Source organism: Notamacropus eugenii, chromosome 5 (assembly GCF_028372415.1).
Source record: "Notamacropus eugenii isolate mMacEug1 chromosome 5, mMacEug1.pri_v2, whole genome shotgun sequence".
NCBI classification, from domain to species: Eukaryota; Metazoa; Chordata; class Mammalia; order Diprotodontia; family Macropodidae; genus Notamacropus; species Notamacropus eugenii.
Window position 1 is genome coordinate 155,321,587 of NC_092876.1, and position 144,179 is coordinate 155,465,765.

The following is a 144,179-nucleotide window of genomic DNA, read 5'->3' on the forward strand; positions in this document are numbered from 1 at the left end:
CTCCACTTTGGTCTTGGCTTGTAGCCTTTTCAAATTGAAGAAATTACCATCAGTATGGTAGTTGACCTTGATGTTATGTTCATCCTCATTGAAAGCATTTGACAGCATGGCTGAAAGCATCATGCCAAATAGCATGGGAGCAAGCACACAGCCCTGTTTCACTCCATTGGTGACTGGGAAGGCACAGGAGTATTGTCCTCTACCCAGAACTCGGGCAAACATGTCATCATGAACTTCTCTGGGCGATCAAATTTTGACATAATTTTCCATAAGCCCTCATGACTAACCATGTCAAAGGCATTGGTCAGATCTATAAACATTGTGTACAGACTTCTTGCTCTGCTCCTGGCATTTCTCCTGGAGTTGTCAGGTAGCAAACACCATATCAACTGTTCCTTGGTCCTTTCTGAAACCACACTGACTCTCAGGTATATGACCATCTTCCAGGTGAAGGATCAGCCTATTAAGCAGGACTCTAGCAAGAATTTTACTTGCAATGACTAAGACAGAGAACCCCCTGGGACTGTGACAAGACAATCTATTCCCTTTACCTTTATAGAGATGGACAATGGAGGCATCCTTGAACTCCTAAGGGATAGCCTCCTCTTGACATATAACCTGGAAAATTCCATATACTATATCATATATATAATACAATATATTAACATATTTATTAATATAATATACAAAAATATAATACATAATACTGTGTCAGAATAAGGTTGTGACTAATGTCAGTTTCAGAGGACTAACTAAAGGTAAAGCATTCCTCCATCTCAGCAAAGCAGGCACCAACTGAGGCATATATTGTCAGAGATGGTCAATGTATAGGTTTACTTTACTCCATTATTGGGAGGGGGAGATTGAGTAATCACTGGAAAATGAAAATGAAGCATCCATCAAAACTGTTTTTTACCTATAAATAGACTCAATATGACACATAAATTTTGATAGGTTTGCTTTTAAAAAATCAATTATGTTATTGTTCAGTCCTTTTTGTTAACAAACATCTCATGTAAATATTTAGTGTCAAGCCATAGACACTACAAATTTCCATTATTTCACATCTTTTCCTTAAATTACACTACAGAAAGTCCACATCCCAAAGTTGCTCTCAGCACTTGAAGGCAAGTTTTTGGAAATAGAAAGGGATTAACTACAAAGCCATAAAATATTTATTGGAACCATTCACATGGAGAAATTTACAATGTTAGGTGTTCAGTATATGAGGACCAAAAAACAAAATAAAAACAATTCCTATCTTTAAGAAGTATATAGAATGTTATTTAAAGTTGTCTTATGAGTAAGCAATGAGAATAAGGGCATACTATATTTGATTACCAGTACTACCATTCATTTTGCATACTAACATGGACCAATACATATTAAGTCATGGCATAGAGAAGAAAGGAATAATAAAGCATTTTTAAGCATTAACCAGATCTTTGAAAGAATCCACTGCATGCACATATATATATATATATATATATATATATATATATATATATATATATATATATATATATATATATATATATATATATATATATGTGTGTGTGTGTGTGTGTGTGTGTGTGTGTGTGTGTGTGTGTGTGTGTGTGTGTTTATGTATATATAAATCCACACAATTTAGAAGAAGAAATTAATATAGAAGACAGTTATGTAGAGTAGGAATACCACTTGTTTTGGAGTCAGAAGATCTGAATCCAAGTCACATTTATCAATTCAATAAACATGTTGTTCAGCACAAATTTTGCCTCACGGAAGTTTCTTCATGCATTATATGCATTCATATATTGCTGAATTGAAAAAGGCAAATATAAGTTCTTTATTGCCCCATCAATATCAAGTGCTGTGAGTTTTGAAATAAATTATGTAATATGAGACAGTAATAAAGCAGGGTAATAGAGAGATGAGGAAGTTGATGTCATTAAACTAGCTTGTTTTTGTATGCTATGAGAAGCCTTAGTTTATATACTATGTGGCAAGCTGGGCCATTTAAACACATATTCAATCACGTAGCAAAACTCTTAACACAACAGAATTTTCTGTCAGTTTAATTCTGCAAAAAAAAAATTATTGTTCCTAATCCCATTTTCTCAAGTATTTTGCACTTTGTAGATTTTAGTATAAATTGCTTAACTTCTTAGCATGACTTTTAATATGTCAATCACCAAAATGATTTTTAAAACATAGAAAGCTCACTTTTAAATCTCGGAGATAAAACTTTACTCCTTGAGCTACTTAAATACATGAACTCTGCTTCAATTTTAAAACAATCATAATAAGACTTGGACCCCTCACCTGTTTTGCATAATTAATTGGATGAATACATGAATCCAATCAATTGTCACATGCAATTCCTATGATTTGGAGAGAACAAAAAAATCAGTAAGTTGCTTTTTTGCTTATTAAATTCATCCAAGACCGTCCCTAGGCCTAAATACAATACAATATGCTAATCTACTATTTGGCTGAACTCCTTGAGAAGGCCATTTATAATTAGTGTCTCCACATTCTTTCCTCTTTCTGTCTTCATAACTCTAAAATCTTGCTTCTGACCTCATTATCCAACTGGAACTGCTTTCTCAAATGATCTCTTAATTGCCAAATATTAAGGACTTTTCTCAATTCGCATACTCTTTGACCTCTCTGAAGCCTTTGTCACTGTTCACCACCTACCTTTCGTCTTCATACTCTCTTCTCTCTAGGTTTCCATGGCACTCCTCTAACCTAGTTCTTCCCACCTATCTGATAGCTCCTACCCAGACTCCCTCACTAGATCTTTTTTTCCAAATCATTCCCTATAAAAGTGGTAGCCACTGACTCAGTTAATGACAGATAAAAAGATACAAGTAACAGAAAATAACTGAGTGTATAATTAGAGTATACACTTACCACCTATGAATTATATAAACAGGCATATTACTGCTCCTAAGAATATAAGCCAGTGATTAGTTTTCAGGTGGAGGTTGATAAATGGATCAAAATAGCACTATAGGTACAAGTCAAAAAATGTTCTTGAAAACAACAGTGAAAAGATGTACTGGGATAATAAACTAACAACAATGGGCTGGCCAAAAAACCAAACATTTTAATACTTAATAAAACTAATCATACAATAGAAATTATTAATTCTGCCTTTATACAAAGATTACAACTAAGCATAAAATAACAGACTCAGATAATTCTAGCAGTTCATTTGGTATTTGATTTACTGATACTATTCATTTCCACAAGTAATTCCCCAAACCAAAAATTCACTTTTTTTCTCATATCTTCCTCCTTCCTACAAGGATCAATTCAGGTACAACCTTTTCTATGAAGCCTTTCCTGATTCAACTAGTTGTCACTGCTCTTCCTCTCTTATTTTTTTGTACTATAGTTCATTGAATCACAAAATTTGAGAGTTCAAAGGAATCTCAGCAGCCATATAGTATAATCTAAGTACAATGAGACTAGGCAGAAAAGAGGGCATAGCAAGAGATAGACATTGAACTTGCACAGCAGATAAAAGAATCCCATCCCCACCAAATTTCCTCTTCCCTCAAAGGATAGAAGCAGTAGGGGATGAAAGGTCTAAAGTCAAAACCTAGGTTGCATCAATTTGCACTATAGGTCCTCCACATTCCTGTTGGAAAAGCAAGCTTGCAGCAGCAGGAAAAAGTTACACAGATGGTAGTAGTTGCTTTGCGGCAGGGGGAAGTCCTTTGAGGCAGACGGAAGATGCCCATTCTGGCCCCTTGGTGTTTTCCTTTGAAGGACCTGCTATAGCAGAAGACAGAAGGCACAAGGTATATGGTCAGAGAAACTTTTAGTCCCTCTTCTTGTCTGAGCAGGCTGTCAAACAGGTAGCTGTAGAAAGTGGTAGACTCCACTGCACAGGATAAGTTCTTTGGGAAAAATGAAGTACATCCAGCCCTGCAGGCCCCTTGACAGTTTCCCTCAGGGAGCATGCTAAACCCAGAAGAAAGCAAGGCACAAGGGGAGAGATGAGAACTCTTGGATCTTCTTCTCACCTTAGGAAACTGGCAAGGAGGTAGTAGCATAAATAGTACTTCCCTGGACAAAGACATCTCTTTCCCCTCTCTGATTTATGATATTACCTTTTGTAGTTATGTCATGTTTCTATTTTGAGCTTATTGTTGTATGTAATATTTGTTTAAATCTAACTTCTGCCATACTGGTTTAGTTTTCCTAACAGGTTTGGTCAAATTGAGAGTTCTTGCCTAAGTAGATGATGTCTTTGAAGTTTGTATCAATCACTATGGTATTATGTTTAATTGTATTTAAGATATAACTACAAAATCTATACTGTTGATCAAATTTTCTATTTTTCAGCTAATAGTAGTTTTCATGAGTACTGCTTTACAGCACAGTTTGAATATTTGTACTTCTGGGAAAAATTCCAACATTTGGTGATTTGTTTTAATCATTATTCCCCCTCAAAATTCTGGAACTCTTCCTCCATCTGTATTTTGTTATTATTTTTCTAGCTTTATAAAATAGTATGGTTTGGTTGATGAAGCAATCAGTAAATTACTTTAGGTGGCACTGTCATTTTTAATGTATTAGCAAAGTGATGCCATAAGCAATTAATATTTCTCCAAAATAGCAAATTTTGAAAGCTGTGACATCAGAGGCCACCTAGTACAAACCATACACACACATAAAAATCCCCACTATAAGATACCCAACAAGTGATCTGCAAGCCTCTGTTTGAAGATTTTCAAGGAGGGAGGACTTGCTTCAAATCATCTAGGATTTATTCAATATTTACTATGTGTCAAGAATTGAGATAAATCTGGAGATACAAATACTAGCAAAAAGACATCCTTTGCCTCTAAGGCACTTACATTCTAATTGGGAAATGACACACAAAAAGAAACTAAGGTGTTGGAGGACGAGTAAGGGAAAGGTACACACATAGGAGCATGGTGGTAAAGTGTGGGGTGTCAGAAGTAGAACCTCTAACCTGAGCTCTTCTTCCAAATTAAGAAACTCAACCACAGGTAAGAGGCTGCAAAGGCTGAGGGATGTCTCAGAATGCTAAGGCTGCAGAAGACAAGGGAACTTTCAGGATAGGAAGGCAACAGGGACAAGATGGTAAAATCTGAAGAGTCAGAAGCAAAGATAGGAGAGAAATTCACCACCTCAGGACAGGCCTACCATTCTACTTTTTGATAGCTCTAATTACCAAAAACTTTCTGACATCAAACTTAACATGGCTTCTTAAAATTTCTACCCATTACTTATGGTTCTCTTCTCTCAGATCAAATCAAAGAAATCTAATACCTCCTCCAAACAGCCATTTAAATGCTGAAATTCAGCTGTCATGTTCCTGAATGTTCTCTTTCCAGATTAAAATTACTCTGTTGATTCAAGTGATAACTCTACATTACAATGAAGTTTCTCTCTCCAGGATACTGTCTGGTTTGTTAATGCCCCTCTAAAACTGATGCTGAAAGATGAACCAATTATTATAGATGAGATTCACAGAGGACAGAGTTCAGCGGCACTCTCATCTTCCTAGTCCTAGAAGCTATACTCTGAAAGCTGTACAAGATCACATTAGAGTTTTTGGCTACCAAATAACACATGCGACTCAAACTGAGCTTGCAGTCCACTAAAATACCTTTAGAATGACTGCGAAGTATGCTTTTTATGGAATCCAAATATAAGACTTTATATTTAACAATATTGAATTTAATCTCATTAGAGAGGATCCCACAGCTTTGAGACCATAAGGTTGTAAGTTCCCCAGCCCTGTTCTGGTCTATTAAGATCCTTTTGGATGTATTTTTTGTTGCACACTGTTATTTATCATGACCACCTTAATGACATCTGTAAATTTGATAAGTATGCTATCTATGACTTTATCCAAATCATTAATAAAAATTAAGTAGTACGAAGACAAGCATAGATTCCTGGAGTCACTTCACCATAGACATCCTATCATACAGACAGTTCTTAATTCATTTGATTGATTGTAATCTAATTCATATCTTTTCATCTTCTTAAAAAAATGAGAAGGTACTTGATCAAAAGTTTTACTAAAATCTAAGAAACTATATCCATATGATTCCTATCATACTAATTTGTAAAAAAAAAAAACAATTAACAAGCGAGGGTAAGAAATTAAATGTTCTTTTAAAAAAGCCATGCTGACTCTGTAATCAGTGTTTGTTCTCAGTGTTTTCTGATCTTCTTTAGCCAAATTTGAATGGGATTTTTCTATCTCTTCACAACTGATTTTGTTAGTAGAAAGGTTTATGCTTTCTTCAATTTATTTTATACCCTGCTACTTTTTCAAATTGTCCATTGTTTCAATTAAATTTTAAGTGGAATTTCAAGGTTTCTATGGGTGAATAGCTATATTTTATCTCTTTGCATGTTAATTTTCTCAACTTTTTATCTTATTAAAATAGCTAGGATTTTCAGAAATAAAGCAATAGTGATGACAATGAACATTGCCATTGATTTCACCAAAAAGACATTTAGGAGTTCATTTACAGATAATTCTTCATTATTCTATTAGAGTTTCATTATTCCTAATTGTTGGGGTTTTAAGTTTATTCAACATTGATTATAAGTGGATACATTTTTCCAAAATATTTTCATATTGAAAAATAGTATAATTTTAGTTTTATTAATATATTATGTTTATACATTTGTTAATATTAAACCAAACATGAATCCCTAGTATAAATCCAACCTTGTCTATAACCTTTTTAATATGTTGTTACATCTCCTTTACTAATACTTTATCCAATATTTTTTCATGGCTCTCTCTAAGAGATAGTGTCGTTTAGTTATTTTTCTCTGTTTTCTGTCTTCCTGGTTTGAATATCAAGATCACAGTTGTTTCACAAGATTTTGTAGAATTTCTGCTTTGTGTAACTTTGCAAATATTTTACATAACATTGGAGTTAATTAGCCTTTGCACATTTCACAGAAATTGCTGGTAAATTTATCTGGACTTGCTTTTTTGTTGTTTTGTTGTGGAGTTCTTTTATGGCATTTTCCTTCTATTTTTCTGATGTCAGGTGATTTAAACTCTCTACATATTCTCTGTTAATCTTAGTATTTTATATTTCTATAGATATTCATCCATTTTATTTTTTTTATTTGGATCTTCCAATTTTTTCCCTCGACATATTTCATTTTTATTCCTTGCTTCATTTCTTCCAACTATTCTTGTATTCCTTGTGACAATGTCATTCTTTTTCAGAAGCTTTACTTGCACTCATTGTGGAATTACTCTCTTTTTCTAGATTTAATTCAATATTTTCTTAAGCCATAGTATTTTTTATTATATTTGAAATTTTGCTCTTTTTACTCCTATCCCTAGCTCATCTAGTTTCAGGCATCCCGGAGGCATCAGTGCGTTGATCTGAGTGCTATGATTCTCCATTTCTATGAGTTGGTTCCAAAATAGGTGCTGACTTTGGTCCCCATGAAAGCTCTGACAGGACCTGGGAGACTAGGCCTCAAGGGCTCCAGGGTGTTCATGCACATAGACAGAGCTATCTTTATCCTATTTGGATAGTCAACATCTGAGAGCTGGCTTTTGTCCCACTGAAGAACAGCAGGGAAAGGGACAAGATCTCACTAGCTTCAGCTCTTCCCAAGAGGCCCCTGGCCAGAGCACCACAGACTTCTGGCCATATTTTTGCTAAATCCTGGGTTGTACAGAGAAATTTACTGGTGTTTCTCTTTTTCTTCATTGATCATTGCTTCAAGTGGTGTCCTTGGTTGGGGAATTTCTGAGGAAAGCTGAAATTGGATATCACTTTTCACATGACCACCTCTTTGCAAAGTTTTAAATGTGTTTCTTATATGGAGCAAATTTTAGAGTTTTCATTTCTTGTCCTTTCCTCTTTTTTCTTTCTCTTGTATGATTTAATTCATTTATATTCAGAGTTATAATAGCCAAATTTTTTTTCCATTAATTACAATTAGATGCAAGAATATATAAATATACATATATATACATATGTATATGTATATATATATGTGTGTGTGTGTGTGTGTGTGTGTATATATATATGTATGTATGTATGTATGTATGTATGTATGTATGTATGTATGTATGTATGTATATATTCTAAAGTCAGGACTTCTATTTGTCCTTACATTAATATGATCTCTCAATTACTTCCACCCTCAAACCTCCCACCATACCCACAACTCATACATTATTCTATTTTATTATACTTTTTTAAATTAAAAGGCATTTGTTTCTCTCCATCCTACCTCTTCCTCTACTGAAAGAAAAAGTAAAACCCCTTGTAATAAATATATAGAGTCAAGCAAAACAAATTTCCCCATTCAATATATCTGAAAACGTATGCTTCATTCTGCATATTTAGTTCAAGCACGTTGCATTCTTCATCAGGCTTCTGAAATGGTTACCAATTTCACTGATCTTAAATCTTCTGAAGTAGTACATTTTTACAATGCTAATATTATAGTATAAATTATTCTCTTGATTTTGCATCATTTCATACAAACCTTTTTTCCCCATTTCTTATGGTGGAATATTGCATTCATATACCATAATTTCTCTAACCAGTCTTCAATTGATGACACCTGCTTACTTTCTGGTATAACGTAATACTTTATGGTATAATATACACTTTCTGACACCATAAAAGGAGTCATTATAAATATTTTTGTATATAGCACATAGTTAGCACTTAATGACTATTGATACAGGACCTTTTCTCCTTTCTTTGATCTCTCTGGAGGATAACCTTAGCTGTATATTGCTTTTGGGGATGAGGAGGAGGAGGAGATGCATTGTTCTTGATTGCTTTCCAGTATATCTGAACTAATTCACAGTATGTTAGTGTCATTTCCTCCACAACCTATCCAACATTGTCATTTTCATCTTTTGCGAGCTTCATCAATTTGTTATGAGTATGAAGTGGAACTTCAAAGTTGTTTTAATTTACATTTCACTAATGATTTGAAGTGCTTTTCATATGACTATTCATAATTTAACTCATTTTTTTCCTTGAAATTTGCCTGTTCTTTTTCTTTCACTATTATCAATTAGAGACTCTGATAACATTTTCTAGCAAATCCATTTGGTCAAGAGATTTTCCTTTGACAGTTCATTGATGGTTTATTTTTTTTCTAAGATTGGTTAGTTTAAATTGTCTGTTGCTTGTTAATCCAGACATGGAACTATCTTTCCATTTAAACTGTTGATTTCATAGGGATATAATTAGACAAAATAGTATTTAGTAATTTTCTTTATTTTCCATTTGTTGTGAATTTACTTTTTTTCATTTTTGATACTGACAATTTGGTTTTCCTTTTTTCAATTAAATTAGCTAATGATTTACCTATTTGATTGATTTTTAACAGCTCCTGGATCAATATAATGATTTGAGGAGTTAACTGTTTTATAAATTGTGCTAATTTCTTCTTTAGAATATTTTTTCTTTTTTTTATTTCTAGTGTTTTAAATTGAATGCCAATTCATCCATCTCTCTCATATATATGTATATATATATATATATATATATATATATATATAATTTCCCTAAACACTGCTTTAATTACATCCCACAGAATTTTGATATGCTTTCTCATTGTTTAATTTTTAAATTGTTATACATTATTTAACCATTTCTTTATGATTATTAGTCTTCAATTCACTTTTAGTTAAAACTTCAATAGCCCTTTATAAAATAAAAACTTTATTGCATTGTGATCAGTAAAAGGTATATTAATATTTCTGCTTTTCTGCGTTTGTGAGATATTTATGCTGTGATGTGTGGTCAAATTTTTAAGGTTATATGCATATCTGATCAAGATGTATAGTTCTTCCCACTCCCATTCAATAATGGGAAGAGACCAAACATATGTAACTTTTCTAAGATACTCTTCAGGTCCTTCTATTTTGTTACATTTGTCTAAAAATGGGACATCTTGATTTGTAATTATAACCTATGGTTACCATTTTACTATTTTTTCCTCTGTCATGTTTAGCTTTTCCTTCACTTGCGAGACACATTAGGTATTGTCTATGCTGCCTTACAGTAAAGTGTGCTTCCGCTGTTCACCTCTTTTAACCATCTATTTTTGATGTTGTCTTGTCTGAGATCATGACTACAGTGGCCTTTTTTAGTTCAGCTGCAGCGTATTTTTCTCCAGTCTTCCCCACACCCTTTTACCTCTATATATACATCTTTGTTTCAAGTGTTTTTCTTGTAACCAATATATTTTGTGGATTTTGCTTTTGAATCCATCCTATCTTCTTTTGTGTTTTGCTGAATTCATCCCATTCACGTTCACTTATGAGTGTTGTGTATTTTCCTCTACATCTTTCTCTTATACTTTTGACTTTCTTTGCTCCCTATCCCATATTGAGAGGGTAGTGACACAGAATTGTGTTTTGCATTAGTGTTAAGTTTAATGCAGTCTTCTGCTTCTCTGCCATTCTTTACCTCACCTGGATCTAAATCAAAGGTGGTTATGCTTCCTTTCTTTTAAACCCCTCATCAATTCCCCACCCCCCAACCCACAGTTTGTTTTACGACTAATTCTTCACTGAATCTCTTACTCTCCCTATTCCCTTCTACCTATTTCTTCTTTTTTAAATTGTATTTTTTAGTGAACAAATAGTTTTCCCTCCTACCTCCCCAAAAAAAACACATGGGAAAGAGGAAGGAAAAACAAAATCCGTACAAGAAATGCAAAATGGTGTAAACACCTCATGCTTATTTCTTATTCCTTGTATTCACCTTTTTAGGTTTCTCTCCTCCCCCATATTTACATTTCAAAGTTTCTATTCAGCTGTGCTCTTTTTGTCTAGAATTCTTGAAGTTCTCTATTTTATTAAAGATCCATATTTTTCCCCTTTAGTATTATACTTATTATATTATATTATATTTATTATATTATATTTATTATACTGGCTAATTTATTTTTGGTTGTAAGCTATATCATTTGCTTTCTTTAATACTATATTTAATGCCCTCTGCTCCTTAAAAGTAGTTAAATTTTGTGTAATCCTGACTTCTTCCTTTATTTCTGGCTCTTTAAAACATTTTTCTTTTGAACTCGGAGATTTATATGTTGGTTACTATGCTACCTGGATTTTTATTTTGAGGTTTTTTTTAAGGTGGTGATTGGTGGGTTCTATTTTTACTTTCTCCTCTGGTTCTAATGGTCAACAGATTTCTTTATTGATTTCTTGAGATAGATTTCTGGCATATTTTGGGGAGAGCGGTCATGGTTTTTAGGTTGTTGAATGATTTAATCTTAAATTATCCCTCCTTGGTCTGTTTTCCAGATCATCTGCTTTTAATATTTTATATTTCTTTACATTTTCTTTAATTTTTCAATCATTTGACTTTAATAGTTAATATTTTTGTCTCATAGAATCATTAACTATGTTTTTGGTGAAAGACTTACTTGGGAAAGGTCTGGATTTGAACTAAGCTGTTAATTCTGCTTTCAAGTCTCCTCCAAAACTCTCATTTTTTTTGTTCTTTCCTCTGGTATCATTTATAAAATCACTTTAATTTTTTTTAAACGCTTCTTCATTTCTTCTAGAAATTCTAATTGATTTTGTGGGGTTTTATTTGCAGATGTTTTGCAGTTATTTTCTTCTTCTGGGTATGTCCTGGGTATCCCTGGTACCATAATAGCTCTTTATTATTGTGTGTGAGTGTGTGTGTGTGTGTGTGTGTGTGTGTGTGTGTGTGTGTGTGTGTGTGTGTTAAACTCATTCTTCTACTCTTACTTCCCATAGGAGGACTTTGCTGTAGGATCAAGTTCTACACACTTTTGGAAGGAATGCTGTGACTTTGTATGATCTTGCTCTGTATTATCTGGGGTCAAGCTATTGTACTGAGTATTCACAGTAATGACTCAAGCAAAAGAGCTACAAACTTTGAGCAGGCTCTGTGCAGACTGTGCTAAGACACAATCTAGTTTGATGATTGTGAGTTTGGGACTAAGCAATACAGCTTCAGACTTACTCCTGGGGCTCCAGTAGCCAATTGTTGTCCTCAGACCATCAGCTAGCTAGACAATTCCCCAAGTTCTGAACAACAGAGCTCTTGGCTTTTCCCTCATCAGAGTGTGGAGGTTGAATTTAAACTCCTGTTTAAGTCAGAATATCAGCACTGTTGGCCCACAGCAAATTCAATTGATCGTAAAATCAATTCCTTCCCCGGTCTTTTGCTTATGTGATGAATTTTTGATCCTGGGCTGGAAAAATTACAAACTATGATTTCTCTTTAGATTTCCCAACCACTATCCATGTTTGGATTTGTTTTTTAGAGCAGTTGTGGGGACATCTGGGCCTTACTGCTTCCTCCTACTCTACCATCTTGGCTGGCATCCTGTTGAAGTAGTTCAATACTAGATTCTCATGTCCCTTTCCTTCCATCACCTTCCTTACGTCTTATATCTTCTAGGATTCTCTGGAATCTAGTCCCAAGAGTGCCAATGATTGATGCTGCTCTAACTTTAGGGTGCAGTGAGTAGTGTTTCATAACCCTACTGGAGGGAAAAGGGGGGGCAGATCTTGTCACTTCCTTTTGATGTTATGCAACTGTCCCTTTGAAATTATGAACACCTGATCTAACTTCCCTAGGTTACACCTTCCCAGATTCAAGTTAGCTACAAAGGAAACTGAGAAGACCTCCATGAACTGAAGCACAATTAAGTAAACACAACTAGAAATACAATTTATATGGAGATATCAATATATAGATACATAATTTTGGAAGACTTTAGAATTCTGATCAAGAAAAATGGCAGACCATGTATCCAAAAGAATGAAGATTTTTTTAAAAAGCCACTCACCTCCTGACAGCGATAATGAACTTAAAATGAAAAGAGAGATATACATTTTCAGATATGGCCAATGTAGAAAATGTTTTTTGCTATGTAGCTACATATTAAAAGCTTTATTTCCTAGAAGTTTTTTTCCTAATTTGCTCAACGGGAACAGCAACTGGAGGATCAAATTAATTTCAAAGATTTAAATTAAAAATTTTTTTAAACTACCTTCACATGCAATATTCTTATTTTAACTGAATGAATATATAAATTAAATGTATAAAACAATTTTTAAGAGTCTCCTTTGTTTACCAAGTTAAACTTATGCCTTTGGATCTCGTTCCTTTTTAAAATTTGTTCCATTATTTTTCCTTCTGTCTCTGCATTTTCGTGTTCATTTGTTTCAAAGGTATCATCAAAATAAAAGTCATGTCCAGTCTATGTTCCACACTAAAAGGAGTTTATGGATGTGAACCAACATACTTGCTCAGCCAACAATGTCTTCAAAAGTAAAATATGCTTATTATAAAGTAGATGCAAAAAAGCAACTTCTCATTCAATTTTACTTCATCAATGTTTTAGAAGAAAAAGAATTAAATGAGGCCTAGAATAACAATGTATATAAATCCTATGCCCTAGAACATATGTCAAGGAAATAAGTCAATATGTAATCTAGCAGCTACTTATATTAGTATTAGAAATATCTCTGAGGTTGTTGCAAACGTCTTAGAGTAGTTTTCATGCTTCATGAGTGTCATATCTATCCATCTTATTTTATCTTGATATATTATAACAGTAGATTTTTATGTATCACTAATGAGTGTGGAAAATATCAGAGTATGATATGCTTTTAAAAATTAAACATCCTTTCAAATACCAATATTAAGCAATGGCAAAATAGACAAAATATCATTTCATTGACTTTAAATTGTCCATGATGTTTTCTGTACTTTCAAAAGTTAAATGTTAAATATTAGCATGTCCTAATATTGCTATACTTGATGAACTGTTGTTTTGTAGTCTGGAATATACATATATATGTATGTATGTATGTATGTATATATATACATATATATATATAAAATTATATGGTACTGGATTTGGGGTTAGAAGACAGGGATTAAATCATAGTTGCACTAACACTAACAACTGTGTGATCTGGGGCAAGTCACTAAAGTCATTAAAGGTTTGGACAGAATGATCTCTAAAGTCTCTTCTAAATTTAAATTCTGTTTTCCTATGTTTTGCATCAGTGGTATCAAGCTCAAATGAAAACCAGACCTCTGCTATCCACATGATAATTTAGAAAACCAGTAATGAGCATTATGTTGTATTTTTATTTTGTCAAATATTTCCCAATTACATTTTAATCTAATTTTGGCCTGAAGGGAAGTTTAACTCCTCTGCTTTATATCATTGTCAACATGTATGTTAAAAGCTCAAATTATGACTGACTTATTGAGTGATTATATTATCAATTAGTGATACTACAAATCTTTTGTAATTTCTTTTTAACTGCTATTCCTCCATGTGGGTGCTCACACGCTGATCATGATTACCAACCACTTTTACCTGCCTTTACTCCTAGGCCAATTTCCAGACAACTGGTCTTTTTTTGCAAGAACACTTTCTGAGTTGTGCTTTGTGGGCCTATTATATCTATGGGCAAAGCAGAATAGAGAAAGCTCAAAGGAAATAAATGCAGGATGTGCAACTTCGGAGTATCCACCCCAAATGTTCACATGGCCAACCTGAGGAAGAGCATTCTGAGCTCATTTTGGTCTGATCAGTCAGAGTTGGACACACTGAAACTTGACTAACATATTTATGTCATTGTGGTCCTCTTTGAGAATGTGAGACAACAACCAACCAATGTCTGAACAGAACTCTAGTTGAGTTTCACTCTAACCCAGATTATCTTCCCCTAGAACCAGGCTCCCCACCACAATTTCCAGTTCTGGAGTCATAAACAAATTAATTCTGCCTTTGTGACTACAAAAGGCATTTCAATCTACTCCTCATTGGGTTGCACTTACTACATTTTTTAATTTGCCAAAATAAACTATCTCTTCCAGTTCACTGCCCCCCTACATGTATTGTCCTCTCCTTCTAGAATGGAGGTTCCTTAAGGGAAGAAACTGCTTTGCTTTTGTATTTGTATGCATAGTACTTGTTATAGTGTTTAAAAATTATTAAACATAGAAAGTGCTTAATGTTTTTTTCATATATTCATTCAAAATAATTGCAATACTATCAATGTTCACTTATACCTTCAATCACATTGGAAACACCTAATATCAGTGATTCTTTGATTAGAATCTCACTTTAAACTCACAAAGTGCCTTTATATACACAAAGACATTAATAATGCCTTAAATTTTGGGTTCCCAGGCTAAAAAGCATGGTTTATTTAACCTTTCCTCATAGGGACTATTTTCAACATTGTTGATGCCTTTAATAATATCTTGACGAGTTTTTTCTAAATGCTAAGAAAAGTTGTGGTACGGTAGAAAGAAGACTTGATCTGGGAGGCAGGATCTTAAATTCTAGTACTGGTTCTGCCACTTACTGCTTAAGTAATCCTCTTCTTATCGCATCTACCTCATTCTACCTTGTATGATTACAGTTATTTGTGAATATCTCTTAGTTTCCTTTTGTTCCCATTAGACTAAACTAGAAGCCACCAGCCATCACAAATGATAAAGAATGCTAGAACTGGAATCAGGCAGACCTGAGGTTAAATCAGGTGTGTGACCCTGGCCAAGTCATTTAACTTCTGCTTGTCACAGTTTCCTCAACTATAAACTCCTAGGGTTGTAGTTAAGGTTCAAATCAGACATTTGTGAAGCTCTCAGCACAGTACCTGGAACACAGAAGGTATTTAATAAATGCTCATTTCCTTCCTTAAAACTCCTCAAGGCCAGAACCCTTTATATATTTTCTAAAGGACCCAGAAGTTACAGGTGCTCAAGACTTATAAATTAATTGATATAATTAAGAAAAAACTTTTAAGCCTATTTGAAAACATGGATAAAGGAATGGAATTTACTTCTAGGTGTCAGAAAAAATCATGTGATCTAAAGAGACTATAGAGTTATGCATTTTTAAAACATTCAGAACACCAATATACACAACTGAATGTAAAACAATGCTACCACTGTACTAAGTATTTCTTGGACAAAGGACCTGTGCCTCATTTTTGACAGATGGTACATCTCCAATCTAGTCCCAGCTTTGCTCTTAACTTGTTGAGCATGTTTTCCATCTTTTGGAAGTCACTTTACCTTTCTGGATCTTCCTATTTTTCATCTATTTTTTTTTAAAAGAAGTTGGGGGAATGAAGCCAAGATGGAAGAGTAGAGCAGGAGCTCTCCCACCACAGCCCATAAAATACCTGTAAAAAAATGACTAAACAAGTACTAGAGCAGCATAAGCCTCAAAACAACAGAGTAAAAGAGATTTCCAGCCCAAGGCAGCCTGGAAGGCCAACAGGAAAGATCTATCGCAGGTTCAGAGTGGAGTGCAGCCCAGGATTGGCCTCCATGGCAAGGACAGTACTAGAGAAGGTGGAATCCCGGGCAGCAGTTGCAGTTCCCAGATCCCTCAACTCACAAACACAAAAGACAGTTTCAAAGGTCAGCAAGAAATCTTTTTCACCTGGGTGAGAAGGGAGCAGGGTCCTCCCCTAGCCCTGGCCCCTGGTGGCAGCAGCATCCATTTTTAGAGTCTTCCCCCTAAAGACCCTGGGGGTATTGAGTCACTGATCTGGATCTCAGCCCTGAGTGGCAGCCCTGAGGTGAGGAGGAGCACTGGCATGGTGGAGCTGGTGGAGGCTTTGGAGAGGATCCTGGGCAGAAAAGCTTGTGGTAGCTCCCAGACCAGAGCACAGGCCAGGAGAGAAGTAAACTCCTCTCCCTTGATTGTGCCACTATGGAAGTACTGAAAACTTACAGGTCCCTAGAGTATACCCTCTCCTTGACAAAGAATTCAAAAGTCAAGTAACTGTCTGGAAAAATGCCCCAAAAGTGGAAAAAATAAGACTATAGGTTACTTTCTTTGTGAACAGGTATTTTCTTCCATCATTTCAGATGAGGAAGAACAATGCACACCATCAGAGGAAGATCTAAAAGTCAAGGCTTCTGCATCCAAAACCTCCAAAAGAAATATGCAGTGGTCTCAGGGCATGGAAAAGCTCAAAAAGGATTTCAAAAATCAAGTAAGAGAGGTGAAGGAAAAATTGGGAAGAGAAATGAGAGGAATGCAAGAAAATCATGAAAAGCAACAGTTTGCTAAAAGGAGACCCAAATACCACCTAAAATAGACTAAATCAAGTGGCAAAAGAGGCCCAAAAAGCCAATGAGGAGTATGTTTTAAAAGGCAGAATTAGACAAATGGAAAAGGAGGTTCAAAAGCTCACTGAAGAAAATAGGTCTTTAAAAATTAGAATGGAGCAGATGGAAGCTAATGATTTTACGAGAAACCAAGAAATTACAAAACAAAACTAAAAGAATGAAAAGACAGAAGACAATGTGAAATAACTCACTGGAAAAATAACTGACCTGGAAAACAGATCAAGGAGAGACAATATAAAAATTATGGGACTACCTGAAAGCCATGATCAAAAAAAGAGCCTACACATCATCTTTCATGAAATTATCAAGGAAAACTGTCCTGATATTTTAGAACCAGAGGGTAAAATAAATATTGAAAGAATCCACCAATAACTCCCTGAAAGAGATCTGAACAGAATAACTCCTAGGAATATTGTAGCCAGATTCTAGAGTTCACAGGTCAAGGAGAAAATACTGCAAGCAGCTAGAAAGAAACAATTTGAGTATTGTGGAAACACAATCAGTATAACACAAGATCTAGTAGCTTCTACATGAAGAGATCAAAGGGCTTGGAATATGATATTCCAGAAGTCAAAGGAACTAGGATTAAAACCAAGAATCACCTAATAAAACTGAGTATAATACTTCAGGGGAAAAAATGGTTATTCAATGAAATAGAGGACTTTCAAGCATTCTTGATGAAAAGACCAGAGCTAAATAGAAAATTTGATTTTCAGATATAAGAATCAAGAGAAGCATGAAAAGGTAAATAAGAAAGAGAAATCATAAAGGATTTACTAAAGTTGAACTGTTTATATTCCTCCATGGAAAGATAATATTTGCAACTCAAAACTTTTCTCAGTATGTGGGTAGTTGGAGGGATTATACATATATACATATATATATGTATATATATATATATATACATATATATGTAGACAGAGGGCATAGGGTGAGTTGAATAGGAAGGGATTATATCTAAAAAAATAAAAGGGGTGAGAGAGGAATATATTAGGAAGAGAAAGGAAGAAATAGAATGGGGCAAATTATCTCTCACAAAAGAGGTAAGAAAAAGTTTTTTTGATGGAGGGGAAAGCGGGGAGGTGAGAGGGAAAAAGTGAAGCTTACTCTTTACATTTGGCTTAAGGAGGGAATAACATGCTCACTCAATTTGGTATGAAAATCTTTATTACACTACAGGAAAGTAGGGGAGAAAGAGATAAGTGGAGTGGGGCGATGATAGAAGTGGGGACAAATGGGAGGAGGGAGTAATCAGAAGTAAACACTTTAGAGGAGGGACAAAGTCTAAAGAGAGAATAGAATAAATAGGGGGCAGGATAGGATGGAGGGAAATATAGTTAGTCTTTCACAACATGACTATTATGGAAGTCTTTAGCAAAACTACACATATATAGCCTATATTGAATAGCTTGCCTTCTCAGTGGGGATGAGTGGGGAGGGAGGAAAGGAGAGAAGGTGGAATTCAAAATTTAAGGAATTAATGTTGAGAATTGTTTTTGCATGCAACTAGGAAATAAGAAATACAGGTAATGGGTTATAGCAATCTATCTTGCCCCACAAGAAAAGAAAGAAGATGGGGATAAGGGAAGGGAGGAGTGTGTTAGAAGGGAGGGGTAATTGGGGGAAGGGGTAATCAGAACGCATGGTATTTTGGAGTGGGGAGGGGAGAAATGGGGAGAAAATTCGGAATTCAAAATCTTGTGGAAATGAATGTTGAAAACTAAAAATATATCAAAAAAAAGAAAAAAAGAGAAAGTTGTATTACTTGATCACTAAAGTCTTTTTAAATTAAAAAATGATATGAACTTAGAGATGGTTTGGTGTAGTGCTCCAATCCCTGGGGACCAGCAGAGGTTTTAAATGTTAGCTAGACATAGGTGATAGCCTGCACAAAGAATCAGTCAAGAAATAGAATGTCATTTACAGGTAGGCCAGTTTGGTTGTAAAGTTGAGTGCATGAAGGAAATAAGTCCAGGGAGGAAGGTTGCATCCATAACACCAATGGTTTTAAAAGCCAAACAACAGGAGTTTATATTTTATCCTCGATGCTAGAGGCAATAACTACAGAGTGACAGTCATATCTGTATGGAGGAAGGACTAAGAGAAGAAGAAACCAAACATTTGGAATTTAATTAGGAAGCTATTGTAATACAATCCAGTCCAAAGATGATATGGGCTTCAACTATAAGGTGAGTGAAGCAAAAGGGGAGATGAAAAACAGACTGTAGAGGAAGAGGAAATACAACTGGACAGTTGAGTGGATTTGTGGGGAAAGGCAAAGGGAAAAGCCCAGGATGATTCCAATAGCAAAGCTGAGATTGGACATAAAGACAAAATTTCCTGAAAGTACAGACTGAAATTTCAGAATGTATTAATTGGGGACAGAAAAAAATAAGTATGACAACTAGAATTGAAACTTCCTATGCAAAATTAGAATGACAATAACGATTTCTTACATATACACTGCTTTATAGCTAACAAAGCAAATTCCCTACAATTCCCTCTTTGATACCAATACTTTGTGTCATACTCTCAGTATTACAAATGAGGAAACAGGGGCTGAGAGAAAATACTATTATTTAGCTTCCACTTTCAAATTCCACCGCCACTTCCTTTTCCTCTTCTCCCATTGCACAGAGAATGAGCATTGGGGAGAGCACATCATGCTGCTCCAGATAAAGGGGATCTGGAAATGGTCCAGCTTTATAGAAACTTTGGTGTTGGTATTAAATGAAATTTTTCTTAAATTTTAAGACAATGAACCCCTAATTAAGAACACTAAACAGTTTTCTGTCCAGTACTTTAAATTCCTAATATATTACTGTATAAATTGCAACTATTTGGCTGTAAAATAATGGTATAATTTATAAGATTCAAGAGAAATTGTTGCATGAGAGTATTCTTCTTATGATTTGTAAAGAAAGGGGAAATTATTTGTCAGCACATTTGACCAGATATCTGTAAAGATTCTATCTCTTACACGATGTAACTTGCTCATCCGACTCCTCTGGGTGAAAATAATACCTCGTTTCCCAGGCTCTGGGAGATGTCTGGGTACAAATGGAGAGACAGTGAGCTGTCCCATAATTGGTCGGGGGGAAGGGCCTTAGGCGGGGCCAGATAGAGGAAGACCGGTGGTAGCAAACCGATCTGAAGACTGGAGCTACTCCAGGTTGATAATGACTTCAGCTTCTTTCTACCCAGTAAGAGAGGACTCCGGTGCGGGGGCAGCATATCCTCCAGTCACTCTGTGCTGTTGAGAGTGATTTCAACTAAGAAGCGCCTAACACAATTCATCAAAGGTCCTGCTACTATTCACCCTAAGCGGTTGGACGCTATGCAGGAGGTGCAAAGACTTCGGCAGCTCCTCCGAGTTTAAAGCTGGGAAGTCTCTTCTCTTAATTCAGTGGGGGCCGAAAAAAAGGAGCACCTAGCAGACACTGAGGGGGCGGAGGCGAATATTTCTTTAAGTCCTCGGGGCTATCCTGCTGCAGCCAGATTTGACTCCCACCAGGACTTGACTTACAAAACGAAGCTGAGGGAAAAGGAAAGAGTCTTATCTTAGAGGTTCTGTGGCTTGGGTTTGGATGGGCTTTGCAGCCGAGGAAGGGAGATCTCCTCAGAGAGTAACGATTTGCCCAGTCTCAGGGCTACGGTTTTGAGACTTAACAATCGTGCCAGAACTCCGATTGGCAATAAGAGGAGCCGCCTGGGTTCTCTCCGCTGGAACCACATTAACAAAAAGATATCCCCACAATCACTTTCTCGTCCACCCCTACTCCCCACTCCAATCTACAAACCTGGAAAAACATCCAGCCTCCACCCCTTCCAAGAGGATGGAGGATCAGTGTAAAGAGTGACCAGCTTCCGCCCTTTTTAAGCCTAGAAGACTGACCATCCCCTGGGCTTAATCAAAGTGAGCTTTTTTTTCCCTCCCTTTCCTCTCGGACATCTCTGCCCCCCCCCCCCCCTTTTCCCCTCTATTCCCTCCTCCCTGCGGACTAGGGCGGAGGAGAGAAGGGGGTGTCCCGGTCGTCATGACAGAGCAGAAGGCAAAGGATCCACGGACTCCCCACGTGGTGGATGGTGCACCTTCCCCCTCTGATGTTGAATCCCCCCTCTTGGATCACCCGGACCCTGACCCTTTTCGATCTCTTCAGAACTCGGAAACTTCTCCAGTGGTCACGGCACTTCCCTTATCCTTGGACAGGTTACTCTTCACCAGAAGTAGCGACGAAGAGGAGCCCCCGGACGGGAAGGGGGAAGACGAGCAGGTCCTGCCCGAGGTACACGGCGCGTATCCCGTAGTAGGAGCAGGAGCAGGTGGAGGAAGCCAAGGAGGAAGACCTGGAAGCGTCCGACCCTCGGATAAGGACGGAGGGCTGCTGGACAGTGTCTTGGACACACTGCTGGCGCCCCCGGGGCCAAGACACGGTCACGCCAGCCCTCCCGCCTGCGTCGCCACCCCCTGGTGCCTCTTTGGCACCGAGCTCCCCGAAGACCCTGGGGTCGCTACCTCATCCCAGGGGGCGCTGCCGCCGCTCATGAACCGACTGCCGGGCAAGGAGGGCGAAGTCTCAGGTGCTGCGGCCTCGCACAAGGGCCCGCCGGGGGGGCCACCCCCGTCCCGGCCGCTACTGGCCGCCAGCCCCCAGTGGCCAGAGGCAGCCGCTAAACCTCCGCGGGCCGAGGATGGGCCCGAGAGCTCGGCAGAGCACCTCCCCAAAGGCAGGTCCAGGGCTTTAGCGGGCGGCGGCGGGGTGGCAGTGGCCACGGCCCCGACCCTGCCGCCTGCGGGAGGCGTCCCCCCAGTGCCTAGGGACGATCCTCGCTTCTCAGCGCCCAGAGCCGGCCCCGCCGCCGAGCAGGAGCAGTCGACAGCCCCGGGGCGCTCCCCGCTGGCCACCTCGCTGATGGACTTCATCCACCTGCCCATCCTGCCCATCAACCCAGCCTTCTTGGCGGCCCGCACCCGGCACCTGCTGGATGTGGAAGGCTACGAGGGTGGCTCGGAAGCCTTCACGCAGCCCCGGGACTCGCCCGCTTCCTCGTCCACCCCTGGAGCCGGCGGCGACTTCCCGGACTGCGCCTTCCAGCCGGACGCCGAGCCCAAGGAAGACGCGTACGCGCTGTACGGAGACCTCCAGCCGCCGACGCTGAAGATCAAGGAGGAGGAGGAAGGTGGGGACCGCGCAGCCCGCTCCCCGCGCTCTTACCTGGTGCCCGGCCCCAACCCGGCCGTCGGCCCCGACTACGTGCTGGGACCGCAGCTGCCACTGCCACCGCCCCAGCCGCGGGCGCCCTCGTCTAGACCCGGGGACTTGGCAGCCCCCTCCAGCGCCCCCACCAGCACTTCCTCGTCGTCGTCGAAGTCGTCGTCCTCGTCCTCCTCCTCGTCCGTGGCCGCCGCAGCCTCGCTGTCCACCCTCGAGTGCATCCTGTACAAAGCCGAGTCCGCGCCGCCTCAACCGGGCCCCTTCGGGCCGCTTCACTGCAAAGGGCCGAGCGCAGCCGGCTGCCTCCTGCCCCGGGACAGCCTGCCCTCCACCTCGGCCTCGGCCGCGGCCGCTGCCACCGGCGCGGCCTCAACACTCTACCAGCCCCTCGGGCTCCCCCAGCTGGGCTATCAGGCGGCCGTTCTGAAGGAGGGCTTGCCGCAGGTCTACCCCCCCTATCTGAACTACTTGAGGTGAGTGGGGCGCAGAAGGTGCGGGCGGGGGGCAGGCTGGGAGCCTGCCTGCCGTAACCTCTAGAATCCGAGTCCCCAGGGGTGGGGGGGTGGGGGAGGAGGGGAAGAGGGCGAAAGCTCGGGGCGGGGGAGCGGTGTTACAAGGAATTCTGTGGTGCCACTACGACCTTTCCAAGAAGATAACGGTCCTCAAGGTTGCGCCTCCCGATCTTATTCCAAGAGAGGGTGGAGGAACTGTTCTGAATTGGGGGAGGGAAGAGATTACTTTTTTCCTTCTGTCTCCTCCCCACATTCCCTTCCTCCTCATCTGGCGTTCAGAGGTAAGGCGCTGAGGGTACCTGGGGGCCTCCGAAGCTCTAGGTAAAATTTGGGAGCTGAGCTGGAACCTGCGGGCCAGCACCGCCCTTGGAAAAATGTGCCGCGTCACTCCGGCTGAGTCAAATCCGAGTGGCGAGGGACGGAAGCGGCCAGAGCGATCTGAAGGAAAGGAGGGAAACGGCGAGGGCTGGCCCTTTCGTTGTTTTCTGAACTTGGCAGTTGTCAGTTTCCACTTAGAATCTAGTTAGTGCGGCGTGAGGACAAAGAAGCACACCGAAACCAAAGCAGAAAAAGCTTGTGCTACAGTATCCTAAAAAGTAAAGTTACCTTTCTTGAAGATAAAACTTTGCATCCGGCTTTTCGCATGGCGGTTAGAAATGACCACTAGTAGCTTATTTATACTTGTCAGTCAAAACCATGGAAGATTCTCGGTTAGAGATACCTTTTTATGTATTTTCTATCAGTTTATTGGACAGGTGCAGGTGTGTACATAGTAAAGTCTATTTGTCTTTTCCTTTAAGTATTCTATAGGTAAACATCTAGTTGCTCCAGGGGTAAAGGAAAGAGCACATTTCAAAGAATTTAGACGGAGGAGGGATTTTAAAAGTATTTTAGCTGTCATTAAAAAAAAGGCTAGCATCTCAGCTGACAGCTTCTAATTTGAACGTTTACTAGGAAATGATTCATTTTTGCTACGGACGTTGCCTTTCCCAGGCATTACATCGTCACTCATTTGTTGACCTAACTGGGTGCTACTGAGTCTGGCTAAAAAGTTTGTGTCTGAAGAATGTCACAATTGAATAGTCTATTTATAAAGTTAATAAAGGAAAGGAAATCTGAAACTGTTCATCAGCACATTTTAAATTAGTTAAATTTTGATTTGGAATCATTGGACTCTTTTTTTAAATTAACGCTGAATTCATGGTTGTTTTTTTAAAGAGTTCATTGTTGAAGGTTGCAAATGTCATCATATTTCTATTTAATTCAAAGGCCAGATACAGAAGCCAGCCAGAGTCCTCAATATGGTTTTGAAGCATTACCTCAGAAGATTTGTTTAATCTGTGGGGATGAAGCTTCTGGTTGTCACTATGGAGTTCTTACCTGTGGAAGCTGTAAGGTCTTCTTTAAAAGGGCAATGGAAGGTAGGATTGTTTACATTTAGTTATTATACTTATGTAAGTGGAGCTGTTCTATTCATTTCAAACTTCTGGTTATACTTGCCTCTTGCCTCTCAGAAGATACAATCTAGTTTAAAATATTGTGTGTACCTGTTAGATATTTAGTCTTTACAACTTAAAAATACTATCTAGAAAAAGTTATGTACTTTTCAAGCCACTTAACTGATACTTTGAATGTTGTATATGAGGCATTATTGTGCTGGTAGAATTATTACTAATTAAAATTTAACTTTAGCAATTCAAATAAGACAACTTTATTTAATTTTATTTTTCCTGTTGAGTACTTAAAATTAAATTTTTGATGAATAGAAAAGATTTTTAATGAGCTAATGGGATACTATGGTATGCAGTATATTAAAAATAAGAAAAAATATTAATCACTAAGTGGACTTCATCAATTATTTTATAGTTTATTCTTTCATTACATTAATGTACTCTCTTGTTGAGTGACATTTGCACAATAAAATTGTATTTCTGAACACCGTGAAAATTGCTTCCTTTTTAAAATGCAGGTGTTAATGTAGGATATTTTCCTTTGTTATAATTTTAATCATATTAATTCAAATGAAGACAAATTTGGATGCCTTGTAAAGAAATGTCATTTATAGGGTTGTTTTTACTATAAATAACATATGCTATTTATTTTGTAGTGGTAGACTTAAAAAAAAAACTCTTCAAGTTCATTGAACTAGTTACTATCCAGCAGTATATCATAAAATTCTCAGACTTTTATAGAAAACATTTTAAGTTCACTTTATTTACACTCTACACAACCAAACATATTTATATTTAAAAATTAGATTTTTTTTTTTTGCAGCTACAAATATCTACAGCAATAAAATCTTTTTAATCTGCTCATACTAAATCTTGGAATCTCCACAAACGAATGGAGTGACTCTTAAGTCAGCCAGCAAAAGAACCCTAAGAGTTCTGCTCTATTGCTTTCTGATCTCAGGGCCCTCCTTTTTTTCTATATTGAATGCAGTAATCTCAGGTCTAAAGACTTCATGAAAAGAGGGAAGTAGAGTATGGTAACTTCTTGATGATTTCAAATGGGTTTGAAGCATATTTCTTCCTAGAGGTCTACTGACTTTTTAAAATGCATTTAATCAAAAAGTACACTGTGGATGTCAAACAAAAATTGAGTATTTGAAATTGTGTAGAATTGAGAAATATTTGTCAATATTCATGTAATATTTAAGTAATTTTTTAGCAAATGTTTAATTATGTAATTTTAAGTTGTGATGTGTTTCTGAGAAAGCGCCTTTGAAAATAACAGCAACTTAGTACTAGAAAACCCTTCAACTGATACTCCACATTGATAATATTTAACAAATATTTGTATGAGAACCCATTCATTTATGCTAATTTACCATTATTTCCCAATTTTTAAAAGTGCTTTTATATATAGGTTAGATTCTCTTGGAATTTTAGCAATATTTTCCTCAACTTTCTTATTAATAAAAGTCTCAAATTGTTAAAGCATCTGGAGGTGCCCCCCCCCCCCAGCTTTATAAAATAATCATCAGTGGAAGAAGATGCTTATTGAGAAGTGAGGGTATCTGAGAAGTTTGAAATGTCATTTTAAATTAATGTTAAGAATCAGATATATATTTTCATTCATCTTCCCTTTCATTCCTACTTTCCTTGTTTTTCACTTCCTTTTCTGTCATTTTTCTAACTTTCTTGTTCTATTATTTATACACCTGTACTCTTGCTGTTGCTCATTCCTAAACTTTATTAGATCAGTCGTCCTAATCCTGGATTATATATCCCATTTTCTCTATTCTCATTTTCAGTATCCATATGTTGTTAAAGAAAGTCATAAAATTATATTGACTAAGTCCACATTAAATTCACACTACTTAATCCACCTCTAGTCTTTCCCCCATAATACGTTTTATGTACAGTGTTAGGTTAATCTTCCTATTGCACAACTTTGAGTAAATGATTTCCCTGTTTGAAAACCTTCAGTGGCCATCAGTCTGTTATGAATCTTACGGTCATAGATGTATAACAGGAAGATCATAAATCTATAATAGGAACAGACCTTAGAGATCATCTTTGATCCTATGAAAACATCTCCATGTGCACCATTTAATAATCATGTAGTACAGAATTTCATGGGAATTGCACTGAGAAATAGTTGGGATTTAGACAGAAAAAAACAAAGAATAGAATATGGCTTTTGAGGTTAGGCACAGCATGAGCAAAGCATGTGTTCAAGGGACTGTGAGGTATTGCTCTGGCTAGAGTGGAAAGTTCACATTGGGAATACGTGAAAGATGAAGACTAGCCCCTCAGTGAGCACCCTACACATGCATCAAGGGTATGCTTGATGGCCGTATGAAAAAAAAAGAAACAAGCAAACTTTGCTAGACAAAAAGAGAGAGATTGGAGGGAAGGAGACCAGTTAAGAGGGTGTCAAAGTGGTACAAGCATGATGTGGTAAAGGCCTAAAATATAATCAGGGTGATGGCGTTGGAAGTGGAGAGAAGGTTCTGAGGTATAAGCAGAAGGATTTGGCAGTGGATGGAAGGAATAAGCAGGAGAGAAGTGTCAAGGATAATTAGCATTTGAACTTGGGTGACTTGTCCTAGCGTAATCCTTGGTGCCTGGAACACTGCCTGACCCATAACAGATGCTTAATAAATTCTTGTTGAATGGATGTATAAATTAATAAGTGAATGGAAGTTTGGTGATACTATAAAACAAAAAAAGGGAACATGAAGGGGGTAGGTTAGAGGGAGAGAAGATGAGATCCACGTTGAATGTGAGATTCCATTGAACTATCCAGTTGTAAACACTGAACAGGAAGTTGAAGGTGCAGAACTGGAATTTAAGAGAAGAATGAGAACTGGATATACAGATTTAGGAATCATTTTCATAGAGATGATAATTGAACCAGTAGAATCAGTCAGTCAGCAAGCATTAAGTTATTTCTGTGTTCCAAGAGACTGCTAATCCTGAATATACAAAGCAAAACAAACCAAAAAAAACCAATAGTCCTTGTGCTCAGGGAATTTATATTCTAATGGGGGAGATGCCCTATTAGGATGCATACAGAATAGATAGAAAATAAACTTAGTGGAGTAAAAGTAGTGGCAGCTGGAGGGAACCAGGAAAGATCTGCTGCAGAAGGTAGTATTTTAGCTGAGTCCTGAAGGCAGCCAGGGTGATGAAGTGGGCAGGCATTCCAGGCATGAGGCTTAGGTAGACAAAGGCAGTGGAGACTATGACATGAGTTTCGAAGAAAGAATGATGAGGGAGCTCACAGTTTTCTCAGGAAAGAAGGATGCAAAGTCATGATCTGAGAAGAGAGGAAGAGACAAGCTGGAGTTAGACTTTGGTTCAGTTCAATTAAAAATTTACTAAACTCTGTCTTTGTGTAAGGTATTCTGCACTAAGTTCTAGGGAAATAGAAAAAATATCTTTGATTTCATCAACATGTAGAGACATAATACAGAAACACCTCTGATTCAACCAGGCTATCATTTAATAGAGAATTGCTAGGCAGTTGCATGCGTAGGTTAAGTGACTTGCCCATTTGACCCTCTGGCTTCCTGTCTTCAAGCTCAGCAATCTATCCTTTTATTCCATAGTATTCTCTGTCAAGATAAAAACAAAAGAAAATTTCTGACCCAAGGAGTTGAATTTTTAGGGGTTATGGATTGGAGAAGATAGCATTTACATAAATACATCAATACCGTAGAGTAATTTGAAGAGGACAAAAGCATTAACTGGAGGCATCAGGTAAGCCTTGAGGGAAAATATTGGTTGAGCTAGTAAAAGGGAGTCAAAGAAGTATAAAAAAATTTCAGTGAAACACTAAAAATTTTAGTGGTCCTGGGCCACATGATTTTATAACTTCCTTCAACAATGTTCAATGGCTTCAGAATAGGGACAGAAAAGGTGAATGCAAGGGGTGGCATATATTATTGAACACTGGCAGGGCATGAAAAGGGAAGGACTAACAAGAGAGGATCCTGAAAGTAGAGGACAGTAACTTAAGTTGCTTCATCTATGTTAGATTAATATGTTAGGTTAATATTACAAAAGAATGAAATTAAAGTTAGAGCAGGAGTTATGAACTACATAATTACATGAAAACAGCAAAGAACTGAAGGATCATGGCTTTTAGTGAACACCAAAAAAGGTTTAAAATTAGTTAGACAGGGAGAGAGGTAAGCACATTTTCCGTGAATGAATAGATTTCAATTTCATGGTTCAAGAGAACCAAGAGACAAATTCAGACTTGAATATCTACATAACTTTTGTTTTGTCATTTTCAGTCATGTCCAACTCTTCATGACCCCATTTTGGGGTTTTCTTAACAAAGATGCTGGAGTGATTTGCCATTTCCCTCTCTAGCTCATCTTACAGAGGAAGAACTGAGGCAAAAAGGGTTCAGGACTTGCCCAGAGTCTGAATGTGTGAGGTCAGGTTGGAAATCATGAAAATGAGTCTTCCTAACTTTAGACCCTATTGTCTATCTGTAAAATTAGAGCTGTCCAAAAGTGGAATAAACTTCCTTGGAAAATAGTGCATTCTATTCTACAAGAAATTCTACACGTATTTGGGTTAAAGTTAAAGGTGAGGATTGAGGCACTAGATAACCAGTGAGGTCACTTCTAACTCTGAAATTCTGTGATTCTGTGATTGTTTTGGTAGATGAAACAATGTGAGATTGTCATGAGAGCTAAGATGAAAGACCACTTAGGTGGGTGGCTGAAGGGACCAGAAATAAAGCTCATAGGAGTTCAAGGTGACGAACTTCAAATAGTTAACAATGCCAATCATGAAGTCATCATGAATGAGAGTAGAGTTTGGGAGTGGAGAAAAAAACTGTGAAGTGTGTTAGTAACTGTGTTACTATGGGAAAGGTTGGAAGAAGAACTGGAAGCTGGTAGATGATAGCTACAAGGATCTAGATAGGAGGATACATTCAAATGGAATAAAATTCAAAGAAAATTTCTTGGTGAATAAATGTGGTACAGTGAGAGTTTGGAAATATCAAGGAGCAAGAAACACCCCAAATCTTAATATTGGCCATGTATGTTTCAGGGAGAATGAGAGGAGTAGCCAGAATTTTTTTGAAGGTGAGCCAAGGGATATATAGTGATTAGATGAGAGGCAAATTCAGTCATCATGTGAAAATAGAAGCAGGGTGAGAGAAAATTATCTGAGGTAATAAGGGGAACTTTGTTAAAAGTAGAAAAGTAGTTTCAGAGAATACACTGGATAAACAGGATAGAAAAGTATAGAGATTGGTAGAGGGAGGACTGAACCAGCTATGGATAAGGATGAAAGTAAAGGGAGAGATACCAAATGAATGGAAATTTGGTATAGGCAGATAGCCTTTATGGATCCTTGGGTTTAGAGAAGCAAAAAGTAGAAATTTTCCTGCCTTAAAAGAAGTACAAAGTAAGGAGAAAGTTGTAGATGAAGATTCCCCACCTATCTTGCTAAAGTACTTTCACAGACTTTTCTCTCAAATGAATTCCGCTCAGTTGCTTGCTCCTAAAGAAGAGGAGATAAGAGTCTTATGGTGGTTAAAAGTTGTTATTATTAGACTGAGCTCCTTGAGAGCAGGGACTGTTTTTTGCCTTTCTTCATATTCCCAGTACTTAGCACAGTACCTCGCAAACAGTAGGCACTTAATAAATGCTTCTTGACTTGACTTGAAGGTACTGGTATAAGATCAAGTTTATCCGACATGAGTTCCCTCAACTCCCCTTCTCTTTTCCACAAAAATCCAACATCAACTTATTTTTCCTTCTTCCTATTGGTCACAAAAGAAGCATGAATATTCTTCACCAATGCACCTTTAACTGCGCCCTTGATTGATTTCTCTCCTCCCAGCTTTGTTCTAACAATGATTTCCTCTTTCTGTCTTCAATCTTTCCCTCTCCACCAGCTTCTTATCTACCTACAAATATTCTCAAATCTACCCAATACTAAAAAACTTTTCACTTTAAAAAGTCTACCCCTGAACATTGCTCCTCCATCTAGATATTGTCCTATTTCTTTCCTTTCCACTGCCAAACTTCTTGAAAATATTTTCTGTGACTTTCACTTTCTTGACACTCATATTCTCCACAATCTCATGCAATCTGGCTTCTAACACTTCTGAAACTGCTTTCAATCACTTTTTTTCAATCCTCATCTTCCTTGACCCTCTTGTAGTCTATTCTGTTGGACAACCTCTACTACCAAAATCCTTTCTTCTCTTTTGGAGTCAGAATAATTACATTGTTCTGAATATTCTTTTGCCTTTGGGACAGTTCTTACTCTGTTCTTTTCATTGACTCATCACCCACTTCCTAATGCATAAGGATTATTTTCCCCAAATTTTATTTTTATGCTTCTTTATTGTCTTTCCCTGGGCAATTTCATAACTCCTATGACTTCAATTACTATAATTAGTTAAGTGACTGCCAAATCTTTAGTCCTAGTCTCACTTTTGAGCTCAGCATGCCCACATTGCTCACAAGGCTTCTCCTGTATGCCCCTTCAGATATCTCAGATTTAACATGTCTAAAACTGAGTTTATCTTTCTCCCTAAACTTCTCATTCCTTGTAATTTCACTGATTCTGTCAGCAATAAACATCCAGTCTTCCACATAAAGGCAAGTAACAGAAGATTAATGCAAATGTGCAATATGGATTTGTAAAACTGAGATTGAAGAAGAAAGCAAAGAACAAAAAAGAAAAGAGTTAAGGGTTTTGTTTCCTATGTTGTCTAGTGATAGGATAATGATAATTAATACTGTCCTCAATTCTTAATTGGTTTTGTTTTCTTTGTCAAAGTTAGTGGTGTTTGAATTGGGAAGACAAAACACACATAGAAAGTTAATACCCAAGATGAATAAGAAAATGGTAAGAGAGCATCTAGATGCTCTTGATTTGCTCGTTACCTGGTTCCAATCAACTCTGTCCTTGAAGACTGAAAGAACTAAGAGATGTGATTGCTTGATTCTTGTTAGTTGTCTTTGAAAACATAACTAGGCAGATGTCCTAATTTTAAAAAAAGCAGGGGGGTAGAGAATGCATTCTGCCAACTCTGATCAATGAGCTTGACCTCAATTAAATCCTAGCAATATTCTAGCACATCATTAGAGAGCTGGTTAGTTGGCATCTAGAAAAGGAAAAGGTAATCATAAAGAGCCAGCATGGATTCATCAAGAACATGTCAGCAAAGCTCATTACCTCTTTTGTCAAGGATATTAGATTGCTAGGTCAGGGGAATGCAGCAGAGACATGGTTAACTTATATCTTAGCAGGTATTTGGCAGTCACTCATGTTATTTTTGGAAAGATGAAGAGATGTAGGCTAGACAATAGTATAATTCGTGTTTTCAGAGCTGGTTGAGTAGCTATACCCAAAATGTGGTCATTAGTGGTTTGCTGTCAGCCTGGAGGGAGGCCAGTGGAACACTTCCCAGCTTTGTGCTGGGCCCTGTATTGTTTAATATTTCTGTTGATGCCTTGGATAAGGCATAGGTGACATGCTTGTCAAGTTCTCAGATAACACAAAGCTAGGAAGAATAGTAGCTAATGATACTAATAACAATAATGATAGTAAAAGATAAAAAGAATGAGGAATAATAGTATCTAATTTGAACCTTGCAATGAGTCCATGGTATAAGTGCTACAGCTATCATATCTGTTTTACAGATGGAAAAGACTGAGAGAGATTGAGATTTGCCTCGCATCACGCAGCTAGTAACTTTCTGAGGCAGGATCCAAGAGCCAAGTCTAACGACTTTATCCACTGTGCCATGTTGTTGGAGGAAGCAGGATCCAAAAAGAACTAGTCAGGATGAAAAATTCACAAGGACAGGACAGGTGGACGTGGAGGAAGGATGGGGCAGGGAGTGGCAGGTCATTATAGGCAACAGTTTATCTGAAAAAGATCTATAGATTTTAGTGAACATCAAGCTCAGTATAAGTCAACAATATGATATAACCAAGACCATTATTTAAATGAGGTTTCATTAAGAGAGGCATAATGTCCTGGAATAATCAGAGATTAGTACTCCTATACTTTATCCTGATCACTTCATATCTGCTAGTATTTTCATCACTTCTTAGTGCCACATTTAAAAAGAAGGACTTTTTAAAGCTGGAGAGTGCCACCAGGTTGGAAAAGAGCATCTAAATCACATCATACAAGGATTAGTTGGAGGGAGCGGAGTGGTTTATTGAAATGTAAGGACTCATATCTTCCCATCACTGATAATTTGTTAGCACTGTACTTTTCTTGCCATAGTGAAGTTTACATTTTTCCTTTATATTTCTCAATAGCAGGGAAAGTCAAACGCTTAACAAATATCAATAAAATATGTTTGTGTTTGTGTTCACATTAAAATATAAAGTAGGTAGTACTGTAAGATAACAAGTGTAAAGCATTTCACAAAAGTATATGTATAGTAATATTTAGTAATTAAACATTTCTTAATTGGAAGATCATATACAGTGGAAGAAAGCAGTTGTGACATTTATTGTCAATGTAACTAATATACCTTTCAGTAAATAACATTTAATAAATACATGTAGAATTTATTAATTGATAGATTTTGAAAGTTAATATAATTTATATTTTATATTCTATTTATAGTAATTGGATAAATTCTTATCATATGACCCTCTCAAAAAAGACCAGGAATGATCCTTAGTTATAATTGCTCTGTGCGAAAATATAATTTCTCTTTTGTCTAATCTGATTGGTATAGTAGAAGAAACCCTAAATTTAGGGTTGCAATACCTGAAAAACCTAGTTCTGATACTTAGTATATATACTGACCATGGGCAAGTAACTTAACGTCTTCTGAACCTCAGATGGCCTTTAAAGTCCTTTCTAGCTAGTTTTATGATCGTATGGTCCTAATTAAAACTCTCAGTTCAAAATCTGGTGGTCAGATACTTAAAATTCTTTGTGATACAATCAGATTTGAAAGGATTTCCCAAGTTGTTCAGTTGAGCCAAATTCAAAATAATTTAATGCAAATTACGTCACTGTATTAGGGTGAAGGATTTTGAAAAATGTGTATCTTGTTCTTAACCCTTGAGGAATCCTTTGTATCTTTGGGAGATAAGGGTCAGAAACATGAAGTAATTAGACAAAAAGCTGTATATTCGGTATATTAACTATGATATAACTCTACTCAGCCTTTTTTTAAGTTAAAATTTTTAAGAACTACTAATTGCTTGAGTTATTTTCAGATACTCTGCTTAGATTTATGTCTCAAAGTACATGGTTTCTGTAATATAAATGAGTAATATTTCTAAATCAAGAGATTCAGGCTAATTTCTGATAGCCTTACTAAAGCTCATCTGCAGTTTTAGTTACTTTATTTCAGCTATTTAGGATTAGATTTTAAATAACATGTTTGCAAAGCACTATTCTCACAATTATAACTCATTTATATAATCTCTTCCCCCCCAATAATTCTTTAAGGTAGATAGTACAATATCATCATTTTATTTTTTAGGTGATAGAATTGGGGTACAAGGAGGTTAAAGTTATTTGCCCAGAAGCATGCTGCTTATTAGTACCAGCTGTGGGTAGCTAGATGCCCCAGTACATGGAATAGCAGGCCAGGAGTCAGGGAGAGCTGAACCCAAATTCAGCCTCACACAGCTTACTAGTATGTGAGGCAGGGCAAGTCACTTCATCCAGTTTACCTGTTTCTTCATCTGCGAAATGAACCAGAGAAGGAAACAGCAAAGCACTCTAGTATCTTTGCCAAGAAAACCCCAAATGGAATCACATAGAGTTGGACACGAATGAAATGACTGGACAACATCATCAAATTACTCCCAGATCTGGAAATCAAAATCGTCATCAATCTCCAAAAGCAATGTTTTTCTACTGCAACACAGTTTCTTTAGACCTTTAGGGAATTTAGGGAATAAAATAGATTGAATGAATGGATACACATATGTATTAGATAATAGTATCCAATGACTGCCATTTTGAAGTTTCTAATGTAGACTTTAACTTAATATAAGCATGCTTCTGAAAGATTGTTGCTGATGCTTCATGTTTTCTCCTATTTTAGGGTATTCTCTTCATCAAGAAAACTTACAACCCCACTCTGACTTGGTAGATGGTCTTTTTGAATGTCTGTAGGCCAAAGTTTTGTCACTCTACAGCCAACTTGGTGATGCATGAGCTCTTCTGAACTTAACCAGTAGTTTGTTGGTTAACACAATTGAATCTGCCAACAATTGTGCTTTACTGGAATAGCCTTCAAGAGCCATGGGTCACTTCGATATCAAAATGAAGCTTTAGAGTAGAACCTGAGTGGATGATGATATGAGTGTACTTATCCTGTAACTACAAAAGATGAGGAATATTTTAAAATAGGAAACTAAATACAAAGACATTCATTGGAGAGACTCCAAACTAAAACCACCAGTTAATTTTTTTATCCAATTCTTTGATTTTATTGGTGTGTAGAATTCTAAGTATGGAAACTCCCTACCAAGAGCAACAGTAGCTAGGCATCTGTAACTTATAATCTTAGAGAGTTGTCTAAGGTTGTCATTGGTCACATAGGCATTACATGTCTGATGAAGGACTTGAACCCAGGTCTTCTGGCTCCAAATCTATCCTACATACTACAGTCAACCATTCAGCAAACATTTATTAAGTGTTCCCTTTGTTCAGTAACTGAAATAAACTCTAGCATTTCAAACACAGAAATGAAATAATACTGGTCATCCAGGAGTTTTCATTCTGTCTGGCAAAACAATACACACCCACATAAGACAAAGTATCTGCAAAACCAATACAAGTAAGGAGTAAGGAGAAGCACTCACAGCAGTTAGGAAGAGAGGTCAGAACAGGAAAGGCCTAACCTATGAGGCAGAGCTTAAGCTGAGCACTGAAGGAGGCATGGGTGAGGAGGGAATGCCCTCCTCTGTTGTGTAGGAGAATGGAGACCAGTGTGAAGAAAGCCAGTCTGCTGGGAACATAGTGTAAAAGAGGGAGTAGTAGCCAGCATGGTACAATGGAAAGAGCATTGGTTCTAGAATCAAAGGGCTTAGATGCAGATGTTGACTACCTGTGTGACCTTACACAACTCTGTGGGCCTCCGTTTTTCTCACCTTGAAAATCGGAGTTCTACCAAATGACTTGTAAGATCTGTTCTAGCTCTCAGTTTAATGCTAAAGGAGGCATTTGCGTTTTATTCTAGAGACAATAAAGAATCACTGGAGCCTTTTGAACAGAAGAGTAACATGCTTAGAACTCTGGAAGAGTGTTATTTTGGCAGCTATATAAAAGGATAAATTGAAGAGAGGAGAGACTTGCAACAGTGAAACAAATTAGGAAGTTGCCTCTCAGAAACTATCCATATTAAAGTGAAAATTTTAGAGAATTACACATGAAGTTTGTAATAGTTTATAAATTTATAATTGTACATGAAGTTTATCTATAATAGTTTAAATGTTTATACCATTTTAAATCTTTCTGTAATATCTGAGAATATTGTGTTTCGATACTAAATGATAAATTGATATAGGTATTACAATGTGACATATTTTCACCGATCTGACTTTTGACAGTTTCACTAAGACATTTGGTTAATATTTGATTGTTTTTCCTTACTATATTAGGAATTTAATGCATTTAGTTTAATAAGGATATAGTAAAGAGAACAATAGACTTTTGATCGGAAATCTGGCTTCAATTTTGGGTGAGGGAAATCCTAATGTCTAGATACAACTCATGCCACTTTTTCATTGAAGTTTTTCCCTTAAACTAAGTCAAAATCTGCAACTTCTGCCCATTGTTCCTGCTTCTGTCCTCTAAATCTAAGCAGATTTTGTCCAGTTCCTTTCCTCGTCTTTGACACTGGTGTGTAGTCCTTCCTGACTACTCTGTTGCTTAGTTTATTTAATAATGCTTTCTCCTGGTTCCCCTTCTCAAACTTTTCTGCTAGATTATTATTCATTTTCTCAACTTCTTAGCCTGTGTCCTTCAAATTTCCATAATGGAAACTATGAATAGAACTTAAAATTAAAAACTGATAAGATTAGAAAAAAGGGGGGAGAAATAAAAGTGGGCCCAAGAGAGAAACATAGGGTACAGACATAGGGGGCATTGATGATCCAAAATAGACTGAGAAAGAATGGTGAGATAGATTGGAGGAAAGTCAGAGAGCACTGTCACAAAAGCCAAGGAACAAGACATTGTTTAGGAAGAACATGTGGGCAGTAGTATCAATTGGTTGTTGGTATGCTTGGAGAAATTAATTTCAGGCATCTTATCAAAATCTGAAGCCCTGAGTTTTATTGTTGGCACCTCACTAGGGTTTTATTTCCCATTAATTTCTGGGCATATCCGTAACCATTATTCTATGTGATATTTAAGTTAGCAGCTTTATATGTGTGCATATGTACATAGATGTGTGTTTGGTTTCATATATAAGTGGTTTTCTCCTTCCTCTTTTTTCTGTTTAAAGTCTTCTAACATTTATAAGATTTCAAGCAAATAGATTCTAACCAGATAGTTTAAGTACAGTCCATCACAGTCTAAGAGTACATCCTTATATTTTAAGTCTTGGTCCAGAATCCAAAAATCTGTTCTCTAAATACCACTTTAACCCATAATTCTCTTTCCAAATCTGCCTTTCTTCTGAATATTGCACCTTAATTTTTCAGCAATAATGGGGAAAAACACTTATTCCCCTAAAGTCTTCATTTTCTTGCCTAAGGCTTCATAGTTCTTAGCAATGCTTTTCTAGATTCTTTCAGTTTCATTAGTACCTGAATGAATAACCAGAAGTGGGAAGTATCTAATCTGTTGCAAACATGAAATAACCAAATTTCCAACCAAATGATATTTTTGTTACTCTTGAATATAAAGAAACCCAGCTCCAGCAGTTTGTGAGCTCTTCTTCCATTTAGTTTTAACTTTCTTTGGACTTCGGACTTCCTGTACAAAGAGAATTTATATAACTCACTTTCTCCAAAGACATAATGCTTTGTTGGTCACCTGGACATGGATCTTACATCTGTATTAGTAATAACAGAGTTAAAGTTTGTAGATGAAAACGGCTTGATTTTAGTACCTTAGGCCCTGTCTTCCATTATTCTTGACATCATCATTGCAAAAGCAGGACTGAGGGTCATTTTGCATTTTTTCTTGCTTTATAGGTTTCCATGGCCACATCATTCATCAAATTACCAATCAAATGATAGAGAACTTTTATTTATTTAGCTAGGCTGATCCTCAAAAACTTACGTAGTCTAGTGTCAAAACTGTACTTAAGGCCAGGGCTTACACTCTGCTGGCATAGCCTTTGAGAACCAAGGGTTACCTCCAGGACAAGATGAGGCATCAGAGAAGAAGTTAAAAAGTTAAAAAGATTTGTACACAGTCTAAAAAATTTAATGCTTTGGCTCCTCTTACACCTTGTATGATCCTGTGTATCTCTTTAAAATAAAAAGAGACACACAAGACAGATGACTATTTTTTATTTTTGATTATTGTATTTGTCACCATGACCAAAGAATTCATAACTTTGTAGTCAAATTTCTGATGATGAATCTCTCCATACTTAGCTAGGCTGATATTCATACAGAAAATGCATTGTATAACAGTCTATATTCAAAAATTTTTTCCATTTGATAACTTATTGAGCTAGTTTTTAATTTGGTAATTTAGTATTGTCCTTCAGATAAAATATGACATCAGAGGTGTTGTGTTTGTCTGTTCCAAAAAGGACAATGACATCAGAGAGATGATGACATGACTTGCAGTTGACTTTGATTTGAGTGAAGGAGGGCTGTGCAAGGTTACCAACCTCACTTTCTCCTCCAGAGCCATGTGGGTCCAGTGACCAGATATTCATCAGGACTACTGGAGATGACCCAGGATGCAATGGAATACCCTGGCCCTTTTAGTCTAAGGTCTTTTCAGGTTCACATTTAGAGTGAGGTAATGCCCATTCAGTGAATAGGGCTCTTTAAAAAGTCAGTCAAGAGATGGCCCCTTTAATTAAAAAAAAATCAAGCTGGGAAGAGCAAACCCTCAGGGTTGCTATCCAAAAGAGAACCAGTTACTATTTACATTCACTCTGAGCCAGGAGGTCCCCCAAATTAGCCATTAAGTGGTACTTGGGCAGGGGCCTATTGTCCAATCTAAGAGCTCCAGAGTGAAATAGATTTAAGGTCTGGATTTAAAATCTGGTTTGATTGTCTCCCTCTCCTTTTCTTTTTCCCTCTCCCTCTCTCTCTTCTCCTCTCCAAAGAAAGGTAAATTTTGATGACCGAAAGCTACCTAGTTCACTTGAGGTTTACTGGCAAGATTTCATTCTCAAAGACCAAACCTTAAACCCATTTCACCCTGGAGCTCATAGATTAAGAGAGTAAAAAGTTTATGGAGGAGGAAGTTAATTTATCCTTGTTAAATTTCATCTTATTTTATAAAAGAAGGTTTAGGTATGAATAATTTAAGCAAATTCTTTTTAAGAGGAGGTGGAGCTAAGATGGCAGAATGAGAGGAATCATTAGATTCACCCTACCGCCACCACACACACACACACACACACACACACACACACACACACACACACACACACCATTTCTACTGAGATCTAGAGAATGTATCAGACTGAACTCTGATCAGGAAAGCCAATAAAATATGACAGAGTAATTTTCCAGCCCAGGGAGGCTTAAAGAGATGTACCAAGGGGCCTGCAGATACTGGGAAGAGTATCTGGTCAAAAGTGCAAAAGACAGAAGAATTTTAGAGCCCAATGAGAGGGCTGAGACAAAGTGAAAGGACAAGGAAGTACAAGGCAGAAAGAGATTCCAGGAGATCCCTGATTAAGACTGGTTACAAGAACAGGTATCATCTGGCACCTCTCCCATTACCCAGTTCTGTCACAGATTCAGGTCAGAGAAGAGTGGTTGTGAGTATGGACCCTAGCTGTTTAGACCATTTTTTTTTCATATTTGCATCCCTAATGTTTAGCACATAGTAGGTGTTTAGTAGGTGTTTCTTGACTGTTGACTATCACTCCTAGAGATGATGAGGTTGTAAGAGGTTAATGTCATCTCCCCATATAAAGAATACAAACAGTATAATAGTGTTTAATCACTTATTACCTCTTTCTCCCTCGTTTACCCTTTTATTCTTCTCTTGACTTGTATGTTTATATATAAAGTTTTCTACTCAGCTCATTACTTTTCCTCAGGAATGCTTAGAAAAACAATAAAACCTAGACAGGAAAGTAGAAATCCTGAAAGTAGAAAATTGAAGGAGAGATTAACAAAATTGAAAGAAAAATATTGAATTATAAAACTAAAAGCTGTTAAAAAAGAAATTAGCTAATTTGATTTTTAAAAGAAAAAAATTATCAGTATTAAAAATGAAAAAGGTAAATTCATAACCAATGAAGAAGAAATAAACAATTATTAGGAACTATTTTGCCCAGCTATATGCTAATAAAACTGACAATCTAAATGAAACAAATATTTGTGGAAAATGTAACTCAAATTAACAAAAAAGGAAATAGAAAATACCAAGAAAAAGAAATTGACAAGCTACAAATGAACTCCCAAAGGAAAAAGAAACAGGATCAGATGGATTTTGCAGCAAATTCTATCAAACATTTAAAGAAAAATTCAGATATTACATAAACTTTTTGAAAAAGAGGTAAAAAAAAGGATTCACCAAATTTCTTTTAGGCCACAATCTAAACCAGGAGAGCCAAAACAAAGAAAGAAAACTATAAACCAATTTTCCCAATGAATACTGATTTTTAAAAAAAACTACTATGCAGAAATATAGCACAAAAATCATACACTATGATCAAGTTGGATTTATACCTGGAATGCAGGGCTAGCTAAATGTGAGGAAAATTATAAACATCATTGACCATATTAGTCACAAAAATAGCAAATTTTTGGGAGGACATAAATAAGAATTATACTGGATCCCTCGAGCCAGAATCTGTTGCTGCATCCCTACTCTTGAGATAGTGAAGGTCAGAGTCAATAGATTTGGCTGTATTGGGCACCTCATGAACAGGGCTACATTCACGTTAGGCAGAGTGACCCCTCCATTAACATCAACTACATGACATATATTCTAATATGATTCCACCCATGGCTATTTCAAGGGCACTATCAAGGCTAAGCAACATGATCCAACCAATATTAAATGGGGAAATACTGGAGTCAAGTATACCGTAGTAGTGCCTTTTTTGATAGTGGTAAAGACAACAATAGTCTCTACTTCATACTGGACTCTAGCATCTTGGGCTAGACAGAAATTCAGGCTGTTTCTTGTGACTGTTCTACTCTTGATGCTGGTGATGGTATTACCTTCAGTGACCATTTGTCAAGCTCATTTCCTGATATGACAATAAGGATGGTTATAGAAATCATGTAGTAGACTTCCTGGTCTGTGTGGCCTCTAAGGGGTAAAGTGGGAAGCTATGTATCTTCATCCTCAGGCAAATGTGGAGTTTGTGAAGCCCACATCCTTAACCTCTTTCCCTATAAGGGGATCTCATGCCCCAGTCACAATCCTTGCCCTAAGGCAACCTGTAGTAGGTTGAGAGAAGCATAGAATTTTGTATAGTGTACCATCAATAAAGTCACCATATTCTGTGCAAAAAAAAAGAATTATACAAGTTGGGCAGGCGTGGATGGGTTACAATCTGTATGATTCCCTAACTGATGAGATCAAAAATTTGTTTGAATATATGAGGATACATTTGACATATTGTTTTAAGATCTTTATATTGTTTTAGACTCATTTAAATACAAGTGTCTTGTATTCTACAAATTCAATAAGCATACCATTTATAATTCCATTTAATTTACTGAGAAAAATGTTGACAGCTAGGACTAAGGTCACGTCCCTGTGCCATTGCTCTAGAAACTTTTGTGTCTAGTCATTCGGTTACTACTAAATCAACCCAACATTATCTAGGTCACCTCTTTTCATCTTATTTACAAAGAATAATAGAAGAAATTTTGTCAAATGCTTTGCTGAAATTTAAATAAATAACGTTTATGGCATTCCTCTAATCTACCAGTCTAGCAATCCTGTCAAAATAAGAAAATAAGGCTAGTTTGCTTTGTCTCCTTCTTGATTAAACTATGTTGACTTTTGACATTCATCAGTTCCCATCTTAAATGCTCACAGATCATCCCTTTGATAGTGTGTGAGACACAATTTTACAGTGTTAAACTTCATATATAGTAAAATGTAAACACCTTGAAAGCAAGGACTGTTTTATTTGTTTTATTTCTGTAGCACTCCTTAAAGGATATGCATAAAATAGTCACTAAATAAATGTTGAATTTGAATTTGAAGTTCTCTAGTCTGTTGTTTTCAGCCTCTCCTCTTTTCTTTTTTCAAAATTGGAACATTTGCCCTTATTAAGAATAGTCATTCAAGGCATCCTTTTTTCCCTTTCTATTTCAATTCCACATATCACTTTTTGTTTTATCTTTCCTACACTAAAATCTTCCTAGCCACTACTTTCCTTTGTATATTTTCTCCCCTATTAGAATGTAAGTTCCTTGAACACAAAAACTATTTGGTTTCTGTATTGGAAGCCATAGGGTTTAGTTCAGTGTGTGGCACAGAGTAAATGTTTCATGAATGCTTTTTCACTTATTCTTTCCTTTCTTTCTCTAAAACAAATCATCAAAAGCTTATGAACTAGTGGAATAATGAAGTTGGAAAGCTAATATTGGGGAGAAGAGATAGATGATAAAGAAAAATGTCACAATATGGTGAAAAATTTTTGCAAAGATGGGAGAAAAATGAAGAAAGCACAGCATCATGAAAGTAAAGGTCTAAGAAGGTATCAAAGACATTCGGGTGCTATTACTCAGTATCATTATCACAGGATTTCAGATCTGAAATAATACTAAAACTACTATGGATTACAGATTTGGACTTGCCACTACCTTACCTTCTTGAATCTTGAAAAGTTTTAAAAGCTATAACTCACACTAAATCTTTAGAAATGATCACAACTAATAATATTTTAGACTGTAAGTTAGTCTATGTCTTAGATATCTAAGGATGTATCATAGTAGAATTCCTATTCAGATCAATTCAACAAATAGTTATCAAATGCATGTCACATCCAGAATACTCTTCCAGGTAGTAGTTAAGATATAAATATCATTAAGACACACCCAGCCTTCATGGAGTTTATAATTTAGAAGATGGGCTAAACTATATATACAAACATAAGGGATACAATGAATTCTAGGTATCAGTTGGTCACATCAGTCAATAAGCATTTATTAATTGCTTGACTTTGTGCTAATCACTGCTAAGTATGAAGGGATAGAAAGAAAGGCAGAAACAAGTGTTGCTTTCAGAAAACTCGTAGTCTAATGGGGGAGATAACATACAAGCAACTATGCACAAAAAATACATGTATAGGATAAATTAGAGATAATTAGTACATAGGAAGGAGCCAGGTTACTAAGGGCTATAAAAGCCATATAGAAGATGTTATATTTGGTCCTGGAAGCAATAGGGAGATATTGGAGTTTATTGAATGGGGTAGGGGCTATGGGGGGTGGGAAGAAGGATGTGTGACATTATCAGACCTATGCTTTAGGAAGATCACTTTGATAGCTGAGTGAAGGATGAACTGGAATGAGGAGAGATTTGAAACCGGGATAAAAACCAGGAGGCTATTGCAATATTCTAGGAGCAAGGTGATAAGGACCTTTTCCAGAGTCATGGTAGTGTCAAAAAAGGATACAAATACAAAAGATGGTTCAAAGATAGAACTGATAGGATCTTTTAATAGTTTGAACTTGGAGGTGAGAGTGAAGAGCTAAAAGCAAAACCTGGATTGCAAGACTGGTTGACTTTGGAGAATGGTGATACTCAACAGGGAAAGTTAAGGAGTTGGGTTTTAGACATGTTGATTTTAAACATCTGGATATCCAGTGAAGAGGTGTGACTTAAAGTCTGGAAATAGGTCAGGGATAGATAAATGGATCTGAGAATCATCTGCATAGTCATGATAATTGAATCCATTGGTGCTGGTGAGATCACCAAGTGAAGTAACATAAAGAAACAAGAGGCCAAGAACAGAGATCCAGGAGATATCCATGATTAGAGGGAGAAATCTGGGAAGAAACAGTCAGAGAGGTAAGAGGACAACCAGAAAAGAACAATGTCATGAAAACTTAGAAAAGTAGATCAGAGAGAAGAGAGTAAATGATAGTGTCAAAGGCTGCATAAAAGTCAAGAAGGATAAGGATTGAGAAAAAGCTATAATATGCGGCAATTAAGGGATCATTAGTAACTTCGGAGAAAGCAGTTTCAGTTGAATAAGGAGGCCAGAAGCCACACTACAGAGAATTAAAAAGAGGGTCCAAGGAAAGGAAACTGAAGTACCAATTGTTGATAGTCCTCTGAAGAAGTTTAATCACAAAAAGGAGAGACACAGGATGAGTGCTTGCAGGGATGGATGGACCAACTGAGGGCATGTTTTTAAGGGTGGGGGAGATGTGAGCTTCTTTATAGGCAACAGGGAAGTGGCCAGTAGACAAGGAGAGTTTGTGAAGATTGGTGAGATCAAGGGAATGATGGAGGGGGAGGGTGCTGGAAAAGGCAGAATGGAATGGGATCACTTTGTGCTATTAGAGAGGAATGTCCTGGTGTAAGAGGTAAGGCCACATCTTCATGTGAGAGAGGGGAGAAGATGAGAAAGTGGGGAAAGACATCTGAATAATGTTAGTAAACAGGAGAAAAGGGAACTTTTGGTGAAGGGCCTCAGTTTTTTCACAGAAATATGAGGCTTGGTTTTCAGCTAAGATGGTGGAAGGAGAGTGGACTGTGAGAGGTTTGAGAAGGGATGAAAATGTTTGGAAAAGCTATAGTTGTGGATAAAATAGTGAATCAATTAGGGAATTGTAAAATGTTTCCTTTGCTTTAGTGGAGACTCAACTGAGATGACATAACATAAACTTATAGTGGACCCAGTCAACACAGTTTTGTGATTTTCTGCAGTTCCATTCAACAGGATGAGAACAGGAAGGAAGTCAAGGATATTGGTAGTAATATAAATTATAAACTTGGCAAGGCATGAAAGCAATAACATTAAGTAGGCAAGGAGTCCAAACCAGCAAAGAGGATAGTGTAGAGTTGAACTGGTTCACCCAGGGATCAAGATGGAGAAGGGAGGAGAGTATAACCAGTGCAGGGGTGAAAAAATTCCTTCTACCAATGCAGGTGAGCACCTTCTCTGAAACTTTTGGCTATAATATGTAATAGAACAAAAATACCTTGGAAAAAAGTTTAAGTCTCATACAAGTTCTAAGTAAATAGAATTTCATTTAAGTAAACATTAAGTACTGTACACAGGTCACATATTCTTGGTGTTAGAGATATAAATGAAAAAAGTTCCCCTCTTTAAGGAACTTACATTCTCCTGGGATACATGTTGTATACAACATGTAAACAGAAAGTAAACATAAGGCATTTTGATAATATTGAGAGCACTAACAACTTGTGAGGAGGAGGAAGCAAAAATTGAGAAAGGCTACACGTAGTAGGTGTCACCTGTAGAAATAAAGATGGAATGTATTCCAGATGTGGGACAACCTATGCAAAGGCGAGGAGGTAGGTAGGATGCTGAGTTCAGACCAACTTGGCTAGAACATAAAATATATTAAGGAGAAGAGTAAGAGAGAAGCCTAAAGAGGTAGATCAGAGCCAGACTGTGGAGGGCTTTAAATGTCAAGCTGAGGTGTTTTTATTTATTTATATTTATCTATGTATTTCATCATAAAAGTAATAGGGAATAACTAAAAATATTTGACCAGGGGACTGGTATGGTCAGAGCTATGACTTACAAATATTATTTTGACAGTTGCATTGAGGATGGATTGGAGAAAGGATAGATGGAACAATTAAGAAGTTACTATAATAGCCTAGGTGAGAGGCGATAGATTCCCAAAATAGCTATGTTATAAAATACAGGGGGGAAATGTGAAAGATATTGTAGCGATAAAATCGCCAGAACTTGACAAGTGACTAGATTTACAGAATGAGGGAGAATGAAGATGAGATTACTCTGAGACTGATAATTTGCACAATTGGAAACATTGAAATTTCTTCTTATAGAAAAGCAAACTCATAAATTAGGAAGGTTAAAGAGGAAAAAAATAGGTGGGCATTTGAAGTAAAGAACTGCAGCATCCAAGGAGGGCAAATAAAATGGTTAGAGGCTTAAAATCGTGCTTCATGATGATTAGTTAAAGTGGTTGACAATGTTTAACTCAAACAAGAGGAGACTTAGGCAGATTTATGAGATAGCATTCAGATATTTAAAACTCCCCATCTCACCCCCATCTAGGACCTAGAGAGTAAAATTAGGACCAACTGATGAAGTTGCAGGGAGACAAATTTTAGCCCATCATGTGGGGAAAAAAATAAGAGTTTTCCAAAAATTGAATATCTTGGATGAATAATGAATTCCTCTACATCACAAAATGTTTGTTTAGGTGATATCAGGGTTTTTGAAAATAGATTCGTGCTTCAAATGCAGGCTAAATTTGACAAACTTTGAAGTCACTTCTAATTCATAAGATATTCTATGACAATGACAGTGTTATAGAAGTAATATAAGGAAGAGGACTAATGACTCAGAAGTAGTAAAAAAGAGTTATTATTTTATTTTTATAGTGACCCTCTTTATTTATATGCATTGAAAATAGTGTCTTTATGTATAAGGAAATTTTTATCCATTCTAGTGACGTTTGAAAATGCATATTTCAATTGACAATATTTTCAAATAAAAGCAGAATCTCCTGGTCCCCAAAGCTTATCTTGTAATGTAGAACAGTTTCTATTTAGTAATTCATTTTAGCATTTTGCTGAAGGATGGATTGGGGTAGCTTTACACATAGTATTAAGCCAAAGTATGTTCGAGTGTTCATATGTATATGTGTGTATGTATTTATCTGCATGTATACACACATGTATTTACTGACATCAGTAGACTATATACAGCTATCTAGCTTTGCAGAACTCACCTCATTGCTAAGTTTGAGTAGGTGATTTGGGTGCAAAAGATCAGCTTAATAGTAATTCTGTTATAATTTATACAGTTTATATATGTGAAAATTATTAAAACATGGTGTAATATTATGAATTCAGATAAATTTAAACTTTTACCAACACCTTTTAAAAATCAAATCCTGGCTTTCATTGACCCTGCTTCTAAATCTCCTTCTCACTGTTTAGCTCTTGTCTTCACATGTGGCTTTTTGGGGTGACCCAGTTTCTTAGAGCTGTGACCCTGTTCTGGTTGCAACCAAAAACAAGGTACAGTACAGAAGATTTTTCCTGCAGTTGTCAGTTCTTACAGTAGCTTCTGATGTTCTCATTTTCCTTTCTGACACATGGACCAAAGGTGCTACATAAAAATGTTTATTATTTGAAGCATTATTGTATAGTGGAAAGAGTGCTGACTTCAGAGGCAGGAGATATCTAGTTTTGAATTCTTCCTCAAATACTTATTAGATGTGTCATTGCGGACAAGTTACTTACCTTCTCTAAGCTTTATTTCTTCATCTTTAAAATGAGGATAAAAATATCTGTTGTTTCTACTTCATGGAACAGTTAATGAGGATAAAGCGAAATAAGGTATATGAAATCTTTTATGAAATTATAAAGCTCCATATCAATGTCAGCAATCATTATTATCATAAACTTGAAGGATCCAAAAACAGTTCACCAAGAGTTTCTCAAGGCCATACTTTGATATTTTGAAAGATCTGTGATTTCATTTGTATGAGAGTATTCCTTTCACCGACAATAAATTACAACCCCTTCATGCTTCGCGAGTTGCCATAGCTGAAAAATTCATCACTTGATGCAAACCTCTTCACCCTGAACAGGCTGGTCATTGTACAACAGACATGGAGTCCATCATCTGATCCATACTTAAAACCTTTTCATCCTGGTAAGATCTGCTAGAGCTTCAGCTCTGTCAATAACATTTTAGAGAACCCATAATCAATTCCATGGCACAATGAAGGAAAAAAAGTGCTACTTAGTGTAATTCTCAATTTCATGCTTTAAAACATAGACATATAAAAAACATAATTTTCACTGACAGTCATTTTTCTGTTTTTTCTCTCTTGTTTATTTTTTTCATGTATTCATTTCTTTTAGCACTTGTCTGTATATTTTTCCCTGCTTTCCAAAAGGAAGCAAGGGAAGTGGTTAACTTGTATTAAGTTCTTAGGAATTCATTTTCTTCACTGATATTGAGAAAGTGATCACTAGAAACCACAACTTCTATAGATTTTCAGTTACTGCGAAATGTCTAGTCCTCATTTGTTTGCAAGAGATTTAAGTTCAGTTACATACGAAATAATTATGTTTCACTTGTAGCTAAAAGTGATTTAAGTTACTAAGCAAATAAAATAATCTACTGTACTGATAATGTACTAATAATGTACTGGTACTGAGTTTTTATTATGGCATATGATCTTTTTTAACAGGATATTTTGAAATTCTTTTGTTAAAAATTTTAAGTAAATAATACAATGTTTAATTAACATTTAAGTAATTCTCATTAGCATTTCATGATGTGTCTATCCTTTCATAGAAAGTTAGGCTAAAATATTCGAGGGATAATTTTAAAACATGTTTTTAAGGGCAGGTGGTCAAAACATAAATGGCTGGATGTAACTAGTTACAAATTCCATCTAAAGAAAAGAGCTCGCCAAAAAAAGTCAAAAAATACTTATGATGAGTAAGATTGAAGAGAGTAATTATTATGTAGTAAATGGATATAAAATTTCGAAAGATATCTTTGAAAAATATATAGGAATAGATGCAGAGTAAACTCCATTTTGGCATTGAGTATACCTGTATCTTAAAGAATAGTAATTGATGGAATGTAAATGAGATTGCATCATTATTTAATCCCCTTTCTCTTACTTCTGAGAGCATACAGTGTATAAAGGAAATAAAGCTGTTGTAAATTTTAGATATTATTTCCTTTTTCATAAAGCACACCTGCTACCCACTATGAAGACTGACACTGAGAAAGGTGAGGTAACCTTCCCTATTTCAAGGTGAGGTAAGTATCTGTGAAGAGACACCCTTTCCCTGAAGTATAGTGTAAAAAATCAACCTGTGTCAGGTTAATGAGTCAATCAAGGAAAAACACCTTTTGTTTTTAGTGACATCTGCACAAATATCAGAGAGGCAGGATGGCATAGTTAACATAGCTCTAGCCCTAGAACCTGATTTAAAATTCTGCCTCTGCCATAGCCTAGCTACTCATAGCTCTGTGCAGCTCTAAAGTGCAACAAAGATGCCAGCTTACATTGGAAGAAAGACTTTCTTCACCTCAGAGCTCCCTAAGGCAATGAAATGACAGGTCTATCTCCACTTCTATGCATTCACAACATCATCAGCTGCATCATTTTAGAAATGAAATAAATCTGAAAACTGCTAAGATTCCGTGAAATCTGTGTTTTTCAGTAGAGTGTCCAGTGAAGAGAACTGATGTGATTTAGAGCTGTACCTCCTCTGATTGACAGAATAGTTTACAGAGACATAGGCCTTCAACATTGCCTGCATATTCAGTACCATTTAAAATTTCTGTTTCTGTTGACTCTTAAGAAATTCTAGGAAGCAGAAGTACGTAGCTGCCCTGAAATCAGCCAGTAAGGAAATTAATCTTTCTACTCCTATGCTTATTTCATATTGTCTTCCATATTTTATGTTTCATGGGTTTGGGTAAAGCTTCTACTGATAGGAGAGTCTCTCTGACACCTTGACAAGGTAATTGAAATATGGGAACCTCCTTATATCATGTACTATTATAACTTTATCGATTTGGGTCTGTAAAACCCTCCAGGATATGTAGTGTGAGTGTGTGTGTGCGTGTGTGTGTGTGCGTGTGCACACATCTCATATATGTTTCCCATTCTGGGTACATTATTAAATTAGAGAAAGCTGCTACCAGGAAGTTAATGGTGCCTTGTCCAAACAACTTTCTGACAGGTGAGGTTAACTAGAAAAAGAAAGACCAATATAATTTTTTTCTATAACAACACTTTATTAAAGAAACTATGTGTAACATTAATAATTGAAAATTGTATAAATTTTAGTGTCATAGGATTTAGTGCTAGAAGATTATATTAATCATTCATTCAGACATTTAATAAGCATCCATTATATAAGTGTATAAATAAATGATGCAATGTAAGATAAGATTTAATGAATTAGAACACAGGTATAAGTAGGCACTTTAATGCCAATTGTTATCTATTATTGCTCAAGTTTATCCTGGCTCCACTTCAAGGAATTATTTGTTCAGAATTTTTAAACTTAAATCAAAATACTTTTTAGCTTCCCTCATACAAAAAGGCTTTCGTAGCCTTACCTAGTGCCAAAGCCCTATAAGCTTCCCTCCTATCTTCAACAATCACCAAGTCTACAAATATTCACTTAGCAAACACAAAATAGTGCCAATTGTGTTTTTATAATTTATGAAAAGATAGGAGCTAATTTTCTCTCTCAGGATCCTTTTCTCTCGGGCAGCAGAAACAAAAAGAATAGTATAAAACTCTGTTCTACAGGAACCACTTTGATTTCTTTTCAACTATCAGAAGTTTTTTCTTCTTTTGAACCACTTTTCTAATTTTTTTCCGGTTTAAAAAAACCTCATTTTTATTTCCACTGATCTATCCATGTAAATATATATTTAGATAAATACACACACACTATTTTGCTCATACTTATAATTGTTCTCTTTATTATTGCTTCTAACTCTTAGAAATAGATAGAAATTGGGGGCAGCTAGCGCACTGGCCCTGGAGTGAGGAGGACCTAAGTTCAAAAACCCCTCCAAAAAGAAAAGAAAAGAAATAGATAGAAATTACTTTCTGTTAATGGGTTTGCAGTGCTTTTCACTTCCAAAGTATACTAGAGAAAGGTGTCAAATACTGTGGCCATGGCCCATTATTTTTAAAGCAACATTAAAATGTAGTTGAGAAATATTTAACAAAATAAATACAGTTAAACATAAACAATATTAATACATTGCTTTCTAAGTCAATATGTATTGGCAGAATCCTTATTTATGGTTTAGCGGCAGCTAGATGGTGCAGTGGATAGAGCACCAGTGCAGGAGTCAGGAGGACCTGACTTCAAATCTCATCTCAGACACTTCTGTGTGACCTTGGGCAAGTCACTTACCCCCAATTGCCTCATCCTGGGTCATCTCCAGTCATCCTGATGAATCCAGTCATTGGATTCAGATGACTCTGGAGGAGAAGTGAGGCTGGTGATCTGCATAGCCCTCATTCAAAACAAAGTCAGGTGCAAGTCATGTCATCCTTTCTCTGATGGCATGGTGTTCTTCAGCAATGAAGGATGAACACACAGACTTGTAGTTTAATAGCCCCTGTTTCTGCTTGATTTTAGTACCATTGTATTAGAGCATTACTATTAAAATCACATTGAAATGGAGCATACTGAGGAATGTAAATTGATTCTTTGCTCTTACCACTTTCATAATAAACAAATTACAATTACAATACAATACAAAATGCATTGTGTATTTTTTGTACCATGCAAACATTTGGATCAAAGGAAGAGCTCTAACAGAACTAACTTCTAGATAGGGAAAACAAAGGCTAAGTTTTTCTTCTGTTTTTTTTTTTCTGTTAGCTTAAGGAAATCATATTTTAGACTTTCTTGCTCCATAAATGATAAAAAAGAATTTTTTATAAAGCAGTACATCAAAAATATTGAATACATTTCATATTTTTCCTGTGCTCATTTTAATCAGAACTTTATTTAACCTGTTCTCATCAATACTTCAAAAATCTGTGATTTATCAATGTTATATTCTTTCTGCTGATACATATTGTATCATTTCCTTGCCATAGAAGAGGGTCTTTATAGTGGCTAAATTATGAAAAATTCATCATCTGCTAGTGAGTCTTCTAGGAATAAGCTTTTCTGAAATTGGCTAGTCTGGGCCATAGATAATAGGTTCATATGGGACCCATACTAGATTGGTAAGAATTGCCAGGGTTTATTCTCCACTCACATAGAAAACTGAAGATCGTTTTCTCTGTATAGATTTGAGAAACTTCAGAGTAAGATATTACCAGAATTAGTTTGACAGAAGTCACATTGTAGTCTGTTGAATTAAATTATCCATTTTATTGGAGTAAAAGATAATGCAATGTGGTAAAAAAAACTTTGAACTTAAATCATATGTTTGGTTCTTGTCCTAACCTTGTCATCGACTAGCTGTGTGACGTTAGACAAGTCCAATAAACTCTCTGGGCCAAAAGATCACCATGCAAAATGAGGGTACTAGACTACTTAATGTATAGTAAAACATTCATCTCAACTTGTATCCCTTTAAAATCTGGAAGAGCACTACCGCCATGGACATGGAGAGATGAGTTTTTATCCTGCTTCCTGGTTCAATAGGATTGCCAGATTTATGATTGATGGTGTATAAGCTGAGAAAAATATATCCCATTTCCAGACTTTCTATGTAAAAAAAATGTCTCAGAGGGAAAGGGATTAGGAAACCAAGGGGGCTATGACCATTTCTCTAACTGTTCACCCAGAAGGAACAACTCTCCCATTCCCTGCCCTTCCTTTTTCTAGGTCTTCATGATCCAGAAGCAGATAGGTGCAGCAGATACATTTCTTTGTTCTCTTAGCATAAATGCACATTTTTCCATATGTAATTAATAGTCCTGTTATCTATGTAAGAGGGAGAGTTTTGTATGCTGTGTTTTTATATTTTCAATATTTGGGACCCTTTTCTTCCTTAGGGAGAAGGCAAGCTCTTGTAAAACACTATTGTTACAACTCTATTTGTACAGGTTTACATTAAAGAAAAAGAATGCCCTTTCACTCTACATCCATGTACTTTGTTGTTGTTTAGTCATTTTCAGTCCTGTCTGACTCTTTGTGACTCCTTTTGGTGGTTTTCTTTGCAAAGATACCGAAGTGGTTTGCCAGTATCCTTCTTCAGCTTGTTTTACAGATGAGGAAGTGAGGCAAACAGGGTTGACTTACCCAAAGTTATACAGCTAGTAAGTGTCTGAGGTAGGATTTGAATTCAGGTCTTCCTGGCTCCAGACCCAGCACTCTATCCACTGCACCACCTAGCTGATCCCTACACTGTAGCAATACTAATAATAGCTCAAATTATATAGTGCCTTGTCATTTATAAGCACATTACTTATAATAGTCCAGTGAGGTAGGTAGTGCAAATACCTTTATCCTTGGTTTTACAAATAAAGTTGAGTAATTGTGCCAGGCCTAGAGGCCTGTGTGGGCTACCCGAGTCTTTCTTACCTCACCTCCGAGGTCTTCGGCTGGCCACGCCGGATGCACATATGAGAGAAAGGACGTTCCAGAGTCGAACAAGGGTTGAGCTTTATTTCAGGGTCTAGTTACAAGTGCAGGGAGGTCTTCCTTAGGAGGAAGAGGGGGAGATTTCCTAAGGAGGCTAAGATCTTAAGGGATTGGAAGTAGAAGTACAAGCAGGGAGAGAGGGGGAGGGGAGAGAGGAAAGAAAAGAAACGGAGCCTACTGTCCTCTTGGCTCCTCACGTGCTAAGAGAGCTTTCAGGCTTCCTCAATCCTACTTAACCTTCAGCCGCACAGTTTCCATCTCAATACCATGCTGTTGGATAACAATAGTGTGCCCAGATCCGGGACCATCTCGAGGGCGGGGAGACTCCACCCATCACGTATCTCCCGGGGAGAGGTGGAAATACCCGAGCTAGCCGAGCTAGCTCAGTCTGACCTTCTCGAATCCCCGCTGTTCATGGAGGGCCTCGTAAGACTCTAAGATTTAGAAGTCCCACTTTTACCCGCCCGAGACCATCCACACAGATTTGAACTTCCAATCCCAACATAATTGGAACCCAGTTTTTTTAGTTTCCACTCTTGTGCTCTTTAAATTACACCACGCTGCTTCTTGTAGAGAACAGTGGCAACCTGTCTGTAAAGTGCAGGGTATAAATATTACAACAGGGCCACCTGGTTTGAAGGTAAGAAAAGGCATTTGCCCATTTTCTGAAGCCTAGAGTCATCTCTATTCTCCTCTCCAACCTCATAGATAGAAGTAGCTTTGTTTATTTGTTTAACCAACCTTTACTTTTAGTAATGGGGAGAATTTCAGAAATACATAAACCAGAGCATTTGGGCTATTTGCTAAAAATGGATGCTTAAAGAACGACTAGCCCAAAAGCGCTTTGATTAACTTTGGAAGGCAGGAGAATGCTCCTCTTAAAATTATGTGTCTCATTTACCAACTTACCTCTGATTTAGCATTTACTGGTTAGCTGCTCAGTTGCACAGATCCTTTTGAAGCCAATGGTTTTTGTGTTTCGCCTTTCACTTTCTTAATTAAACACTCATTGAAGGTATTTGCCAGCCTACAGTATATTTGCTAGTGAAAGAATTTGAGAATCAAGCTCATTAAATTAATAGACTATTTTACATTCTGTTCTAAATTATTAATCTCTGAAAGAGGGTCTAAGTGATAGACTTATGTTTCTTGCCATCTGAAAACTCCTTGTATGCTTATTTCCTTGTTTGTGGCTGCTGTGGATAGTTTAGGTTATTAGAAACATGATCACAGGATAAGTTGGGCTCTTAAGTTGGCTGTTTACTTAGGAAAGTGGAAACTAAGTAACCCCTGCTGCAGTTAACCCAGAAATTCCAGGGCTTGGCAAGGAAAGCTGAGCCCAGGTCATTAAAAAAAAATCTTTAAAAATGGTCAAAGGAATTTTTGAAGAAATGTTGTAATTGATGTTATATCATAAATCAGTGAAACTCAGAAGTGAAGACCTTATTGTAGATGAAATGGAGGACTATGAAAAGTACATCAGAGGATGGTAAGTGGCAATCATGACAAAAAGCCATAGGGAGAAAAAGCAAAGTGGTAGAAGGAAAGCGGAGATTAATACAAAAGGAGTGATTTTGAGGGTGTATCTAGGGCACAGTACCTACTTAGTGTAGGTCCTATACTTACATGGGTGGTTAAGTATACCGTTGAAAATGATGACCCTAAGGCTTATTATGATCCTTAGTGATAAAAAAAAATATTTTTGGTTTTACATTGAAGAGGGCAAAAAACTGAAGTGACTTAAAAACATTTTAAAAACAAGTTAATATGGGTACAGTGGTCACAAAGTTAACTTTCATTTGCTGGAAAATTAAGGTAACCAAAGTATTGCATTATGTAAGATTCTGGTTAATTCAGTTGTTTCTTTATTGTTATTGAAAATATTTTTAAATTATTTAAATCTCTACTATTTTATAAAATTTTAAAATGTTTTTTCAATATCAAAAATGATTTTTTTTTCAGGACAGCATAACTATTTATGCGCTGGAAGAAATGACTGCATAGTTGATAAAATTCGCAGGAAAAACTGTCCAGCGTGTCGTCTAAGAAAATGCTGTCAGGCTGGCATGGTCCTTGGAGGTAAAATTGTTCTTTTTCTTTATCAGGAGTTATATAGTATTTAGAATATGAAATTGAATCAGAATGTCTTCTGTTCTTGCATAAGATCTGCTCCTGATTTGTTTTGTTGTCTGGCTTTTGTACCTCATTAAGTAAATAAATTACCATAATGCTATTCATAGATTTTCAGCATTTTGCAGTCTGTACAGTTTATTGAACATCTATTGGGAATCTTGTTGACCTAAAATCCTTTATATAATACTTGGAAAGTGGATTTACTTTTGTTTGAAGACCTCAAGTAAGGAGGGACCCATTTTTACCTAAGTCAGCATCTTCCCTTTTTAGAAAACTTAATAAAAAAGTTCTTCAGCTTCTACATATTGTTCATACTGTTTCTGGTGCTAAGCAAACACGGTTAATTCCTTTCTGTATAAGAATCCTTCAAATACTTGAAAAAAGTGCTGAAGAAAGTCTTCTCTTTTTCAGTGTGAGTATCCCCAGTTCCTTCAGCTGTCCTTCACGTGGTGTGTCCTTTGTCAGCTAGGTGGCACAGCCAGTAGAGTTCTGGGCCTGGAATCAGGAAGACCTGAGCTCAAACACAGTCTCAGACACTTGCTGTCTTTATGACCCCAGGAAAGTCACCTCAGCTGTAAAATGGGGATAGCAATAGTATCTATTTCCCAGGTTGTTGTAAAGACGAAGTTAGATAATCTTTGTAGTACTTAGCACAGGGTCTGGAACACTGTGTTTAATAAAAGCATCTTTCTTTTCTTCCTCCTTTCCTTTCTTTTTTTTTTCTAACTGCCTCCCCGTATATATTCTGGATATGCCTCAGCTTTTTAATATATTTCTAAAATACGATGCCCAGAATTTAACACAGTCTTTCAGATGTGTCCCTACTAGGGCAGACTGTAAAAAATCCATTACCTCTTTCTTCCTGGATCCTATGTTTCTCTTACTAAATTCCATACTGTTTCATATTTTTGTATACAAATTGTCATCTAATCCCTGCAACATTCATATCATCTGCAATTTGAAAAGAATGCATCTTTGTTGTCATCTAAGTAATTGATAGAAAATATTGAACATCGGAAAGCTGAGGACATTTTGCAGAGGTATGATACATTAAGATATCTTTCCAAATTACCATGGATCCCCTAATGACAATTCACTGGGTTCTGTCATTTAATCTCTTCAAAATCCAACTAATTACACCACTATGTAGTCTTTATCTCTCAATTTTGTTTGTAACATAAATGTATCATAACATTGTCAAATGCTTTCATGTTGTACCATGAAAATAATTTCTAGTTGTTTTAAGAATTTAATTCTTAAGGACCCCTCATCCTTCTTACACTGGGTTCTCCACTGAAACCACGAATATCCTACCTTTCCTTTCCCTGAACACTTTGGAACTTGTATTCCCAAAATCTAAGGTGCATATCAAATTATACCTGGTTTTCATCTGCTTCATGATAACTATGAGACAGTGGTCATTTGACATTGACATTCCTTTGAGACTCTTTTGTTGAGTTCTCCCTTTTTATTAGAAACCATTGTTACTTGTTGTTCTTTAGTTGTTTGCAGTTGTGTCCTACTCTTGGTGACCTTATTTCAGGTTTTCTTGGCAGAGATGCTGCCATTTTCTTCTCCAGCTCATTTTACGGATGAGGAAACTGAGTCAAAGAGGGTTAAATGACTTGCCCATGGTCACACAGGTCATGTTTAAAGGCCAGATTTGAACTCAGAAGGATGAGTCTTTCTGACTCCAGGATCAGCCCACTATCCATTGTGCCATATAGCTGCCCAGAGCAGCAGAGCAGTTCTTCCTGCCACCACCTTTACTTTTTGAAGGCTGAAATTATCTTTTAGGGAAGTCACAAATTTATCCATGCCTTGGCAGAAAGGGAACTCTGGTAACAGATGACTAAAAAGTTGAAGTCTCCCACATCTGTTTCCCATCTAATATCTCCTATCCATTTAGGCTATGGTAAACCCTACAAAAGTATGACTTGTATTTCTTCTTCCTTTGTTCCTTACCCATTTTTTTTTACTTTGGTTTCCAGATTTCTACACACAAGTGAATATTCTTAATATACATTGCTATTCCACCTGCTTTTGTCTTTCTGATTCCTTTTTGAATAACATATATCCCCTTCTGGCCAAATCCTAGTAATAATCCCTATCCCACCAAATCTGTGGTATCTCTAGATCAAATTTGTTTTGTTTTGTTTTGTTTGCATTAGGATCTCTAATTGAGCTTATTTATTATTAATATGTGTTTCATTAATATGTAATGTTTCTGATGATTTTGTGTATTATTTCTGGAAGCATCAGTTCCCTTTTCTATTCTCCTCCTCCCCTGCACCTACTATACCTTCAATACGAGGCTTGCCATATCTATCTTACCAGCTTTCTGTGTTCCAAAGTCTCTTCAGTCCAAAACCCTTGTGATCATATTTATAAGACTCCATGCCAATGTACTTTTAATGGCCATTTTAGCATAATACACATGCCATATTTTAGATAATGGTTCAGGAATCCCATCCCTAGGCACAAGTTGTTTTTTTTTCCTTCTCCTATGAATCTCCTACCCTTAAAATAACAAAAACAAAAATAACAAAAAAAATTTTAATTTTTAAAAAATCCACCTTGACCTCTGTATCTTCAGTTTTTTGCCCAACACTTCATAATCCTCAGAAATATTTTTAGGTTCCTTCTGGTGATATCATTTATCTACACATGAATTACCAGGGTTGCATAGTAGGTTCACATTTAACATTTCTCAGAAGTTCTCTATAATGCCCTAGATAAATGCCTTGAGTCAGGCATTTCTGTTTTCATGTCAAGATAACAAATATGCCATTGGATTCCTCATCATAGAGTTTACCACCATCATGGTGGTTCAACTAACCACTCACATCTCTTGTCTTTGAAATTATTAGGTGACTCTTCAACTGATGTCAGTTGTGGATCCATATTCTTTTGAGCAAAAGAAATTGCTTCCTCCAGAAATTGTACATTTCTTCCATTTATAGGAAAAGCCACATATCTATTACTTAGCTACCATGATTATATGTCATATTTTTCTTTACTTCAGTGTCTAGACATAGATGACAATTGCCCTCTTCTTCTTTATATCCTTTCTCTTCTTTGTTTCCTCTGTAAGACACATGTTCCATTCTTTGAAGGAACATTTCAATCTCCCTTTAAAACTGGAGAGTAGGATACCATTTTTCTAGGTATTTCATTCTCTCTTCTAAAAGAGAAAACAATTTGTACTTTGTTATAATAAATATTAAATTACATTGGTAGATATACAAACATTGCATCCTCCCTACAGTTTGCAGCCTAATTCTCCTTGCCCTTCGTGCTTGCTTGAAGCAAGTTTCAGCATCCCTTGTCTTCCTTTTGGTAATGCTCTTGGCTAACCCTTGTGGCTAACTACTGTAGCTAACTGTGAGACATGAGACTCAAGATACAAATATAATGAGATCCACTCATCTTATTTTACTATGTCACTGAACTGTAGAAAGTTTCCTCTATTTTCCTGAACACTAAATTCTCCTGTAGAGAGGGATTTAATTCTTAGGAAAGAACACTGGCCTGAGTTAGATGATCTAGATTGTGGTGCTAACGTTATCTTGTCAAGCTGTGTTGATCTTGGATAAGTCAATTTGCATTGTTGTTTCATTTTTTCTGTTTATTAAAAATATTAGATTAAATAATCATACTGCTGACTAAGTGGTATGAATTTGTATTTTCACCTAGAGAACTCATAAACTTTGTAAAATATAATGTATTCTAATGGAACTAACAGGAATTAGGAAGTCGGGAGGAAAAGTTTCAAGTTATTAGTCGGCCATTCGTCAATGGAACATAGTATTCGAAAACATTTCTTTATACCTTAAATTTCTCAGGTTTTCATTGGGTTGTCATAAAATTAACAGAAACCATAATGGAAGTCTGTCAAGATAAGGAATACTTCCCATATTATATGTTTCATAGTGACAGCATTCCCATACTTGGGGGAAAAAAATCCCTGAAACTGAAGAAAAGTTTTGGGAAATAATAATATTGGCCACAGCAATTGAACTTTGAGTGTTATACAGAAAAATTGACTTCCACAGCACTTGAATTCCTTCTAATATTCTTATTAGGTACACAATAATGGGATCAGTTCCATATTTCCTACTGTGAATTGATTGCTACTACTATTACTTTCCTGCAACTGACCTCAATTTCTAGCTGTTGACACTTCAAAGGATAAAAAAAAAAATAGCTTACAGAATTGGACCATAAAGTGATCACTAAATTAAGCAGTTCCATCGGTGTTATAAGGACCTATAGTATTATATCATTCCATTCTCACTTGCATTTTTATGTAGAGTACTATGGTTTCTTCACCACTAAAAAGGTAACATATATACTACCCATTACTTCCATTAGGAGAGACTTTCATTGTCAATTCTAGTGGTCATGTTTTAGAAGTACATAGATATAGGTTTCCTGAATGAAAAGGAAGTATAAATATGTATATACCTGTTATATGATATATGTGTATGTGTATTTATGTCATATTTAATGTATGTCATATTTTACAAATAAAAGCTGTATGAAATGATTCTTTTAAATGTCCATGCATTTCATTTTTTCTTATTATTTTGTTTTTAATTGACTATTGAGCAACTATGTTGTAATTAAGAGAGTACTTTATTTGGAGTTATAAAAAAGTCACTAAAGGAGAAGTGTATATGGCATTTAGTATCAAAGAAATTGTGTTCAAATAGTGATTATGACATTTATTATTATATGATCTTGGACAGTCATTTAGCAAACGAGACCAGATGGACCAGATGACATACAAAGTCCCACTTCTAAATCTATACTCTGGGGTCGGAGCCAAGATGGAGGAGTAGAAAGATGCACCTACTCTAGCTGTCCCCCCATAGTCCATAAAATACCTGTAAAAAATGATTCTAAACAAATTCTAGAGCAGCAGAAGCTACAGAATGACAGAGTGAAAGAGATTATCAGCCCAAGACAGCTTGGAAGGCAGACAGGAATCACACTGGGCTCAGAGTAGAGTGCAACCTGCAGAGCGCAGCCCAGCCTTGACCACACAGTGTGAGCAGGCCTTGGGGCACAATCCCTGGCAGCAGCTGCAATTCCCAGATTACTGAACCCACAAACACTAATGAAAAAGCACTTTCACCTGGGGGAGAAAGGAACATTGTCTGTCCCCAGTGGCCCCAGGGTGGCAACAGTAGCTGCAGCACAGAGTCCATTTTAGGAACCCTCTGCCTAAAGCCCCTGGAGAAGTCAAATAGCTGATCTTGATCTCAGACCTGACTGGCGGTCCTGGGGGTAAGAAGGAGCACAATGGAGTGGTGGAGCTGGAGGGAGTTGTGGAGAAAGAACCCCATGCGAAGATTCTGGGCAGTAAAGCTCTATCACACTGATCTCAGAGCTGCACTGTGTAAGCAGGCCTTAGGGGCAGAATCCTTGGCAGCTGTGGCTCCCAGATGGCTCAACCCACAAATGCCAAAGACAACTTCAAAGATCCTGGGCAGAAAAGCTTGTGGTATCTCCAAGAGTGCAGGCCAGGAGAGGAGTAAACTCTTTCTCCCTTGATTGTGCCACCTTGGAGGAACTGAGAATTTACAGGTCCCCAGAGTATACCCTTCCCTTGACAAAGGACTCAAAAATCAAGTAACTGGCTGGGAAAATGCCCCCAAAAGGGAAAAAACTAAGACTAGAGAAGGCTACTTTCTTGGCAAACAGGTATTTTCTTCCATCCTTTCAAATGAGGAAGAACAATGCTTACCATCAGAGGAAGACCTGAAAGTCAAGGCTTCTGCATCCAAAACCTCCAAAATAAATATAACATGGTCTCAAGCCATAGAAGATCTCAAAAAGGATTTTGAAAATCAAATAAGTCAGGTGGAGGAAAAATTAGGGAGAGAAATGAGAGCAATGCAAGAAAATCATGAAAAGCAAGTCAACAGCTTGCTAAAGGAGACCCAAAAAAATGCTGAAGAAAATAACACCTTTAAAAATAGGTTAATGCAATTGGCAAAAGAGGTCCAAAAAGCCAATGAGGAGAAGAATGCTTGAAAAAGCAGAATTAGCCAAATGGAAAAGGAAGTTCAAAAGCTCACTGAAGAAAGTAGTTCTTTAAAAATTAGAATGGAGCAGATAGAAGCTAATGACTTTATGAGAAACCAAGAAATTACAAAACAAAACCAAAAGATGAAAAAGTAGAAGACAATGTAAAATATCTCACTGGAAAAACAATTGTTCTGGAAAACAGATCCAGGAGAGACAATTTAAAAATTATGGGACTACCTGAAAGCCATGATCAAAAAAAGAGCCTACACATCATCTTTCGTGAAATTATCAAGGAAAACTGCCCTGATGTTCTAGAACTAGAGGATAAAATAAATAATAAAGAATCCACCAATCACCTCTTGAAAGAGATCTGAAAAAAGAAACTCCCAGAGGAATATTGTAGCCAAATTTCAGAGTTCCCAGGTCAAGGAGAAAATATTGCAAGCAGCTAGAAAGAAACAATTCCAGTATTGTGGAAATATAATCAGGATAACACAAGATCTAGCAACTTCTACATCAAGAGAATAAAGGGTTTGGAATATGATATTCCAAAAGTCAAAGGAACTGGGATTAAAACCAAGAATCACCTACCCAGAAAAACTGAGTATAATACTTCAGGAGGAAAAAATGGTCATTCAATGAAATAGAGGACTTTCAAGCATTCTTGATGAAAATACCAGAGCTGAATAGAAAATCTGACTTTCAAACACAAGAATCAAGAGAAGCATGAAAAGGTAAACAGGAAATAAAAATCATAAGAGACTTCTTAAAATTGAACTGTTTACTTTCCTACATGGAAAGATAATATTTATAGTTCTTGAAACTTTTCTCAGTATTTGGATAGTTGGAGGGATTATATACATATAAACAGAGAGCAAGGGTGAGTTGAATAGGAAGGGATGATATCTAAAAAAATAAAATTAAGGAGTGAGAGAGGAATATATTGGGAGGAGAAAAGTAGAAATGGAATGGGACAAATTATCTCTTATAAAAGAGGCAAGAAAAAGCTTTTTCAATGGAGGGGAAAAGGAGGGAGGTGAGAGAGAAAAAGTGAAGCTTACTCTCATCACATTTGGCTTAAGGAGGGAATAACATGCACACTCAATTTGGTATGAAAATCTATATTACACTACAGGAAAGGAGAGAAGGGGATAAGTGGGGTTGGGGAGGATGGCAGGAGGCAAGTGAGAGGAGGGAGTAATTAGAAGTAAACACTTTTGGGGAGGGACAAGGTCAAAAGAGAGAAAAGAATAAATAGGGGCAAGATAGGATGAAGGGAAATATAGTTAGTCTTACACAACATGGCTATTATGGAAGTCTTTTGCAAAGCTGCACATATATAGCCTGTATTGAATTACTTGACTTCTCAGTGGGGATGAGTGGGGAGGGAGGAAGGGAGAGAAGTTGGAACTCAGTTTTAGGAACAAATGTTGAGAATTGTTTTTGCATGCAACTGGGAAATAAGAAATACAGGTAATGGGGTATAGAAATCTATCTTGTCCTACAAGAAAAGAGAGTAGATGGAGATAAGGGAAGGGAGGCATGTGATAGAAGGAAGGGCAGACTGGGGGAAGGGCTCATCAGAATGCACAGTGCTTTGGGGTGGGGGAGGGGAGAGATGGGGAGAAAATATGGAAGTCAAAATTTTGTGGAAATGAATGTTGAAAACCAAAAATAAGTAAATAAACATTTTTTTAAAAATCTATACTCTTATTTGGACCTGGCCACTTATTAATTTTATGACCTCCTCAAGTTATTTACTGTCTGTTCTTAGCTTCATTTTTCTCATTGGCAAATTGGGCTTTATAATACTTGTACTAACTTATTCTCAGAACTGTTTTGAGGACAGAGTGACATAAAGCATTTTGTAAATAACGCAGTTTTATGTAAGTACAAATTGTTAGTTAAGTTAGTGACTTAAAACATTTAAACCTCACTTAGATGAAGTAATGAAGATTATTGACATGGTTGATATATTTTCCTTGTACAAGCATTTATAATTCTAAATGTGCTAGGTATTTGAGGCAGATATAAAAGAAGTAGGAGGTGTGGTTTTTAGCCTAAAGGATGCAGTAGATAGGACAATGGGTTTAGAAGCAAGAGGACCTGGGTTCATAGCCTGCTTCAGACACTTACTAGCCACATAAATCTGGGAAAGGGATTTAATTCTCTGTGCCCCAGTTTCCTTATTTGAAAATGAGGTTGGACCTGAATGCTTTCAAAGATACTTTATAGCTTTCTGTGATTTAGAAATAAATAAATATATACAAATATATAATATCATATCATCTGTATGATGTAGTACCATAATCCATGGTACAAGTAATAACTTCTATTGAATTATACTGAAAAGAAAGATCATCATAAGCATGAATTGGTAGTAAAATGCTTCATGGAAGACCTAGGCCCTGAGAAACAGGTAGAATTGGAAAGGGTGTTCTGGTCAAGAGTAATAGTATGACAGTGGCCATGGCTGACTGTCTGCCTTTGCCTAGAATTCTCTCCCTCCTCATCTATGTTTCTTGGTTATCCTGGCTTCCAGTCTGAAAACCTTTCTTGACATCCCCCCCTTAATGCTAGTGCCACTCCTCTAATGCTTATCTCCAGTTTTTCCTATATAGATCTTATTTATACCCATTTATTTTCTTGTTGCCTCCCCCATTAAGCTGTGAGCTTGAGAACATAAATTGTCATTTGCCTTTCTTTTTTCTCCATTGCTTAACAAAATGCCTGCACATATTAGGAGCTTAATAAATACTTGTTGTTTGAATATTCAAAATTGGGAGGGCAGAGGACCATAGCTTATTATCTTTGACTGCCCCTCTCCCACCCAACTGAGTATGGCAGATATTCTGTTCTGAACTCCTTCATAGTTGTAGACTGTGCATGTGGAAATCAGCCTCCTCTAAGTATTCACCAGGTCAGAATTTCCTCCTTCTGCTATGGCTGGTAGAATTTTTCTTCTCCCAGTAAGCTCTTACTGCCAGTGCTACCACAGATTCCCCCAGGGAAAACAGGAGCATAGTATGTGGAAAATAGTCATGTTTACTTCCCAATTCACCTGCCTCTCCATGTCTGACTGAAGAGAGGGGAGTGAATACTGTGAGATGTCCCTCCTTTGTTTAAACTAAAACAGTTATTCTAATCCATAATTATATTTAAATCTGTTGTATACAAATGTACAATATGTAGATACTTCTGTAAATTTCGTTTTTTTCAGGTGGCAATACTGTAACCTTCTCAAACTTTACTTGTTAATAATCACCAGAATACGCCTGATCTTTTCTGTTTTGTCCATCTGTAGAGTTGGTATTTTTATCTATAATTTGGATAATGCATAGTTAAAATACTTTTCAAGTTTGTGAATGACAGAAGACCAGGAGGGATAGCTGACTGTTAGACCACAAAATGAACTGAAAAAGATTTCCACAGGCTCAGACTGTGGACCAGTTCTAATAAGGTGAAATTCAATAATGATAAATGTAAAGCCCAGAACTTGAGCTTAAAAAACTGAACTATGCATATATAGGAGTTGCACTAGGTTATTTCACAATGAAAAACATCTGTGAGTTTTAGTGGACCATAGGTACAATAATTGTTGCAATAAGAAAAAATAGCTAATGTGATTTCAGGTTATGTGAATACATTGTCTGTAATGATGGAGATAAAGTTCCACTGGCTGATACATTGATCAACACCCAAGTCATGTTTGACCTCTAGCCACTTGTTTCTAGGCTGGAGATTCTTAAAAATTTTTGTGTTTATTGACTTCCTTTTTCAGAACATTTTAAATACATAAAATAAAATAGTTAGGATTACAAAGAAAAAACCACTTTATTTAAATGCAGTTACCAAAATATTTTAAAAATGAGTTCATAAACATCAGGATAAGAGCAAAAATAAAATGTAAGTCTAAAGTAAATACTGAAAGATCATCACCATCAGCAACCATCCAAAGAAATTCTGAAATTACAATGAAAATATATTCACCTTTGGCATTTATGCTATAGATGACTGTTGACTTTGTCCTATCTATCATAAGACATGAAAGAGAATACTCTAATACTCAACCACAGTTTTTATAAAACTCTTCCATAGAAAATGACACTAGGAAATCAGAAACTGTGTTTTGGCAAACAGCCCTGGAAATAGAATTTATATTTATCAAAGCTACAGTAAGGTTTCAACTTCATAGTTAATTTTTTTCTTATTTCCTTCAGTGGCAATGATTGATTACAAGAAGTACATCCTAGTTCTTCTTTGGAATGAATCACTTACCTCACCTCAGCAGGTTACTTTGAACTTTTAAATTCTATTCATGGTTGTTTGAAACTCAAGAATGTCCTGCAGGATAGCAACTTATACTTAAATTTAGAAAGCATGCTTTTATTAAAGATTATGTGTACTGTGTGATACATGATAGCCTTTCATATTAATGAAATATTTTTTGTATTATCTTTTGTATTTGCAAAAAGAAATGTTGAGTCTTGCAATTATATTAAGATTATTTTAAAGATTAAATTAAGTTCAATGGATATTAAGTGATAGCGGACTGATTAAACATGAAATATATATATATGTATATATATATATATTTTTAAATCGAGTCTGGTTTTATGGAATTTTTTTTCCTTGTAGACAGTACCATTTCCACTTTAAAAAAGAATACATTGAGCCAAAATACTCCACCCTTCCTTCCACTTCCAGCTTCCTTTGGCAAGGAGATTAAAGACAACCTCTTTTGCCTTTGGGGGAGAAGGAAAGAGCAGTGAGATGTTATGGAGTGAGAAATGTATTTAGCTTCCCTACTCTTGAATTTCAAGCTACCTTAAGCAAAAACTCAATTGAATGAGATCCACTTGTACCATTTGAACAGAAGAAAGGAAAAAAACAATAAATAAACATTTTGAAAAGAAGTTTGCTAATTTCTCTGTAAAATATTTTGAGGGTTTTTCCATGTGTTTGTAACTGTTTTGCACATGCTGACATAAACCTATTTAGATTGGTCTAAGGTGTCCATGGGGTGGCTTAGTGACACAATGGACAAAATGCCAGACGTAAAGTTAAGAAGACTCATCTTCCTGATTCTGGCTTTAGACACTTAGCTGTGTGAACCTGGGCAAGTAACTTAACCCCTGCCTTAACCCTTCCTCATCTGCAAAATGAGTGGAGAAGGAAATGGCAAACCACTACAGTATCTGTGCCATGAAAATCACAAATCAGAACATGAAGAGTCAGACATGATTAAAAAACAAATAAACAATGACAAGAAAAAGGTGGCTACAGTGCTCTAGATATTTGATTCTCCGTGAAGAAGATGTGATTCTTCAGAGGAGAGAAGCTATCTAGAAATTCTTTGCATAGTGCTGACTCAGATTTAAGATGATACCTGTGTCTGAATCAACTACCATTTCCAATTATTTAGATCTGACTTTATTTGTGTGAAAAGTGTTTTGTAATTGTTTGCATATGGTTCTTGGGTTCGTCTTGGCAAGTTGACTCCCAAATATTTTATGCTGCCTACAATTACTTTAAATGAAATATCTTTCTGTCTCTTGCTACAGGGCTTTGTTAGTTTAATATATGGAAATGCCAATGATTTTTGTGGGTTTATTTTATATCTTGCCACTCTTCTAAAGTTAACTATTTCAAGTAGTTTTTTAGTTGATTCCCTAAGATTCCTTAAGTATACCATCATGTCATCTACAAAGAGTGATATTTCTGTTCGTTGATTGCCTATTCTAATTCTTTCAATTTGTTTTTCTTCTCTTATGGCTAAAGCTAACATTTCTAGTACAATATTGAATAACACTGGTGATAATGGGCATACTTGTTTCATTCCTGATCTTATTGGAAATGGTTCAAGTTTATCCCCATTACATATAATGCTTACTGATGGCTTTAGATAGATGCTACTTTATTTTAAGGAAGGCTCCACTGTTTCCTATGCTCTCTAGTGTTTTTAATAGGAATGGGTGGTGTATTTTGTTAAAAGCTTTTTCTGCATCAATTGAGATAATCATATGATTTTGTTACTTTTTTTATCAATATGGTCAGTTATGCTGATAGTTTTCCTAATATTGAACCAGTCCTGCATTCCTGGTATAAATCCTACCTGGTCACAGTGTAATATCCTTGTCACTGCACCCAGATGGCTCAGGAGGAGAAAGTGAGGTTGGTGACCTTGCACAGCCCTCCCTCACTCAAAACAAAGTTAAGTGCAAGTCATGTCATCATTTCTCTGATGTCATGGTCTTCTTTGAAAATGAAGGATGAACACAGACTATGAATAGACTGAACTGCCTTAGTGGGGACCCAGTTAGCTGGGTAAGCCAGTGCTTCCTGTCTCTTCTGTCTCCCTCTCCCTTTCCTTTGGGGCTTTGGGGTTTATTGGCTAGATGTCCTTCCCTCCTTCCTACCTTCCTTCCTCCTTTCCTTCCTTCTTTCATTTCTTCCTTCCTTCTCCTTCCCAAAACCTTAAACCCAGTGTGCTCTGAAGTCCATGGGCTGGACAATAGGTCTCTGCCCAAGCTCCACTTAATGGCTGACTTAGAATGATTATCACTAGTAATAGTTTCTGTTGATTTAGTCATTTTTTCTTTTGTTCATTAAAAGGGCCATTCCCTGACTACTTCTTAAAGAGGGCTGTTCACTTAATGGGCATTACCTCCCTCAGAGTACCTGAAAAGGCTACCCTAAAAAGGCCAAGTTCTCCCATTGAATCCTGGACCATCTGTAGTCATCCTGATGAATATCTGGTTACTAGACCCAGATGGCTCAGGAGGAGAGAGTGAGGTTGGTGACCTTGCACAGCCCTCCCTCATTCAAAACAAAGTCAAGTGCAAGTCATGTCATCACTTCTCTGATGTCATGGTCTTCTTCAAAAACAAAGAATGAACACAGACAGTATTATCATTGTGATAAATTGTTGTAATCTCTCTGCTAATATTTTGTTTAAAATTTTTGCACCTATATTCATTAGAAAATTGATTAATAATTTTCTTTCTCTGTTTGGCTCTTCTTTGCCTGTTTTTCCCAATAGTTTGTGTAGTATTAGAATTAATTGTTTTTTCAGTGTTTGGTAGAATTCAGTTGTGAATCCATCTGGCCGTGTACTTTTTTTTTTTTTTTTAGGAAGTTCACTGATGGCTTCTTCAACTTCTTTTTTGTTTTTTTTGGAAATGGATTTATTTAAGTATTTTATTTCATCTCCTGTTAATCTGAGTTATTCATATTTTTGTGCGTATTCATCTATTTCATTAAGATTATCAAATTTATTGGCATACATTTGGGCAAAGTAGCTCCTAATTATTGTTTTAATTTCCTCTTCATTGGTAGTGAATTCATCCTTTTCATTTTTTTCTTTTTTTAATTAATTTATTTTTAGTTTTCAACATTCACTTCCACATGATTTTGAGTTCCAAATTTTCTTCTCATCTCTCTGCTCCACCCACCCCAAGAAAGCATGCAATCCAATTATCTCTTCCCCCACTCTGCCTTCCCTTCTACCATATCTCTCCCTCCTCTCATCCCCTTTCCCTATATATTCTTGTTGGGCAAGAAAGATTTCTATGCCACATTGCCTGTGCATCTCATGTCCTAGTTGCAAGTAAAAACGATTTTTAACATTCATTGTTAAAACTTTGAGTTCCACTTTCTCTCCCTTACTGCCTCCCCACCCATCCCCATTGAGAAGGCAAACAATTCAATATAGGTTATATGTGTGTAGTCATATAAAACACTTCCATAACAGTCATGATGTGAAAGACTTAACCATATTTCCCTCCATCCTATCCTGCCCCCCATTTATTCTATTCTCTTTTTTGACCCTGTCCTTCCTCAAAAGTGTTTGCATCTAATTACCCCCTCCTCCCATTTGCCCACCCTTATCCCCTTCCTCCCCTACTTTCCCTCCTTAAGTCGAATCCAATAAGAGTAAGGTTCACTCTTTTCCCTCTCACCTTCCCCCTCTTCCACTCCATTGAAAAAGTTTATTTACCTCTTTTATGTGAGAAATGATTTACCCCATTCTATTTTCCCTTTCTCCTCCCAATATATTCCTCTCTCTCCCCTCAATTTAATTTTTTAAATATCATCCCTTCATATTCAACTCACCCTGTGCCCTCTGTCTATATGTATGTAATCCCTCCAACCACCCTAATACTGGGAAAAGTCTCAATTTACAAATATTATCTTTCCATGCAGGAATGTAAACATTCAGCTTTAATAAGTCCCTTATGATTTCTCTTTCCTGTTTATCTTTTCATTCTTTTCTTAATTCTTGTGTTTGAAAGCCAGAGTTTCTATTCAGCTCTGGCCTTTTCATCAAGAATGCTTGAAAGTCCTCTATTTCATTGAATGACCATATTTTTCCCTTGAAGTGTTATACTGAGTTTTCCTGAGTAAGTGATTCTTGGTTTTAATTCTAGTTCCTTTGGCCTCTGGAATAACATATCCTAAGCCCTGATTCCTTAATGTAGAAGCTGCTAGATCTTATGTTATCCTGATTGTGTTATATTATTTTCTCCTTGACTTGGGAACTCTGGAATTTGGCTACAATATTCCCACAGCTTTTCCTTTTGGGATCTCTTTCAGGAGGTGATCATTGGATTCTTTCAATATATTTTTTACCATCTGGTCCTGGAATATCAGGGCAGTTTTCCTTGATAATTTCTTGAATGATGATGTCTAGGTTTTTTTGATGATGGCTTTCAGGTGGTCCCATAATTTTTACATTGTCTTTTCTTGATCTATTTTCCAGGTCAGTTGTTTTTCCAATGAGATTTCATATTTTCTGCTATTTTTTCATTCCTTTGGTTTTGTTTTATTACTTCTTGGCTTTTTTAGTAAAGTCATTAGTTTCCATCTGCTCCATTCTAATCTTTAAGGAATTATTTTCTTTGGTGAGCTTTTGGACCTCCTTTTCCATCTGGCCAATTCTGCTTTTTAAAACATTCTTCTCATTGGCCTTTTGGATCTCTTTTGTCATTTGGGTTAGTCTATTTTTAAGGTGTTATTTTCTTCAGCATTTTTAGGGTCCCCTTTAGCTAGAAGTTGACTCAGTTTTCATGATTTTCTTGCATCACTCTCATTTCTCTTCCCAGTTCTTGCTCTACTTCTCTTATTTGATTTTCAAAATCCTTTTTTGAGCTCTTCCATGCTCTGAGACCAATTCATATTTTTCTTGGAGGTTTTGGATGTAAGAGCTTTGACTTTGTTGTCTTCTTCTATTTGTGTATTTTGGTCTTCCTTGTCACTAAAGTAAGATTTTAAAGTCTGATTCTTTTTCTGGTTTTTGCTCATTTCCCCAGCCATTTACTTGACTTGAGCTCTTTGTCAAGGTAGTTCTCTGCTATCAGTGGAAGTGGGGAGTGTACTGTCAGTTGCTTGATCCTCCCACAATCTGTCAGCCTAGAGTTACAGAAACAGCCACTGCCTCTGCTCCTGCTGTGGCTGCTGCTACAGTTGCAATGGGCTCCTCTGCCTCCTCTACCAGCCTGGGGCTGGGATCAGATCACTCTATTCTCTCACACAGGTCGCACAGGCTTTTTCCACTGACGTTCCAATTTGTCCTTGGCATTTTGGGGTTCTGAAGTCTTGAATCCACCACAGATGCCAGTGATTCAGTCCTTTCAAGGCCTGCTCAGGTCCCATCTGGGCCAACACTGCCCTTGCTGGGCTGTGTTCTGCTCCCAATGTGGTGCAAAAGACTTCCCATTGACCTTCCAGGTTGTCTTGGGCTAGAGATTTTCTTCACTCTGTCCTTCTGTGGGTTCTGCAGCTCCAGAATTTGTTTAGAGTCATTTTTACTGGTATTTGGCTGGGCTTTGGTGGGAGAGGTCTAGGAAGTCTCTGCTCCCACTCTGCCATCTTGGCTCCACCCTCAGTTTACCCTTTTCATTTTTGCTAGTGGTTTTGTTTTCTTCTTTCTTTTTTTAAATCAAATTAACCAAAGTTTATCTATTTTATTGGGTGTTGTTGTTTTTTTTTTATAAAACTAGCTCTTAGTTTTATTTATTAGCTCAATAGTTTTCTCAATTTCAATGAATCAATTAATCTCTCCTTTGGTTTTTAGAATTTCTAATCTTTTACAACATGGAGAAAATTAAGAATGTGAAAAAAAAATGTGGTTCAGTCTGCACTCAGAGTTCATCCATTGTCTCTCTGGAGAGACAATCATGAATCCTTTGGAATTGTGTTGGATCATTGTATTGAACAGAGTAGATAGCTCTTTCAAAGTTGAACATTATTATAATATTGCTGTTACTATGTACAGACTCGGCTCATTTCACTTTGCACCAGTTCATGTAAGTCTTCCCAGGTTTTTTTTTCAACAATCCCCTCCTCATTTTGTATAGCACAGTGAAACGCCATCAAAAACATATATGGCCACTTGTTCACCCATTCCCCAATTTACAAGTATCCTCTCAATTTTCTGTTCTTTACTACCACAAAAAAAGCTACTATTTTTTTATATGTAATATAGGTCCTATTTGGTATATAAATAGGTCCTTCATCCTTTTTTTGAACTCTTTTGGGTACAGCCCTAGTAGTGGTATTGTAAAGTCAAAAGGTATGCAGTTTTAAAGCTCTTTGGGAGTAGTTCAAAATTATTTTCTGAAATAGTTTGAGCAGTTCACAACTCTGCCAGCAATGCTTGTGCCAATCTGATAAGTGTGAGGTGAGACCTCAGAGTTGTTTTAATTTGCTTTTCTTTAATCCTTGGCCTTTTATCAATTTAGGAATGGCTTTTATTTTTATAAATTTGACTCAATTCCCTACATATTTGCGAAATCAAGCCTTTATCAGAGAAAAAATGGTGTAAACTTTTCCCCGATTCCTGTTTTCCTTCTAATTTTGCCTGCAATTGTTTTATTTGTGCAAAAGCTTTTTAATTTTATGTGATCAAAATTATCCATTTTATTTCCTGTGATTCTCTCTATTTCTTGTTTGTTCATAAACCCTTCCCTTATCCATAGATCTGAAAACTACATTTTTTCATGTTCCTCTAATTTACTTATGAAATCACCTTTTATATCTAAATCATTCATTTGTTTTGACCTTAGCTAGATATATGGTGTGAGACCTTAGTCTATGCCTTATTTCTTTCAAACTGCTTTCCAGTTTTCCCATCAATGTTTGTCACTTGTTGAGTTCTTACTCCCAAAGCTTGGATCTTTAGGTTCATTAAACACTAGATTGCTATAGTAACTTACTAATGCATATCGTGTACCTAACCTATTCTATTCATCTTTACTTCTTTACCACTACCACATTATTTCCATGGTTACCTCTTTGTAACATAGTTTGAAATCTGATAGTACTAGGCTGCCTTTCTTCACTTTTTAAAGAGTTTATTCCTTTGATATTCTTGGCTTTTTGTTGTTCCAGATGAAATTTATCATTTTCCTAGTTCTATAAAATAATTCTTGGGTATTTTGATTGGTATGACACTGAATAATTAAATTAACATAGTAGAATAGTCTTTTTTAATGTTGACTTAGCCTTCCCCTGAGCGACGAACATTTCTCCAGTTGTTTGGATCTGTTATTATTTGTGTGAAAAGCATTTTGTAATTGTGCCCATATAGTCATTGAGTTTGTCTTGGCAGGTATTTTCCCAATTATTTTATAACGTTTGCAGTTATTTTAACTGGAATTTCTCTGCTGTTGGTAATATTTAGAAATGCTCAGATTTATGTGGTTTTATTTCATATCCTGCAACTTTGCTGAAGTTATCAATTATTTCAGCTAGTTTTTTATTTGATTCTCTAGAGTTCTTTAAGTATACCATTCTGTCATCTGCAAAGAGTGATAAAGTTACACCATTGCTTATTCTTATCCTTTCAATGGCTTGTTCTCTTACTGCTATAGCTAACATTTCTATAACAATATAGAATAATGGTGATAATGGGCATCCTTGCTTCACCCCAATCTTATTGGGAAGGCTTCTAGTTTATCCCCCTTACAGATAAAGTTTGCTCTTGGTTTTAGTTAGAAACTACTTATCATTTTATGAAAGTTTCCATTGATTCTTATGCTTCCTGTTGTTTTTAATAGTAATGGGTATTGCATATTCTCAAAAGCTTTTTGATATGATCACATGATCTTTTTGTTGTTTTTACTATTGATATAGTCACTGATGTGTCTAGTTTTTCTAATATGGCATCAGCTTTGCATTTATAACATAAATCCCATGTAGTCAGAGTATATGAGCTTTGTGATATATTACTATATTCTTCTTGCTATCATTGTATTTGTAATTTTGCATCAATATTCATTAGGGAAATTGTTCTATAGTTTTCTTTCTCTGTTTTTGCTTCCCTTTGTTTAGGTATAAAAATCATATTGTGTCATAAAAGGAATTAAGTAGGACTCCTTCTTTACCTATTTTTTCAAATAGTTCATATAGTATTGAAATTAAACCTTAAATGGTTTGGTAGAATTTACTTATAAATCCATCCGTTCCTAGGGGTTCTTTTCTTAAGGAATTAATTTATGGCTTGTTCTATTTCTATTTCTTTTTTTTAAAGTAATGTTATGTAAGAATTTTATTTTATCTTCTGTTAATCTGAGCAATTTATGTTTTTGTAAATATTCATCCATTACACTGGGGTAGTGTGTTTTACTGTCATATAATTAGGCAAAATAGCTCCTAATAATTTGTTTCTCTTCTTTTTATCAATTAAATTAAACAATAATTTATCTATTTCATTGTGTTTTTCATAAAACTAACTTCTACTTTTATTTATTCAATGATTTTTGTTTTTAATTTTATTAAGCTCTTCTTTGATTTGTCAGGATTTCCATTTTGATACTTAATTTGGGATATTTAATTAGTCTTTTTTCTAGTTTTTTGTCCAATTTTAATTTTTGCTCTGTTATTTTGTGCTTTTTTTGATGCATATACTTAGACAAATTAATTTTCCCCCAGATACTGCTTTGGCTGCATCCCACAAATTTTATGTTGTTTCCTTGTTTTCATTCCTTTAATGATATCATTTATTGTTTCTCTGACTTCTTTGACCTCTTCATTCTTTAGCATTAAATTATTTAGTTTCCAAATAATTTTTAATCTGTGCTTCTAAGGCCTTTTATTGAATCTAATTTTTATTTCATTATGATGTGACTGAGTACATTTCATGTTTCTACTTTTCTTCATTTGATTTTGAGGTGTTTAAGCCCTAATAAATACCTAGTCAGCTTTGTGAAGGTGTCATGTGCAGCTCAGAATCAGACACGCTTCTTTGTATTCACATTCAGTATTTTTCAGAGGTCTGTCCTATTGAACTTTTCTAAAATTGTATTCATCTTCTTAACTTCTTCATTACTTATTTTATGGTTAGATTTATTTATCTCTGAGAGGGGGAAATTGAGGTCCTTCACCAGTATAGTTTTTCTGTTTCCTCTTATAACTGTCTTAATTTTTCCTTTAAGAATTCAGAGGCTTTGATTCATACTGATTTTACTTAATTATTTATGCTACATTTTAGCAAAACTCATTATCTCTCAATTAGCTCAATTTTTGCTTTGCTTTGTCTAAAAGATCACGATTGCTATCCCAGTTTGTTTTTCTTCTTGCCTTTTTCTTTACTTGACTCACACCTGTGCCTTCTATCCATGTATTCTCCTTCCAACAGCCCTATTAGTAATGATAAAATTCTTGAGAGTTCTCATATTGGATTGTAAACTGTTTAACCTTATTGAGTCCGTAATGATTTCTCTTTCATGTTTACCTTTTTATGCTTCATTAGAGTCTTATGTTTCAAAGTCAAATTTTCTATTCATATCTGGTCTTTTCATCAGTAATGAATGGAAACCCTCCATTTCATTAAATATCCATTTTTCTATTGAAAGATTATACTGTTTTCCTGAGTAAGTTGTTCTTGATTGTAATCCTAGCTTATTTACATTCCAGAATATCACATTCCAAGCCCTTTACTCTTGTACAATTGTAGCTGCTAAATCTTGTATGATCCTGACCGTGGCTCCATGGTATTTGAATGGTCTCTTCCTAGCTACTTGAAAAATTTTCCCTTTTACCTGGCAGCTCTTGAATTTGGATGTAATATTGCTGGGAATTTTCATTTGGGGATCTCTTTTAAAAGGATGTGATCAGTGGATTCTTTAAATTTCTATTTTACCCTCTGGTTCTATGATAATAGGACAGTTTTCCATTATAATTTCTTATGATGTCTAGACTATTTTTTTTGAAAAATTATAACTTCTTGGTAGTCTAATAATTCTTAAATTATCTCTCCTCAATTCCTTTGCTAGATCACTTGTTTTTCTGGTAAGGTATTTTACATTTCAGTTTTTTTCATTCTTTTCAATTTGTTGTTTTTTTCATGTATTGTAGAGTCATTGGATTTTACTTGTCCAATTCTGAGCTTCAAGGAATTATTTTTTTTTATACTTTTATTTATACTTTTTTTAGTTGGCCAATTCCACTATTTTTAGGAGTTATTTTCATTAGTGAAGTTTTGTACCTGTTTTACTATTTGGCCAATTCTGTTTTTTAAGGTGTTAATTTCTTCAGTAATTTTTGTGCCTCATAAAATTCTTGCATTGCTTTCATTTCTTTTTCCTATTTTTACTTCTACAACTCTTATTTGATTTTTAAATCAATTTTTGTTCCTTATTTTGAACACTTCCAAGAATTCTTATTGGATTTGTATTGAATTTGCACTTTTCTTTGAGGTTTTATTTGTAGCTGTTTTCACACCATTGGCTTCTGAGTTTGTGTTTTGATCTTTCCTGTCATCATAATAGGTTTTTATGGACAAGTTCTTTTTATGTTGTTTGCTCAGTTTTCCAGTCTATTTCCTGGCTTTGCAGTGTATGTTAATGTTGAGCACTACTAATAAGGGCCCCAGCTGATTCTGCCCCCTATTTTTGCCATGATCAGTTTCTGAAGGGCATGTTTCTTCTCTCTGATTCTTTATTTCACCTCCTCCTCCAAACGCTGTGAGTGCTGGATTCCCTTTTGGACTCATACAGAGAAAGTGATCTCCTGATGGGGAAATTAAATCCTGTAGAGATGAAGGCTATTATAGAAGTTATAGAAGTCTCAGTCTCTTACTGAAAATATATATCTCCTCTCTCATGGAGATGTTCCTTATTGTCTCTCTTTGAATTCCCCTTCTTGGATGAACTCCATCCCTTTTCACTCTTCTTATCCTAATAGTTTCCCCTTCTAATTTATCATAGTCTCTTCTCTCATTAAAATCTAAAAGATTCATTATCTCTTCACTTATCACCTCTAGATTTGGTAGGGGCACATCACTTGATTCCCTCTGTTCCTTAACTCTCTTCTTTTTCATGAAACTCTTTCCACTCTCTTATTTCAGATGCATACTCCTCCCCCATATTAATTTACTTATAAGGAGTCAGAGGGTAGTCCATGGAGACCTAATTTAACTCCAATATTTTCACTTTTGATTCTTTAAATTACACTTGCATCTTTAGACACTTTCTGTTTCTTGATTATTTTTTTCTTTTTCTTTCTTTTGCCCTATAAATCATTTTCTCCCTTTAAATAAAACCTATAAATACAACAGAATCTATTTCACTACTTAATGTTTTTTAATAACTACTTATTTCCCACATGTCCCACATGCCCCCCTAGATTTTTTTTTAGCAAAGCCTCAAATGCCTCTCATTAGTTGTATATCCATCTCTGTGCTATTGTTGTTGATAATCAGAATAGGTTTGCAGGATCCATTATTCTGAGTTATAGTTTGATCTCTTTGGCTTTTTGAAAAATTTTTTATTCTCTCCTGCAATTTTTTATGCATATGAAGTAATCTTGTTATTTAGGTTGCATTTCCTAAATATTTGAAGATCTTTCTCTTCGATACTTGCAAAATTTGTTAATTGCTATTGAAATTGTGGATTGTAACCACTATCTGTGTTGGATTTAAAATATGGGGTTTTTCCTTATGGCAGTTCACAAGTGATTCATTCAAGTATTTACTCTTCATCCATATTCAGCAGTTCCAGACAGTTTTCTTTAATTATGTCATGAATTATGGTGTACATCCTGTTTTTAAGGTCAGTCACTTTGACTTACGTAAAATACATATTTTTATGGTTGTTTCCTTTTGTTTCTCTTCTGTTAAAGTGTCCTTCACTTCAGTATTTTTGTGTTCCAAATCTTATTTTCTAATAACTTTTTGGAGAGATTCTCTATTTTGTATTCCACTTTTTCCTTCTATGATATTCTCATTTTGTAATGTTGTATTGAGAGCTCTCATTGTAGACTTAAATTTATTCCTAATTTCTTCTTTTAAGAATTTTAATTCTCTCTTTCTAAATGTTTCTAGAATTTCTTGATGTTGTTCCAGGATCTCTGGAGAATCTGAGATTTTTCTTCTTTATTAGATAATATTCTGTTATTTTCCTTTATGCTAGTTTGTTCAAGATGTTTTGGTTTCTCTGAGGTTTTAATAATCTTTTCATTTTTATGATCCTCTCTGTTGGTTTATCTTCTTACAAGGTGGATTTTTATCAGCTTTTCTTTCTTGATCCTTGGTCTCTCAGCTTTTCTATTCCCTCACCTTTGGGATTCTTCCTCTGTTCATTTGCTTTTATGATTGCTTCTCATTTATGGTCCCTTACCCTTCCTTTGCTACACAAACCTCCGGAGTCTAAATTGCTGTGTGGCCTCAGCTTCCTCATTTTCAAGCGTATTGAGGTCATGTAGCCTTAGTCCTGGCTTAAATAACGTCAGGGGAGAGAGGACTTTGCTAGCTGGGTTTCCAGTCTGATTTCCCTCAGGCCAGACACTCCCCACTAACCTGTGGCTCTGATCACCACATATATCTTTCTCCATCCCCAAGCCTTCTTTTCTACTCTGCTCCAAGTCATCCTCCATTTCTTTGCCATGATTGGACAAATCAATTATGTCACTTTTTGTGATATCAGTGGGGTTCAGGCTGAAGAACTGTGATGGGAAATGCTCACAGTGAGACTGAGTAACAAGACTACAGTTTTCCTTGCATTCACCACATCAGTCACAGAAAGTGGTTTGGGAGTGTGGAAACCAAATAAGAGATATAAGTATTAAACTTTTCCAGGATTAACTCATTTGTATTTTCCCTTGTTTAGGGCTTTTGACTTAATATCTCGATACCTAAGAAACATGGTAGATTGCTAAAGTTGAAGTCAGGAAGAACTGGATTAATATCCTGCCTCTGGTATGCTTACTAAGTGTGTCACCCTTGGCAAGTCCCATAACCTCTTGACCTCAGCATCCTCATCTATTAAGTAATAGATGATAATAGCACTTTCCTCAAGGAGTTGTAGTGAGGAGCAAATGAAATAACACATTATTCTATTAAGCCCAACAGTGAAGGGAAATACTTATGGGGTGAGAGGGAGGAGTCATGTGATTCCTTTGTCAGCCTTTGCTTTCTGGGCGCAGGGTGTCATGCTCGTCACATGGTAGGGTAGCTGCTGATAAATTTAAGTCTGTGGATCAGAGTTGGGAGCACCTAGCCTTTGGAGGAGTGCTCAAGAGGCAGGCTTTTGAGGCACCATTCTTACAGGGTTCGGGTGAGATGGCCTAACTCTTATCATCTCCTCTTGGCTTTTGCTCATTAAACTAACAATATCATCTCACTGTTATCAGTGCAAATTTAGGCTTGCCTTCTTAGCATAATATTGCTCTGGTTTTACTGCATATGTCTAGGGTTTTTCTGCAGCTTGTAAAACCAGGACTATTTAGAAGCTGGCTCCTCCTAATTTAGCAGTCTCTGGATGTGACTTTCATTGAGGAGGCAGTTTTGGCAAATGGCTTCTATGTTCCCCTTTACACTCAGTTCCTCTTTCCTGTTGTTACCTTACTTTGCCCACTTATATTCCTACTTACTTTACTCATTGGTGGAGTGGTTGGGGGAACCACAATGGTGTCATTTCCACACATCTGTGTAAAGTACTTTGCCAACTTTAAAGTGCCATAGAAGTGCTAATCATTATTATTATTACTACCATTCATTTATTTATTTTTATTTATTTATTCATTTATTTATTTATTATCTTGTGGCTTCATCTGTAGTAATTGTTTATCTGCCTTGCATACTTTTTTCTTCTGAGACTTCAGAAATGGAAACAATTACAAAAAACAACTACTTCATTATCTTGCTGATCATGTCATATGCATATGTTACAGAGGCTACTGTAAATAGATAATAAACTGTGCCTAGAGTTGAATAGGAGGAAGGAAGCAGGCTAGATCCCATTTGGGAAGCTTAGCAGTTATTTCAGTCATTGAAATCTGCTTCCTGTAGCAAAAATCCATCTTTTTTAACAACAACATTCTGCAGATGAGGCTATATGACTGCAAATCATGAAATATCATGACCTCTGAAGAGTGAATATTATAGAGCTTCCATAGAAAGATGCAAGAGAATGTAAGTAGGTTGTAGTATATTACCAATGAATACTCACATTCAAGAAGTAGTATAAAAGACATTACCCAGGATGCACTAGACCAAAAAATGGCCATACACAAAGAAAGCCAAGCTGTTGGTCTTATCGCCAATAAATGTATCACTGCATGTGGAACAATTCTGAAATTCCCTTATCTGACTATAATCTATTAGATTTTCATCTCTCTCTGCCTTCCCCTCCCAAACCCAACTCTGTCTACATTATGTATGACCCTCAATCTCTCAAACTGTCAGTTCCCTCCCAGGTCATCACCCTTGCACTAGTTACTCTCTCCTCTTTTCCCCATATTGACCCTTTGGTGAATCAGTTCAACTCTATAGTGTCCTCTTCTTTTGAGTCCCTGGCCCCTTATCATATCACTAATTGTCCCCTGCCAAGCCTCAGCCTTAGATTATTCGCATCATCTGCCACCTTCACTTCTACACACATGCTGCCGAATGAAGGTGGATAAAATTACAGAACTATTTTGACTAAGTCTACTGGAAATTTATGTTACACAACCGCCATTGGGTCCTCACTGTTGCCAGGGAATCCTTTCCTTATCAAATTTCTATCTTATCCTACACTGTAGCTCTTTAAAATCATTTCATCTCTTCTTAGACTTCCCATGGCTCCCTTCTTACTCTCTTAGCTGAGAATATAGCCTCATTTTACAGAAACAATTGAGGCCATTCACTGTGAGCTCTCTCTTCTTACTGCTCCCTCATCTCATATCACTCAGATCAATTAATCAGTCAATAAATATTTATTAAGCATCTGATATGTGCCAGTGGAAGCATCCTTGAACTCCTGGGGGATAACTTCCTCTTGCCATATAACCTGGAATATTTCAGTTAGCTTTTGTATGAACAATGGTCCCCTTACCTTGTACATCTCAGCTGGAATAGAAACAGCACCAAGTGCTTTGCCCCATGAAAGGAACCTCATGGCCCTCAAAACCTCTTCTTCACTTAGAAGTTTATGGAAGTTTTCAGCCCATCTCTCTAGGATTATGTCCTTATCAAGGACATGTTCAAGGATGCCTCCATTGTCCATCTCTATAAAAGTAAAGGGAGTAGATTGTCCTGTGACAATCACAGGAGGTCTCTCTCTTAGTCATTGCTGGCAAGATTCATGCTAGAGTCCTCCTTAATAGGCTGATCCTTCACCTGGAAGATGGTCATATATCTGAGAGCCAGCGTGGCTTCAGAAAGGGCCAAGGAAGAGTTGATAAGGTGTTTGCTGCCTGACAACTCCAGGAGAAATGCCAGGAGCGAAACAGAGGTCTGTACACAATGTTTGTAGATCTGACCAAGACCTTTGCCACTGTTAGTTGTGAGGGCTTATGGAAAATTATGTCAAAATTTGGTTGCCCAGAGAGGTTCATCAGTATTGAACGTCAATTTCATTATGGCATGCTTGCCCGGGTTCTGGATGGTGGACAGTGCTCTCATGCCTTCCCAGTCACCAGTGGAGTGAAACAGGGCTGTGTGCTTGCTCCCATGCTTTTTAGCATGATGTTTTCAACTATGTAGTCAAATACTTTTAGTAAGGATGAACATGACATCAAAGTCAACTACCATACTGATGGTAAGTTCTTCAATTTGAAAAGGCTACAAGCCAAGACCAAAGTGGAGGGAGGGTTGGTTCATGATTTTCTGTTTGCAGATGGTTGTGCACTCAGTACAGCCTCTGAAGCTGAGATGCAGCGAGGTATGGATCAATTCTCTGCTGCCTGTGCTAGTCTTGGCTTAATAATTAACATCAAGAAAATACAGGTGCTCCATCAGCCACCACCATACCATCCATACATGGAACCATTGGTTACAATAAATGGAGAAATTTTGAATGCTGTGGATAAGTTCATGTACCTTGGTAGTGCACTTTCCAGAGACGTACACATTGACAGTGAGATTGACACACATTGCCAGAGCTGTATCAGTGTTTGGGAGGCCCCAAAGAAAACTTTGGGAGAGAAGAGTATTAGACTGACCACCAAACTGAAGATCTACAGAGCCATTGTGCTGACTCCATTGTCGTATGCCTGTGAAACATGTACAGTCTACCAGCACCATGCCAGGAAACTGAATCTCTCCCATTTGAACTGTCTTAGGAAGATTCTGAAAATCACGTGGCAGGATAAGGTACCAGGCACTGAGGTCCTTGTTCAAACTAAACTGCCAAGCATTGAAACTATGCTTCAGAGAGTACAACTCCAGTGGGCTGTTCGAATGCAAAATGTACACTTGCCAAAAAAGTTTATTTTATGGAGAACTCACATGGGGCAGGTGATCACATGGTGGTCTGAAGAAGCAATACAAGGACACTATCAAGGTCTCTCTTAAAAACTTTGGATTTGACTATGTGACATGGGAGATACTGGCACAGGACTGCACAGCATGGCATGTCCATGTCAGAAAAGATGCTGTGCTCTATGAGCAAAGCAGAATTGAAACAGCACAAAGGAAATATAGGATGCACAAATTTAGAGTAACCACCTCAGATGTTCACATAGACAATCAGTGCCCAATCTGTGGTAGAGCATTCCAAGCTCGTATTCATCAGGTTGATGAATGTGACTGATAACCACAGTCTTACACATTGAAACTTCACTTTATAATGGTGGTGTCATTTTGGTCCTCTTCAAGAACAAAGGACAACAACCAACAATATGTGCCAAGAACTGTGTTAAGCACTGAGTTTACAAAAAAAAAGAGGCAAAAGACAATCCTTGCCCTCAAGAAGCTTGGAATTTAATGGGGGAAAGCTTGCAAATAAAAAGCAAGCTATATAAAGGATAAATAGGAAATAATTGTCAGAGGGAAGGCACTAAAATGAAGAGAGATTGTGAGAGTTTCCAGTACAAGATAGGATCTTAGTGAGGCTTAAAAAAATCTAGGGAGGTCAATTGATTGAGCAAAGGAGATAGAGCATTACAGGCATGAGGAACAGCCAGAGAAAATGCCTAGAAATGGGTAGATGCTTTCTGCCACTATCTCTTCCTTCTCCTATGTCTTACATGGAGAGCTTGCCTTATTCCTTACCAAGGCAAATCTCTCTACCTGCAAAATAATCTCATTCTATTTTATTTCCCCAACAGACTGTCCCTTCTGAAATCCCCATTCTATCACTTATCTTCCATCTCTCTCTGTCTACTGACTCCTTCCTTACAAACATGTCCATGTCTTCCTCATCTTCAAAAAATCTTCATTTGGTCCTTCTAACACTACTAATTATCATCCTGTCTGTCTTCTGCCCTTTGTGGCTAAACTCCATGTCTACAGTAAGTGCCACATTAACCTCTTACTTCAGACTTTACCATTCTACTGAAACTACTCTCTTCAGAGCTACCAATGATTTCTTAATTGCCTAATCCCATGACATTTTCTCAATTTTCATTCTTCTCTACTTCTCTATAACCTGTTGATCACTATTGATCACCTTTTTCTCTTTGATATTTTCTTCTCTTTAGATTTTTGGGACACCACTCTCTCCTAGTTCTTCTTCTAGTTCTTCTCCTACCTGTCAGACCACTACTTACTTAGTCTCCTTTACTGAATTCTCATTTAAATCATTCCCTCTAACCATAACTTCCCCACAGGTTTCTGCTCTGGCGCTCTTCATTTCTCTGTCTCTACTACTTCATATGGGGATCTCATCAGCTCTTTTTTTTAATCAGTTATTTGTTGTTTATTCAGTATTTAGGGTTAATATGACACTTGAGGAATTGGTTGCATTGTTGTACATATGCAGATCTTTTTATATAATATAGAAATTTACAACTATTGATATGTGTGTGTATGTGTGTGTATATATATATATATATATATATATATATATATATATATATATATATATATATATATATATATATATATATATATATATATATATATATATATATATATATAACATGTATATATAGACAGACAAAATCAGGTCCTCTACAAAAGTGATACATGGGGGTCATGCTGTAGTGCCCTAATGGAGGGGAGCAGAAAGGTAATCAATACATCAATAAAGAATTACTACTGTATGGTGTTTTCTGTCCAGGAGTGTTGCCTTCTGTACCTGTAGCACCTACATACAAAGCAGGTAGTTTATATACCTGTGGGGCACTGGCTCTGCTTTACACCAGCCACTGAGTCTATATAGGTCATATCCAGCATCATACTTTAGGAATAAACTAGAGTGTGTTCACAGGTTTTACATTTCTGGTGTTTAGTCACTAATCAGAGGAAGGATTTGGTCTATTTGAAAAGCAGATCATACATAACCCCTCAACCCCTGTCATGTTCTCTCGATGGCAGCACTTCAAACGTTTTAAAATTGCAGCTCCTTCTGGATTCTCCAAAGAGTATCTACATCCTTCTTTAAACGGCTCTCCTCCTCCAGATTAAGGTTGACCTTCACCCCATCTGAAATGCCATTCTGCCCCAAGACACATGGGACACTAAGGAAGACATCCTCATTAATGCTATATAGGCCCTTAATCATGGTGGAAATTGGATGCACTCTCCTAAGATTCTTCATAATGCTTTCTGCCAGATCTGCCACAGACAAGCCAATGGCCCAGGAAATGTAGCTCTTCAGATAGATTACCTCATAAGCCCTTTCAACCAGCTGTTTATGAACATCTTTCCGATTCTCTGCATCAGCATCAGTTTCCAAAGAAGGATGAAGGTTCTTTAGAGACACACTGGCATGATTTACCCCACTCCACACAGAAACACTGGAGTCTCCATGTTCCCCAAGGACCCATCTATGACAACTTGAAGAATGGGCACCAAGTCTCTCTCCCATTAGGTAACAGAAATGGGCAAAATTCAGATTGCATTCACTTGCAATAACATGGTTTAAGGAAAGCCACTTAGCTTCCAGGCCATATATCCACTGGATTGGAAACAATAAGCAGCTTGCAATTAGGGCTGTATTTAACAATATTGGGAATGATGAATTTAAAGATATTCACATTACGCTGGACCAAATTACGACAACTTTCTCCCTCCTGTTGACATGCCCCAGCCGTAAAAATGACCAGTTTTGACTTTGCAGTCACACTGTAGTCTTTGCCAGAAATAATCTTTGGCATTTTGAGGAAAAGGCTACCATATTGGAGATTCATCTCTCACTTTAGTTTGTTTTCTATTACATCAACTAGGGCAAGTTCATCAGCCAATTCCTTTGTTAAGATACTAATGGCACATGCCATGCCAACTGTACCAACCCCAACAATATTGATTTTGTTCTGGGAAACCTGGCCTTCCTTTAGGACATTCAAGATAAGCTGATCCTTGACAGCTGATGCCATTTTGGAGGGTATCTGGGGGGATAGCGAGGTTGCTGGTCAGGCTGTGAAAATTCTGAGTTAGATGTGAGGTTGATGCTCCCAGGCTCATACCCTCATCAGCTCTTAATTATCATCTTTATGTTAATGATTCTCAAATTTTCCTTTCCTGCCTTAACCTCTCTTCAGTCTTACATCCTCAAGTATCCTTCTGACATCTTGTACTATATGTTCAGTAGACATCATAAAGTCAACATGTCAAAAACTGAACTCATTATCTTTTCTCCTAAACTCTCCTTCCAAATTACCCTGTTACTGTCAAGGGTACTACCATTCTTCCAGTCTCCTAGACTCACAACATAGGTTTCATCCTTGACTACTCACTCTTCTCTTTGTAGAGAACTTTATGAAAGGCATAGCACGTGATGTGAAAGTGTGGATGGGTTGATATCTTTTTTGGTGAAAGAAGCACCCATATCAGGAATTACACAGCCTTAAATGCCACATGTAATCAAGCCCATTAAATCTTAGTTATCTAACCTAATTTTTCACATCTTGACTCATTCTCCATTCTGGTAAGGTCAGTCTAATCACCAATCACACTATCATTCTGACCTCCATGCTTTCATTTAGTCCCTGCTTATAATTCTCCTCTTGTATTCTTCCTTCTCTCCTCTGATTGGCCAAATCCTTCCTATTCTTTAAGGCCCATTTTAAGTTTCACTGCTTTCATAAGGGTTGGTTAGATCAGTCTGTACCATCATTTTCTTACTTTCCTCTGAAGTCTTATATGAAGTCTTTTATGATCTACACAATTTAACAATTTTATGCTGTCAAATTATTTGCTGTTGCTTCAAGTATCTATGGCTTTCCTTTCTAACCAGATTGTAAATTCCTTGATAATAAGGATTATGTTTTAAGTAACTCAAAATACCACATTGCTTAGCATTGGAGATGCTAAGTAGTTGTTTAATTGACTAATAATGCTTGTAGTTGAGAAATAATCATCACGTTTAACCAAGGTTTGATTTCAAATTCATAATACCTAGAAATATTAGATTAATTTAAATGCTAGCATATTGGATCAGCATCTTTGATTTGGTTCCATAGACAACCCCAGGAAGACTCACAACTTCAAGTCAAGCTTATTTTAAAATAATAAGCCATGTTTACACTTGCATCAAAATCACTATTAAAACATAGACACTTTCAATGGCCATGGACATTATTTGAATTGACTCCTTTGTTCAGATGGCCCTGCCTTAGAGTCATATATTCTTCCAGAAATAATGGAGGAACAATATTTCATGACACCAGGACAACTGGCTTGCTCTTCTTCCTTCTACCATAAAACTATGTCATAATAACTGAATTCATTCATTTACTCAGAATGCCCCGTTTTTTAATGACATGTTTTACCTCCATGAGAGTATGGCATAGTACTTAGAGAGCTGGGTCTTAGAGAAAGGAAGATCTGGGTTCAAGTCCTATTGCTTTAACATACTGACTTACCTAGAATGAATCACTTAACCTCTCCATGCTCTTGGCTAGTTTTCAGCGAATATTTTCTGTAAAGGACTGTATAGTCCAAATATTTTAACCTTTGCAGGCTAAGGTAAAAATGAGGATATAATTTAGACACATAGTGAGAGAAATCATAAATTTTTATTGACAAAATTTAAAATATTATAATGAGTACTTAGCGAGAATAATTTATGGGAGCACATAGGTGACATTGTGGCTAGAGCACTGGGCTTAGAGTAAAGAAGACCTGAGTTCAAATCCAGCCTCAGACACTTTCTAGCTAGTCACATAACCTTATTTGCCTAAGTTTCCTTATTTGGAAAATGAGCTGGAGAAGCAAATGGCAAACCACTCCAGTATCTTTACCAAGAAAATCTCAAATGGGGTCACAGTCAAAGACAATTGAACAACAACAAATGAGAAGAAAAGAATTTTTTGAAGGATAAGATTTCACTTAATTGGGGTTCAAAGTTAGTTTTCCTTGTCAAAATTAATCACAAATGCTCATCTGTTAATGCTGATCTGTAGTGGGATTTTACATATTTCATGTTTGAAAATGTCTTTTTGCTGAGAATGGTACTGCCAAATTCTGATATCAGTTCACAAAAATGTGATATAATTGAGCATATTCACTTGGAAGGCATTTATAGAATTCTGTTTGTTTTTTCTTTTAATATGTGCCTGTTAGTATATCATTATACTAAAAAGTAAATACTTCTAGTTGAAAGTTAAGTGAAAGTTCTTCAGTTCCACAGTTAAATGGATTTTGAAATATGGAAATTTATTTTACACTTGTTTCAAGGTCCAAAACAATGCTTCTGAAACTGTAGTTTGAGCTCAGAACATATATCCACCTGAAATTTACATAGAAAGAGGGTTTTGTTTCTTCTTTTAACTTTTAATAGCACAAGAAGTGGATAATACAACTTAATATTACTTGTGAGTCAAATTATGTTCATTGTCATCTAATTGACTTTACCCCAGTATAAATTTTACCTTAACCACTATTTTGCCTTGTAATTTTAGGTTGAATTCATTAAGAAGCATTATCAAGTTTGCAGCCAAAGCTAATTTACAAAGCCATTCAGTCTTCAATAACACTGGTGCACTGTTTGAGGGCTGTTAAGAAAAAATTTAATGTGAACCCTAAGCAAAAAAAAAAAATCCTAATAAATCTTTTTTTCTCTTTTTTTTTTTTGATATGATGGCTGTGCACTGGTAATTAAAAATAAAGTGTTGTATAGAGCAATATATGTGGCACTTGAAACATTGTCAAGATATAACCATCACTGTGATTTATAGTAATAATCAGCAATAGTGCTAAACAGTGAGAGCACCACATAAGCCACTACTTCTCAAGATCATCTAAATGAATGAACATGGCTGTGTTCCAATAAAACTATATTTAAAAATGTAAAAACCATTTTTAGCTTTTGGATTGTACAAGACCAGGAATCTGGTTAAATTTGGGTTTTATTTATTAGACAGCAAATGTCATAACAGTGCAATGGTTTATAATATAAATGATGTCCACTTGAAGTCCCATACACTTAACACATTTTTAAAAATAAATACTACCCATTTATTCCCAGTAACAGTAATATCGATAAAGCCCCTAACGCTTTGCGGCAGTGAATTTAAATACTTTATTTTAGTAGCAAGATGATACAACGTATTTTCTCCATTTCTCTTTGGCAATGTAATTTAATACCAGAGTTTTAATTCAGAGCTGTACCACCGCATAGAAGTTATGTTGAAATAAAATGTGGCATTTCATAACATAAATATCCCATTTTAAAATTAATCTGCCCCTCTCATTGAGTAAGAAAAGAAAAAATAAAATCTTGAGTAGTTTTTTAGTTCATAATAACAAATTCCCACATTTCCATGTTCATAAGTTTATCTTTTGCTGCCTTTACATCACCTCTCTTATCAGAAGGTGAATGGTATGTTGCTTATTCATTCTTTTGAACTCATGGATTACAGGTGCATTGATCAGAATTCCAAAGTCTTTTTCTCTATAATGTTTTTTATTGAATAAATTGTTCTCCCTTTTCTTCTTATGTTCACTTTGTATCAGTTTACACAGGTCTTCACAGTGTTCCTGGAAACTGTTTGTTTTATCATTACTTGTAGCATAATATTCCATTGCATAACTGGATATTTTGGGAAGGACAGGATACTACCTATCTTCTCAGTCTCTGATTAGTTGATCATACAGTCCTTGGGGTTAGGACTTAGCCTTCCCCAAAAAGGCACATTGTTCACTTTGGAGACCACTTCTTTAGTATATTTATCATTATGTAGAATTCTCTACTTTTATGTCTCAGTCTCTTACTAGACTATAAACTCTTTAAACATAGTAACACTATCTTACGTAAATTTTTTATCTTTTCCAGAAAAAAAGTTCTATTGCAATAGGCAATATGCTTGCAGTATAATATCTTACAATATTTATCCTTTCTTCTAATTCTGTGTTGATTTTGGCTTTACTCTAAGCAGTTGATATCTGCCAACACATAGCCAATTCTGTTTCTTTAAGACATAATTTGTTTCACTTTTCTAATGCTATTTGATGTTTATCATGTCTAGTGAGCCTTCTGTCTTCCTAAAAAAAGTTCCAGCTTCTAAATAATCTACAAGTTTGTGGTCTCTTTATTTCTTAATCCTAAACCAATTTCTTGAAATCTTGTTTGCTCTAATTCCTTCTACTTACCTTTGCATCAGGGTTACCAGGTATCAAGGTATTCATTGACATAATATGTAGGTTGTTGTCGATTCTTTGAAGAATTTCTCTATTCCTTCATCACACACAGAAGATATAAACAGCACTGTAACCTGATGATCTCCTTGTCAATGTTCAGCATGAAAAGGTCTACAAGGAGAGATGACCAAAAGTCCTGTAAAATGAGTGTTCTTCTACTTGAGCCCATGAAAAAAATTAACTCTTCTGATGCTTATTTCCTCTCTTCTAGTTTCATGTATAGCAAAAATGTAAATAAATAAAATTTATGGCTTGGTTCCCCAGTAGTATGCTATCTTGTTGACCACTGGGCAAAGCTCTTACATTTAGAATACTAATAGTTAATATTTTTAGACAATCTGACTTTTCCTCCCTTTTCTCCTCCTCAGCCATCATTGCAGAAATAAGATTTCAAAAGAAATGAGCTATGTTGTATTTTTATCTGTTTCACAAGTACTTCTGGCCAAAGAATTTATCACCCAATGGCCAGCCTGCTCGTAATGATTCTCTCTACACTTAACTAGGCTTTAGTGTGTTTCTGGGACCATACTTAAAATATATTCAGTTTAATCAGACTTGGCAAGCTTATGCTCCCCTGGTCCAGCCTTGGAACAGTCTTAGTCCTTCCTGTTCCATGATGAAGCACTACCACTTTTGATGGTATATTAATTAAATCTTACAAGTTTCTAATTTTTCTGTACTTGTGCCTAGCATAGTACCTTCACACAGTAGGTACTTAATTGTTGCTTGTTGACTTCGTTTGAAGCTATGTCTTACATCAGGATATGTTGAAACTATATATTCTAGTGTACAAATGCTTCTTTAGTGCATAATCCACTTTGAAAGGAAGCTGCCTTTATTTCAGGACTATAGATTGATCTCATTCTGCTAGGTTATTGGGGCCAAACCAGAAGGATAAAAATTAAATGTTATATGTCAAGTCCTTTGGTTAGGCTCAAAACAATCATCCTTACAAATATAATAGCATTGGAAAAAATAAAACAGTCATCCTGAAAAGGATCCTTGCATTTTAGTATCAACATATGAGAGGCCAAAATGGTGATGTAATCTTAGGTTACATTGAAACACTTTGTGTAAATGATGGTTCCCAAACCCCATACTTGCCCTGGTAAAATCATATCTTGATTTTTGTATTCAGTTTGTATTCAGGGTAAAATGAAACAGAAAGGAGGGGAAAACAGTAAATAGGAAGAAAATTATCATTGAGTTATTATGGTGAAAAAATAGAAAAGGGAATTTTTCATCTCAGATCTATATATAATCCTCTGTTTCTATGAACTCAGTACTTACACGTAACATGCCATTTTTATACTTGGATAATTCCTGATATGTTGTATTTTATATGGTTTCAGTGGATTAAACTTTTAAATTTATGTGTATGCTTCTTTTTAGGTCGAAAATTTAAAAAGTTCAATAAAGTCAGAGTTATGAGAGCATTAGATGCTGTTGCTGTCCCGCAGCCAGTGGGCCTTCCAAATGAAAGCCAAGCTCTAACACAGAGAATCACCTTTTCACCAAATCAAGAAATTCAGTTGTTCCCTCCACTGATCAACCTGTTACTGAGCATTGAGCCAGATGTTATCTATGCAGGATATGACAACACAAAACCTGAAACATCCAGTTCTTTGCTGACCAGTCTAAATCATCTAGCCGAGAGGCAACTCCTGTCTGTAGTCAAGTGGTCTAAATCACTGCCAGGTAAAGATAATGTATATGTTATGAAAAATAATCTAAAATTTACTATGCCTGTTATAATAGATTGTTGATACAATAAACTTCATAATCAGATAACAGATGATAGATTTTAATAAATCAACAAATAAGTATTTATCGACTGTCTACTGTGTGCCTAGTACTGTCTGGGGTATCACAAGGGATGTGAAAGAATGAGAAAAGACCATTCTTGTCTATGAGTTGCTCACTATCCTGTTGAACAGTCAAGAATTATACATGTCAAACAAGTAGAGAATAGTACCAGGTAGCTTACCAACAAGAGCTAGACATTGTGGTTCTACATTTAGTTGTAATAGGAATTCAAGGAAGAAAAAAGATCAATGTGAGTTGATTTCAACTATAAGAAAATTCCACTTCATCATAATTTCAAACTAATTAGGTAAAAGTAGTTGAAAACTATTTTAAATATTTGCTGTCAAAACAAATTAAAAGTTTTCATAATGTGGTAGGGGCTTTTAAAAAACCAATAAAGGAAAAGAAATCAATAAAAATGTTTTCCTAAAATAAAGCACTTTTTAAAACTCTATAAGATGAGTCTCATAACCACTATGGCTTCAGCCAGATCTGTGCCTAGACAGAGAACAGAATAGTCCATCCATGCCAGTACCATGAACTAGGTTAAATCATCATAACAAGAATATAAGTGCCTAACTTAAAAGTTTGTACTTAATCCCCCAACAGAGTCCCAGAGGAACATAGTTGCTGAGAGATCGTGGCAGCAGCAACCACAAAACAGATAGTTTTCTCCTGGATTATTTCTCCTACTTTAGTTTGGATTGCATGACATAAAGAAAACATAATGCAGTTGTACTGCCCTTATACCTATGCATAGAAAAGGACAAGGAAAACTTGTGTCATTTCCCTCTTTCCTTCAAATATACCCACATAGCAATAAAATCTTTATAAACCTTTAAGCAAACCTGTTTTTCCCATGCCTCATGCATAATTAAACCCATTAAAACACTTTAGCCCCAACAAACTTGAATATTTTTAAAAATATCTCTCAGTCTAACAACATAATTCTCAAGTATTGTCCTCCCTCAATGGATGTAGACCATTAGATCGACATTCACCAAATGATTTTACTTAGAGTCTTACTTTTCTGCACAATATGAATAAGGGTACTGTTAGAAAGTTTCTATGCTGATGATATGTTCCCTCCACATTTTAAAAATAAAATAAGATTATATCTGTAAAAATATCTGCATATATAAATTTTATGTAAAAATAACTATGATATTTCCCTATTTTCTCACATATTTTCTTGGTCTCTTTATCCCAGGAGAATTCCATACCCGCATACTCCCTGGATCAGCATTTATGAAATCTACCAGTGTATTTCAAGGCCTAATGTTTTCCAGGGGCATTTGGAAAATCCTGGATTAGATAAATTATTAAGAGAAATTTTAAGAGAATATCAAGCATAAAGAAAACTTATGTCTAGTTATGCCAAATCCTTTAAAAAGGAGCTTCAGGAATTTTATTCTCATTTATAAAACAATGGTTTGAACACACTCAAGAAACAAAGATGAATGAAATTCAATATTCTAATAGAGGTGAAATATTATCTTCCTGTTTATAGGCTGATCAAATTAAAAATTTCTGAATTCCCACCACTCTTATTGCTAGGAGCTGGGCAGGAAAGAATATATTTGTTCTTCAATATATTTGTTCTTCAGTTTTCCTTCTTGAAAAGTAAGAATACCAAATACCTCAAACATTTGTAGAATATTTTTGGACCCATTGATGACAAAAGTAACTGTAGTTAATTTTTTTAAAAAAGCAATGGAAAGCAAAAGTCCTAGATTCTAATGCTTACTCTGTCACTAACTAGCATCAGACCTTGGTCAAATGATTTAACCTCTCAAGGCCTTACTTTTTAAAGATGTACTAAAGTTATGTGAATTTAGTAAAAATTATAATTACCCACAATAATAGTAAAATTTGTGTGAAAAATCATTTTCTATTATTTATAACTGGGTGCTTATATTTTTGTCTTCCTTGTCTTTTTATTGTCAGGGGATAATTTTATTTTTACTGACATATTTTATAGCTTTTGTTTCAATATTTAGTTTTTAAAAAATAAACAGAACCATAAACTTTCATTTTCAAGTCAACCTTAGTAAAAGTAATTTATGTAAGTTTCAACTTTAGCAAAGATCTGAAATATATATTTTTTAAGTTTAGAAAAGAGTTATATAAAGTCTACCAAAACTAATGTAGCACCCAGAAGATTACAAAGATCATTACAGGTAAACCTTGCCTCATGACTAATTTATACCAAGTTTTATTTACAATTCTAATTATGATACGTGAGAAAACATGTTTTGTTTGTCCCAGTGATTAGAACCTTATGCTGTTAACTAAAAAGTATTCATCCCCAAGCCCAAGTATTGTTTAAGTAGTAAAACTAAATTTTCTAGCAAATTCTGTAACTTGCAGCTTACAAATTCTATTTAGAAAGAAGTAGAAATAAAAATAAAGAAATGTGGAAGTTCTGAGTTCTATATTTTAAGTGCATTAAGATTTTAATAAAAACATTTTTACCTATTTCTAAAACTTCTTTTTACAATTTTGCTTTGAAAGGCTGATATTCCTAACTGTTGTATTATAATACTATACTTAGTTTCTTTGTTAGGAAATGGGAGCAGCCAAAATTTTCCCAGATATGCATGTCATTATGTTACAGTATCTTTCAGGGTCAAAGTAACTTTGTTTTAAACAAAATATAATTTGGTTTCCCAGTTGAGACTGATACTGATGTCAATTACTAGAAAGTTTTATATACCAAGTGACTAGGATTTGAAAAGAGGTCATATGAAACACCAAAAAGTTATCAAATGAAAACAATGTTCACTTATTAGGGACCTACATATATATTTAGATAATCATATATAATCAACTCTTGTTTATTCACAATCATTGAAGAAAGCCTTGGCATGGTCATAGCACAGGAGAATGATTCAGGGCATTTTTTTAATGCTATGTACAAAGTTACACTAATTCTTTAAAACAGTAGAAATACCACAATTACCATATAGTACAAGCATGACGGAGATTTTCCTGTTGCATAAGAAATGAAGAAAAATGTCAAAAACTTTTGATAGTCTGAAACTGAAGAATTATAGAAGTGAAGAATTATATGTGCTATTAACATACTATTTGATTTTTTTTGTCTGTTGGCCCTTTTTGGACTCCCTTCTGGTATACAAAGTCAGCAAAATGGCTGAAGATTTAGGGCAATCTGCTTAACTATTCCTAAGAGTTGCTTGGTGAGTGTGTTTGTGTACGTGTGTGCGTGTGTGCGTGTGTGCGTGTGTGTGTGTGTGTGTGTGTGTGTGTGTGTGTGTTTGGTGGGGTAGAGGAAATACACCAAAAAATAGCATTTTAGATCATATGTTAAGGCTTGCAAAGTTTTTTACATCCATTATCTCATGTGTTCCTTATGATAGTATCATGGGGTAGGTACTTACAGGTATTATTATCTGTACTTTTTTTTGAGGAAACTAAAGGTAAAGTTAAGTAATCCAAGATCATATGGCTTATAAGTATGAGTGTTGTGGTTTGTACTAAGGGTTCACAAGACTGAGTCCTACATACTTTTCCATTATACCTGGGGAGGAAAACAGTTGAAGAGAATCTTCTCAGCATAAACGCAAAGATGATTTTCACACACACACAAATGTGTAGTTTTAATTATTGCAGTTGCTTTCAAAGCCCTATTAAACTAGTTGATCTGATCAAATAGGTTAGAAAGGAAAGGTCCAGAAACAGCATGGAAATAAACTTTTACAGTTTTACTAACAACATTTACTACCTTCATTCAAATTATCAGAGATAGGTCTAGTCCTGAGAAACACTAGACAATGGAGCAGTTCCATCCTGGTAAATAGCCTCAGCTGACATTATTACAGTGATTATGTGTGGATTACAATTTCTGATAGGCTGACCCCTTTAATAAGCAACCTAAAGTACAGGCAGTGTGCTTAGTATGACATTTAAAGGAAGTTATGTCATATTCAAACTGTCTCAGTTCTTGTGGTCATTCTCAAAGATTTTCAGCATGCAAGTTCAGTTCCATTCTACATCCCTAGAATGCATTGGGGTGATACACATATACAAATATTAAAAGCACACAGAAATATGTTACATTGCCAGGTTTGTTACTGAGCACACTAAGGGAAATTGAAAATGTTCACCCTAGCAGCTGGATGGAGTTTGGAAAACACTGTGTTTGATTTCTTGCCATATCTGGTGAACTCTTTAAGCTGAAAATTGTTCTTATCCATTCTTTAAAGCATTTTGTTTATATTGGTCAATGAGATGAGTTACAAGGATTTGCCTGGTTATTATCCTTAAATACCATTGTGATTAACGAGAGAGTTTGGTCATATGTGAAGTATTGGGGTATTTTTTGCCTATCATTGATGGCCTCCTTCTCTAGTGATTATTTGAAGTTGAATCAAAATGGAGTTGGGGGGGAATCCACTTATTTTCCATTATTATCTCAGTTGTTATCATTCCTAGTAGGTCATTTTCTTACTGAAGGATTTCTGCAGGCACTAGAACCATTTTATGTCAGTTCAGCAGTTCACTTCACCAAACACAAAACTACTGTCTCCTGATAAAACTAGGGTCTAGATTCAATCAGAGAAATGGCTAAACTCCAGTATTCTTTCAGATACCCTTTTACAAACCAAGTGCTGTTGGTGTCAAGATGAGAATATTCTCTTCTATCTTGAGAACAAGCATTCATTAGGTGCTAATAATAATAACGATAATACATGCCTATATAACACATGAAAGTTTAGAAATGGTGTCCTCAAAACCGTTGTTAGATGACTCATGCACAAGTATATTATCCCAGCTTTATAAATAAAGAAACTGAGGCTCAACTCATAGAAATTAAGAAAATAGTCCTGAGTTACACAGCTAATATCATGACAGGATTTGAATGCAGTCTTATGACTGACTGACTCTGAGATCAGAGCTTTTATCTCCATACAACATTGGGAAAGTTAGAGAAAGTTTCTTGGAGTAGGCAACATTATTAGCTTATAAGAATGAATAGATATTTTTGGCTCAGAAATTAAGAATATTTAATAGGGTCCAAATGAAAGAGTTGTTCCCTATATAAGGTGAGGTCCTGCAAATTGTCCAGTAAGCAGATGTATTTTAACTATTGTATCAAGTCTAGAAAATTGTAAGACCTATTAAGAGATCCATAATCACTTGAAAAAGCTTGGCCTAACCATCCATAGAAGAAAAGCCATGTGAATGAAGAATCTTATGATCTAGAATAATATATAATTGGTTGGACAACCTGTAGTACTTTTACATAAAACAAATCTTGTACAGATTTAAAACCAGACTCCTGAATTGAATGAGAGAAAGAAAACAATTTGGATTGCAATTTTTATGGAGAGAAAATATATAGTGTTTAAATGATCTCAAGCTTCCTCCTAAAACTAAGGCTTGTATTTTTGAAACATATATTTGGAACACTTTAACTCTCTGAATGCTGCCAAGTTAGCATAATTTTTAGGACTATTATGTTGCATTATTGATTTATCAAAATCACACTCCACTGAAGGTCCTTTTCATATGATCTAGCTCATCTTTTCCTTAAGAAGTTGATTTATTTTTAAACGCAAGTGTAGGATTTTGCATTTCTCTGTTATATTTTCCTTGAACTATTAATGACATCAGGCCACAAAAAAAATGGCTTTTAGGTTCTAGTCATTCTACCAGTCCATAAAACACCAAACTTTATTATCACATCTCTCCATGCTCATGTCTCCTCGTTTCACCTTGCCACTTTCCTCTGCTGAGGCTTGCCAGTTACCACAGGAAAAACTGTTATCTCTTTATGCCTTCCCTGTCTTCATTCCTTCTGTGTTAGAATTACTTAACCCAAGCATAACTGATAGGAATGAGTCATGCTAGTGATACAACTATGTCAAAGAAAAAGCTAAGGCAAAAGTTTTGCAGTGAAACAGGATATATAACCACTGAAATTAGCTTCCATAACCTGGGACCATATTTCTTTATTAGGTCTAACTTTTCAGCTTAGTGATTTTCCTTCTAATTGTTACAATATGCCATTCATAGTATTTTTGTACCTACTATGATTAGGGTTGAGAGAGAAAGGGGAAATAATTGTTTTGTAGTATTTGGTTCAGGGTTCATTCCTTAAAATTGAAATTAACCTGGACAGACATTATGAAGAGAGAAATGAGGAAATGAGTCAAAGAACAGTATTTGATAACGAAAATCTTTGGGCTGGAATTTAATCAGTTTTGAGCAATGAAATATCTACCTCTTCAAACTTCTAGAAGAGGAGTTTTTAATCTTTTTGTATTTTTGAGCTGTTTCTCAGTTTGGTAAAGTTTATGGACCCCTTCTTAAGTAATTAAATGCTAAATTTCATTTAGAGTTTAGTGAAAATAAAGATGTAATTTTTTTTACATCAAAACTTCATGGCCCCCCTAAAATCTGTCCATAGATTCCAAAACACCTATTCTAGAAGTCATTCATATTCCTTAAATTTAAACCTGCTTCTCCTTAAACACCAAAATAGAAACATTTCTTATTAAATTTTACTGCCTTTCTGTTTTTTCATTTGCATCATCTTCTGTTTTCATTATAAATGTACATATTCTTTAAGCTATTTTGTGGGTCAAACGTGGGTTAAATAGTCATTTGTGACCTGTCCTAGGAATATCTATTCACCATTAATAATATTGTTTCTGTCAAAACATGTCTTCAATTTCAACCAATCTGCTAATGAGCTTCTGAAATACAATTCCATAATAAGATGAGAACATCCTATTAGCAGATAGTTTTATTTCTGTTTATAATTTTCCAATGTATTTCATTAAATGAGACATTTTTTCTACAAAATGTATATCTCATATAACTTTATCAAAAATTACAAGTAATTGTCATTGGTTATTGAATATTTATTTCTATGTTTTCTTTTTAATTTTGAATGGTCAAGTACATTGATATAGCATGAAGAACCACTTTTTTCTAATTTCTTAGTTCCGTATGTATTTTCTTCCCTGTTTTCACCTTTCTAAAATTATAGATACATGTATATATATATATATATATATATATATATATATATATATATATGAATATATATATATAGATTGTCTGTACCACTCTAATTGGTTGCCACTTAGGTAAACTATACTCAATTCTGTCTTTTCCCTGTGCTTTGTTTATTTTTTAATTAGGTTTATTAGCAGTTGGTGTTTGGTACAGTAACATCATAGTGTAACTTACAGAAATTCAAAATCTTAACAACTAACTTAAAATTACTTCTCTCATTTCTGTGTTTATTTTTAATTTGGCTTATTAGCAGTTGCTGTTTGGTACTGTAACATCATATTTCTGAAATTAGTATTGACAGTGTTTTACTACTCTTTTACTGCTCACATAACTTGATAAGAACTCAAAGTGGTTAATTCTTTTTTATATAACGTAATTATTTTTGGCCTACTTTAATTTTGCATTTGATTTCTAGGATTCCGTAACTTACATATTGATGATCAGATAACTCTCATCCAGTATTCTTGGATGAGTTTAATGGTGTTTGGACTGGGGTGGAGATCATATAAACATGTCAGTGGTCAAATGCTATATTTTGCACCTGATCTGATACTTAATGAGTAAGTATAGTAGCTTGCCTATTAAGAGTTTTTTGAAATGATTAAAATTTCATTTTTCTTAATAATTCTTCCAAGTACAACATATTGAATAATGAAGATTTTGCTGATAGGGTCAGCTATCACCAAAAAAAAAAAAGAATGCTTCTCAAGAAGGTAATTAGAAAAACATTATGTCATTTTATTTATATTATGATGACCAAGATTTTTCTTTTTCATCTCTTATATCTGAGTTTTAAGTAATTTTCTCGGTTAAAAGTATTGGAAATATAATTTGAAATATTTAAGACCTAAATCTAGTTTTATAGTATTATTATTTAAAGTTAATAAAAGAGAAAAACATGAGTACTGTGACTTTTCAAAAGTTAAAATATAGTTCAACATGAAAAAGAATATTCTTTTTTTACTGGAAAGATTAGACTCCAAAAAAATGAGAAGAGAATAAGTAATTTAGTAATATAAAAATTTCTATAGTGCTCCTAGTATCTACCATGGAGAAAAATCTTGTCACAAAATAATTTTAATTATTAAAATAAATTATAATTGCTAATTTAATTCTGCTTGTTTCATTTGTCTTAGTAGTGACCTTTCAAAATAATAATTGTTGATATTTATATAAGCTTTAAGATGTGCAAAATGCTTTCCATAATTTTATTTGAACTTCACAACACTATGAGGTAGGTACTATTATTGTGTCCATTTTACAGATGAGGAAAATAAATCTGAGAGAAGTTAAGTGATTTGGCGTAGGACTATAGAGCTAGGAAGTATCCAAAGTAGGATTCAAACTCAGGTATTCTTGACTATGTCAAGCACTCTACTCCCCAGGTATTAAAAGGAATGTTACAAAACTAACATAAAATATCATAAATTTCAGGATTTTTATTTGATCTTATAAATTATTTTAAACTTGGGTTTAACCTATGGCAGTTTCAATTTCTGTATCCTCTCACCACTATGCAGTTACCCCAACAAAGATGTTTATAAGGCTTATTTTTGTGAAATGAATATTTTCCATCAAATTAATTTCATTACAGACTTTGATATATACAATCATTGCAACTGCGAACTGTAGGTCCCATTTTGAAAATCATCCTATGAAGTAATTTATCAATTATCTGACACCAGGAACGCTACCCTTCTTATTGTACCCCCAAATCATACTAATTTTTCCTATTCCTGAGCAAGAATTGTTTTTTTATTTACAGTTCTTGGAATTTTGCTCCTTTCCTCTTTTGGTCTGTGTACTTAAAATTATGATTCAGTAGAGTGTGTAACCAATGCCTTTTCTAATTTTTTCTGTCTGCCTCACTACATTTGCAAAAACTTTTCTTCTGCACTTACATTTCTGACTTTCTGGTAAGACTTACCCCAATCTGAAAATCCTGTATTATCAGAGTTTTGGTCATATAAAACATGTTATTTCCCTACTTTATGAAATACATTTTTGTTGAACTAAAACTCCACATATTCAATTTCTTTGTAAGTGCAAAGACTTTATATGCAAAAATAGACAAAGTTGTTTAGTGGTATCACATGCTTTGATAATATTATAATGTTCAACTGTCTAAGATGCTGTAATGTTTTTTATTGTTTATTTTTATTTTTTTTTGTGGTGGTACAAGGCAGAGAATGAAAGAATCATCCTTCTATTCCTTATGCCTTACCATGTGGCAGATCCCACAAGAGTTTGTCAAGCTTCAAGTTAGCCAAGAAGAATATCTCTGCATGAAAGTGTTATTGCTTCTCAATACGAGTGAGTAATTAACTCTTCTCTTAGAGTTCATTAATAAAATATGACAGTACAAGACTTATTTGATGCATTGAGATCATTTATAGTATGTCTAAAAGACAAAAGTACCCAGTAACATAAGCATTACCTTTAAAATTTTATTTCAGTTCAACAAATACACTTTAAATTTAGACCAGGCATTGTGCAAGACACTAGAGAAACACAGGCAAAAAATGAAAATCCCTACCCTAAAGGAACTTCTAGAATATTGAAGAGAAGCAACATTTTAACAAATACAAGGTAACTGGTGTTGTTGGGAGAGGGCTGTAGGGGAAATTCACTTACAGCGAGGAAGATCTAATACAAGAAAAAAACATTTTAAGTTGCACTTTGAAGGAATTTAGAGATTTCACAAGGGAGAGCATTCAGATCATGGAGAATAGTCCATGAAAATGCATGGAGTAGACAGAACCAGGATAAAAGAGTAGTGAAAAGCAACGCAGCAACCTCCCCAGCACTCCACTCTCCCCCACCCCCAAGCTTACCCACTACTTGTGGGTGAGACCCAGGTAATTGCTTGAAAAAACAAAACAAAACTTCCAAACATGTCTAGATAAAATACTGAACTGAGTCCTAATGAGGAAATTGAAGGAAAAGTTATGAGTCATTATTCTAGCACAGGTCAGCATAGGCAACGGACCCAGAGATCTGTGAACACTGTGCCAACTGGCAGCTTTGTTGCCCACTACCACTTCTATATTACCGAGTTAACTGAGGAAGGTCCTATGCCTGAAAATTCTTGACTAAAGGAGCAGTCACAGACCCTGGAATGCACATAGAGTGAGGAGTGATTTCAGAAGCAACCACAATAGTGAGAGTCAAATCCCAGGAGCAGAGCTAGGTCTTTGTTCCAGTTTCTGATCCATTTTAAACCCTGAAAAGGAATAACCAAGATAGGAATCCCAGTCCAGAGAGAAGCATATAGTTCTGACACTGAACCAGCAGAATTTCCCAGATGGCTGATAATTTCTGAGTCTAGCATCAGTCTACTATTGTTCAGACCAGTTTGGAAGTACTGAAAATTTACATATCCTGAGTATAAAACTGTCTCTAACATCCTTCAATAGCACAACACTTAATACCTCCAAAAAAGCTGTGACAAGACCAAGCTAGAAGTGCTTAGAGCCCAGCACTAAAACAAAGTTGAACTCAACTAAAGTCAGGCTGGAAGAATTAACAAATTAAGAAAAGAATCCCATTGTAAAAGAAAACAAACAAACTAACAAAACCTATTATGGTAGCAGGGATGCTCAAGACACAAACTTAGAAAAAGAGAATGGCTTCAAAACATCTACAAGCAAAGCCTCAAAGAAAAATACAGCTTGGGTACACATTGAACCAAAATTCTTGTAAGAAATAAAGTAAGGCTTTTAAAAAAGAGTCAAAATGTTTTTATAAATGAAATGCGAAAGCTAGAGGAAAATAATTGGAAAGAAATGAGAACTATGGAAGAAAGAAAAGGAATTAATAGCTTAGCACAGGAGGTACAAAACCTTGCCTAAGTCACAAATTCCATGAAAATTAGAATAGACTAAATAGAATCCAGTGACTCCTTGAGATAACAAGAAATATTATTTTAAAAATTGAAACTTGGTGGAGTAAAATCAGGGACTCACCTGAACTCTTCCCCAAATTCCTCCAGATGCCTTTAAAAAATGACTCCAAACAAATTCCAGAGCAACAGAACTCACAAAAACAGTGAAACAAATTTTCAGCCCAAAACAGCCTGGAAAGTCTACAGGAAAGGTCTGTTTCACCAGAGAGAGGAATGCAGTCTATCTAGCACATTCTGAGCCACCATAGACCCAGCGCCAGCAAACCAGGAGCAAGCCTCAGGGCAAATGAATCACTGGCAACAGTGGTAGTTTCCAGACTTCTCAGCCCACGGGCACCAAAGACAGCTTAGAAGGTCAGCAGGGAAGGTCTATCAGACCTGGGTGAAAGTGTAATGCAGTCCAATGTAGGTTACACCAGCACAGCTCAGGTCCCAGCAAACCACATTGGGAGTGACTGAATCAGCAAGCAGCAGCAGTAGCAGTGGCTGCTTCTGGAGCTCTCAACCTACAGATGGGGTTGAACAACTTGTCAGAAGGAAATTATAGGGGCCTCTTTACTAGTACTAAGGCAGGACTTTATTGCTTTGCCCATACTTGGATCCAGGTTGCAGTCCTAAGTGGCATTTCTGTCAAGGCTTTTTTGGAGGTATTAAGTGTTATGCTATTGAAGGATCTTAGGGACAGCTAATACTCAGGATATGTAAATTTTCAGTACTTCCAAACTGGTCTGAACAATAGTAGACTGATGCTAGACTCAGAAATTACCAGCTATCAGGGAAATTCTGCTAGTTCAGGTGAAGGGTACTAGCATATCAGAGCTTGTGACAGCAGTGAAAAGGGGACCCTCCTCATTGTTCAAGGGCAGAAAAGAGTACTTGTGCTCACTCACACACTAGAGCACAGACCAGGAGAGGAGCAAGCACCTCTTCTTAGATCATACCACCTTGCATGGTCCCTAGAATATCTTTGAAAACAGCTTGCACAAAATCTCTGGAGCTTGGGACAGTGTGCCCTCCACCCTGGAAGCAGAGCCCTACTTTAACAGTTAAAAGTCAAGAAATAGGCTTGGGAAAATGAACAAACAACAGAAAAAAAGTCTCTGACTATAAAAACTTACTATGGTGACAATGAAGATCAAAACATGCACTCAGAAGAAAACAATGTCAAATCTCCTACATCCAAAGGCTCCAGGAAAAATTATGAATTGGTCTCAGACCATGAAAGAGCTCAAAAAAGATTTTGAAAATCAAGAGAAAATAATTCCTTAAACATTAGAATGGAGCAGATGAAAGCTAATGATTTTATGAAAAATCAAGACATTATAAAACAAAACCAAAGGAGTGAAAAAATAGCAGACAATGTGAAATCTCATTGGAAAAACAGCTGACCTGGAAAATACATCCAGAAGAGACAATTTTAAAATTATTGAACTATGTGAAACTCATGATCAAAAAAGAACCTAGACAACATCTTTCAAGAAATTATCAAGGAAAACTGCCTTGATATTTTAGAAGCAGGGGGTAAAATAGATAACGAAAGAATCCAAAATCACCTCCTGAAAGTGATCCCCAAAGGGAAATTCCTAGGAGTATTGTAGCCAAATTCTAGAGTCCCCAAGTCAAGGAGAAAATATTGCAAGCAGCCAGAAAGAAACAATTCAAATATTGTGGAAACACAATCAGGATAACACAAGACCTAGCAACTTCTACATTAAGGGATTGGAGGGCTTGGAATATGATATTCCAGAAGTCAAAGGAGCTAGGGTTAAAACCAAGAATCACCTACCCAGCAAAATTGAGTATAAATACTTCAGGGGACAAACTGGACATTCAATGAAGTAGAGGACGTTCAAGTATTCTTGATGAAATGATCACAGATGAATAGAAAATTTGACTTTCAGATGCAAGAATTAAGAGAAGCATGAAAAGGTAAACAGGAAAGAGAAATCATAAGGGACTTACCAAAATTGAACTGTTCATATTCTTACATTGAAAGATAAGATTTGTAACCCTTGAGAGTTTTCTCAGTGTTAGAGTAGTTGGAGGGAATATGAACACATAGACAAAGGGCACACTCTGAATTGAATATGAAGGGATATCTAAAAAAATAAAATTGAGGTGAGAGTCCAATATATTGAGAGAAGGAGAAAGGGAGAAATAGAATGGGGTAAATTATCTCTCACATAAAAGAGGAAGAAAAAGTTTTTTCAATGGAGGGGAAGAGGGGAAAGGTGAGAGGTAAAGAGCGAACTTCACTCTCATCGAATTTGGTTTAAGGAGGGAATAACATGCATACTCAATTTGGTATGAAAATCTATCTTACACTACAGGAAAGTAGGGGGAAGGGATAAGCAGGGGACTTAGGGGATGATAGAAGGGAGACTAAGTGGGAAGAAGGGTAATTAGAAGCAAACACTTTTGACAGGGACAGGGTCAAAAGAGAGTATGGAATAAATGGGCAGGATAGGATGGAGTGAAAATAGTTAGTCTTTCACAACTTGACTGTTATGGAAGTGTTTTACATGACTGTACATGTATAACCTATATCGAATTCTTTGCCTTCTCAGTGGGGATGGATGAGGAGGGAGAAAGGGAGAGAAGTTGGAACTCAAAGTTTTAAAAATGAATGTTAAAAATTGTTTTTATATGCAACTGGGAAAGAAGACATACAGGCAATGCAGTATAGAAATTTATCTTGCCCTACAAGAAAATAGAGAGGAAGAGGATGAGAGAAGAGAGGGAAGATTGGGGGAAAGGGTAATTAGAATGCATGATATCTTGGGGTGGGCAGAAGGGAGATATGGGGAGAAAATTTGAAACACAAAATCTTGTGGAAGTGAATGTTGAAAACTAAAAATAAATTAATTTTTTCAAAAAAGAATATTAGTTTCATAGCTCTACGGAAGATGGATCAGAAATGTCAGCATCTACTAAAGACCTAGAACTATATAGAAACCTATTAAAATATTCAAGGAAAGAGGAAATTAATGAAACATTCTCCCTTCTCATCGGAGAAGTGGTGGATGCTATGTAGAATATTATACATGCTGTTAGATATGGTTGATATGTCAGCTTGTTTTGCTTAACTGTTTTTCTTTGTTACATGAGAGAGTTCTATGGAGTGGCTACTGGGAAGTGACTATTGTAAAACAAAAGAAAAATCATTTTTCCCCCCAAAAGAAGCTATTAAGAGTTTAGAAAGGTTTAGAGTTAGGATTAGCACAAATTGTAGGGTTAGGGTTAGTCTTCACGTTTCCCTACTATCTCTAGGATAAAACACACAGCTATACCTTTAAAGTTTTCCAGAGGCTAGCTCTAATCTATTCAGATTCATTTCATAATACTCATATTCTTAATATTCAATTCATAATTCAATTCAAAGTACCTCTTTTCATGCACTGTACTTCTCAAATGGCATAATTCTTTTTTGCTGTACTTGACATTTGATTCCCTCAGCTTTTACATTTTCACACAGGATTTCCATGATCCCCTAACAGTGTTGTTTACCTCCTGAAATCACTTTGTTTGTAACATATAGTTATTTATATTTTCATTTTATTCTTTATATGCAAAATACATGACAAAACATCTTGTGAATAGTCAGTTCACAATGACAAGGCTTTATTAAGTGTTAACTATGTACATGCTATGTGCTAGGGATACAGATGTAACAAAAAAGAAACATCTACCTTCAAGGAGCTTGCATTCTAATAGGAGAAGACAACATATTAAAGAGGAGTTGAAAGGGGGAAGGAAGTCCTGTGGGAGACTTGGTGGCTAAGATCACAGAATGGGGCTATGGCTGGTCTGGGAACCTTTCTCAAAATGGAAGTTCTGAGACTAAGTCACCATTTGGAGAAGGTCCAGTAAAAGTGAGTTAGGATGCAGCTGTGTGATAACATGGTATAAAGCATCAGGGATGACTGGTCAACTGAAATGAATTAATTTAATTGAAAGAGATAAAGGTCTAAACTTGGGTGATTGCAGTAGAAATAAGAAAGAGGAGCTAGACATGAAAAATATTGTGGAATAAGAACCAAGTTTGTAGGGGTTCATCAGAATATAGTTGGCTGAATGGTGAATTTTTATGCTCTTAGAAGCTTACAGGTATTGTCATGTTAATTAAAAAATAGGTTTCAATCTCTGTTAATTAGAATTTTAAGGGAGTGCACACATCATTGAAATCAAAGGTGCATGTTTCATTCATCTGACTACCATTTTTGACCTCACGATTTCTAGCTTGATACTGTAAGGTTTGAAGCTTAAATTGGGAGGTAGCAATGGAGTAGTAGAGTGGAATCACTGCAATAGATTTGTGACAGAGATAAGATTACAATTTAGATGAACTTTCACTTCCATAACCACCATAAAGACTGTTGCCACTTCTAAGAGAAATTATCCCAGCCATTATAGACTTCTCTGTTATGGGTATCTGCATCTCTTCTTAAAGGGACCTTCTCTGCCTTAGTGGTGCATCTCATTCATTACCTTTAAAATTATGGAAACTTTGAGCTGATTCGGCATATCTTTAGTAAACCAAAAGCAGATTTTTTTCAAAAAATAGAATGTCTTCCTTCAGTAGACAAAAGATAATAAAGGATTTTTCACAAATACATGTAAAATTAGTGTGATTTTATATTATATTTTAAATCTTTCCCTTAAATTGATAGTTTATTAAACATTCTAATATATATTATAAAATAGAATATCAATAACACACTCTAAGGGTTGAGTAGTTAACTATTATTTTCCTATTATTATTATTATGAGGGACAGTACTATTTTCTGTCTTTCAGATAAGAATGTGCATTTGTCTAAAACTAACTATTTAGCTTTATTTATAAAAGACACCATTTTAGTACATCCTGAATCACACAGAAACTTGCCCCCAATTGTGTGTTTAATGAATCTTTTTTTTCAAATGTTATACAAATGAAAATGTAAGCAGCTTAAAAGAATAAATATTCTCTATTAAGCTTCAGTGGACAGCTAAGTGGAGCAGTGGATAGGCAGTGGAGTCAGGAAGACTCATCTTCTAGAGTTCAAATCTGGCCTCAAACAATTATTGGCTCTGTGACTCTGAGCCAGTCATTTAACCCTGTGTGCCTCAGTTTCCTCATCTGTAAAATGAGCTGGAGAAAGAAATGGCAAACCACTCCAGTATCTCTGCCATGAAGGTCACAAAGAGTCTGACGCCACTGAAAACAACCAAACAATGCATTAAGCTTTACTGGTTGCATCAACATAAGACCAAATATCTAAATATTTGAAATTATTCACAGGGTTAACTGGTTGATTTTCTTTGTCCACTCTTTTATTCTGATGCTTATCATTATATGCACAGGGTATATGCTAATAGAATTAGATCTTAAGAATTGATCTTTTATAACAAAGCTGAGAACTTAAAAATAATTGAATTTACAGAATTTTGTTAGGAATTTGAAACTATGTGAACTTTCTCTGATTTACCTAGTTGGTCTAATGAGCAAAAGGAAGCTTGTACATGTCCTCACATTGCCTGGTAACACAGTTTTCACTATTTAATTGAAATCAATCTATAGTTAAGTATCCAGAGCAAAGCAAAATCATGACTAGATTATTCAGGGACTAACTATTCCTCTATCAAAAAAAAAATATATTAGTTTTTCCAAGAACTGTTACCCACAATAATAATTATCTTCTTTTAGTTCCATTGGAAGGACTGAGAAGTCAGAACCAGTTTGATGAGATGAGATCAAGCTACATTAGAGAGCTCATCAAAGCCATTGGTTTGAGGCAAAAAGGAGTTGTGGCTAGCTCACAGCGTTTCTACCAACTGACAAGATTTATGGACTCCCTACATGATGTAAGTGTTTTCCTTTTCACATTACCAGTAGCAGACTGCTGCAATTGTTTTTTTAATTATTCAAATTTTAATTTTGCATGATTCTTCCAAAGCTTCTATGTATAAATATTACAAAAAGTATAGTTATTTATACCATGATGTAAGCTTATACTATTTGTCATAAGTATGATCAAAATATTTTTTAAATCTCTGTGAAAAGATTCACATATTATACAAATTTTTTTCTTTCTGACTCTGAGAGAAATTATTGTACTATTTACCTAACATACTCCTTAAATATTCTTGCCTATTGGTAGTATGTTGCAATTTTTTCTTAAAGTAGCTGCTGGATTTGAATATATTGTGTATTTTTTTCTTACCTGTTTCTTACCCATCTGTCAAACAAAACAGCTTGTGAAACAGCTCCATCTCTACTGCTTGAACACATTTATCCAGTCCCGGGCACTGAGTGTTGAATTTCCAGAAATGATGTCTGAAGTTATTGCTGCACAGTTACCCAAGATCCTTGCAGGAATGGTGAAACCTCTTCTCTTTCATAAAAAATGAATGTTGATTTTTTCTTCTTAAAAAAAAATGAATTACATTTTGTGGAATTTGTTTTGCTTTGGTCAAGATTTTGGTGTCTTAAAATTTTTAAATATTCTGCTGAATGCCTTATATTTGTAATATAACATGCAGAGCAAATTTAAGAGACATTATGGAACATCAATGAGTTTCCTTTATGAAGCATAATTAGCATTTTGTAAGTGTTTTGTGTACTCATATTTTGCTTAAAAATTCACAAGATTGGAAAAGTACTTAAAACTGAATGTTAAACTGAAGTTAATCTATATTTTATTTCATAGAATTTAAAGAGAAGTTTTTCCCTCTTACATCTAACAAACCTTCAACTTAAAGACAGATGTACAAAAATAAAATGTTCATTACAAACTCTGCTTCTCTTTAGCTCTTTTTGAATTCTTCCTGCTTGCCTCTTACCCGTGCAGAAACTGTTGTTCTAACTTAGTATTTCTCAAACTGAGGAGCCATAAACCTTGATGGTTTTATACATACATGCACACACACACACACACACACACACACACACACACACACACACACAAACTGTTACTGAAATTGGAGCTATAGACCACTAGCTATTTGGTGGAGTAGTGATATGTATGGCTTTTTAGCTTTCCTCCCGAAGTATCTGAACTATTACCTTCTATTTTTACCCTTTCCTGTGTGCTCCCTTTCTTCTTACCATCCCACATTACTGTTTTAATCCAGTATCAGCTTGTTTATATGATACTCCTCCTGCCAATCAGAAATTTCCCAAAGCAAAATAAAGTATCTACATTATTCTTATTGGCACTTTCTCAAAAGCTCCCGAATTTTGAGGACCACTCATCTTATATCTTAAACATAATCCCTTATAAATGAGTAAAACAGTGCATACAAGCAGAATAACTAGAAGCCAAAGGTATACACTGCAGCATTCTGTGAAGTACACCTATGACTTGAGAAGGCAACCAAATATGAGTTCATTAAATTTGAAGTTACCAGAGAAATTTTTCCAAGAGAATAAGCAGATATGTCTCTCTGACTACTCAAGGTAATTTGGAGAAATACACATGCCTTTAAATATCTTGAAGCTAATCATCACACATTATAGTAACTTTTACCAATTTATGACCTCTAAATATTTAGCTTGACCCAGATATTGTGCAAGTAAATAGACTGCTTTTCTTTCTTTTCCTAAGAATGTTTTTTCTTTTGAAAAACATTCACTATTCATGTCTCAGTATAAAATTAACAAAAATAATCATCTTTTGTAGTTTTCAAGAGTTTTAAAAGATATAATCAAACTTTATGCAGGTTAAGTATTATCTTATTATGAAATTTATTAATCTAGTCTTTTTTGGCCCATAAGAATAATAGATTAGAAGGCAATAGTGTTCCTACAAGTTCTATCTTTCTTTAAGCAAACTAGAAAGAGAATTTATGTATTAAGCACTTACTAATGCTGCACTAAAAAACAAAAACAAAAAAAGCTGTTCCCCTCTTCAGGAGCTTATGTTCTAAAGGAATTGTTGTTTGTCCTTCATCTTCAAACAGGGCCAATGACATAATAACATGAAGTCTTGATTCTTAAGTGAACTGGATTTAAATGAGGCAGAATTACACAGTCATCAGTCTCGCTCTCTCTTCGGAGTCATTGAAGTCCAGTGGCAAGACAAAATGACTGAATTCAGATGGCCAGGGAATGCAATAGATGACTTTGGAGTCTTCAGTGCCTGACCAGGCTCTAAGCACTCCACAACACCAATGTCAGCCATTGGAACAAAGTGTTTTCATCCACCTACTCCCTATGTAAAGTGTTCGCATGCTTGGGGCAAACACCCCCCTAAGTCATGGACAGGTTTAAGGCCCACTGGCTACCCTCAACTTGTTTTAGCCCATCTGCTGAGACTAAAGGAGTAAGGTAGTAAATATGTTAGGAGCAACTGGAAAAGGGTTGGGGCAGCTGGTGTAGAGGTAAAGTAAACTAGAGAGTGAGCCAGAAGTGGCATGAATACCATGGGTAAGGCTTTCCATGATATGGCAGTACTGGGCAAGGATATATCAAACAGTAAGCAAGCTTCATAGTGGAGTTATCCTCAGGAGAGCAAAGCAGCCACTGTGTTCGTCCTTCATTCCTGAGGGAGACCATGCCATCAGAGAAATGATGACATGACTTGCGTTTGACTTTGTTTTGAGTGAGGGAGGGCTGTGCAGGTCACCAGCCTCACTTCTCCTCCAGAGCCATCTGAATCCAGTGACCAGATATTCATCAGGCTGACTGGAGATGAGGCAATTGGGGTTAAGTGACTTGCCCAAGGTTACACAGCTAGTGAGTGTCAAGTGTCTGAGGTGAGATTTGAACTCAGGTCCTCCTGACTTCTGCACTGAGCTCTATCCACTGCACCACCTAGCTGCGCCCGAGCAGCCACTGGAGAGGTGGAGAAGGGCAGAGAATGAACTGGAAGTGAAGTGAAGCTAGAAGGAACTCAAAATATTAAACTCTGTATTTGTGAAGTAAATAATTTTTTGAAATAATTCAATTAACAAAATAATTCTCTTTACACATGAATTAACTACACTATTTCTATAAAGAGCAAGTTATCCAATAGAATTTTAAAAGAACAAGGCACATTGCTTTATAAAGCAGATGAGCCCTTTGTATGATTTCATCTCACAGTTTCCAAAAAGTAATAGATAATTCTTCCTCTGGAAGCATACACTAAAAATTACTGAACACTGCATGACATTTAAGCTAGCTATACCATTGCTAGATCAAAGATCAAAGGGATAGATAAAGGTCCTACATATACAAAAATATTTATAGCAGCCCTTTTTTTGTGGTGGTAAAAAAAAGTGGAACCTATAGGCAAATTTATCAATTGAGAAATGGCTAAATAAGTTATGGCATATGGATGTGATGGAACGCTAGTGTGCTTATAAGCAATTAAGAAAGAAATGATTTCAAAGAGACATAGGAAGACTTAGGCATTGATGCAGAGTGAAGAAAGCTTGACCAGAAGAACAATTTATATTACAACATCAAGAGTTTTAATGTGAATAATGTTGAAGACTTTCACAAACTTATGAAGAATAAAATGGGCAAAACCATCAGAAAAAATTATATGATAATAACACTATAAAGAAAAATCACTTTGAAAGTCTTAAGAGCAGTACAGTGAACATGATTCCAGAGGACCCAGGATAAAATTTGCTATCTAATTAACATATATTTTTGTATGCAACCAATGAGAAAATTTGTTTTTCTGGACTACGCATATTTATTACAAGAAAATTATTTTTCTTTTCTATTTTCCAGTGAAGTAGGGAATGAGAGAAAAATAATACACTTGTTTACTTAAAAACACTTTAAAAAGTAGAGAGGTTGGGGGAGCTACAGATATGGAATGTTGCATGCACTTTCACCTGAGGTCACCATATATATCATTATGTTGTTCGATTGTTATACTTTCTTTTACAAGTGAGCTTATGGGAAGTAATCAGGAAATGGTTGTTATATAAAAAAAGAACATGTCAAGAAAACCTTAATATGCACATATATAATTTTATAACATATACATGTATATACACGCACCAATTAACTCCCTCAAAAAATGAGACCTTTATCACAGAAATTCAAAGATCTTTTTTTCCCATTTATCTGCTACCCTTCTCATTTTAGCTACATTGGTTTTGTTGGTTCAAGACCTTTTTAATTGATAGAATCAAAATTTTATATTTTATCTTCAGTGATCCTTTCTATTTTTGGTCATGGATTCTTTCCCTGTTCATAGATCTGAACAGTATTTTTTTCCCTTAGTCCTCTAATTTGTTTATAATGTTGCCCTTTATATCTATGCCATTTACCCATTTGGAACTTATCTTGGCATATGGTGGTGGGAAATCTTGTTCTATACCTAGTCTATATCAGGCTGCTTTACAGTTTTTCCAGCAATTTTCTTGAGTAGTTGAGTTCTTATCCCAATTAGCAGAACATTTGTCAGAGATCAGAGATAGGGCTACTTTGTTCATTTGCTTCTGTATATTATTTAATTATCTATTCCACTAATTAAGTTATTGAATACTCAATACCAAATTGTTTTGATAATTACTGCTTTGTAGTGTAATTTGAGATCTGGTACTGATAGGCTCGTGTCTTTCCCATTTTTTTTTATTATTTCCCTTGAGATTTTTGACCTTTTGTTCTTCCAAATGAATTTTATTATTTTTTCTATATTAGCTTTACCTATACAGGATCAATTTCTTCAGTTACTTGGATCTGTCTTTATTTGTGCAAAGAGTGGCTCATAGTTGTGTTAATTTAGTTTGTGTGTGTGTCTTGGCAGGTCAACTCCCAAGTATTTTAGAAACTCTATAGATATTTTAAATGGAACTTCTCTGTCACTTCCTAAGAGATTTTGTTGCTAATATGCAAAAATGCTGATGATTTATTCAGATTATTTTATATCTTGCAACTTTGTTTAAATTATTGCTTCAGTTAATTTAATTGCCTCTAAATAGTACCCTAAGTGCTCTAGGTTTGATGCAGTCTTCTTGCTTCCTTGCCTCTCTTCTCTTCCCCTCATCCATAGTCTAGTTGTAAGTTCTTATCTTTTATTTTTTCCTTTTAAAATTCTCTTTGTGATCAGTCCTCCCTGGTTAGAGGCTTGGGGCCTTTTTTTTTTAATTAGAAATCCTCCCAGAATTATCTACCCTTCTTATTCCCCCATCTCCCCTCTACCCTCTCTCCTATTTCTCTGTTGAATAAAATGTTTTTTGTATGTATGTATGTAACTCTATGCTTATATATTCTTCCCTCCTTTAACTATTTCAGATGAAAACAAGTTACGGATATTGCTTGTTCTTCCTACCCCTTTTTTCTTGTTTGTGTAGTCTTCTATTTGCACACTATAATTATGTGAAATAATTTTGCCTACCTTTCTCTCCTTCCCCCATTCCCCAAACTAGGGCATTATTTTTTCTCTCTCTTTCCTTTCTTTCTTTAGCATCATCAAAACCAAATAAGACCAATCCCAGACCTTCTGTCTGGGAGACTTTTGTATCATCTCTCTCTATTATAATGTAAACACTTCATCCTTGTTTTATCTCTTATGTTTGTTTAATCATATGAATCTTTTTAATATATCTATTAACTCCTTTATTTATATTTCGGAGTTTCTACTCATTTGGTTTTGTCAGCAAAAATGTTTGAAAGTTCTGTATTTCATTAAGTTCCCTCTTCACCCCACCCCCAGGCTCTAATAAGATTATACTCAGCTTTGCTGGGTGATATCATCCAGTCTCATGGATTTAATTACTATCTTTATTAACCTGCTGATTCTCAAATCTATATATCTACCTACCCAACCTCTCTTTCTAACCTTCATCCTTGCAACTCTAACTTCCTTTAAGATATCTCAAGTTGCTCAGACTCAACATATTCAAAATGGAACTCCTTATCTTTCCATTTAAACCCTTTCCGCCATCACAAATTCCCTATAACTGTGATTTGGCAACACTCTCCTCCCAGTTCAATCTGTTGTTGAGACCTGTCAATTTCACATTTGCAACATCTCTTGAATATATCCCCTTCTTTACTCTGACACTGACACTAATATAAGCCTTTCTCCCCTCACTGATAGATTATTACAACAGCTTTCTAGTGGATATCCCTACCTCAAGTATCTCCTCACTTCAATCCATCTGCTTTTCAGCCTCTACAGTTATTTTCCTAAAGTTCAGGTCCTACCAGGATCTGCCTCCAGGATCAAATCCAAAATCCTCAAAGGTCTTATAACTTAGCCCTCTCCTACATTTCCAGTCTTATACATTACTCTCTACCCAATTATGCTGGCCTCCTGGCTCTTCCATGAACAAGACACTTCATCTTTCTGCTCTGGGCATTTTGTCTGACTGTCCTCCAGACCAGCAATTCTAACTACCCTCATGTCTGCCTCCTGACTTCCTTGACTTCCTTTAAGGTTCAGCTAAGATCCCATCTTCTAAAGAAAGACTTTCTCAACCCTTCTTCTAGTGCTTTCCCTCCTTTATAACCAATTTTCCTTGAATATGGTTTATACATATGTTTGTTTGTTGCCTCCTCTGTTAGATTGTGAGCTCCTAGAGGGACAGGACTGTCTTTCACATCATATTTACTGGATGACTGATTAAATTATTCTTGCCCATCTTTTGCCTTTAGGAGTATCATATTCCAAGATCTCCACTTCTTTATAGTGGTAGCTGCTAAATCCTGTATTATTTTGACTGGTACTTACCAGCACCTAAATTCTGTTTTTCTGTATGCTTACAGTATTTTTTTTTCCTTTGAACTGGAAACTCTGGATTTGGGATATCACGTTTTTGGGATGTTTTTTTGTTTTTTGATTTCTTTCAGTGGGTTACTGGTGGAATCTATTTTCATTCTATCCTCTGGCTCTAAGAGAACTGGGGAAGTTTTCTTTCATGATTTCTTAGAGTATTACACTTGGGGCCCTTTTTTTGGTTATGGCTTTCAGGTAATTGAATAATTCTTAAATCATCTCTCACTAATCTGTCTTCCAGGTCATTTGTGTTTGCTGTGAAATATCTTACATTTTCTTCTATTTTTTCAGTCCTTGGACTTTGTCTTTAACATTTCTTGTTGTCTAATGGAATCATTAACTTCTTTTTAATGTTTCTGTTGATATCTTTTGGTTTTTTTACAGTATTGTAGTTTTTCCCAGTATCTCTTCCCTCTCCCTTTGAATGAGCCATACTATAATAAATAGCATTTTTAAAAGAAAAAAAAAGAAGGGAAGGGAAAAAATGAAAGAAAAAGGAAGAAAGGAAGGAAAAGAAATGGAAAGAAAAAAGGAAGGAAGGAAAAGAGCAAAAAAAAGTCAGGTAAACCAATAAATAAGTCAAAAAGTCCAACAAATGTGCAATGTGAAATAACTGTGTACCTCCTGCCTCTGCAACAGGATGGGTTGAGAGTGTTCTCCTCTGTCAAGTCATACTTTATCTTTCTAAATTTGCAACATTTATTTTTAAAATTTGGTAATGTGTTGTTCTTTCCATTTACATAGTTATAGTTATTTTGTATACTGTTTTCTTGAATCCATTTACTTAATTTTGCATCAGTTCATGTAGTTCTTTCCATGATTCTCTGGGCATCTATTTTGTTTCCAGTTCTTTGCTATTGAAAGTTTTGCTATAAATATTTTATTGTATTTGGAGCCTTTCTTCTTTTCAATAGGGTATAAACCCAGCAATGGAATATCTGGATCAAGGATTATATAAATTTTAGTTACTTTATTTACATAATTCCAAATTGCTTTACAAAATAGTTACACCAGTTCACAGCTTCACCAACAAACCACCAGTGTGCCTCTCTTTCCGCAACTCCTGTCAACATTAACTATTGCCTTTTTTATCATCTTTGCCAATTTGCAGAATGTAAAGTGAAACCTCAAGGTTGTTTTGTTTGTATTTCTCTTATTTTTAGTTATTTGAAGTATTATCTTATGTGATAATTAGACATTGCAGTTCTTCTTTAGAACTATTTATTAATATTCTTTGACCACTTATGTATTGAGAAATGACTTTTGGTCATATGTGTATGCTAATTGTTTATATATCTTGTATACTAAACCCTTATCAGAGAAATTTGATACAATGGTTTGTTTTCATTCAACCACTTCCCTTCTTTTTCTATATGCCTTAATTTTGTCTGCATGGAAGCTTTTCACTTTTGTGTAATGAAAGTTATCTATTATATCTTCTTTAATTGTTACTATGCTTTATTTGATTAAAATACATCTCCTGCCCAAAACTGTGAGAGGTATTTGACCTACTTCTCTTCTAATTTTCTTAATATCATCATTTATATTGCATATGATCATTAATATTAAGTTTAAGTATCTATAAAGGATGAATTATAGAATGTGGCTTAAAGCTTTGGTTTAAGCCTAATTTCTCTTCCAGTCTTCTCGGCAGTTTTTATCAAATGTCTTTCCTATGTAACTTATGTTTTCCACTTTATCGGACACTGGGCTATCAAGTTCCATTGTTTCTAATTCTCCCTTGCCTAGACTGTTCCACTGATCTATCTCTCTATTTTTTAACCAATAACATGTTTTGATGACTAAAAAGCATCGAACATTTGGCAACTTGCATGGAACACTTGACAAACTTTCATGTCCTCCTTGTACAGTGGCTGTACTAATCTTTGTATAGTTTCAGTTTTAGTATGTGTGTTGCTAAAGCAAATACAGAAGCAAATACACATCAAACAACAGAAGTGGGTAGTTGTGATCTATCCTGATAAATCTTGGAAGGTTCTTTTTTATGTTTTAGATATGTGTGCAGGAAGGCAACAATTCTACTGATGTTATCAAGTCAGTAAATAACTGCCTGAGAACTCTTGAGCAAGAAATCACCAACACTTTTACTTTCCTCTTTTTTCCTCCGCTCCTTACTGGATGATCTCTTGTTTGATAGCTTTTTTGACTCTATTGTTTCTTTTTTGGGAAGGCAAGCAGATTTTTATCTTAGAGGATCCAGATTTCTCTTCTTAAAGAAGAACTTAGAATATATTTTTAAGTTCTACTTGCATAAGTTCCCTTTTTCCTTCCCTTTTTCCTCTATGTAACACTCTTCTATACACTATAATGCTGACAAGGTTAAAATTTCCACTCCTCCATATCACCCTTTTATCCACTGAAGCCTTGTCACTATTTCTTTTTAGAATCCTTTATTCTCCCTAACAATCTGAAGTATAAAGTTTTTCCTCTAGTCTCATCATCTTCTCCTTCAGTAGATCAAGCTACACTGAGAAAACAGAAAATAGTTACTGGGTTGTGGAAGAAATTCAAATACAGGCCTGGAGAGTGTTCTTAATATTTTTCCTCCATTGCTCTCAAATTTGGCTAAATTTCTCCATTCCAAACTAAACCTCTCATTTGTTTCACTATTTCATATCTCTCTAAGAAATAATAAGGATGATCTAAGTGATATGATGATAATTGCCTTCTATTTATTGGGCTCAAATTCTTTTCCGTTCTCCCACTAAGCTAGAAGTAGAATGGAGAATAGTTTACTGTTGTCCTTTTTCATATGTGAAGTCTGGAAGGGAACAACATTCTAAAGGTCATCTGACAAGGTGCCTAGCTTAATACATTCAAATATTGTATCCTATTTTTTATAAACATATTACTCTTTATTGATATTGAACTTTCAGTCCATTAAAACCCCCATATTTTTAAAAACAAACTGTTATCTACTCTTTCCCCCAGTTTATACTTGTGAAGCAAATTATTTAATTCTAATATAAGACTTCACCTTTACATCTTGGAATGTTCTAACTTGTCCTAACTCTGTCATACAATATGTTAACTGTGTTCCCAGCATTGCATCATTGGAAAATTTCATAAAGATGCTGTCCAAGGGGAGATATCTGAGAACCAAGATGGTGGAGTAAGCAGTAAATCACTATAACTCTTCCATATTCAGCTCCAAACAACCATTAAGTAGCACCCCAAAACAAATCCTGGAACAGCAGAATCAGCAAGAAGATGGAGTGAAACAATCTTTAAGCCCAAGAAACTTGGAAGATCAATAGGAAAAGTCTGTCTGAGGTAAAAGAGGAGCACAGAATAGAGTTCAGAGTAGGAAGCATGCCAGCAAATCAGCAGCAAGCCCCACCACCATGTGCCTCAGCATAGCCAGGGGACTTGGCAGACTCCAGTTCTGAGAACTTCCACATGTTTTAGCTTAGCCCAGGGCAAATAGGCAACCTCTACTGGTCAGACCTCCACTTGCTTCAATGTAGCCCCAAGCAAACACACAGCCACCAATCCAATGGGTGCTTTAAAAAAAAAAAAAAGCAGCTGCCATTGGCTAGACCACCACATGCTGCCTCAGTGTACCCCCAGAGAAACACAGAAACACCTCACCAGTGTCCTGGCTCAGTACCAGGTAAGTTGAGAGACCCCTACAGTACCCAGCAGCTCCAGCCATGTCCCACCATACCTCAGTTCAGTACCAGACATGAGGGTCCCCTGTGTCTGCATCAATGAAGCATCAGGTAAATAGAGTCTGCAGACTCTAGCACAAGAAACCTGAGACAGTGCCCCTTTCGCCCCAGTTACAGAACACAAATTTAAAAGAAAAGAAAAAGGCCAAAAAAGCAGCAAAAATAACGAAAAGAGAATCTGTAAAAAGTTATTATGGTGGTAAGGAAGACACAAACTCAGAAGAGTAAATAATGTCAAAACACCTATGGGCAAAACCCCAAAGAAAAATAGGAAATGGTCACAAGCCCAGGAAGAACTCAAAAAGGAACTTTAAAATCATATAAGAGAGGTAGAAGAAAAATTGAGAAAGGAATGAGAGTGATACAAGAGAATTATGGAAAAAAAGATTAAACAGCTTGAAAAAAGAGAACTACTTAAAAAATGGAATTGATCAAAGGGAAAAGGAGATAGAAAAATCCACTGAAGAAAACAACTCCTTAAAAAGTATAACTGACCAGTTAAAAAATTTAATTTAATTTAAAAAATTAAATTTTTTAAAAAAAGTTAAAAATTTAATTGAAGAAAATAAAGCCTCAAAAGCTAGAGTTGGGCAAATGGAAGTTAATGACTCTATGGGACATCAAGAATCAATCAAACAAATTCAAAAGAATGAAAAAAATAGGAAAAAATATAAAATACATCATGGGAAAAACAATTGGGAAAATAGATCCAAGAGCTAATATCAGATGCATTGGACTACCTGAAAGTCACAATCAAAAGGAGGATTTGGACAGCCTCTTTCAAGAAATTATCAAGGAAAACTTTCTTGATATCCTGGAACCAGAGGTGGAAATGGGCATTGAAAGACTCCACCAATCACCTCAGGGAAGAGATCCCAAAATAGAAATCCCAAAGAACATTATAGCCAAAATACAGAACCATCAAGTCAAGTCAAAAATAGTGCAAGTGGCCAGAAAGAAACAATTCAAATATCAGGAAGCCACAAGCAGGATTATGCAGGACTTAGCTTCAGCATTACAAATATGAGGTCATACATAGAGCATGATATTCCAGAAGGCAAAGGATATCTAGGATTGCAATCAATAATTACTTACCCATTGAAATTAAGCATAATGCATCAAGCAAAAAAAAAAAGTGACTAAATGAAATAGAAGGGTTTCAAGCTTTCATAAGGAGAAGATTAGAATTAAAAATTTGAACTCCAGTATTAAAACTCAAGAGAAGGATAAACAGGGGAAAAGGGAAAAGAAAACATAAATGGTTCAATAGAGCTAAACTATTTACATTACTACATGGAAAGATGAAACTTGTAATTCTTTAAAACTGTATCTAATAGTACAGTTAGAAGCAATATAAATAGAGAATTTGGGTATAAGTTGAACTTGAGGTAATGACATAAAAAAATTAAGGGGTGAGAAAAAGGAGTACACTGGATACAGAAGGAAGGGAGAAGTAAGATGGGCTAAGTTATTTCACATGAAGAGGCATGAAAGACCTATTACAGTGTAGGGGGAGATTGGAGAGTGGGTGACAAGCATCATTTCAACATTATTAGTTGAACTCTCATTAGTATTGACTCAAAGAGGGAATAATATACACAATCAGCTGAACATAGAAATCTATCATACCCATCAGGGAATTAGAAAGGGAGGAAATTAAGTAAAGGGGGAAAGACTGACAGAAGAGAGGGAAGATTAGGGGAGGTCGTAGAAGCAAAAGACTAGTGAGGTGGGAAAAGGTGCAAGGAGAGAGAGCACAAATGGGTAAGACTAGGATGGAGGGATAGGTAAAAATGGTAACTGTGAATGTAAATGGGATGAACTCTCCCATAAAATGGAAGCAGATATCAGAATAGATCAAAAACCAGAATCCTACAATATGTTGTTTACACTTAAAGCAGAGAGACGCATACAGAGTAAAGGTAGAGGACTGAAGCAAAATGTATTATGCTTCAGCTGAAATTCAAAAAAAAGCAGGGGTAGGAATCCTAATCTCAGACAAATTAAAAGCAAAAATAGAGCTACTTAAAAGAGATAAACTACAAGTTGCTAAAAGCTACCATAGTCAATGAAGCAATCAAATTAGAACAAAGAAAGCCTACCTGTCAAATCTATGGGGAGGGGAAGGACTCATGAACGAACAGGAGAGAGAACATAGCAAAATGTGGAATAAATAATTGTGATGATATTAAATTGAAAAGATTTTGAACAAACAAAAAATGCAAACAAGATTAGAAGGAAAGCAGAAATCTAATGTTTACAATGTCTCTGATAAAGGACTCATTTCTCAAATATATAGAGAACTGAGTCAAATTTATGCAAATATAAGCCATTCCCTAATTGGTAAATGGTCAAAGGATATGAAAGCAGTTTTCAGATGAAGAAATGAAAATGATTCATAGGCGTAGTAGGAAGTACTTTAAATCACTTTTGATTAGAGAAATACAATACACCTATCAGATTGACTAATGTGAAAAAAAAGACAACGATGAATGTTGGAGAGGATATGGGAAATTGGGGCACTAATGCACTGCTGGTGGAGTTGTGAACTGATCCAACCGTTCTGGAGAGCAATTTGAAATTATGCCTGAAGGGCAACTAAACTGTGCATGCCCTTTGATCCAGGAATACCATTATTACTAGCTCTGTAGCCCAAAGAGATCATTAAAAAGGGGAGAAAAACCTACATGTTCAAAAATACTTATAGCAGCCCTTTTCCTCTTGTCGAAATATTGGAAACTGAGGGGCACCTATCTATTGGGGAACAGCTGAACAAGGTTAGTATATTAATATAATGAAAATATATCAATATATTAATATATTATTAATTATATTGATTATTAATTAATTATATACTATATTAATAGCATATTAATATAATGAAATATTACAATAAGAAATGATGAATAGACACATTTCAGAAAAACCTGGAAAGAGTTGTACAAACTGATGCAAAGTGAAATGAGCAGAACCAAGAGGACACCATGTCAGCAACATTGTGTGATGATCAGCTGTGAATGACTCAGATCTTCTCAGCAACACAGTGATGGAGGACAGACATAAAGAACTCATGAAGGAAAATGCTGTCCACATCCAGGTCAAGAACTGACGGACTCTGAATGCAGGCTGAAGCAAATTTTTTCACTTTATTTACTTTTTTATAGGTTTTTCCTTTTGATCTGTTTCTTCTTTCACAACTATGACTGATATGCTAATGAGTTTTACATGATGCCACATATATATCCTATATCAAATTGCCTACCATTTTCAGAAGAGGGGAGAAAGGGAGAGAGAGAAAAATTTGAAACTAAAAATCTTGTAAAAAAAATGAATGCTAAAAATTGTATTAACATGTAACTGGGAAAAAATAAAATATTATTTAAAAATAAAATTAGGAAGGGATATGCAGTAAGAGATGGGGATGGTTGGGAGGCATGAGGAAGATTGTTTGCTAATAAATCATTAAGATGGAAAAAAAAGATGCTATCTCTGCTTTTATCTCAATCACTGATTTAAAAGAAAACAGCTCAGAGTCAGTCACAGATTACTGCAAAGCTCCCTTTGAGTGTCCCATTCAGGGTAATATCAGTTCATAGCAAGTACTCTTTTTTCCAATAATTCAATCAACTCTGAATTCAGTTATGTACTGTATTGTTTTGTTCACCTTCCTTCATCTTGTTCTCAAGTACGGTATTGAGGGACTTTTGCACATGCTTCTCTGGAATCCAGATAAACCCTGTTACATCCCCTGTCTATCACAAAGTGCCTGGCATACATTAGGCACTAAATTGGATTGATTATTTGATCTATGAAAAAAAGTTTTTTCTGGCATGATTGCTCTTCATAAAGCTCTGAAAGATCTTACAGAGACTTTTTTTTTTGTAGATATAAATTAACCATTCCTTTGATAGTACATTCTAGAATTTTTAAAAGAATCAAGAGTCAAGTTTGCTGGCCTATACTTTTTTTTTTTATTCCATAGTCTTTCAAAGATCACTGCTACAATCACGATGCTTTGTTCCTCAGGGCACAGAAGTTGAACATCTCTAATGCATCTAGACAGTCTCTCAAGACTTCTTTCTTTATCTTGAGTTTCAACTCCTGATTAGTCATTTTTATTCTTTCCAATGCAAATATCCCAGTATCATAAATTTAGACCTGAAAGGAACCTCACAGCTCATCTAGTCCAACCTTAACATTCTCCAGATTTGGGACCTGAAGCCCAAGAAGGCTTTCCAGGATCACACAAAGAGTAAGTCAAAGATAGGATTGAAGCCAGACCCTTAGACCCCAAAGCCTTTGAGACAAATAAGAGTTGCCTGTGTCTTCTTTTTCCTTATAATGTACCCCAAAGGACAATACTATCCCTTTGAACTTTTCCCCCCAAATATCTGGAAAGGCTTATCTTTTTTATCCTTAGCTTTCCTTACCAGTCTTATCGCTTTATGAACTTTCAAATACTCCTTGGAGAACCATGCTTTATTTTCTTCTCTCTTGACTGCCCTTACCCTTGTGGGCAGCTAGGTGGTACAGTGGATAGAGCACCAGGGCAAGAGCCAGGAGGACTTGAGTTCAAATCTCACCTCAGACACTTGACACTCACCATCTGTGTGACTTTGGACAAGTCATTTAACTCCAGTTGCCTCATCCTGGGTTCGTCTCCAGTCATCCTGATGAATATCTGGTCACTGGATTCAGATGGCTCTGGAGGAGAAGTGAGGCTGGTGACCTGCACAGCCCTCCCTCACTCAAAACAAAGTCAAACGCAAGTCATGTCATTATTTCTCTGATGGCACGGTCTTCTTTGGCAAGGAAGGACGAACACACGCATACACCCTTGCTTCCACTTTATGCTTTTTCTTAATCCCCACTTATAGTTAAGGAAATCAAGGCAGATAGAGGTTAAATGACTTACTCAGGATTACACAGTTAAGTGACTAAAGCTGGATTTGAACTCAGGTCTCCCTGACTCCAAGCCTACTGTTCTATCCACTACACTATCTAGTTACTTCTCTCTATACTTTTTTTCAAAAATATCTAAGTTATTAAATTAATTCACTGTGAATCCACATTAAGCTCTTTAGATAGCTTCCCATCATTCCAAGGCTAACCTTGCCTATAACATTTGAGTCCATGTAATCCTACATGTCTTTTCTCTGAATGTGCTCTCCTCAAATCTACATCACTCTCAGACTAAACATAGCTTTTCTTTCCTTTCAATAACAAATTCTAAAATGATCCTCATCATTTCTACTTCAACAACTAGTTTCTCTTTGTTGGCAATCATTAGACATCCAGAATAGCAGTGACCTTCTGTGGGACCTCCACTTTTTGAAAGATGAAATTCTCATTAAGAAATTAGGGTAAATCAAGACATTATTCACTGTTTTAAGAGAATGGGAGGGAGATAAATAGGAATAGGTAATGGAAAAGAGAGAAGTAATTGAAACTCCACACATTACCATAATATGTTTTCTAAATCAGCCTTTGATCTCTTCACTGAAGTCCCCATCTCTTTCTGTCTAGACAGTATTGTGAGTATAAGGTATAATATCATTTGGGGATTTGTGTCTTTTGCCTCTGTTCATCTTTATCCAAATGTTTTTTGCCTCATTTCTCATATAGTTCCTTGATTTTATCACATCAGTTTATTTTTAATATGCAATTCTACACTACTTTCTGTATCCTTTACCTATCTGAGTTCTTTGGAATAAATTATGCCCATCTAGAATCACAGCATAGTCAGGCAAGTACAGATTTACCTCCTGCCTTTAGAATCACTAATGCACCTTCCCTGTTACCCACACTGCTTGCATTTGTGCACAATAGCTTTTAATCTTATATTTATTAAATAAATTATATGGTTCTTATCCTTAATTTAAAAATTGAATGAGTGGGATGTTTCATATTTCTCAATATCCCCAGGGGGAAAAAACTGAAACACATAAGGGTTTCAAAAAAAATTCAAATGGCCTCAAATTGTTTTTGTCTGTGAACCATTGGTCTTTCCTAGGAAATAGATTCTCCATTCCTAATGTAAAACATATTTCCTTTGCCCAAATTTTGATTTTTTCACAATTTTTTTCGTAAATAAAGAGTAAATAGTTCTTACTTATATAACACTTTACAACCAAGCAGGATTCAACCCCCATTTTCAATCAGTCTATCAATAAGTATTTGTATCATGTGCCAGGCACTGTGTATCAAGTGCTGGCAATAAAAAGACAAACATGAACAGTCCCTGCCTTCAAGGTGTTCACATGCTATCAGGGAACCTATGTAAACATATAAATACATGCAAAATAAATGTACAATAAATGAGGATATTAGAAACTGGGTTAGGGACACATCATGAAGCAGCCCTTGAACTGATTTTTAAAGGCAGCAGAGAGGAGGAAAGGATGAATTCCAAGTGTGAGCAACCTGCAATAATGAGAGCAGATGGGATGGGATGACAAAAAAACAAGAAATAGTCAGTTTGGCTAGAATATAGATTGTATTAAGGGGCTGTAATGTTAATGCAAGGTTAATGGTGGGTGGGGGGAAGAGTTAAAGATCTTCCCCATATGTTAATAGGCCTCAGATAACTTTTGTTAATTTCTAATGAGGCAATGGGTCATAAGGGCCATGCCCTCCAGCTCTGAAAGGTGTTAAACCCAGATGTTGGTGCTTCTGTCTCTGGTAACGATGTATGTACTGTCTATGGTCAGACAGTTGGAAGCCCTGTCTGTTGGTCTTTCTGTTCATAATTTCTGTTTGTATTTTCTCAGAAGTTCAGGGTGCTGACTTTTTCCCCCGAACTAAATGAATGATATGTATGCTTGGTTAAAGCAGATTGTTGGCTCCTCGAAAGTTCCTTTCCTTTTAGAAAAACAGACTTAAGAATCTGTACAGCAGACCCTCCTGTTTATGCTGCGGGTCCTTGATGTCATAGGGACATAATGAATAACAGGCCTAGAAAGGCTGCTGGAGCTAGATTGTGAAGGGCTTTAGGGAGGCAAATAAAGGAGCTGGTATTGTGTTCTAGATGCAATAGGGAACCACTGAAACTTTTTGAACAGTGGAGTGCATCATTATGTACATTTTACATATGAAGAAACTGAGGACTAGAGAAGTTTAGTGTTATGCCCAAGGTCACATAACTAGAAAGTGACAGCGAAGAATTTAGCTCATGTTATCTCCCTGCAAATCAGTTGCTCCTCTTTACCCATGCAAGCTCTTTTGAATAAATCATGCCCATCCAGAGTTATAGCATAGTTATGCAAGCAAATTTGCCTACAGGCTTTAGGATCACTAAGCAGGAATGAGAAAAGTTTAAGGTTCAGGCTCCACTTTGTCCCATACTCTTTTTGGAGATGTAAGTGTAGGAAAGTAAGAATACATTAAATAGAGGCTCCTAGTTTCAAAATCTTTTTTTCACCACTAAATTCTGCTTTTACACATTCTTCCTGGTAGGTGTCAGATGAAATTAAATCACAGAAATGCAAACTAAAGATTAGGGAAGATTTGGTAATGATTTGGCAATGCTCGTATTGGGAAGGATTACTAAGTCTGCACCATTGCTTTCCTGAGCAAACATTTGAGGACTCATACATCCGGTTACTGTTTGGGGACGTTTAGATAAAGTGCTTCTTGGATCAGTAGTAACTTCTTAAACTTCATTATTCTGTGGTTTTTAAATTCATTGATTCCAGTAATAACCATGCTTCAAATAAAGTCATTACACACAGTATTTGTAGATTTCTTAATGTAACAACTAGTACATTTTAAGTCTTCATTCACAAAATCAGATAAGCAAATGAATGAATAAATTAAAAAGCATTTATTAAGTGCCTACTATGTGCCAAGCACTATGCTAAGCACTAAAGGTATAATTATAAAAGAGATAGTACCTGCCTTGAAGGAGCTTATATTCTATTAGGGGAGATACATACCTACGGAAACAGTGTCCAGGGAGGAACACTTCCTAGCTGTGTAAACCTGGGCCAGTCACTAAACCTCTCTGTGTCTCAGTTTTTCTCAATTGTAAAATGACGATAATAATAACATATACCTCAGAGGGTTGTGAAAACCAAATGAAACAATATTTATAAAGCACAGTGCTTCACACATGGTAGATGCTTTATACATGTTTATTCCCTATCTCTGGCTTCCAATCATTGTACAAAGTGGGACACGGCGCTGCTCCTTTTAAATGGCCACAAAATACCTCAGCTGATTCACTGAAGAACTAAGCATTGAGTGAATGTTCAAGGAGAATGAACTATGTAGGAAGTAAAATTATAATGATCTATAATTTGCCCTTCATTGTATCCAGATGTGTTTTATGGTTACTGATGAAACCTATGATCTCTTTTTCATCGAAATTGTCCAGACAATATTATTCTGGATTAGTCACATTTTCTACATAGTTTCAGCAAACCTGCCCTTGAATGGTTGGACCTCTGGGAATGGCTTTTATAGTGTGGCAAGTAGATGGCTATCTCTATTAAAAGGAGTTATTTAATGATCACTAGCCTTGTTATGTTTAGTTTAATATATTCAGGAAAACAGTTTAATGATAAAATCATTTTGTAACCTGGCCCATGTTTGTTTGAGAGTCAAAATGAGATTTCATTGGCATAAATCTTGTTTCACTGACATGTTGATTTCATTTCTACAGTTATTTGAAGGCGTTGTCTTACTGCAACATCTTGGGGTAGAGGAATGGATATTGCTTCCAATTTTTTTCTTTAGCCATATAAGAATGTATAATATTCTTAATCCCAAGGCCAGGACACAATACTCCAAAAGTTGCAAAAGCAGCAATGAGAAAAGTTTAAGGTTTGTTGGGATTGGAAGCTCAATTCCGTGTGGACAGTCTCCGGCGGGTAAAGGTGGGAGCTTCTAAATCTTAGAGCTCTCACGAGACCCCCCCAGGAAACGCCAGGGAATCGAGGTGAACCGAGCTATCTCGAGTAATTCGGCCTCTTCCCGTGAGAAACGTGATGGGAGAGAGATCTCCCCGCCCTCGAGATTGTCCCGGATTGGAGCACACCTAGTTACCTAACAGCACGGTATTGAGATGCAAACTATGCGGCTGAAGGTTAAGTAGGATTGAGGAAGCCTGAAAGCCTTCTTAGCACGTGAGGAGCCAAGAGGACAGTAGGCTCCGCTTCTCTTCTCTTCTCTCTCCCCTCCCCCTCTCTCCCCGCTTGTACTTATACTTCCAATCCCTTAAGCTTAGCCTCCTTAGGAAATCTCCCCCTCTTCCTCCTAAGGAAGATCTCCCTGCACTTGTAACCCAGACCCTGAAATAAAGCTCAACCCTTGTTCGACTCTGGAACGTCCTTTCTCTCATATGTGCATCCGGTTTTGGCCAGCCGAAGACCTCAGGAGGTGAGGTAAGAAAGACTCGGGTAGCCCAATACAGGCCTCTAGGCCTGGCAAAGGTTCAGGCTCCACTTTATCCCATACTCTTTTTGGAGATGTAAGTGTAGGAAAGTAAGAATACATTAAATAGAGGCTCCTAGTTTCAAAATCTTTTTTTCACCACTAAATTCTGCTTTTACACATTCCTCCTGGTAGGTGTCAGATGAAATTAAATCACAGAAATGCAAACTAAAGATTAGGGAAGATTTGGTAATGATTTGGCAATGCTCGTATTGGGAAGGATTACTAAGTCTGCACCATTGCTTTCCTGAGCAAACATTTGAGGACTCATACATCTGGTTACTGTTTGGGGACGTTTAGATAAAGTGCTTCTTGGATCAGTAGTAACTTCTTAAACTTCATTATTCTGTGGTTTTTAAATTCATTGATTCCAGTAATAACCATGCTTCAAATAAAGTCATTACACACAGTATTTGTAGATTTCTTAATGTAACAACTAGTACATTTTAAGTCTTCATTCACAAAATCAGATAAGCAAATGAATGAATAAATTAAAAAGCATTTATTAAGTGCCTACTATGTGCCAAGCACTATGCTAAGCACTAAAGGTATAATTATAAAAGAGATAGTACCTGCCTTGAAGGAGCTTATATTCTATTAGGAGAGATACATGCCTGTGGGAACAGTGTCCAGGGAGGAACACTTAGGTCTTGAAAACTAAATGGACAGAAAATAGGACCTTAGGGGAATATCCTGACACACCATGAAGACATGTGATCACATGTGATCTAGAACTAGAGGGTGGAGAAAGAAGAAAGGTTTACTGTTTCAAAGCAATTCTGGAGATTGCTTTGAAGAAGATAACTGGAGAAGGAGTGAAGTGAAACATAGGTGGCTGGAGAGGAAGTAGTGAAGTGAAGTATAGGGGAGGGGGACAACTTTCCTGATATAGTGATACAATAAGAAGCAGCTACTAATCAAGAGAGCATACCCCTGGGGTGGAAGTCCCAAAGGTATGTCAAGGACAATGTGGAGGAGGTGTCTCCAAGAAAAAGAATGTGCCTATTTTTTTTCCTCAGAAAAGTATGCCTCTGAAATCTATTGAAAAGACAAGGTCTAATTTCTAATTAGCTGATATGATTCATTTTCTAAGCTACATAGTCTATGGAGAGCCATTAAAAACTATTATTTAATCAGAGAATCTCATTGTTGGAAGGAACATAAGAAATTAAGTGGTTCTATACAACATCCCTGAAAAATTGTAATTTAACCTCCATTTAAAGAACTTCAGTAATGGAGGACTCCTTACCTCCAAAGCAACCTATTCCATTTGTGTACAGCTGTCTTTGTTTTCCCTTGTATTGAACTGACTTATTAGGACTTATGGCCAAAGAAGTCGGTAGGCTGAATTGAGGAGGAAGAGTATTCCAGATGTGATGTACAGACAGAGAAAATGTTCAGAGCTGAGAGACTGAGTATCTTTTTCATAATACAGCCAGAAATCAATGTCACCAAAACAAAGAGTATGTGTCAGGGAGTAAGGTGTAAAAAGGTAGGAGGGGGCTAGGTTATAAATGGTTTTGAATGCCAAATCGAGTTTTTGTATTGATCTTGGAGGCAAGGAGCCACTGGAATTCATGGAATAGGAGAGTGAAATAGACCTGTGCTCTAGGAAAATGATCAGGGTGACTTAATGGAGAAATGGATCAGAGTAGGGAGGGACCTCAGGCAGGCAGACTCACCTGCAGGCTATTGCAATAATCTGGGTGTGAAGTGATGATGGCTTGCACTAGAGTGGTGGCAGTGTTAGAGGACTGAAGTGAGCATATTCAAGGGATGCAGAAAAGATGAAATCAACAGACCTTGACAACAGCTTGGACATGGGGGTGAGGTGAGAGATAGTGAGGAACTAGGTTGTGAGTCTGAGGGATGGGATATTGATTTTGCACTCTACAGTAATAGAAAAGGTAGGAGGCAGAGATGGTTTAGGAGGAAATATATTGAGTTAGGTTTGGGACATATTGAGCTTAAGATGTCCACTGGACATCCAGTTCAAGATATCTGAAAGCAGTTAGAGATGCCAGATTGGAGATCAGGGACAGAATAGGTAGATTTGAGAAACATCAGCATAGAGATGGTAATTAAATCCATGATGAGATCGCCAAGTTAAGGAATGTAGGTGAGAAAGAGAAATGGCTCTAGGACAGAACCCTGAGGAGCACATACAGGTAGGTGTGTGATCTGGAAAACAATCCAGTAAAGGACACAGAGAAGTGGTCAGTTAGGTAGCAGAAAAACCATACTACAGTGGTGTCCCAAAAACCTAGAGAAAAGAGAGCATCAAGGAGGAGAGAGTAGTCAAGAGCATAAAAGGCAACAAAGTCCAAGAGAATGGGGATTGGGAAAAGGCCATGGGATTTGACAAGAAATCATTGGCAACAGTCAGATGCCACATGGTAAGGGGCTAAGAAGACAGTGAAAAGAAAGAAAGTGGAGGCATCTATTTCAGTCCTGCAGGGTTGTCATGTATAAAATAGCTTGACCAAGGTCAAGTAAGTAGTAAATTATGCTGCAGAAACTCACATTCCAATCTTCTGACTCTTAAATTCAGTACTCTAAATGAATGTAAGAAATAGATGAATGAAAAAGCATTTATTAAGCACTTCTTATTATAAAATACATATGCTAAGCGCTGGGGTTACAAATAGAAAAAGCAAAATAGTTTCTGTTCTCAAGGAGCTCATCTTCTGATGGAGGAGGCAACACATGTATGTATGTATGAAGTTTCAGCCATAAGTCAGATGGAAAAGTCTCATGGTACTTAGGATGCAGCAGCAAAGAAGTTAGTGAATAGCAGGTAGGAGTGGTATTTCTAGCACTTTAATTAGTAAAGTTATATCCAACCACTTGATAGTGCCAAGGACTTTGGGGGTAAGAGTTTTCTTTTCTGGATCTTAAGCTTCTGAAGAGAGCAGTAAACCACCTGCAGAGTCAGCTGCTAATTCTCATCTCCATGAAGGTTGCTTCCCTGTATGATAGCTGTGAAAGCTGGGCTGGAAGTGAGGCCTCTGGGGAGGAAGATGTTATTTCCTAGACTCTTACAGCTACTTGCCCTTAAGTGGCATTTAGTGAATAGCAGCTGGTGGGAGTGGGAGTGAGAATAGCAGACCCCTCTTGCCCATGGGCGTTTTCCCTCAATGATAGCTGGGAAGGTGATCAGGGCTGAAAATAGAGCCAATAGGGATAGAAGGGCACTGCAACTTCTAGGGCTCTTAGGTTCAGGGTCCTGGGCTATCTCTATCAGAATCTAAGAGTGATGGTGTTTTGATTTGTTAGTTCTCTCTCCTTTAGCGTACCTTGCTGCTTTATCTAAGTTGGATTTCCTCCCCAGTCAATGACAGTTGATCAACACTTGATAGGGATGGTTAGCCTCTTCTCTATGGCCAGTGATGATTATTGTGGTTGGGCTGAATGCAGGACTGGGTAGTCTGGAGAACATTCCCATTCCCAGAGCTCTGAGAGTCAGGGTCATCTTTATATCTGTTCTGCAATAGGAAGAAACTGATTAACTCTAAAATATTAACTTGCCCTTGAGGAGATTATTACAGAATCCTAAATTTTCAGAGTTAGATAGGATTTCAGTGACCATCTGGTCCAGCCCGTTTGCAAATAGGAACCCCCTCTATAGCATCCTCAACAAGTGGCCATCCATTATTTATCTTTAAGCTTCTAAAGAAAACCATAATCCTACAATATGTTGTTTACAAGGAACACATTTGAAGGAAAGAGACATGCAGAGTAAAGGAAAAAGACGGGAACAGAATGCTTCAACTGAAGTAAAAAATAAAAGCACATAGCAATACTGATCTTAGAAATAGCAAAAGCAAAAATCTAATTAAGAGAGATAAGGAAAGAAACTACATCTTGCTAAAAGGTACCATAAACAATGAAGTAAACATATATGTTCCAAGTAGTATAGCACCCAAATTCTTAGAGAAGTAAGTGAGTTACAGGATGAAGTAGCAAAAATATACAGGTAGGGGACCTCAACGTCCACCTCTGAAAACTAGATAAACCTAATCAGAAAATAAAAGAGAAAGAAGTTAAGGAGGTGAATAGAATTTTAGAAAAGTTATGTATGATAGAACTCTGAAGAAAATTGAATGGGGATAAAAAGAAACATACTTTTCTCTCAGTGGTATATGGCACCTACACAAAAACTGACCATATACTAGGATATAAAAACCTCACAATCCAATGGAGAAAGGCAAAAATATTAAATGCATTCTTTTCAGATCATGATGTAATAAAAAAAAATTACATGTAATAAAGGGCCACGGAAAGATAGAATAAAAAACTAATTGGAAACTAAATAATCTAATCTTAAAGAATGAGTGGATCAAACAACAAATCACAGAAACACTAACTATATCTAAGAGAATGACACTAATGAGACAACATACTAAAATGTATGGGATGTAGTCAAAGTGGTTCTTAGGGGAAATTTTATCTCTCTAAATGCTTACATGAATAAAAAAAGAGAAAGAGGAGACCAATGAATTGGGCATGCAACTAAAAAGGTAGAAAAACAAGAAATTAAAAATCCTCCATTAAATACCAAATTTGAAATTCTGAAAATCAAAGGAGAGATGAATAAAATTGAAATTAAGAAAACTATTCAACTAATAAAACTAAGAGCTGGTTTTATAAAAAAAAAAAAAACAATAAAATTGATAAGCCTTTGGTTAATTTGATTTTAAAAAAGGAGAAAACCAAATTACAAGTATAAAAAATAAAAAAAGGTGAATTCACCATCAATGAAGAAGAGATTAAAATAGCATTTTAAAAGCAATTTTGCACAAATCTATGCCAATAAATCTGACAATCTAAGTGAAATGGATGATTAGTTGCAAAACTATAAATTGCTCAGATTAACAGAAGAGGAAATAAAATACTTAAATAACCCTATTTCAGATAAAGAAATTGAACATCAATGAACTCCCTAAGAAAAAACCTGCATGATCAGATGGATTTACAAGTGAATTCCACCAAACATTTAAGGCATAATTAATTCCAATAATATAGAAACCATTTGGAAAAATGGGCAAAAAAGGAGTCCTACCAAATTTTTTTATGATACAAATACAGTGCTGATACCTAATTTAGAAAGATCCAAAACAGAGAAAGAAAATTATAGATCAATTTCTCTAATGAATACAGAGGCAAAAATTTTAAATAAAATATTAGCAAAGAGATTATAACAACTTATGTTGGAGATAATACACTATGTCCAGTAGGGATGTATACCAGAAATGCAGGGCTGGTTCAATATTAAGAAAGCTAATAGTATAATTGACAATAACAATAACAAAATTAATATGAACTAACTGATGATTATCTAATATGGTTATGATTTTCTCAAATCACATGATTATCTCAACAGATGCAGGAAAAGTTTATGATGAAATACAACATCCATTCCTATTAAAAACACTAGAGAACATACAAATGAATAAAGTTTTCTTTAAAACAATAACTAGCATCTATCTAAAATTATAAGCAAGCATTATCTGTAATGGGGATAAGCTAGAAGCATTTCCGATAAGATCAGGGGTAAAACAAGGATGTCCAATATCACCACTGTTATTCATTATTGTATTAGAAATGTTAGCTTTACCTATAAGAGAAGAAAAAGAAATTGAAGGAATTAAAATAGTCAGTGAAGAACTGTCATTCTTTTTTAAAAAAAAAATGCTATTCTTTTTTATTTATTTTCAGTTCACAACATTCATTTCCATGAAATTTTGAGCTCCAAATTTTCTCCCCATCTCTGCCCTCCCCCTACCCCAAGACAACATGCTTTCTGATTATCCTTTCCCCCAATCTGTCCTCCCTTCTATCATGCTCCTCCTTTCCCTTATCCCCATCTTCTCTCTTTTCTTGTAGGACAAGATAGATTTCTATACCTCATTACATGTATTTCTTATTTCCCAGTTGCATACAAAAACGATTCTCAACATTCATTCCTAAAACTTTGAGTTCCACCTTCTCTCCTTTCCTCCCTCCCCACCCATCCCCACTGAGAAGGCAAGAAATTCAATATGGGTTATACATGTGTCGTTATACAAAAGACTTCCATAATAGTCAGGTTGTAGAAGACTAACTATGTTTCCCTCCATCCTATCCTGCCCTTCATTTATTCTATTCTCTCTTTTGACCTTGTCCCTCCTCAAAAGTGTTTATTTCTAATTACTCTCTCCTCTCATTTGCCCTCCCTTCTATCATCACCCCCACATCCCACTTATCATCTTCTCCCCTACTTTCCTGTAGTGTAAGATAGATTTTCATATCAAATTGAATGTTCATGTTATTCCCTCCGTAAGCCAAATGTGATTAGAGTAAGATTCACTTTTTCCCTCTCATCTACCCCCTTTCCCCTCCACTGAAAAAGTTTTTTCTTGACTCTTTTATGAGAGGTAATTCACCCCATTCCATTTCTCCCTTTCTTTCCTCCTAATATATTCCTCTCTCACCCCTTAATTTTATTTTTTTAGATATCATTCCTTTCTATTCAACTCATCCTCTGCCCTCTGTTTATATGTATATAATCTCTCCAACTACCCAAAAAGTCTCAAGAATTACAAATACTGTCTTTCCATGGAGGAATGTAAAAAGTTCAACTTCAGTAAGTCCCTTATGATTTCTCTTTTCTATTTACCTTTTCATGCTTCTCTTGATTTTTGTGTTTGAAAGTCTAATTTTCTATTCAGTTCTGGTCTTTTCATCAAGAATGCTTGAAAGTCTTCTATTTCATTGAATTATCATTTTTTTCTCCTGAAGTATTATGCTCAGTTTTGCTGGGTAGGTGATTCTTGGTTTTAATCCTAGTTCCTTTGACTTCTGGAATATTATATTCCAAGCCCTTCAATCCCTTAATGTAGAAGGGATTGTTATCCCTTGTGTTATCCTGATTGTATTTCCACAATACTTTAATTGTTTCTTTCTAGATGCTTGCAATATTTTCTCCTTGACCTGGGAACTCAGGAATTTTGCTACAATATTCATAGGAGATTTTCTATTCAGATCTCTTTCAGGAGGTGATTGGTGGATTCTTTAAATATTTATTTTACCCTATGGTTCTAGAATATCAGGGCAGTTTTCCTTGATAATTTCATGAAAGATGATGTCTAGACTCTTTTTTTGATTATGGCTTTCAGGTAGTCCCATGATTTTTAAATTGTCTCTCCTGAATCTATTTTCCAGGTCAGTTGTTTTTCCAATGAGATATTTCACATCTTCTATTTTTTTCATTTTTTTGGTTTTGTTTTGTAATTTCTTGGTTTATCATAAATTCATTAGCTTCCATCTGCTCCATTCTAATTTTTAAAGAACTATTTTCTTCAATGAGCTTTTGAACCTCTTTTTCCATTTGGTTAATTCTGCTTTTTAAATCATTTTTCTCCTCATTGGCTTTTGGGGCGTCTTTTGTCATTTGAATTAGTCTATTTTTAAAGGTGTTATTTTCTTCAGCATTTTTTTGGGTCTCCTTTAGCAAACTGTTGATTTGCTTTTCATGATTTTCTTGCATTGCTCTTATTTCTCTTCCCAATTTTTCCTCCACCTCTCTTACTTGATCTTCAAAATCCTTTCTGAGCTCTTCCATGGCCTGAGACCACTGCATATTTTTTTTTGGAGGTTTTCAATGTATAAGCCCTGACTTTGATTTCTTCTTCTAATGGTATACTTTGTTCTTCCTCATTCAAAGGGATGGAAGAAAATATCTTTTCACCAAGAAAGTAACCTTCTATAGTCTTATTTTTTCCCTTTTTTTCGGCATTTTCCCAGTCAGTTACTTGACTTTTGAGGCCTTTGCCAAATGTAGGGTATACTCTAGGGACCTGTAAGTTCTCAGTTCCTCCAAGGTGTCACAATCAAGGGAGAGGAGTTACTTCTTTCCTGGCCTGCATGCTGGTCTGGGAGCAACCTCAAGCTTTTCTGCCCAGAATCATCTCCAAAACCTCCACCTGCTCCACCACACCAGCACTCCTCCTCACCCCAGGACTGCCACCTGGAACTGAGACTCAGATCAGCTGTTTGATACCCCAGGGTCTTTAGGCTGAGGGTTCCAAAAATGGAGGTGCACAAGGCCCAGGCCAGATCTTGCCCCCCTGTCACCAAGGTGAAAGAGCTTTCTCACTAAACTTTGAAGCTGCTTTTGGTGTTTGTGAACTGAGGAAACTGGCAACCACAGCTTCTACCCATGATTTTGCACCTTGAAACCTGCTCCAGTAGTGTCCATCTCACTCAGTTAAGGTTGGGCTGCACTCTGTGCGCTGTGCTCTACTCTGAGCCCAGTGTGATAGACCTTTCCTGTCAGCCTTCCAGGCTACCCTGGGCTGAAAATCTCTTTCACTCTGTCGTTTTGTGGTTTCTGCTGCTCTAGAATTTGTTTAGAGTCATATTTACAGGTATTTTATGGACTATGGAGGTAGAGCTAGAGCAGGTCTGTCCTTCTACTCTGCCATCTTGGCTCTACCTCCTCAAAAGCTATCCCTCTTTACAGATGATATGATGGTTTGTTAAAGAACTCTAGAGGATCAACTTAAAACTATTTGAAATAATTAACAACTTTTTTACAGGAAATAAAATAAACCCACATAAATTATCAGCATTTCTATGCATTACTAAAAAAATTTTTTTAAAAAGATGTATCAAAAGATAGAAAGAGAAATTCCATTTAAAGTAACTGTAGACAATATAAATTATTTGGGAGTCTACCTGACAAGACAAACCCAGGGACTATACAAACACAATTACAAAACACTTTTTACACAAATAAAGTCAAATCTAAATAGTTGGGAAAATATCAGTTCTTCATGGGGAGACGAAGCTAATATAATAGAAATGACAATTCTAACTAAATTAATTTACCTATTCAGTGCCATACCAATGAAACTACCAAAAAAATTATTTTACAGAGCTAGGAAAAAATCACTAAAAATTCATCCAGAAGAACAAAATATCTGGGGAATTAATGAAAAGAAATGCAAGGGAAAGAGACTTAGCCATATCAGATATAAAAATGTTTTATAAAGCAACAATCATCAAAACTGCTTGGTACTGACTAAAAAAGAGTGGGGTGGATCAATGCAATAGGTTTGTCATGGAAGACACAATAGTCAATGACTATTTGATAAAGCCAAAGACTCCAGCTTTTGAGATAAGAACTTACTATTTGACAAATCTTCTGGGAAAACTGGAAAACAGTATGGCAGAAACTGGGCATAGACCAATAGCTTACAGCATATATCAAGATAAGGTCAATATTGGTATACAATTTGAATATGAAGGGTAAGAGTATAAGCAAATTAGGAGAGCAAGGAATAGTTTACCTGTCATATTTATGGAGATGGGAATGATTTATGATCAAACAAGAGACAAAGAACATTATGAAATGCAAAATGGTTAATTGTGATTACATTAAACAAGTTTTGTACAAAGCCAGTGCAACCAAGATTAGAAGGGAAACAGAAAGTTGGGAAATGATTTTTACAGCCAGTTTCTCTGATAAATATATAGAGAAAAAACTGAGTAAAAACTGAGAAAAAATCAATAAGAAGACAAGTCATTTCTCAATTGAGAAATTCTCTCATCATCAAAGGTTATGAACAGGCCATTTTCTGAGGAAGAAATTAAAGCTATCTATAGTCATATAAAAATGCTTGAAATCACTATTGATTAGAGAAATGCAAAGGGTATGTATAGTTTTATAGCTCTTTGGGCATAGTTCCAAATTGCTCTCTAGAATGGTTGAATCAGTTCACAACTCCACCAACAAGGTATTATTGTTCCAATTTTCCCACATCTTCTACAACATTTATCATTTACCTGTTTTGTTATGTTAGTCAATGTAATAGTTGTGCTGTGGTACCACAGAATGGTTTTAATTTGCATTTCTCTAATCAATAAACATTTAGAGCATTTTTCATATGACTATTGACAGCTTTGATTTTTCTCTCAAAACTGCCTGTTTAATATTCTTTGATCATTTAATAATTGGGGAATGAATTGTATTTTTACAAATTTGTTTCAGTACTCTACGTATATGAGAAATGAGGCCTTTATCAGAGATATTTGTTGCAAAATTTTCCCCCAATTTGCTGCTTTCCTTATAATTTTGGTTGTATTGGTTTTGTTTGCCCAAAAACTTTTTTAGTTTTATATAACCAAAATTGTCTATTTTGCATTTTGTAATGTTCTCTGTATCTTCTTTGGCCCTAAATTCTTCCTTTATCCATAAATCTGACAGATAAACTATTCCATATTCTCTTAATTTCTTTATGTTTATCACTATTTATGTATCAGTCATACACCCATTTTGACCTTATCTTCTTATACAGGAGAAGACCTTGGTCTGCCATCCTGTTTTCTAGTTTGGGAACTTTTAAAATATCATTAAGAGCATCCATCTAAAACCAAAAGCAAGCATCATATACATTGTGAATGCATTAGAACCTTTCCAGTAAAGGAGTGAAGCAAGAATGCCCACTCTTCCCACAATTATTTTAAATACTTCTGGAAATTCTAGCAATAGCAATAAGACAAGAGAAAGGAATTAAAGAAATAAGAATAGGTAGAGAGGAGATAAAAAAAAAAAACTATCCCTTTGATGGTTTTCTTAGACAGCCTTAGGGAAGGAGCAAAGATACTAATTGAAATGATTAACACCTTCAGCAGAGTTGTAAGCTATACAATAAATCTTCAGAAATCAACAATATTTCATTTTAATAATACTACAACACAAGAAGAAATAATAGAAAGGGAAATCCTATTCCAAATAACTACAAAATGCATAAAATATCTGAAGACCAACCTCCCAAAGCACACAAAAGGCTTGTACAGATTCAATTACAAAACACTCCTTTAAGAAATTAAGACCAGAAGGCAGTGACAAGATGGTGTAGTAGAAGGAGAGACTTGCTCTAGTTCTCACCTCAAACCCCTTAAATTACCTGTAAAAAATGACTAAACAAATTCTAGAGCAGCAGAAGCCATAAAATGATAGAGTAAAACAGATTTTCAGCCCAAGACAGCCTGGAAGGCCAACAGGAAGGAATTTGGCTAAATGAGGGAATAACATACACTCAATTGGATATAGAAATCTATTTTACCCTGCAGAAAGGCAGGAGGGGAAGAGGATAGGAGAGAAGATAATAGAAATGACAACAAATTGGAGAAAGGCATAATCAGAGGCAAACATTATTGTGAGAGGACAGGTCAAGGGAGAGAATGAAATAAATGGAGGGCAGGATAGGACAGAGGGAAATTTGGTTAGTCTTTCACAATGCAACTCTTATAGAAGTGTTTTGTATAGCTACATATGTATGACCTATATTGAATCGCTTGTTTTCTCAGTGAAGATGGGTGGGGAGGGAGGAAGGGAGAGAAGATGGAACTCAAAATTTTAAAAATGAATATTAAAAAATTGTTTTAGCATTCAACTGGAAAATAAGATGTACAGGCAATGGAGTATAGAAATCTATTTTGCCCTATAGGAAAATATAGGGGAAGGGGATGGAAGAAGTGGAGGGGTAATAGAAAGACAGACTGGAGAAAGGGGTGGATCAGGTGCATGCTGTCCTGGGGTGGGGGTGGGGAGAGATGGGGAGAAACTTTTGAATTCAAATTCTTGTGAAAGTTAATGTTGAGAACTGAAAAATACACGTCTTTTTAAAAAGAAAGTAAAGGGGAAGGGGACATGAGGAAGGTATGGTAAAAGGGAGGGCAGATTGGGGGAAGGCATAATCAAAATGCATGTCCTCTCAGGATAGGAGGAGTGGAAAAATGGGGAAAATATTTAGAACTCAAAATCTTGTGGAAATGAATGTTGAAAAATAAAAACAAAAAAGATAAATAAATTTAAATCTTAAAAAAAAAAGAAATAAAGACCAACCTAAATAGCTGGAGAAATATTCAGTGCTCATGGCTAGGCTATTCTAATATAATAAAACCACATTAGCAAAATTAATTTATATTGGGGAGGAGCCAAGATGGTGGAGTAGAAAGACGCAGATGCTTAGCTCTTACCCTACTCTACCCTTGACTTCCTTACCTTACAGGAAGTCAAGGCCTCTGCCTCCAAAGGGAACTTAAATTGGACTCAGGCAATAGAAGACCTTAAAAACCAAGTTAGCAGCTTACTAAAGGAGAACCAAAAAAATGCTGAGGAAAATAACAGCTTTAAAAAGAGGCTAACTCAATTGGAAAAAGAGGTCAAAAAACTCAATGAGGAGAAGGAGGTTTTAAAAAGCAGAATTAGTCAAATGGAGAAGAAGGTTCAAAAGCTCACTGAGCAAAATAATTCATTGAAAGAGAATTGAGTTCAGGGAAATGAATTACTTTGAGTTAAACCAAGCAGTTAGTAAACAAAACCAAAAATTTGAAAAAACAGAAGATAATGTGAAACAACTTATTGGAAAAACAATTGACCTGGAAAATAGATCCAGGAGAAATAATTTAAAAATTATAGGACTACCTGAAAGCCATGATCAAAAAAGAGCCTAGACATTATCTTCCATGAAATTATCAAGGAAAACTGTCCTGATGTTCTAGAATCAGAGGGCAAAATACATATTGAAAGAATTCACTGATCACCTCCTGAAAGAGACCCGAACAGAGAAACTCCTAGGAATACTGTGGCCAAATTTCAGAGTTCCCAAATCAAGGAGAAAATACTGTAAGCAGCTAGAAAGAAACAATTTGAGTACTGTGGAAATATGATCAGGATAACACAGGATCTGACAGCTTCAACATTAAGGGATCAAAGGGCTTGGAATGAGATATTTCAGAAGTCAAAGGAACTGGGATTGAAACCAAGAATCACCTACCTAGCAAATCTGAGTATAATACTTCAAGGGAAAAAATGGTCATTCAATGATATATATGACTTTCAATCATTCATGTTAAGGAAAAGAGCAGATCTGTACAGAAAAATTTGACTTCCCAAGACAAGAATCAAAAGAAGCATGTAAAGGTAAACAGGAAAGAAAAATCATAAAAGACTCTCTAAAGCTGAACTGTTTACATTATTACATGGAAAGAAAATATTTTTAACTCTCGAATCTTTTCTCAGTATTTGGGTAGATGGAGAGATTGTGCACACACACACACACACACACACACACACACACCATACACACAGATAGATAGAGAGTGCAGGGTGTGTTATATCAGAAGAGATGATATCCACACAAAAAAATAAAATAAAATAAAATAAAATAAAAAAATTAAGTGGTGAAGGAGGAAAATTCCGGGAAGAGAAAGGGAGAAATGGAACAGGGCAGGCTATAACTCATAAAAGAGAAAAAGAAAAATCTTATTCAATGGAGGAGATAAGGGAGAAGGGGAGGGGTGGGGGAAATAAATCTCCTCTCTCCACATGTGGCTGAAGGAGGGAATAACATGCTCACTAAATTTGATATGAAAATTTATATCATACCACAGGAAAGTGGGAGAAGAGGTGACAAGTGGGGTGAGGGGATTGTTAGAAGGGAGGGCAAATGGGAGAAGGGAGTCACTAGAAATAAACACTTTCCAGAAGGGACAAGGTCAATTGTAGGAGGAAAAATAAGGGGGAATAGAGTAAGACAGAGGGCAATATAATTAGTACTACACAACATGATTATTATGGAAGTCTTTTGCAAAACAACACACATTTAGCATGTATTGAATTGCTTTCCTTCTCAGTGGGGCTGGGGAGGGGTGGGGAGGGAGAGAAATTGGAATTCAAAATATTCGAAATGAATGTTGAGAATTTTTATTGCATATAATCAGGAAATAAGAACTACAGGCAATGGGGTATAGAAATTTATCTTGCCCTACAAGAAAAGAGGGAAGATGGGGATAAGGGAAGGGTAGGGGTGTGATAGAAGGGAGGGTACATAGAGGGAAGGAGTAATCAGAATGCAAGATATTAGGAAGCAAGGGGAGGGGAGTGATGGGGAGAAAAATTGGACATGTTACAAAGTGAGGTAAAAGAAATTAGTACTAAAACAATTGACTGAATTAATCACTGAGAATAAATCAATGACATCTTTAGTTTGGGGAAAAGAATTTTAGTCTAAATTTCCTAGAGGAAGGTAGCCTCAGGTAAAATTTGGCATTGATGGAAAAGTTAAGGTTTTAATGGCAAATTTGATTTTATGATAACTATTTAATCAGGAACTACAACATGTATAGAAAGGCATGTAAGCCACTTAAGACTTTCCTTAAAAGATGTTCCTTAGCCAAAGTAAAATTATAATCATATTTGAAATCTGGTTATTGGAATTTGCCATTTTTTAGATGCTATGGGACTATTAAGTGACTATTCTGCTGAGTCTAACTCCAGGTACGGGTAGCAAGAAAGACGATCTGAGTCTCCAACCCATGATGCCAGTAAGCTTGTGAGATGCTGGTATGAACTGCAAAAGGTCATCTCATGGGAAGGGTGGGAGAGTGGCTGTTCAGCCTGGGCTGAGGTAGGATTATCCTGACTCAGTTTCCCCACTGACACCTGGCAGACCTTAAGCCTGACTGAATGCAAGTGCATAATCTAATCCTGCCTGGAACTAACATGAAGTCGAGGAGATATTGTATCCCTTCAATGTCCCTACTCTTGGTGGCAATTTGCTGTAGTCAAAAGATTTGCAAGCTTAATACCAGATCTATTCAATTATAGATTATTGGTAGGGGAACATCCGAGGTTAAGTCTAAAATTAAGCTATTAGGCACAGGACTTTAGACCAACAACAATAAGTTAGGGTCCTTTAATTCTAAGCAATACTGTGGACACAATTAGCTCAAGAGCTTGTGAAGTTAGCAACTTAAATATCATTTGTGTCTCAGTTGGTTAATGTTTAAAAAAAATTCTTTTGTGGTCCATATTGTAAATGCTCTAAAAAGAAGTATCACCTGATCAAAAGTTTGAGTTGTTTTATCTCTTATAAACTGTGTTAAAAAATGAAAAATTAAAATTAAAAAAATTAATTTATACTTATAATGTTATAAAATCCAAATTAGAAAGGGGATATTTTACAGTTTGATAAAAAAAAAATAGTAACAAAATCCATTTGGAAAAACAAAAGATCTAGAATATCAAGGGACATGAGGAAAAGAAATCAGAATAAAAAGAGAATAGCAGTTCCATACCTCAAAATACACTGACAATCGATAATCATCCAAACCATACGGTATTGGTTAAAGAATAAAGAGAAATATATCAGTGGAACAGACTAGATAAGGGAGATTTAGAAACAATAACACAGTGTTTGCAAAAGTAGACAAACATAAGTTACCTATGGAAAAACTCCCAATCCAATAAAAACTGCTGGGAAAGTTAGAAACTGAAGTCTGGAATTAGACTGAGACCAGTAAATTATATCACAGTCCACAATACACTCTAAATGGATATGTTATTTTACTATTAAAGATACTATAAACAATAGAAGAGAAACATTCTTTATCTTTCAAAGATATGGATAAGAGATATATTCTTAACCAAATTAGAGATAGAGGCAATTATCAAAGATGAAATAGACAATTCTGATTACTTGAAAGTGTACAGACAACATTAATGTGCCTAGTCTATGAAGGGAACTGGTCAAATAAAAAGAAAATTTTTGTAGCAAACTTCTCTCAAAAGAGTTTGATATTCAATATAACCCTAAACAATTAATAAATATGCATGAGACCAGTGCACAGTCCCCAAAAGATAAATGGTCAAAGTTTAGGTACAAACAGTTGTCAAAAAAGAATCGCAAAGTATTCATCACCACATTTTTTTAAAAGTTCCAAGTCATTCATAATAAGAGAAAGAAAAGTCAAAACAATGCTAAAGCTTTACCTCACACGCTTAAATTGGCCAAAAATGATTTTTAAATGGCACTAAACAATGCTGAAGGGGTTGTGGAAAGACATATTGTTGGTAGAGCTGTGAATCACTAAAATAATTTTGAAATGCAATTTGGAGTTCTGGAAATAAAGTGATTAAAATGTTTATTCCCTTTGAATCAGAGATTCCATTATTTGGTTTATACCCCACAGAAGCCATCAATAAGAAAAAAATATATATATCCTCTAAAATATTTATAATAGCACTTTTGTGATAGCTAAGAACTGGGAACAAAGTAGGTACCCATTGACTGGAGAATGTCTCAACAAATTGTGATGCAGGAATAATATAGAATACTATTTATTTTAGAAAGAAGCATTTATTAAATGCATGCTAATGTTCCAGGAACTGTGCTAAGCACCGAGAATACAAATACAATCAGAAAGAAAGAATAGTTCTTACCCTCAAGGAGATTACATTTTAGTGTGAGAAATCCAAGGGTAGAGTTTCCAGAGTGAAGAGGTTTCTGTGACAGTAGAGAAAAGTCTAGAGAAGTCAGGAGTAGAACCTAAAAAGGAATGAAGCACTGGACCTGGAATCAGGAATACCTGAGTTCGAATTTGGCCTCAGACAGTTACTAGCCATATGATCCAGGTTAAATCATGTAAACTCTTACTTCAATTTCCACATCTGCAAAAAAGAGAGAATGACAGCGCCTATGTCCCAGGGTTGTTTGGAGAATAAAATGAGATGTTTGTACAGTGTTTGGTAAATCTTAATGCACTGTATAAATGCTAGTTATTATCATTGGGTGTTCTTAAGCATATGAAGCATT

The 144,179-nt window shown here is 36.0% G+C and overlaps 1 protein-coding gene and 1 non-coding gene across 4 annotated transcripts; one reads left to right on the forward strand and one right to left on the reverse strand.

Annotated features, from left to right (window-relative positions):
- Positions 1-21,072: 21,072 nt before the first annotated feature.
- On the forward strand, positions 21,073-108,479 carry PGR (progesterone receptor). Of its 3 annotated transcripts, none has more exons than XM_072611290.1 (8): positions 21,073-22,848; positions 24,157-24,308; positions 54,735-54,851; positions 90,340-90,645; positions 98,216-98,360; positions 99,983-100,113; positions 107,392-107,549; positions 107,940-108,479. In XM_072611290.1, exons 1-8 carry the CDS (start codon positions 21,197-21,199, stop codon positions 108,093-108,095), a joined length of 2,817 nt encoding a protein of 938 aa, XP_072467391.1. In that variant the 5' UTR covers positions 21,073-21,196; the 3' UTR covers positions 108,096-108,479. The 3 variants fall into 3 exon arrangements, with proteins under 3 accessions (XP_072467391.1, XP_072467392.1, XP_072467393.1); XM_072611291.1 differs by lacking the exon at positions 21,073-22,848 and adding an exon at positions 22,871-23,168; XM_072611292.1 differs by lacking the exon at positions 21,073-22,848 and adding an exon at positions 23,284-23,483.
- A 7,756-nt stretch (positions 108,480-116,235) lies between these two features.
- LOC140509359 (U6 spliceosomal RNA) lies at positions 116,236-116,339 on the reverse strand. Its single transcript, XR_011968687.1, has one exon. It is a non-coding gene; the product is annotated as a U6 spliceosomal RNA (small nuclear RNA).
- Positions 116,340-144,179: the final 27,840 nt, after the last annotated feature.

What these genes read in the sequence shown, in the direction of transcription:
- PGR (XM_072611290.1), top strand. Translation starts at nt 21,197, where the DNA reads ATGACAGAGCAGAAGGCAAAGGATCCACGGACTCCCCACGTGGTGGAT. An exon ending in CCCTATCTGAACTACTTGAG is followed by an intron (nt 22,849 to 24,156) that starts GTGAGTGGGGCG and finishes TTTAATTCAAAG; the next exon opens with GCCAGATACAGAAGCCAGCC. An exon ending in TTATGGACTCCCTACATGAT is followed by an intron (nt 107,550 to 107,939) that starts GTAAGTGTTTTC and finishes CAAACAAAACAG; the next exon opens with CTTGTGAAACAGCTCCATCT.